This window comes from Heterocephalus glaber, unplaced genomic scaffold (genome assembly GCF_053883595.1).
Source record: "Heterocephalus glaber isolate CG9 unplaced genomic scaffold, H.glaber_assembly_v1.0 deba00000621, whole genome shotgun sequence".
Lineage (NCBI taxonomy): Eukaryota > Metazoa > Chordata > Mammalia > Rodentia > Bathyergidae > Heterocephalus > Heterocephalus glaber.
The window spans coordinates 34063227-34185122 of NW_028258153.1; the positions used below are offsets into that span (position 1 = coordinate 34063227).

The 121896-nt window shown below is 46.3% G+C and overlaps 1 protein-coding gene, 1 long non-coding RNA gene and 2 pseudogenes across 3 annotated transcripts; 2 read left to right on the plus strand and 2 right to left on the minus strand.

The window, feature by feature from the left end:
* Positions 1–3518: 3518 nt before the first annotated feature.
* Positions 3519–4001, plus strand: LOC101721718 (proteasome maturation protein pseudogene; annotated as a pseudogene).
* Positions 4002–50343: 46342 nt separating this feature from the next.
* Barx1 (BARX homeobox 1) lies at positions 50344–53917 on the minus strand. Of its 2 annotated transcripts, XM_004870060.3 has the most exons (4): positions 53698–53917; positions 51618–51909; positions 51442–51526; positions 50344–51036 (listed from the first exon to the last, which is right to left on the minus strand). In XM_004870060.3, the coding sequence occupies exons 1-4, from the start codon at positions 53915–53917 to the stop codon at positions 50872–50874; spliced, it is 762 nt and encodes a 253-aa protein (XP_004870117.1). In that variant the 3' UTR covers positions 50344–50871. The 2 variants fall into 2 exon arrangements, with proteins under 2 accessions (XP_004870117.1, XP_087062080.1); XM_087205954.1 differs by lacking the exon at positions 53698–53917 and having other exon boundaries at positions 50701–51036; positions 51618–52686.
* A 336-nt stretch (positions 53918–54253) lies between these two features.
* On the plus strand, positions 54254–106080 carry LOC147829432 (uncharacterized). The gene is made up of 3 exons (XR_015449129.1): positions 54254–54406; positions 97526–97612; positions 104194–106080. It is a non-coding gene; the product is annotated as an uncharacterized LOC147829432 (long non-coding RNA).
* LOC101698621 (protein BEX1-like) lies at positions 98600–98863 on the minus strand (annotated as a pseudogene).
* Positions 106081–121896: the final 15816 nt, after the last annotated feature.

Sequence of the window (121896 nt, forward strand, 5' to 3'; positions counted from 1 at the left end):
TAATTCTATATCTAGAAAAAAATGCCCTTCTAAAATAAGATAAAGATTAAAACATTCCCAGATAAGCAAAAGCTGAGAGAATGAATTATCTCTAGACCTGCAACTTCCCATCAAAAGGCAGAGATTGGCTAAATTGATTAAAACACACAAACAAAAAAATCTAACCATATACTATCTAAAAGACACTCTCTTTAAATCCAAAAATCACAAATAGATTAAAAGGGAAAAGACAGAAAAATATATTGCATGCAAATAGTAACCAAAGGAAAGTGGCAGTAACTACACTAATAGCAGTATACTAAGTATACTATACTGTATACTCAGTATAACAAAATAATAAGTATACTAATACTTAACATATATTTTAAGTAAAAAAATGTTAAGACAGGATAGTATATGTATTGATAAAGGAAGAAAATTATCAAGAAGATAAAACACATAGAAATGCAGGAAAAAACAACAGACCCCCTAAATAAGTGAAGAAAACATGGTCAGATTTGAAGGAAGAAATATTTCTACTTCAATAATTGAATTCTTAAACATTCCATGTTCAATAATGCATAAAACATATAGACAAGAGGTTGATAAGGAAATAGTAGATTTGAATGACATTCTAAGTTAAATAGTCCTAATAAATATGTATAAAACACTCTAACAACAGAATATATTCTTCTAACGTACACATGGAACATTCTCCAGGACAGACCATTTATATATATATATATATATATATATATATATATATATATATATATGTATATATATATATACAAAACAAGTCTCAGTAGATTTAGAAAGAGAAATATACAAAGAATCCTACGATCATTATTAAATGAAACTAAAAATCAGAAGGAAATCTGAAAAGTAGAGATTAAACAACACACTCTTAAATATTTAATATGTCAAGAAAAAATAAGAAGAAATTAGAAAACAGAGTCGAATGAAAAGGAAAACACAACACACCATAAGCACTGGCTTATAGAATGTAGTAAACTAAGAAGAAATTTATAGCTAAAAATGCTTATAGGTATTAAAAAAATATGAAAGATCTCAAATCTATAACCTAACTTTATACCATAAGGAACTTGGTAAAGAACATAATGAAATCCAAAGCCAGAAGAAAGGAGAAAATAATAGAATATTAAAAACAGGTAATGAAATAGAGAATTGTGAACCAAAGAGAAAAATCACTAAAACCAAAAGTTGGTTGCGATAGAATGAATTGTGTCCCTCAAAATTCGTATGTTGAAATTCTGATCACCAGTATGACTGTATTTGGAGATAAGGTCTTTTGGGATGTAATTAAGTTAAATGATGTGAGGAGGGTGGTGTCCTAGTCTAATAGAGCAGCTATCCTTACAAGAAGATTGCTATACCTCAGCACTCTAGTGCACAGGAAACAAACAGCAAGACGACAGCTGTCTACAAGCCAGAAATAGAGCCCCACCAGAAACTGAATTTGAAGGTACCTTATTCATGGACTTCTTGGTACCAGAACTGTGAGAAGACAGATGTTGTTTAAGCCACCCAGGTTATAGTATTCTGTTTTAACAGCTTGTGCAGACTAATATGTTGGTTCTTTTTTTTTTTTTTGATACCCGAGATCGAACTCAGGTCCTTGTGCTTGCGCAGCAGGCAGCGAAACCACTGAGCTAAATCCCCGGCCCTATGTTGGTTCTTTGGAAAGCTCAACAACATCAAAACCCTTTGCAGAGTGTTACCAAAAAAAGAAAGTCAATGTGTGTAACAAAGATAAAGAACAGAAATAAAAATATCATATGAAAATATTATGAACAATTTTTATCAAAAAATTAGATAACTTAGATGCAATGGACAAATTCCTAGAAGCACCCAAACTAGCAAAACTAATTCAAGAAGAAACAGAAAATCTGAACAGATCTTTAAATGTTAAGGAGATTGAAGCAGTAAGCAAAGACCTTCCAACAAAGAAAAGGTCAGAACCAAAGTACTTCACTAGTGAATTTTAACAAGCATTTAAAGATTTAACACTAATCCTTCTTAAAATCTTCCAGAGAGGAAGGAAGACTCCCAAACTCCATTAATAAGGAGCATTATCTTAACACCAATGCTAGCTAAATGCATCACAAGAAAGAAAATAAGACTTTATAAAAATTTTCAACAAAATGCTAGCAAACTAAATCCGATCACATATGTAAAAGATTATGCATCATGACCAAGTGGGATTTGTCCCAGGAATACAAGTGATCCAATATAAGAAAATCAATCAATTTAATACACTGCTTTCATAGAATAAAGTCTAGATAAAGAATAAATTCAAGAAATATATTTACAGAAAAATAACTAGAGTTAACACCAATGTATTGTACACTTGAAAATTGCTGAGTATAGATTTAAGTGTTTTCATCACAAAAATAGGTATGCAAGGTAATAAATATGTTAAACATCATCATTTAGCCATTCCACAATTTATAAACATATCAAAACATATTATATACCATAAATATAGACACTTTTTACTGAATATCAAGAATATCAAAGCATTATGTTGTTTACCATAATATGTATAATTTTTATTGTCAGTACAAAGAGATGAATAAATAAAATTAAAATAAACTAAAGAAAAAAATACACTTATCTCAGAAAAAGCATTTGACAAAATCCAACTTTTATGATTAAAAAAATCAAATAGGAAAGTAGAAATAGAAAGGAACTTCCTAAACCTGATGAAGGGCATTTATGAAAAAGCCCATGGATAATAAGATGACAAAAAAAATGAGTGTTTCCCTTAAAGCAAAAACAAAACAAGAATGCCGGCTTTTGCAAATTCTATTCAACACTGTGCTAGAAGTTTTAGCTAGAGAAGAAGAAAAATAAAGGAAGAAAAAAAGAAGAAGAAGAAACTGAAAAAAGATCTCTATTTTCAGATGTATGGTCCTAAATAGAGAGGATATTAAAGTCACCACAAGAAACCTACTAGAACTAACTTAAAATTCAGTAGTTTTAGGGCAAGGGATTTAGCTCAGTGGTGCTGCTGCCTGCCTCACAAGCACAAGGTCTTGAGTTTGATCCCCGGTACAAAAAAAAAAAAATTCAGTAGTTTTAAGATGCAAAAATCAACATACAGAAATAAATTTTTATACATTGGCATTGAACAATTCAAAAAGGAAAATAGGAAAGCAATTTAATTTATAAGCAGCTAATAGAGTAAAATGCCTAGGAGTAAATTTAATCAAGGAGGTTCTGAAAAACTTGAATATAGAAAACTACAAAACACTGCTGAAATAAATTGGAAATGTGCTTTTCGGTAGGGGGAGGGGTACCAGGGATTGAACTCGGGACCTTGCGCTTGCGAGGCAGGCAGTGGAACCACTGAGCTGAAAATCGGAACAAATGTAAAAATATGTCATACTCATGGATAGGAAGACATAATTTGTCAAGATGACAATACCATCTAAAGTGAGCTACAGACTCACCGCAAGCTCTGTTAAAATCCCAGCTGCCTTTTGTGCAAAAATGGAAAAGTTCGTCCTCGGTTGATGGTAGCCAAACTGAGAGGCTGTTCACAGAGTGGGCTGAAGATGAACACCAGAGGACTTGGATCTCAGCTAAAGGACAGTGTTCCAGTTACTGAACTTTCAGCAAGTGGGCCTTTTGAAAGTCATGATCTTCTGCGGAAAGGTTTTTCTTGTGTGAAAAATGAACTATTACCAAGTCATCCTCTTGAATTATCAGAAAAAAATTTCCAGCTCAACCAAGATAAAATGAATTTTTCCACACTAAGGAACATCCAGGGTCTCTTTGCTCCTCTAAATTTACAAATGGAATTCAAGGCAGTACAACAGGTTCAGCGTCTTCCCTTTCTTTCAAGCTCAAACCTTTCATTGGATATTTTGAGGTGTAATGATGAGACTATCGGATTTAAAGATATTCTCAATGATCCATCACAGAGTGAACTCGTGGGGGAACCACACTTGATGGTGGAATATAAACTTGGCTTACTGTGACACATGTGCTGTTCATGAACGAGAGGGGCTGCATCTTGTGATAGCTGTCTTTTGTTATAGTTTGATGTACACAACATTAAAAGTACTGACACAGGAGAATTTCTGCTTAATAATATTAGTGATGATTTGAAATTATTTGAGCCTTTGGATTGTGGCTCTGCAACAGTTGAAAGCACTAAAGGTAGATGATTTCGAAGCTCCTAATTTGTAGCAAAACAATAGCCTTCCCTATCTTTCAAAAACTGTTTCCAGTGAATATCAGAAAATTGTCCAGAGGTTCCAACTCACCTACTTTCTAGGTATTCTATCAATTGAATTTTAAATGACCATTATCAGTATTTGAGCCTACACACTTTGTGGTAGTATCAGAATAAACATATATACAGTAATACTTTGGTTCATGAATGCAAAAGTGTTTAGCAGAGTTTTACTTCTGTTCACAAACTCTGCATTCGATGACAGATACAACCATGGCCCTGCAGAAACACAAATGTAGCTCTCTTTTCCAAAATCGTAAAACAAATTAAGTGCATAAACCAAGGTACCACTGTAATTATTTCAGTGGCAGCACTTAAAATTGAGTATAGTAGATGTTTGTTATGTTTTTGTGCAGCTTATTAGAATAATGTTTGCTATATTGATTGTATTTACAATAATAGCTCTATTTTGATCCTGTCATGTTGAAAAGTTCAGAGGTTTCGATTTTGGTCTTGTCTTTAAAGTGAAAAAGCCACCAGCAGATGTAGACTTAACAGCTGTACTTCATAAACTTAATATGTACTTAATTTATTACCAGGCAACACTGTCAAAACTCACTTTTCCTTATTCTTAAAAAAAAAAAAATGGAAAAGTTCATCCTCTACTCTATGTGTTATTACAAGGGACCACAAAGAGGCAAAAACAAATCTTGAAAATAAAGGATATTTAGGATGAAACACACTTTCCCCCTTTAGGCTACTATAAATAAGATTTCAATGAACACTGACATGCAAGTATCTGAGTCTTCAATTCTTTGAATATACTTTTATAATTAGGAGTGAATTTCTGGGCCATATGGTTAATTCTGTGGTTCAGTTTTTTGAGATACTACCAGACTTCAGATCTGCCTGCACCTTGATCTTGGTTTTCCAGCCTCCAGAACATAGAGAAATAAATGTCTGTTGCTTAAGCCACCCAGTATGTGCCAGTTGTTATAGGAGCCCAAGTCAAAAAGAAGCTTCAAGAGTTGAGATTATTTTTAGTAGTCAATCTAGCACAGTGGTTGGCAGGTCTGGCCTGCCCCTGTGTTTGTAAATGCAGTTTTATTGTTTCTGCATCCATTACACATTTATAAAATGTGTATTTAATTTCACATTACAAGAGCGGAGTTAAGGGTTGGGGGCACAGCTCTGTGGTACAGCCCTTAGTGCCTAGCAGTGCAAATTTCGTCATAGTCACGAAGCCTGTGTGACCCTAAATATGTATTCTCCAATCCCTCACAGAAGCTATCGCCAACCTCCAACTAGCACGAGAGGATGGAAGGCATAGGGCTACTTTGGGAAAAGCTAGAGAAACCAAGGAGGCCATGACCCAGGTTCAGATCAGATCAGAGGACCTGGGACAGGCCCGGGCTTGAGCTAAGGGGCAGAGCCATTGCACACCCCATGCCCTCCTGGCCTGGCTGTGTGTGGTTCTGGGTGGGCCACCTCCTCATTGAGCCCTAGCACTGCTCACGTAAAATGGCCAGCACTGTGGCCCCATGGGGTCTCTCAAGGATTGAAGAGGATCTTGGTAGGGCACATTTCCTGGAGTCAGGCACAGGCAAGAGAGCTCAGCAAAAGGAGGAGTCCCATCAGAGGTCTGCAGAAGGGCCCTGGGCTGGCGGGTAGGGTCCCCTCCCACCTCCCTTCCTGCAGCCTCACATCTGCAGGCAGATCTGCTTCCCTATCTGTGTTCTGCTAATAAAGAGAAAACACACTCTTCGAGGTTAGACAAACAGCTGGGCAGTGATTGACACAGCCCAACCTGTGGCGCACACTCACTCCAGTGCACTGAGCTCCTGAGAAAATACTGCGCCTCTCTGCACTCTCCCCGGAGTGGAGGGCTGTTTGCTTTCCATTAGCCTCACGTTGGGCTCTTTAGTCACACCGTGGCCACATCCCTCAGAGCTGGGGGCTGCGGGAGAGGAGCTGCTCTCAGCTGTAGGCTGTTTCCCCAGTTGTTGCTGGGGGGCCTCCTCAGGTGATCTCAGAGTGGCTCCCAGTGTGCCAAGGCTCATGCCACCTGTCCTGTGCTGCCAAGGGTGATTCTCCCGGGGATCCCTCCTCTGAGGTTCTGAGCCTGGATGACACCTGTGACATTACCCTCCTACGGGGCGACCCTGACAGCAGAATTGAGTTGGGCTAGGCTAGGGCTGGAGCAGAGCAGAAGGCCGAGGGGAGGGTCAAGCCTGGCCTGGCACCAGGGATCCACCTGGGACCTGGGAGCTAATGAAACCACAGGGAACACATGTTTCTGGGCAGAGGATCCACAGCACTCAGTTTCTAAACTGGGTCTGCCCTGCAGCCGGGGGGCACCCAGGAGGAGATAGGTGGGCTGCATTCCCCCTTCCTCTGACCACAGGCACCCCTTTTCTGCCTGTCCTGTGAGATCTTCCTTGCTCCTTCCACCTGCTCCCACCTGAAGGGACTGTGGACCTTTCACATCACACTGGCATCCATGGGGCACTGTGATCGATCAGGGCTATGGATGCCCATTTCCTGGCCATTGCAGCAGTGCTAGTTTGCAAAGGGACAGCAGAAATCAAGGACAGTACAAGAATGGTAAGAGTGGGAAGATGTCCTAGGGCCTAAAATTCTGCCCCCTAGAGTGGGCAGCAGCCTGGGGTGGTCTGGTTCACCATTCGGGGTGCAGATGCCCTCTGTGAAACAGCCCTAAGTACAGATAGAGAAACTGAGGCCTGCACGGGGAAGGCAGCTTCCTTAAGCTCTTGAGATGGCCAGGATTCCCACCCAGGCCTGTTGGAGCCCAGCCTCTCCACTTCATCCCATTCTCTCCCCACGGTGACAATGATTTTCAGCACCACAACCTGTGATTTGGGAATCAGATCATTTTGTGCCTTTGCCGGCTCTGCCCTTCTCGGCACTGTGCTTGGACCATTTCTTGGCACTGATGGAGAGGAGAGAGCTCACCCGGCAAGTGTGCTTGGACAAGCCACAGTTCCCCTGGGCCTCAGTTTCCCTGCCTGTCCATGGGGATCCAAATGCCAGTCTGTGTCTACTGATGCGGCCGTGCCCAGACTGTGCCCATCTGACCCATGGCTCCAGGCCCGAGGGCCAAGTACTACCTTCCTCCCTGTCCCCCTGGGCTTCTCTTCCCTCCACGTGAGGGGAAATTACCCATTAATGAGAGAGAATTATGAACACAGTGTCTGGCCCTCCGCCCAAGGTCCTTGGGCAAATGGGGAGGGAGCCATCGAGCTGGACGAGAGAATTGGAAACAAATGCAGGAGGTGGGTTTTTTTGGTGGACCCACAGCCCTCCCCACTCATTCCCCACCACTGTCCCAGATTTGGACTTTCACGGAAACAGATTTCATGCCTGGGCTTCCCATGAACTCTCTTAATTCAATTGTGGGGCCATTATCGGCACCGGGTGTAATGGGCTGTTTCCGCAGCCTCGGGGAGGCCAAGGGGTGGATGCATCTCCCCTCTGCAGGTGGGGATCAGGCAGGAGTAGGGGACGGAGAGGGGACTGGCCTCACGGTCCCTGCCTTGGCCAGGTTAGAGTTGTGAGAACAAGGTGCCTAGAGGGGCTGGAGGGCAATGCTCAATGGCCCTTCTTGGGGTTAGGGGCACCAGGCCTACTGAGGCAGGAGGTGAGTAAGCTTGCTGGGGACCTGGCATGAGGCAATATCAGGGCCACAGTGCAGGGGAGCCACCTACCAAAAAGCCAGGAAACCCTCTTCTGGGAACCACCTTGCTCTGCTCTTTCCTCCCTTGGACTCTGCCCCAGCTCTTTGCAAGCCCTTCTGCTCACTCTGTGGTAGCTCCTCCATCACTTCCTTCAGGAAGCCTTCCTAGTGCCCACCCAGCAGCCCTCACTTCTGCCCTGGTGGCAACTGTGAACATGAGTCGGTCCCCCATGGTCTGGGGTTCAGGGAAAGGGGGCAGAACTAGCACAGGTCCTGGCACAAGACAGGATCCTGGAGATGGCTGGGCAGGAGGAAGTTGCTCAGTGGTGGGCTCAGGGCCCTCCCACCCTGCGGCTTCTCCTAGGAGCTACCAAGGCCTGTGAATCCCCCCCCTCTGCAGGTGGCTCACAGGGTGTTCATTGGACCCATCTTGGAGGCCAGCATTCTCTCAGTAAGAGCAGGTATGCATATTGTGGGCTAAGCAAGGAGGGGAAGCAAGGGCTGGGACCCTGCAGAGCCTCCTCTCCCAGAGCCATGGGCTTTGAGGCCACAGGCAGGAGCCTGGTGAATCCAGCAGCTGTGGACAACCATGTCCAGACTCCCCTGAGGGCCTCTGCTTTCCCTGTGTCTGAGCTGGTTCAGAGCTGATCCCTAGACAGTGGGTTTAATACCTGGCCCTGGGGGCAATTGTGCAGGGAGTAGGTGAAGAGTAGCCCTGCCCTAATACACATGGAGCAGGTGCAGACAGGGGCTAACGCTGTGCCTCCAGCCAGGTTTGGCAAACAGAAATTGGCTTGGACCTTTGGGCTATTCTTGCCCCTGTGCTAGTGCCCAAGAGTCACGTGGTAGGTACCACTTGAGGATGGAGCACTGCCATCAGCACAGGACCCCAAGAGAAACGTGAGCAGCAGTATCCCTGTGACCAGTGCATGAGAAACAGGCCTCCCTGATGTCAGCCTTGAAAGTCACATTGTTTGTTCTGATGGTAGAACCTTCCAGGGGCCAGCTTGGAACTAGAAACCAGAGTGGTGACCAAAACCAGCAAGAAGGCCCCATGGATGGCCTGGGAGCATGCAGTGGTGGTGAGGGGGATAAGAGCTCTTTGGAGGCCAGAAGGATGGAGACCCATCTGATTACAGTGGCAGCCAGAACTCACTTAGGGATTGTGTGACAAGGGGGACACTATCAGTAGTGTACAGAGTAGCCACAGGCTGCAACTGCAGGGCAGAAAGGAGCACAGGAACAAGCAGCTCAGACAGCGAGCAGAGTAGGGAAGGGTAAATGTCCAGAACTCCTGGCCTGGAGGAGTCAGAAGACCAAGGAGCTGCTTCCCAGCCCTCACATAGGTGAGCTAGGGAGACACAAATGCAAAATCTGAGGAGTCTTACATCAAATTGCCTAGGCAAGATGAGAATACAGGCAGATCTGATTCCAGGTAACAGTCCCATAGGAAGCTGACCATGTCAAGGCAACTCTAAATCAAGAGGAAGAGGACAGAGGCAGAGAGAGAGAGAGAGAGAGAGAGAGAGAGAGAGAGAGAGAGAGAGAGAGAGAGAGAAGATTTAGAGGGCTGCTATAACAAAGTACTACAGTTTGTGTCATATGGATCAGAACCCACCCCATTGAGCTCATTTAAACTCTACTATCTCTTTAAAGACCCTGTCCCAAATAAGACCACCTTCTGAGGCAATAGGGGCTTGGATTTCAACATAAGATTCCAGGGGGGCACACAGTAAGGGAGTAGGAGGGAGAAAAAGGTAGATACAAGTATGGGGAAGAAAGCAGAGAAGAAAAAAGCCAGAGAGCTGACAATTGTAGCTTAAAATGTGTGTGTGGCTGGGGCTGACACCCTGCAGAGTCAGGACCTAAGACAGTCTGCTGCTCTTGTCCTTCTGCAGGCTGGACATAGCTGCATGTGGCACCTGGAGAGAGCAGAGCCCCAGAAGCCCACTTAATAAAAACCCAGAGAGGCCAATGGGAGGGACTTCCCTAAAGGAGCCTTGCCCAGAAGATGGGGGCTTATCCCCACCAGGAGTGCCCCTCAAATCGTGGGACACACGAGGTGGCTGTCCTAGTGGGGAGAAACTGGGCTGCACCCCTGCCCTAGCACAGCATGCAGGGGCTCTTTGTCTTTCTCTGAGCTGACAGCCCCTCCCTGGCCACAGACCCTCCTTATATGGGAAAGAAAAGGTGGCCTCCCAAACTGAAATTGAACCCAGGCATTTTGTACTGAATCATATTCCTACCCCTTATTTTTAATTTTTGGGATAAGGTCCCATTATATTTCTAAATTGCTTGGGCTGGTCTCAAACTTGCAATCCTCTTGCCTCAGCCTCCCAGAGTGCTGGGATTACAGACATGTGCCACCACACCCAGCTCCAATCTGAAATTCTAAGGACTGCAAATTTCTCTGAGAATCCACAGCTCTGAGTTTCTATTGTTCTCATACCTGAAGAACGAAGCGTTGATGTTCTAGAACCTAGTTTTCTAGGATAGCTGTGTGTCTGTATTTGTCAATAGCCAGTACAGCAATGATGGGGCAAGGATGGGAGAGCGGCTGGTGGCTCAGGGCCAGCGCAGTCTCAGGTGTGCCCAGGGAATGAGCATCCCCAAGGCCAAGCTCCTTGAGGAAAAATCTGGGCCTGGTCCAACCCAGCTCTCGAGGGAAAGCAGCCAAGGCGGGCAAAACATCAAATGCTTTAGGGTTATTTTATTTTAACGTAAGTGGAGGCAAAAAATTGGTTTCTCGTGTGGTCTGATGCTTTCCAAGTGACAGCATTAGGCCCAGCTCCCTCCTCTTGAGGGGAGGACCTGGAGGGAGGGACGGGCAGCAGGGGACTCCAGCTTTCCCTCCTCACAGAAGCACTGACTGCGGTCTCCTCTCACCTGCAGGAACAGTCACCCACCGTGCAAAGCTCTCCTAGGCCACTACGTGGCTGTGCGGTGTGGGCAGCTTACCCAACCTCTCCCACTCTCATTCTCTGGCATATAAAATGGTCTAGTGGCTTCTTCACAGTGACTTCTATGCATGAACCTTGACCAAAATCCACTTTCACTTTATGAATTCTTTGGGCATCCACTAACTTTGTTGGACCCATTCTGTCATCTCTGCTGAGATAACCAAGTAGCCTGGAGCTGGATAGCTTAGGATGGCCTCTGGATTCATATTCTATTGCTGTATAATAACTGGCCACACATTGAGCAGCTTGAGCAACCCTGCTCAGAAACCCAGTGGACATGGCTGGACTCTGTGCTCAGGGTCTTGCAAAACTGAATTAAAGTGCAAGCCAGGTAGAGTCCGTATACAGGATCTCTGGGGAAAATCTTTTTCTAAGCTCCTTCTTGCTGTTGGCAGAATTGATATCCTGAAGCTATAGGGTTGAGGTCCTGCTTCTTCCAGGCTCATCCAACCCCATCCCTTATCAAGTGGCCTCCTTATCTTCAAAGTCAGCAGTTGAAGAATCTTCCTCACAATGAACATCTCTTCCCCTTCTAGTTCCTGACCTTCTTTGCCTCTGACATCAGACCTGGATTGAAGAGGCTCTCCTGATCAGTTCTGGTCCATCCAGTTCATCCTCCAGTTAATCAAATCACTTGACTGAGGACTCTATTAGTCAGCTTCCCCATTGCTGGGACACAATGCCAGATACCCACAACTTAAAGGAGGAGAGGTTTAATTTGGCTCACAGTTCAGGGGATTCAGTCTGTGGCTGACTGACTCCAAGGCAGAAACATCATGGGAGATGGGCACAGTGAAGCAAAATGTTTAGTTCATCGTGGCCAGGAAGCAGCCAAGAGTACAGGAAGGAAACAGAGAGGGAGATTGTTAGGGTTATATCTAGATATCTCCAAAAAGCTTTGTGTGCTTAAAGGTAGGGCTTTGGGGAGGTAACTGGATTATGAGGGCTTATTAGGTGACTTGCTGTTAGGAGGTAGGGTCTGGTTGGAAGAGACCAGTCACTGGGAGCATGGCCTGGAAGGGTTTAACTCTCTCTCAAGGTTGGCCCTTAACGCTCTCTGTTTCCCTGCCACCATGCAGTGAGATGCTCTCCTCATAATGCTGTGCTATCTTGGAGCCAGCAGACTAGGGACTAAACATCTCCTTCCTTTAAGTTGTGGGTGTCCTGCATTGTGCCTCAGTGATGTGGAAAGTGACTAAGAGAGAGATAAATCATCCAGAGACACATCCCAGGAACTGTAGCTATGTACCAGTACATGTAGCTATGAAGTCATCAATGGATCAGTCTACTAATGAGAACAGAGGCCCTTGATCTAATCACCTTTTAAAAGCTCCACTTCTAAATATGTGAGATGGGGGGGCATTTTAGATCTGAACAGGAACTTTACATCAGCAAAATCCCTTCACACTAGCAATTAGGTGAGAGTATGGACAACTAGGAGGTGTGTATCCACCAGGAGCTGGGAATCAGGAGATGGTAGAATCATGCCCACCATCTTTTTCCATGCTGGTGTCAGTAGGCTACCTACTGGGGCAAAGGTATCATCTTTCTTTACTTGTATACCACCCACAACTAAGGCAGTTTTAAGAGAAAAGCCAATTAGCAGCCAAACTCAGGGGCCAGGACCTATACTCCATCTGTGAGTGTGGAGGACTGCAGGGTCACCTAGTAAGGGGTGGAGAGGCCCCTGGCACATGAGGCCTGTGTCCATGGCTGTATCACCACCACTATCCCTCCAGCCTGCAATGGTCTGTCTGCATCCTTGGCTGGCCCAGAGGCTGCTAACCATGGGTTCTTCCCTCTTGGCAGTCAGGTCAGTGGATCCCTGTTACCCTGGAAGTCACTGCCCAGAACAGTCATCCCGACCTAGAGAGTGGCTCACCTTGCACAGAGTATAGGGTTCAATATCCTCTGCTAGGAGGCTGGTAGAAGACAGGCCAGTGGGGTGGCAGAAAGTGAGGACAGGACCTAAGCCTACCTCAGTGTCCTTCTGCCAGCTGAGTGATGGGGAGGGTAGAAGGGGTCAGGGAAAGAAAGGGGCTTGATGCAGATTGAGCCTTCTGGTTCCCAGAGAACACCCTATGTCCACTGTGTCTCTCTGAGCTCCAGTGGCTGGCTCCCTCATGGATCAGGGCAGGCTGGTCACAGGCTCCCTAGAGATCCAAGAGACTCTGAGACGAGGGTACTTAGCCCCCAAGTTTCAGGCAGCGAGTGGCTGTTCCTCAGCAGTGAGGGGTTCTGAGGCCAACAGAAGTCCTTTCAGGAGGAGGGGAGGAAGCAGGGAAGAGAAGGGAGCAGAGGAATGGAGGAGGTGAAGGGCTTCGGCACAGCAGCAGGGATCAGTGGGTCTGTTACCCCTCAAGAGCCCGTCAGCCTCAGGTACTTCATGGAACAACATTCTGCCACCCTGCTACAGTCCAGGGAAGTGGGAACCAGCATCCCCTAAGACAGAAAAGGACAGTGGGGCCATGGCAGGACCGGTAAAGGAGACTCCAGGCCGCACCCTGCAGTGGCTCATCTTGCACTTTCCTGCTCCAGTCCACTGAGTCTCAGGCCAGCAGAGTTTCTCTCCCCATCACAGGAGGAACCTCGGCTGCCATCTGGCTCCCCAGGCTCCATCCGATAGACAGACAACCAGGAGCCCTGGCCAATGGCGCCCCCCCCCCCGAAGACCCCTGAAGGACAATCCCGGTCCACTCACACATTTTGGGTGCTTCAAAACAGCCTTGTGAGTCCTGATAACCTTCATGTCCCCTCCCTTCCTGGAGCACTGTGATCCTAGCATATTGGCCCCAGGGGGCCTGTGGGTCTCCCGGTGTGTCCCAGGAAACCTAATAGGTCCTGGTGCCCCAGGTGGGAGAGTCCTGGTTTTTGTCTCCCACTGGGGAACCTTGGCCACTAGCCCCCATTCCACAGGCAGCCTCCATGTGCTCATCTACAACATGGAGAGTAGCACTGCCGTAGTGGAGGCATTCAGGAGACACAGGACAGCAAGGTAGTACAGGGAGACACTGGGCTTCTGGTGAAGGTCAGTCTCACAGTGCTCAGGGGCCAGGGGCCATCTAGGGGCAGAGCCAAATGGCTGGAACACCTTGCGCTGACAGACACTGGGCCCTTCCCACTCATGCTCAGGACAGCCCCAGCAAGGATGCATCCAAGGCACTGGCGGGCCTGTCACTCATGCCTAATCCCTGCCCATTGTCCGCCTGCCACTGGGGCTTTGGGCTGCCACCTGCCCCGTGCCAAGGAATTGTCAGGGAAAAAGAATGTGGTGGGTGGGGGCAGAGGGCTGTCCTGGACAGGGACCTGCCCACCAAGACAGGCAAGGGGCTGTGGGCAATCAGTAGGCAGCCACCACATGTTCCCCCTGGGCTGTGGTGATGACCCCGTCCACAGGTGACTGAGGTTCCTGAGGATTTGCAAGTCACAGACTTCAGGGTTTGGTTTAAGGAGCATGTGCTGCCTGGCTCATGGTGACAAACTTGGTAACATTCAGGTGCTTCAAGACAAAGAGCACTGCTCAGTGATCTCTAAGATCCCAAAATGTGCCATGGAACCTACAGGTCTGGGGAGCAGCCCCAGGTCTGTGGGCTTCCCAGGGCTCCACGGCTGAGGCTGCAACATGGGGCCCACTGTCCCAGAGCTCAGAGCAAGAGCCAATCCTCTTCCCAGGCTCCCCCAGCCTTCTCTGAGCCTCAGCTTCACCATCTCGGAAGTAACTTTGATTGTCCCCCACTGCCCCCCATCCTGCCCTTCTGCAGGAAGCCCCAGGTTGCCTCCTGAATCTCCTCCCACTAACCCCAGTGACTAAGGAAACTGTAGGCACGGGATCGTCTCATCTTTGTGATCCCACAGGCGCTCTGGCCAGTGTTCAGAAGGAAAAAGGGCCAGACTGTCCCTGCCCCTCACAGAGGCAAGCAGAGAGGTGGTGGCCAGCTCTGGGATGGCTGCATGCCCTGGGCTTGGTGGCACTGTCTCTTGGGATACACCTGTGCGTTCTCTGGGGATGTCTCTCCTACTGTTCCCTCACTCCCAAAAGCCTGGCCTCCTGGCCTTCTAGGGCACCCTGGAAGAGCATGTCTGGTCTACAAAGAGGTCCACAGGCCACAGGTATCCCCTGGACACCTGGAATATCCCTCACCAGTAAAGGGTGAACTAGCCTGTACACCCAGCCTCTCACCTGGGGGCCCCCGGGGTGACAGGCATCCTTCTGCAGAAGCACTGGTGCCCTTCCAGCCACCTTGATCTCTGGCCACCCCTTTGCCAATGACTCTCACCTGCAAAAGTGCTTAGCAGCTCCTGAGTCAGGACATTCTCTAGCCAGGAGTGTGTTTGGAGGACATGGTGGGGGAAGCAGCACTCAGAGCATTGCTGGCCTGGGAGATGCCCCCTGACAGGACCTCCAAGCCTCCCCAGTTTCTGCCATGGTGGGAGTTCTGTCACTTCCCACCTGCTTTGCTAGTGAAGTCCTCTTCCTCATTGCCCCCACTTGAGTCCTCCACGGGCTCTGTTCTCCCACGTGGAATGTGGGACATTTGGCTCCTCTTGTCCTGTCCCCTGGGCCCCAGGGGAAATTGATGAAAGGATCCATTTTGATGCTCCATGGTGCATGTACCATGCTGAGCCAAGGCCGGGAACAGAGCAAGTGCTGGGTGGTGGGAACAGCAGGAACGGCCCAGCTCGAGCCTCCCCTGGGCACTGGAGGTGAGAGTCTGCCAGTCCAGCCTGGACCACAGGTGAGGCTTCCTCATGCTCCCCAAGCTGGGAGCTGTTCGTAGGGGCCTCTGCTTGCCAGTGCTGGCCTCCTTCTCACTTCCTCATGGCTTACCTCCTAGGAAGCCTTGTAGGGAGTCCCCTCCAAAGACCCAGGTGACTGCAGCCTGTGTCCCCAGGCCTATCTCTGGCTTGGCCCTGGCCCTGCCCCAGCTAGCTCAAGCCCAGATGTGGGCCTTACCACTCACCTCACTCCTGCACCGAAGTGTTCTGATCTAAGATTATCAAAGACATACTCAGAAAGAGTGTGGAGAGTGGGAGCACCCAGTACACAGCAAGGTCTTGAGGTTGGAGGGTTGTCATCTGCCTTGGGAGGAGCCCCACTGTCCCTACCAGCCAGTGCTTGTGGCCACAAGTAGGAGTTTTTCCCTGATGGGGCTCTGGGGAGGCAGAGATTCAGAGTGAAGCAAAGTCACCCCTAGCATCCTGGGGTCACCCTAAAGAAATGCCCCCCTTCCTGCTGTGGGTCCAGCATATAGATGTGGGTCCATCTATGCAAGCTAGGCCACCAGCAGCAACTACACAAGCACTGAATTGCCAGTCTGGTTCCCAGTATGGGGCTAGGAAAAGGAGGCGACATTTACTGGACACCTGTGTACCAAATGCATGGGAATAATGTGTGTCCTTCCTGGGACTGACAAGCTCAGAAAGGGTGCGTTGTCCGTATTTCATTTCACAGACAAGGAAGCTGAGGCCAGAGAAGTGACTGCAGCGCTGGAGACCCCATGCCTGTCTCTGCCTGAATGGAGGAGGGAGAAGGATCCCTTTCCACATTGGCCACCCCCTCCCAACTTCATTGATCATTCCCAAAGCAGCTTTCACAGCTGCAGTTCCATCGTCCTCTCTCTGGGCAGTGTGGTGGGCAGATCCTCCTAGGTACCTGAGGTGCCCATTGCCAAGTGTGTTCCACTGAGTCTGAGCAAGACCAGTGACCATGATGGAACCTCTTTCCTGGAGCAAAGTACCATCTCCCACTCTGCTTAGGAAAATGCAGGCTCAGGTATGCAACCAGGACTTTGTTCTAGAATATCAGGTACTGACTGAATCCGGGCCTTTGCACCTCACCAAGGGAAAACTGGGGCTCAGAGAGGGGAAGTGGCTGCCACAATCAAACCATTGTCCCCAGGAAAACACATAGGAGGCTCAGAAGGAATGTTAATTGCAGTCTTGTTTTTGTAGCAAAGCTCTGGACCCATCTAAATGTGGCTCTGTCAATAGAGGGGTGACTGAATAGATGAGGGAGTGAGGAGGGGAGAAGTCCTGCACGTTTGGGCAGGTCAGGCCATGAGACACAGTGTGGGGAGACTGCCACCAGCTCTGTGAGGGCTTTGACAGCCCAGCAAATCCTGCATCAAACCAACAATGCTAAGAAGACACGTTTGAAACGATCAGGGAAATTGGATGCCAATCAAGCAGTAGATGATTTTAAAGAATGATTGCCAGTTTTGTTAAGCGTGCTAATGGAGTGGTGTTGTTAAAGGTGGATTCAGAGTGAGGCACTTGGAAAGAAGCTGTGACATCTGAGATTTGCTTTAAGCACTCTATGGGGGAGGGGCAGAGTGGCGGCACAAACACAGGAAGCTGAGCAACCAGTGTATGTCCCTGTCCACAGAATTAGAGCAGGATTCTGTTGCTGACCCTCAGGCACTTCTAGCCCTTGCAGTGGACACAGGGGATCTCAAGCTGGCCAGAATCCATAACACTGTTCTGGAATAGCACCCGAGTTTTCTTTCCAAAATTCTTGTTGCCTTAGAGACAATTTGGTGGTACTGCAGCCCAAGGCTCTGTCCTCACCTTGCAACAGACCACAGAGCAGGGATCCTACAGGCAGGAGCTGGCAGGGGACCATGGTCAGCTGTCCAAACCCCAGTTCCACCATCCACCAACTGTGCAGTCTCCAGACAGCTGGTCACCCTCTCTGCCTCAGTTTCCATGTCTGCGCAATGAGTTAATGCAGTTTGGTGAGACTGTATGCACATGGTGCTTGGCACGGTGCCCAGCACACAGTGAGCATGCAGGGAACCTTCCTTAATGTTTTATAGTTATTAACATCATCGCCATCCATCACTGTCTTTCAAACCCCAACACTCCACTGCCCTTTCCTCCAAGCTGGCTGTCACAGCCCATGGCATTTCGAGAGATGACCAGTAGGTCACAGCACGGGCTGCCCCAGGCAGGGTGCCAGAGCAGCCTGAGGGCTCAGTTGCAGCAGGTGGCAGCAGGGCCCCTGCAGTGTGCAGTGCCCAAACCACCCTTCCTCTGTAGAGGCCAAGGCCAAAGAAGTGAATGGTTCCAAGAAGTCTTGCCAAGGAAATGAGCCTGGGCAGAGGATGGGCAGGACCCTCACAGAGCACCTGCTGTGGGCCCACCCTTGGCTGGTGCCCACCCTGACCATCACTAAATGGCCCTGAAAATCAACAAAAATAACAACAGCAAACGTGACAGTCCGCATTGTGGGTGCACATGCTTGCCCTGTGAGCCAGGTATAGTAATTGGCTCAGTCTATGCCATGCAGCAGGGGCCTGTGGTGTCCCATCTCACGGGTGTGTAGTGGGGCACAGAGCTTCTGTCATGGGGCTGCACCAAGCAGGAGAGTCCGCTGGAGTCAGGCCCTCGATGGATCAGGTTGAACCTCACAGAAAGAGCTGCAAAGGGGAGAAGCGAGTGGGAGCTTGTTCTGCCCCCTGTCCGTTGGCCCCTCCCATCTCCGGTCACTCTGCAGGGACTGAGTAGCCAGTGTCCCCTGCTTTACTTGGAAGAGTCAAGAGAAGCTACAGTGAAGCCCAGAGCCATGGCTGCTGCCTGCCGGAGGCCCTCAGCAGCCACAGGATCTGCAGTCATGCAAATGATTAATGTCAGCTCGGCGGAGGGCTGGGGTCCACAGGAAATTGGAGTGGATGAATTTAAGAGAGAAACTCCTTGTTTAAACAGAACTACTTTAGAAAATAAATACTGCTGAGCTTGATGGTAAATACAGATATTTGTGCGGAATGGAGGTGGAAATATGAATTTAATAAAGCTGGCGGCACGTGGCCCTGTGCTGGGGCCTACAAGTGAGCATCCCAACAGCTCAGAGCAGGGCTGGGCAGCCTGGTGGCCAATACCAGCTCCACCACTTACTTGCTTTGTGACCTTAGCAGCTTGTCTCCTCCTGAGCCTCAAAGGAGTCAGCAAACTCTCATGCTAACAATCATGGCACTGGTGGCCCTCCCTTCCCTGTCCATAGACCCTGCCACCATGTGGTCTTCAAGCCCCCACCATGGCAAGATCATTCCAGGTCTGGGGTTTGGCTCGTGCTGCCCTCCTGCCGGGATGTAGTTTGCCCTATCTCCCCATCTAGTTATGTTCTCCATCCTCCTGCAACCAACTTGTCCCCCCCTCCAGGAAGCCCCCAACCAGGTGGCATCTCTGAGTGCCTGTGGCCACACCCCAGCTGTCTTCAGCTGCAGATTGTCTCTCAGAGCTGCCAAGCCATCACGGGACTCAGAGTTTGTCAAGGAGGTGAGATTGGCAGCCAGAAGCTAGAAGAAGCTTCTCAGGGTCATGGGGACAGGAAGCTGCAGAGAGGGAGCAGCCCAAGGCTTAGATCTGGGGTGACTGCTGTCCAGCTCTCCAGAGATAGCTGGAGAAGCCCCAGGGCAGAGGCTATACGGAGTGGCATGGTGACAGGGGACAACAAGCTCCATGAAGGTGGACAGATGAAAAAGAACAGATGAATGTGCCCCTGTGTACTTCTCACAGTGCTCACTGCTGTAGAGAACAACACAACACACGTGGTGATCCTCACACCCCAACCTACAAGGGCATGGGTGGGCTCAGACCAGCCAGCTGCATCCCCTGGTTTCAGAGTGAGGACCATCTGTACCTCCTCAGGATGCTCAGGATGGCAGACAGCCTCTCAAAGGCAGGGTCCCAGGGCACCCACCACACACACACACACACACACACACACACACACACACACGCACGCGCACCATCAGAAAAGCCCCAAAGAAGGGATCATACTGTAGGCCCTGGCCTTCCCCCTTGGAAAGTCCCTCACTCCCCAAAAAGTATCAGAAGGAAGCTGCTGCCAATGTTCCAGCAACTTGGGGAGAGGGCAGGGGAGCAGGAGCACCAGGCCTGAAGTGGACGCCACACAGGCTAATGAGAAGAATGGCCCAAACCCTTCCATCCCTGGAAACCATCTACTGTGGGGTGAAGTAAAACCCTGAGGCAGATGGGTGGTGGGCAGAATAGCCTGGGTCACCACTCCCTGTGTCCCCAAATGCCAGGCATGCTTGTTTCTCCTCACTGAGACCCTCGGTCAGGTGCTGATGACACCTCTGCTTTTGAGGTGGGGAAACTAAGGCACAGAGGGGAAGGAAGTGGCCCAAGGCCTCCCAGAAAAGTCAGGTGGCTGTAGCCCAAGGTGGCCAGGGTCTGTGGTGCAGAACTGCCTCCCCAGGGTGGGCACAGAGAGGGGTCTGCTCACTTCGGCCCAGGTGAGCTGGCGCTCAGCATCCTCTTCTCAGAGAGAAGTCAGAGGAAGCTGCAGGCCTGGACAGGCCTTGCCTGGTGGGTCTCCAGGGGAAAATGTTCCCCTACAGATAGGGCAGCCCCACACAGCTGGGGGGACCCACCGTCAGCACAGACAAAGACACCTGGTCCAGGGCAAGCACCCCACGCTGGGAGCCCTGCACCCCGAGCTGGGCCGCTGCCCAGTCAACACGTGCCAGGCAGCAGTGATTTACACATGCCTCCTGATCCCCCGCTGGGCACCCCGACTCACGTGGCCTGGAACCCCGGCCACCACAGGTGGATGAGCACTCACCGAGACGGTTGCACCCCTGTTATTTTTTCATAAGCCTCCCTTGAAATTTGTCAAACCACACATTGTTCCAGCACACGCCCGTCAGAAGAGCCTGCGCCAGATGGGCTGGCTCCCCCTGAAACTTGCTCCAGGCGGCAAAGTCATACACAGACTTCAGCTTTATGTCAAGCCTTTAAAAGAGGGAAATAAAAATTTTTTAAAAAGAAGACAGGGTAGAAATTTTTTAAAAGAAAAAAGTAATGAGTTGGAGTCTGAATAAGCAGGGCTCTGACGGCACACAAATCCCAGCCTGCCGGTGCCCAGGTTTCATAGGAAAACTTGGGCCGGTGGTAAATAAAACTTCCCTCCTGTCAAGCCATTCATTAGTGAGGTGCACATAATTTATGTACTTAAGAGCTCCCTCAGCCCAGCTATCACACAGCGGGCATGCTTCATAGGTGTGAGTGTTTATGCGGACAGTAAATAAATGTCAAACACCACCAAATCCACTCTCTGGCAGGCGCTGACGTGGCCCCATCCGTCATCCCAGCTGTAGGCCCAGGCCGGATTGCCAAGGCCCATGGGCTGCCTGGCCTGGCGGCTGGGCTGGTGGGGGTGGAAAAGGCTTCGTGCAAGAAGGGACAGGCCATGGGGGTTTCTCACCTGCCCGAAGGTAGGCAGGAACCCCGTGCCAGCATGGAGCTGTTCCATCAAGAAGACCTGACTGCTGCCCACCCCCAAATCGAGTCTGTCTGCTGAGCTCATTGAAGTGAGACCAGTCCACCAAGCTCCCAAGGCTCCCGTGGCCCAGGGGGTTGGAAGGATCTCGTGTGTCCCAGCCAAGTTTGCCAAGCCTGGAGCCACCTCAGAGGCCAGCATGGTCCGGGAGCTAATAATAGCAGTGCTGTGTGCTGGGTCCAGGCCCAGGCGGGTGTTTCCATCCATTAGCTCACTGGCTCCTCACCCAGCCTACGAGGTAGGTCCTGTTTTGTATGGTTTCAAGCTATTTTTAATAGAACTTTCAAAAACCGTTTTTGCAATTCTTTTATATACTTCAGGATTCAACGGGTGTAAGAAGCAGGGATTCAGGGACAGGTCTCATCCATCCCTGCCCTCATCCACCCTGTCCCATCTCAGAGATGGGTTTTCCAGGGTTTTTTTGGGGGGGGGGTGGTGGTGGGGTGGTCACTGTGGAAGAGGATATGCATAACAGCTTTCCCCCTGCTTCCTCACCCAGCCCCTCCTTGCCTGTCTTCCTGGGAGCCCACCTGGGCTCAACCCTCTGAAGACAGAGGAGCTTCCCTGGCTTCCTTGGAAGTCTCCTAGGTGTCCTACCAAATGGGTACCCTCACTTCTCTAGCAACCAGCCAGGGCTCTGATATATATGCTGTGCAGCTGTTATGGATTGAATTGTGTACCCCTTCCCCAATTCATATCTTAAAGTCATAACTCCTAAGACCTCAGGATGTGACCTTATTTGGAACTAGGGTGGCTGCAGAGGTAACAAGTTAAGATGATGACTGTGTCAGGATAAAACGGAGAAAGTTGAACACAGATACCCATGCATGCGGGCAGAGACAGGGCAGTGCCAAGAAGGGAACACCACCAATTGCTGCAAACCTGGGGGAGCTGGGAGGGGCCTGATCTGACACCTTGATCTTGGACTTACATCCTCTGGAACCAAAGAGGCATGAATGTCTATAGTCTCAGCTTCCCAGGCTGTGGCTTTTTAAAAATTGCAGCCCCAGGAAGGTAACAGGGATTTTCAGGGCTTGGAGCACCCCTACATCCACCACAAGACACAACCCAGGGAGGGGGCTCAGGGGAAAACTTTAGGGACTGGGTGGGCCTGGGCTTGAATGGGGGCCTCACCAAGTCGTGCTGCTGTCTGCTCTTCATCTGTTTATCCAGATAGTAGGGCAATAATAACCCTGCTACTGGACTACTTCAAATAGGATGGGTATCATCCACAGGAAGTGCTGCTTTCCTGGGCTGGGCACACAGGGAGCCCCAAGAGAAGTCAATAAATGCTCCTATTCAGAGTCTGATCATGAGTAGGGCCATAATGAAACCTAGTACTAGGGACCTCTCGCTGCACCATGAACCCACATTGGAAGTACCTGGCCAGGAAGAGACAGGTGAACCAGAAGCTGTTAGGGTGGATGCCAGCAGGTGACAGTGACCCAGGCATCATGCTCTGAGCCCAACCTTCTTGACCTGCAGGTAAGTAAGTCCATCCCAGAGAGGGTGAGAACTGACTCAAGCTAGTTGTGGTTGGGGCTTCTTAGAGCACTGAAAAGTACAATTGGTGAAGATGAGGTCCCCTGCAAAAACAACATCAAATACTTAAAATTCCAAGGTACACAGCCCCAGTCAAACTTAACGGAGGTGTCCACATGACTGGATTTGAAAAAAACTTGTCTAATTTTGGGAACATTTTTATTTTAAAAGGGACCTCCAAAGAAGAAACCAAAGATAAAGGAACTAGTGACATCTCAAGCCCTATAACAAGTGTGTGTGTGGGGGGGGCACCTTAAATCACTACAGATAAAAGTAGCTTTGGAGGACACATATATACATGAGCTTTGGCTGATATCAGGATTAGAGAAAGAACCACCTATGATCCCTCTACCCTGCCAACAACAATGGGGTTCACATTCATAGTGTACCAAGAGCTCCTGTGAAATATCTGAGGATCTTGTTTAGCTAAAGCGATACCTTCACAGCTAAACAGAAACAAATCTTGGGTGGCAAAAAGAAAACTAGGCCTGCCATAAGCTAAGGATGGTGTCACCTCCACCATCGAAACCAAAGAATCACTCTGCACCTGCATCAGAAGAAATGCTCTTCGCTTCTCCTTCTACATTTTATAAAGATAATTAACTTGTGTGGCACCCACCAAATTCAGTAACCACATGCCACTCTGCACAGAGGGAGAGGTTCAAAGATGAGACTAGAACTATGGGGGAAACAGATCATCCCAAGACTGGAGGGCAGAGCTGGGATTCCCACCTGCATTCAAGTTGCTCTGCAGCCGCTTCAACACAGAGGCTCCAAGGACAGGCCTATAGCCACTGTGCACCAGACACAGATTTGGGGCACTAGTGTTACAGAATGGGGGCCAAGGCTCAGAGGGTGTAGGGGTCACAGAACTGTGTACAGACTGAGCTCAGTGACAAGCAACAGAAATCAAGTGACAACGAAGAACAAAGAAAAGTGCATCTGGTGAATTAAGTGGAAAGCCAGTGAGGAACCTGGCAGCAGCAAGCCCTCCCCACAGCCTGGCCATGTGATGTGGGCCAGGGCAGAAGCCACCAGCTCCTGAGTCCACCGGCACCCTGTCCTGTTCCAGGGAAAGACTTGGAGAGGAGGCGCCCAGCCAGCTCTAGGGAGGCTGCAGCAGGGCCTACCGCTCCTGGATTGGTTCTGCCTCAGGTCCTAGCCCATGGATGATGTGGGAAGGAAGGGAGGGAGGGAGGGAGGGAGGGAGGGAGGCTCTCTGAAAGCAGGTGACAGGATACAGGACACAGCCCTGTGACTATGCATCAGCTTTTAAAAACCTTCACAGGGCCGGGGATTTAGCTCAGTGGTTTTGCCGCCTGCCTTGCAAGCGCAAGGACCCGAGTTCTATCCCCGGTACCAAAAAAACCCCCCCAAAAAACCCCTTCACACCAGGCTTCATCCACTGCAGGCCCCACCTACCACACTTAGCCCAAGCCACGCCCACCAGGCCACATCTGATCCCTGTCTCGCCCCAACACAGGCCATGCCCATATCTGGCTGCAAGACCCTTTCCACCTACCCAAGGCTGCTCTTTTTCCCACCAGACCTCTCCCAACCCCACTCTGGCATCTCACGCTGCCCAACTCCCCCCACCCCCACGCATGGCTCACTCTCTCTCTTCTGCTTTCCCCTCCTTGGTCTTCCACAATTGCCCTTGGGACCTCTCCACTCAAGAGTCCATCACAGATCCCCTTGGTCTGGGTCCCAGACCAGTGACCTTGGAGGGGGCCTCGATCGCTGTCTCTGGGGGACCCACTCAGGGATCGGCCAAAAGGTCTCCTCTACCTGCTACGAGGGTGACACCCTAAACCAGAGGGCAGGGTACACACCACACGGCCTGCTAGCATCACTCGTGGGAGACAGTGCTGTACAATTGGCAGGGGATCTTCTGCCCGCTGTTTCAGATGGCTTGGTGTCCACCTGCCAAGTTTTGGGTTTTTCTTTCTCGACTAATCTCCCCATACTTAGCTACACCTTTGGAGTTTTGTTTCGATTTGTTTTTGCAAAGCTAGGGATGGAACTCAGGGAGAGAAGAGCTACATTTCCAGCCCTTTTTATTTTGAGACAGGGTCTTGCTAAGTTATTCAGGCTGACCTTAAATTTGCATCCTCCTGACTCAGCCTCCTCAGGGGCTGGGATTACAGGCATGTACCACCAGATCTAGAACCTCTGGGTTTCTGAAACCAACAAGAAGGCAAGAACAATAAGTCCCAGAGACCCTGGGACCTCTACTGGAGCAAATATGAGCTGATGTTTAACTCTGGGCATATCACACCAAGAGTTCTCCTCCAACTCTGATGGCCGCTCAACACCAGAGCACTGAAGGACATGTGCTTGTGTGTGCATGTGAGTAAAGATGTGTGTGCACAAAGAGCATGTGTTTGTGAACTACGGTGTGTGCAGGTGAGCAAGTTCTTATGCATGTGTGTGTGGGTGTGAGTGTGTTGTGTGTGTGTGTGCTGTCATTTCCCTGAACGCCAGCATACAGAAGAAGCTCCCACAAAGCCAAGGGCAAAAGCAGAGTGTGTCCAGTATGGAGGTTGGCTTCTGGCTCCAGCACAGTCCCCATCTCTGAACTGCACCCCAAAGCTCCAACTGGGCCCCAGTGGGTGGGCAAGGCTGGCTGCCCAGCTGGGCAGAGAGGGCAGTGGAAGGCGGCATCGTACTCTGTTTCCCAGCCAACTGCCTCTGGCCTGCCAAAGGCACTGACAGCTCCACCTGACATGGCAATCATAGCTCAGGACAGGCGGGTTCCCGGGAACAGCCTTAAGCCTGCAGCTCCCAGAGGCCTGGTCACCCTTCCCTACGAGAGGCAGCACACAGGGCGTGGCACCATGTGCTTCGGGACCTGGCTTCCTGCCACCACATCCCTTCCCTGCCAGAAACCTCTGTGAGTTCCATCCTCCTCCACGCCTCCCCTACGCCAACCCCTCCCTCACTGAGATCACACCTCCTCTCCCCAAGGCCCCGCCACTGTCCAGGCCGACTCCAGATCAGATCTACAACTCTCATGGACACCCTCCCTTTTTCCTTTTGCAGAGGAGCCCCTGAAGAAAGGACTTTGGGAGCATCCCTCTTATTAGGTTTATATTTCAGGAGATGGTACCACCAGGCTCCTACCTGCCATGCCAGAAGATGAAACATGGGCTGTGCTGGTCTGCACTGGTGCAGCATGCTGACAAGGGGCAGCCGCCTCAGTTTTCTTGCCTGGAAGGAGAGACGCTACCAATTAAACCTGCTCTGAGGGTAGTAAGCAAACTGCATGGACGAGGTGCAGTGGGGCCACCCCAGGAGTGGAAGTATTTTGGGGGCTGTGGCAATGACAGGCACCCAGGTCTCGGAGGAGCCTGACTTTAAGCACCACCCTGCCCTGTAGTGCAATGATTCCGTTAAAACTGTTGTCACCCGCAAACTCCCTATGGTGCTCTTGGGACACCCCAGAATCAGCACATCTGTAGGCGAGACATTCTTCAGGATGTAGGACTCAGCCCACTACTGAAACCCTAGGGCCTGAGTGAAGGGACACAGAGAAGAGCTGCCCAGCCCTGGGAGTTAAACAGCAGCCGTGCTTAGCTTTGGTCTTCACATTTAAAGCGAGAGAGCAGCTGGGCGTGGTGGCGTACCCCGGCACTGTGGGAGGCTGAGGAGGGAAGATTCCAAGCTCACCTCTGCCCCGTGCCCTCCACCCTGTACCCCGCTGAAACCCCCTAGTTTGCTGCCTTTTATCTCCCAGGCCACCACGCCTGGATGTCCCCGCCCCTCACTGTCGCTTGGCCAGTTTCTACCCAGCTTTCAAATATGGCCTCTTCCGCCCGAGCGGGGTCATCCTTCCTGCTCTGGGATGCGTCTCTCCTTTGTCCCTTGCTCCCTCTCCTGGGTCTGTGCTGCATCTGCGTCCCACCAGCCTCCTCCCAGCGAAGCAGTCTTTCCTTCTGAGGCAGCAGTTCTAAAGCAGGGGCCTAGTTGAGTCGACACGAAAGCATCTGGAGTCCCTGGCGGTTGTCACGATTTGAGGGGTGCTGCCGGAACCTGGTAGGTGGAAGCCAAGAAGGCCGCTCGGCATCCCACAGTGTACAGAAAATGATCCCAACCTAGACATCAATAGCTCGAAGCTGAGACCTTCATCTGGCCCAGGCCTGGCACCCAGGGGTGCCGTGGGGCTGCTGCTGAAAGGAGCAGCATTCAGAGCCCCTCAGCGTCTGCAGCGGTCTCCCCACCCCTATTACTTTTCTCTTCCCCTAATCCTGTTGCCAAAAGACAGCCAGGGAAAACACACCCGAGTGCCCCTGACCGGAGCATGCAGCCTTGAAGAACTGGGTTTCACAGTAGTTAGGCCCATCCGGTGCCTGTGCCAGGATGCTGCCCTGGGCCTCCACAGGGACGGGTGGGCGGTGCTGGGGTAAAGGGAAGCAGGGTGGATGGGGTGGCAGGGTGGTAGGGGGTGGAGGGGGAAGAGGTGGGGTCCTTAGCTGGGGGGTCCGTGTGGATGCCAAGTGGCCTGGGCCCATCTGAGCCCCAGGTCCCAAGGAGGCCAGTTCGGGAGAGCTGGTGGCCCGGGGTCAGGTGCTCTCACCGCCCTTCCGCTCGCCAGTCATTCCGGGAGCTGCTTCTCTGTCTCTTCCTCTACCTCTTGCTCCCTGCTCCCTCACTCGGTCCCTCTGAGCCCCTTCTCCCTCTGCCTCTCTCCATCACTCTGTCTCTGTCTCTCTGGCTCTGCGTCTCCAGACCTCTCTGCCTCAGTCTCCCCATCCCCTCTTGATCTGCTTTGCTGGACCTTGCCCACCTCAGGAGCCTTCAGCTCCCTCTTCTCCCCAGCCTCTCCCTTCCCCCTGCCTGAAGGTCATGGCACCCCAGGATTCGGACCTGCGCCCCTCTGCACCTGGTTTCTTGTCCAGGACTGGGCCTCCATCCCCAGGTCCCTGCCACTCTGCCCCACCTGAGGCTGTGGCCCTCATGGCACTGCTGTCCAGAGTGGGTCTGTGGCCTGCGGATCTAGGTTCTAAACTGCATGAATGCCGACTGACTGCCAGCAGGAGGAGCTGGCCCTGGGAAAGACGCTAAGTGCTAAGGTCCAGCCTGGACAGTGACTGTGCCCTAAAGCGAGATTCTCCCACATAGCACCCAGCCCCCAGCCCCCAGCACCCGACCCCAGGCCAGGGGTGGAGCAGCCTGCACTGGCCTATTCCTGTCCACCCACACCCTGAGCTGGATGGGGCAACAAGGGTCCTCCTGCTTCTCCCCTGTAAGCCTCCCCTTCCCCACTATCCCACCCCCAGCCAAGTTTCTGCCCCAGACCCTGGACTGCAGCCCAACCTCTCCTGGCTGCCTCCTCCACCCTAACTCTCATCTTCCAGCCACTCTTCTTAGGGCCTTCGAGGCCCAGTGTCAACCTCACATGCCAAACTGCGACTGCTGTTACTGCTGTCTCAGAAATGCACCAAATAAAAATAAAGAGCCTGTGCCTGCTGCATGGCCTTGATCACCATGACTAAAAGCTGTGGTGGGCAGCAAGGGGCCCCTGGGCTTGGCACTTGCCCTCCACCTACACAACAACTTCTGTGCGACCGAGAGCAATCACAACTATGAACATTTTCTCCAAGCCGAGTTTATCCCTCTGCCAGCAAGAACAGTGAGAGCAGCTTCAGAAGGCCCTGCGTGGACCAGGTGACTGGTGGTGACAGCACAGTGATGGGGCACCCTTGTGCCTGAAACGAGAGCTTGTGTAGAATGACAAAAGTCTGTGGGAAGACTTCTTGTCTGGCTCGGCTATAACAAGCACAAGGCCCTAGGTTCGATCCCCAGCCCTGGAGAAAAAGAACACATCACTTTCTCATCCATAACAACCTGGAAGGCTTCTTTGCCAGATCAAATCCTGGAAAGATACTGCCCTGGTGTTTGTACAATCACCAGGTAACAGCTATGGATCCAGCATGATCTAACTTGAATCTTCATTATTAACACATCCCCCATCACATTTGTCAATTTAGACCAGGGCTCGGTGTACTAAGGGCCACAGAACAAACCCAGTCTATGGCCTGGTTTTACACAGCTTCTGAGCTGAGTGTGGCCGTAACATTGGTCAAGGACTATGAAAGAGAAGGAAGAGAGAGGGAGTGGAGAGGGAGAGGAGCAGGTCTAACAACCAGCACTTGTGGCCTGTAACCCTAGAATAAAACCTTAGGGAGAAGTTCACTGCGCCTTCATTTAGGCAATCTGCAAAACATGGAGCCTTCATCTGTGGTGTTCACAGCCTTCCATAGTGTGCATGGCTCACTGCAAAACACTACCTACTGCGCGGTCACCTGGCAGGATGCTGGGAAGGGATGGCAGGAGCAGCCTGGGACAACGCTCACCATGCAGACACCCTCACTGCTCAGCCTTGGGAGCTTGGAGAACAGCAACGACATTCCTATCTTTTTCTAATACTTCGTATACTGTTTTAATTGTACATTTATGTAATTTCCTTTCCATAATGAGTGTGTTAACACCTGTGCTCACATCCTTGCAGTCCAGCGGCTAGCTGGGAGCAAAGCCCCAGCTGGTACCTGGTGCATGAGCTCCAGAAGCACCAGGCCATGTCCGAGTCACAGGTATTGGGTCTGTAGCACCAGCCACGCTTCATCTTTGGAGGAACTTCTATCGGTGAGCAAGCCTGGTTTAAATGTCCATCCTTCTCTAGACGAAGCCACACAATGACAGGCACTCATCTGCCTACGTTTGGAACATAGATAAGGGATGATCCTGGAGCCGGGAGAATGAGCATAGGACTCCAGAATGGAAATGGGGCCTCAGCACAGAGCTAGGCTTGCAAACGCATGTGCTCCTACTTCTCGAGGATGTCCCCAGTGGCACACCCTGATACTTAGCACTTGTCACAGGGCTCAGGAAAGACATGCTGAATGAATTCATAATTTGTATGGACCTAGAATGTTCCACTTGGAGTGTGAGTTTGAATCCTGGCCCTCCACTGTGAGTACCTGTTTGTGGGTACCTGTTGGTGCCCCCTCCTGTGTACTTCTCTTTTGCAGTTGTGAAATTTCGTAGGGAGCCCTTCTCCATGGGTCTGTGTGATTGGTGAGGGGGTTTCTGAGGCCTGGGATGCCTGACCCTACCCATGTCCCTCTGGGACTGTAGCAGCAATGACCACAGACCTCAGACAGAATCTGTACCAAGCCTTTCTTGGGTTTTTAGAGCGAGTTCTTTTCTTTAAGGCAGGCGGCCAGGAGGGCGGTCTAAAGGGCCCTCACTAAGACTGGGGCCTCCATGGAAGGGCAGATGGCACCAGTCAGGGCACTTGTTCCCTTCCTTAGATCTCCCTGAGCCTCTGAGCTCTTCAGTCACAGGAGCCAAGGAGTTCTCATCTATGTTTAAACCAGCTCCAGGTGGTGTCCATCACTAGCAACTAACAGAGTCTGGCTACTGTGACAGGTCTCTTAACGTCCACCTTCCCCATCCCTCAAGTGGAGGTGATCCCGGCTTCCTCAAGGACAACACTGTCACATCCAAGCTCGTGGGCAGTCTGAGGTCAGAGGCATGGCTAGGGACCCAGGCAGCTCAGCAAACGCCTATGCAGACGCAGCAGGAAGGGCCAGATGAGACACGGTGGTCAAGAGACAAGGAGGGGAGGGAAAGAGGGAGGAGAGCACCATACCGCACTCTGTCACTGGCAGAGTCTGGCCAAGTACTTGGGGAAGCTAGGGAAGGAGCAGAGCATCCGGGATAGAGTGGGGCGGGCGGATTGCAGCCGAGGAGGCGGGTAGGCTCCATGGAGGGGAGACGCCCGAGCAGAGGTCCCATCCTGGCCGTCACCTACTCCTCTCACTCCCCAGGGAGGTCCATCCACGTGCCCTGGCCAGGACCTTGGAGCCTCCTGGGGCTCACAGTGACAGCCCAGCCACGGGTCCCCAAGCCCTTCCCTGTGGCCGCTGCCTGCCCCTCTTGCAAGCATGACTCTCCATACTTTCCCCCTGGATGGCCCAAGCCTCAGTGTCTTCTGCCGAGTAACCTCCTGCTTCATCCTCCAGGCCCAGATCCAGGGGCACCTCCTCCGGGAGCCCATCTTGACACCCACCCCTACTGAATGTGGGCTCCTCCCCCGACCACAGCACTGGTTGCAAAGGACAAATGTCCCAGAGGTGCTTCTCCCACGGTCTGCACCACTCAGTGGTTGGTCCCAGGACAGAGGGAGGAACGAACCCATCAGAAAGACAGGTTGTGTCCCATCTGACCAGTGCCTGAGAACCCAGCTGGCTCCGTGAGGAAGGCCAGCTCACAGAGGCTTTTCTTTCATTAAAAACGAACCAAAGAAACAATGAACAAACTCCAGAAAATTGGTGTTCTTGGAAGCAGCTTGTACAACAGCCCTGGGTGAGTGCACAGCTCTTCCCTCTTCTCTGATTTTCTCGTCCCGCTCCATCTTGGTCAGATATTCAATACTTCCTTTTGGAGAAAACATACATTTGTTTGACTTGCAATATTGAATTTGGAGGCTGTTCAGCAATTTCAAATTTCAGGAGTTGGGCAGTGGGGAGACATTGTAAATTAAAAAATTCTTTCCTCTTCGGTTTCTACCCAAGATTGTATATTTTTTGATGGCAAAATTAGGGATTAACTATAAACATCTGTTTGTTCGATACTGACGTGGTTGTGAGAACAATTACCAAAGCCATTGGCCAGGGGGGAGGGCTGGAGGCTGGAGTCCACAGTGGAGAGCTCCTGGGCTCCTACAGAGCTGAAAGGTCCTCCAGGGTCGGAGAGAGGAGCTGGGTGCAGAAGGCACAGGGAGAAGGACGGTGAGACCCAGGAGAAAGCAAGTGGGAGACCCCATGAGCACACGCACGGACCTGAGACCCAGCCCTTCCTCGCCCCTCCCGGCCCCAGCCACCCTCTCTCCCTCTGGTTCTGTTCTTTCCACTTGGTCCTCATTCTCTGCCCTCCATTCCCTCAACACCTCCTGTGGGACCTCCCTGAACACCTTCCATATGCAGGGCACAGAGTCCAGGTCACGACACCTCTGTGGACAGAATAGAAGGGTGGCTTTCCCATGGCTGCCATCCCCTGTGTGACAGAACAGCCACAGAGCTGCTCAGGTAACAACTGATGAGTTCACAACAGTGGTGACAGCCAAGCACTGCACCAGAGATGGACAGGGAGAGCAAGGCTGTGAATGCAGGAGCTGACAGGGGCCGGGCTCGGGGAGAGCTCCATCTTGCTGTAGAGCTTGAAGGATAAACAGAATTAAGCAAGGCACGTGGGGAGGTGGGGTGCCTTAGGATGGCAAGTTTGGTTTTGGCCATGGTGAGTTTGAGGGGCCAATGGACATCCGAGGGACATCAAGGAAGAAACCGGGTCTCCACGTCTGGAATCAGGGAGCAGCCTACCAGAAGCCCATTCTCGGGTGGTTTGTAGTAGGAGGATCAGGGACTAACGGGAGATCCCAAGGAGCCCCAGGGGGAAGAGTCAGTTAGCAGAAAAAGGGTCCTAAGAAAAATGGGGGGAATGGGCAAGTGGGGGTCACAGAGTGAGGTTGTATTTCAGGGGGAGGCGGCTGTTGCCGTCTGCGTGAGTGTGTTTCTCCACTTACTCTTCACAACAACTCTGAGAGTAGCTTTACTCTCAGCCTCCTCTTATAGGGAGGGAAACTGAGGCACCCAGAGGCGAAAGAACCCACTGAAGACGCTTGAGAAGTAGCAACAGGATGAGCAATGAGTGGCTCCTGAAGCATTAGAATCTGAAGCATGAGGGCCAGAGCCACAGCTGTGCTGACCACTGCCCCGTCCTGCCTCTTGGCATTGAGAAGAGAGCTCTGGATTTGCTGACGTGAGGCTCGGGGAGCAGCCGTCAGCACACTAGCTAGTGACTCTCCTCATCAGCGCTCTGCCGTGACAAAGTATAGGCATGCATTGTCTCCCAACCCAGAGGTTGGAAGTCAGAGCTCCAAGTGTCAGCAGGTTAGTTTCTTCTGAGGCCTCTCTCCTTGGCTTAGGGCTGGCCATTGTCTCCCTGTGTGCTCACGGTCATCCTTCTCTGTGTCCTGATCTCCTCTTCTTATGCAGACACCAGTAAGATTAGGTTAGGGTCCACCCCTCGGGCTCATTTTATTGTAACCACTGCTTGAAAGGACCTGTGTCCAGATAGAGTCATATTCTGAGGTCCTGGGAGGAGGGTTTCGACACAGGAATTTGGGGAAACACAGCTCAGCCCAGCATAGTGACATTACTGGAGCAGTATGAGTGGAGAATATCAGAAGCAAGACTTGGAGGCTCCAAGAGGAAGGGACCTAGAGATCTCCAGGGAGGAGAAGCAAGCTGGGAAGTGGGTGGCTGGGCCACAAATCAGTGCCAGGAATTAGTGGCATAAAATAAAAACTTGCCTTGGGCATGGCTGGGCTCCTGGGGTTGCTTAGAGGACCAAGATGGCCTCATCCCCATGGGCAGCAGCCTGTTGGAGCCATCAGCTGGGACCCCCACTCCACCCACTGTTCCCCCTACATGGCTGCTTGGGCTTCCTTATAGCATGGCCACTGGATGCTAAGACCCAGTACTATCAGGGATAAGGCCACCACATAAATGCTTACCAAGCCAATGTTTGTGTCAAGTTTGCTAATGTTCTGTGAGCCTTGGCTACTCACATGGCTAACTCTGGGGTCAGGCAGGGTGGAAGGCATGCCACATTGTGGGCCAGCAGGGTCAGCAGGCTAGAGGGTGAAGAACAGGACAGGTACCTGAGGGCCCTAAGGCTGCAGCAGGATGTGTAGCAACAGGGTGGTAGCGACTCATTCTTGTCTCGGAGCTGGGCAGAATGAGTCAGTAGAGAGGGGAGAGGAATGACTTAAAACACAGAGGGCATTACCAGGCACTTGCTGCATGCTATACTCCATCCTAAGAGCTTTGCATGCCCATTTTACAGAGGGGACTCAGTGCCCTGAGACAAAGGTCCCTGACCAAGAGGTCTCCTGACTAACCTTGAAGTCACCATTCTTAACCACTGCACTCTGCTGTCTCTCAGTGATGGGTATGGTGGGCTCATTTGTGCCTCCTATTCCCATGCTGAAGTCCTCACTTCCAGCACCTCCAAATGTGACCTTTTTTGGAAATAGGATTGTCGCACATGTAATTAGTTAACACGAAGCCATACCGATGTAGGCTGGGCCCTAATCCAATATAACAGATGTTTTTATAGAAAGAAAGATTTAGCCAGTTCTAGTGGCGCACATCTGTGTTTCCAGCACTGTGGGAGGATGAGGCCAGAGGATCACAAGTTCAAGCCCAGCCTGGACAATGTAGTGATTTAGCAAGATCCTGTCTCAAAATACAAACGTTTTTTAAAAAGGCTGGAGATGTAGCTCATTGTGTAGGCACCGGGTTCAAACCCCAGTACCACAAAAGAGAGAGAGAGAGAGAGCCAACTGAAGACCACTAAGGCTTGCCAAGAATGCTCCAGAAGGTGAGGAACAGCCTGGGACAGACCCTCCCTCAGCCTCAGAAGGAAGCAATTCTGCCCACACTTCGTACCTTGATCTTGGACTTCCAGCCTCAGAGTTGTGAGTCAGTAAGCATTACGGCAGCTCCAGGAAGCTCACAACCCATGGAGAGCTCAGGAAGGCTGACAAGCTGAGGACTGAGCTCAGGACAGTGATGGCTTCTACCAGGAAGAGGCTCCATCTTCCTCCTAAGAAGAACCAAGATGGGTTCCTTTTACACACCCAGAGTAGGAAAGTAAGCATGATTTTTCAATGAAGTAGGAAAACCAGGATTTCCCTGAGAGTGATGAGGAAAGGCAGGTGGGGGCCTAACTGGTAAGTCAGTTAGCCACTGCTGTGGGAGAAACTTCCCTGAACTCAGGGGCTTCAAATCACCACCATCTCCTGTCTCTCACATGCCTGTGGATGAGCACCCCTTACTGTGGCTGACTGGGGCTGGACCATGGGCTGCCAGACCCCTTGCACTCTGTGCCACACGACCTCTTGGCCTGCAGGAGATGAGCCTGGCCTTGTCCTCCCAGGCAGGGTCCAAGAGAGTTGTGATTAGGATTCCAGTCTGAGTGCAGATTCGGCCAACCTTAGTTGCAGCGCATTGTAGTAGCTAAGACTGACAGGGACACAGGGAAGGGTGCATGCAGGGGTGTTTTTAGCCAATCTGCTGCAAAAGCTGAAGTGACACCTTGAAAGCATCACTGAAGGCAACAGGAGAAAGGACAGGCACTGCCCCAGAAGAGTCTCCAAGGAGCGCCACCCTCTGCTAAAGCAGAAGACCTGTTTTTGTGCTGGAGTCAGCTTTGGGTCGGCTTTGAGTCTGGCTTCCAGGAGAGGTGGGTGCAGGATGTCCAGCCTGTGGGACAGGCCATAGATGGAAAGGCCACTGAAGCCCCTCAGCCTGCTTCAGGCCTGGCTTCACCACCCACATGCCAGGCAAAGTACTTCCCTTCACAGCATCTCATTTCCCCATCTGTGAACTGGAGAGTAGAAGGATGCAGTCAGTCCCTGGTTCTAAAATGGAAAAGACCCTGAGTATGATGCTGCTTTTGTAAATTGGTGGAAAAGCCACTTGGCAGCATCCCCTGACCTATTCACCCCCCAGGGAGCCTTCACCCCACTTTCCACCCAAGGCTACACGGTCAGGTGCCATGAGCCTAGCACACACACTGGACCCATGTCTCCCAACCTCTAAATGTCTCAAACCCCGAACCATCTGGTCCAAAGTTTGGTAGAAGGCATTGGGGACCCAAACTATCTTCTCGGGGATGTGGGTAAGCTGGTCCGTGGTGGAGCCTCCTACTATCACAGTGAAAGGGACCAGTGAGGTAAATAATCCAACTAGGCACCCCACAGCTTTCCGAGTTTCTCGGGTCCTCAGGAGGCACACTGCCTCAAGGGACCAGTGTTTGTCTAACAAATGAGTGCATGAGTGAAGGAGTCTTCGCTCCCAGTCCTCAAGGGCAGAGGCCGTGCAGGGTGATACCTACCGCAGGTGCTGGCACCAAGCAGGCACTAACGGATATGGGGTGGGCAAGGACCTCATCTTTGCCTTTCAACCCCAGCTCCTGGAGGCCAAGTCGAGTGTCAGGAATTCTGTAGCCCAAATGCCATGCTTCAGGATGCACGCTGTGTGCCTGTAGGCCGAATTAGCCAATGAGCGGTTGGAGCTGAGGCTTTCGGCTTGTTTTTGTTTGTTTCCAAAATCACTAAGAGGATTTTACAAGTTCTTAACCTTGACATTGTATAAATAGATTTTTACAAACCTGAGGTTGTATTAGTAGCTCAGGTCATCAGAACAAAATCCTATGGGCTGGGTGGCTTAAACATTCACTCCCTGAGCTCTGTGGGCTGGAAGCCCAAGGTCAAGGCATCAGCGGGGTTGGTTTCCCCTGAGGCCTCTCTTCCTGGCTTGTGAATAGCTCTCTTCTCCCTGTGTCCTCATGTGGCCATCCATGTGTGCCTGTCCATGCCCTAAACTCTTCTCATATGGACACCAGCCCTGTTGGATTAGGGTCCATCTATAGGACCTCATTTCACCCTAACGACCTCCATGCGACCTTGACTCCAAGAGATCTTACCCCATGTTCTGATGTTCTAGAGGAGTCTGGAGTGGGGGACGGAAGTCAACCCCCAACAAAGCTCCATTCCTTGGTTCTGACAACAGCAACCTCTACTGGATTACAACAGATAGGCTTTTGTTTGGGAGGGGGAGGTGCAGGGGAAGGAAAGGCTGTAGAGCTGAAGACACAGCCCAGGACTTGCTAGGCAAGCACTATACCTTCAGCCCCAAGAAGGCTTTTTCAAACTCTGATGATAGTTTGGTATAGTGGATCAAGAGCCAGATACTCAGCAGCCCCAGTTTGTCCCTTACTAACCTGGGCTCCAGTTCCCAACTATAAAGTGGGGGCCCAGAGACAACTGAAGCCTCTGCCCACTTACGGCTTGGTGGAGCAGGAAACAGACTTCCAGCTGCCTGAACCCTTCTTGGGGCCCTGCCCTACGACTGGGCTAAGTCTACTCCTCAGGTGCAGTGATTCTCTTCAGGGCTTGTCAGCATCTCAGAAGGGGGCATCCATCACCCCAAGTGGTGCCCAGAGGAAGCTTGGACCCAGTGGGAGCCTGGCCCTGTGTCCTGCAGAGCCACTGGGGGCTCTTGGGCAGTCCTGGTCTTGGCCCCAGATGGAGGGGCAGAGAGAGCAGGAGTGGTGGGGTAAGAGAGAAGGTGGAAGGAGGAGAAAGGAGGAACGAACCAGAATCTAGCAATCTGACCGCAAATGCTACTGGGCCAGGTCCCTCTTACTCTGATGTCTACTTGGCCACTGTGTTTCTGGGCCTCGGTGTCCTAGATGTGACCACTTCTCCCAGCTGCAGAGGGAGCCTCTCAACCAGGCCTGATGGGTGGACACCTGAGACTCTTCCAGAAGAGCCCCAGAAGGGTAGGGCCTGTGTCCACTCAGCTCTGCACCTCCTGTCTCCTATTGCCAAACCCCAACAGGAAGAGACATCCCTAAACTCCAGACCCCAAGCCCAACCTGGAGGTACTTCCTGCACATCTGCCAGCCAGAGAAGGGCAGCTGAGAGGAGCACAGAAGGTCTGAAGATCTGTGTTCCTGTAAATTCGCTCCAGCAATTCTGCCCCTGGCTCTGCCTGCCACGGGCATCCTGTGTTATGCAGAGGATGAAGGACAGGGTCAGGGCAATCTGGCACCCACCCAGGGGGCAGCAGATCTGGGACACTGGCAGCTGTCAGGAGGGCGTCCCGCAACACAGACTAGCCTTAAAAACTGCAGCAAGGAGTGGAAAAAGCGAGGCACAGAATGAGACACGGTAATAGCATGATTTCAATTATCTAAATAAAAAACTCATTTCGTTCGTTCATTTCATTAGACAAATATGGACGGAGGATCTCCATTTGCCAGGCACTGTCTGAGACTTCAAAACAACGCCACACATGTTTCCTAAGCATATGATAGCCAAACAGTTAAACACGTGGGAACAGCGGGGGGAGGGGGAGCAAAGAAGAGACACAGAGGCATGGCCAGCCCTCAGCTTCAGCTGATTGACACCACAGGCTTCCACAGCTTGAAGGCCAAATGATGCCCATCTGTGAGGACTTCAGCCTAGAGTCTATAGGGCAGCACGGGAGCAGGGATAAAAGATCCCCTTTGTGGGAGGAAACTACAGTCTGAGTTGTAGATTGCACCTCATAGAGTGAAATGCCAGATTTTAGCCTTACTCATACCTGGCAGTTTTGGGCAGTGCATAACATGCACAACTGTGCATGGCTGTCCTGTGTGCCAGGCAGTAGTCTTCACACCCAGTGTTAGGACACCAGGGTAGCTGCATAGGGGGATAAAGGGCAGTTGAGAGATGACAGGTTTTGAGAGGAAGGGAGGAAGGTGAAGGCCTCTCACCTTTAAGCCTCTCTGAAATACACGCACCCAAATGTAGTACTTGCAGGAGTGAAAGTGGAGGAGACACACAGAAAGGGTGGGATTTTGGGTGAATTTTACTTTTTATTGAATAAATAGATGCTTGGCTTCTTAAATTCAAAATAAAGCAAGGAACTCAGGCTTGGTGGATCATGCCTGTAATCCCAGCCGAAGGATCCTAAATTCAAAGGCAGCCTGGGACACAAACCCTGACTCAAAACAAAAAATAAAAAGTGGGCTGGGAATGTAGCTCAGTGCAAAGGCCCTAGGTTCAATCTTTAATACTGCTAAATAGATAAATAAATGAAGCAAAGGCTCTCTGCTGTTCTTCTGGCTGCAGGAGAAAGGAAGGGCTGAGGCTCTTGCAGCAGGGTGTGCAGAGGGCCCCTGGCCGGGGTACAGGGGGCCACAGGTGGACAGAGAAGAGGAAACACGAGAGGGCGTGAGTCAGGAGCTCCCTGCGTCTCCCACCACCCACACTCGGGCCTCCAGTGCCTGGCCTACCTCAAGCCCTCGGGGTGCAGCAGGCCCCTGTGGGTCTCAGGCAGTGTCCTGTGCTGCCTCGTGACACTTGCTGGTGCCCTTTTGTAGAGACAGAGCCATCTTTGGGCTCCCAGCCTGCCAGCTCTGCAAGCTTGTGGTTCAACCAAAAGTAGATGGCTTTTTCATTCATTGTATTTAATTTTTTAAATTTATCTTCCACTTATGGAAAAATGACAACTGGTTTTTCACTTATGGTAGTGACACAGCATTTTCTTTTCAAAAGTAAAGTTTATTTATATCTTTTGAAAGTGAATGGACTTAGCAAAACTCATCACCTTCTCCCCACACAGCCCAGCAACTGTGTGCCTTGGTATTTACCCAAACAAGCTAACAATTTAGGTCCCACAAAAATATCTGCACCAAATGTATATAGCAGCTGAGTTCATGACTGCCAAGACGTGGAAGCAATCGAGGTGCACTTAGGCGAATGGACGAATGCACTGTGTTCCATGCAGACATGAAAGAGAAATGAGCTACCAAGCCACCAGGATGCATGGGTGGAAGAGTGCAGGCATGTGACTCGGCCAAAGACGCCAGTCCCAAAGGCTCCAGGTCTGGGACTCTGGAACAGCAAAACTGTAGACACAATAAAAAGATCAGTGGTTTCCTGGGGGGAGAGAGGGGGAGAGATGAATGGGCGGATCACAGGGGACTTTTAGGGCAGTGAAATTACTCTGTATGATACTGTCATGGTAGGTACCAGAGTACACACCATCCGACTGAACCCTAATGCCATCTGCGGGCTGTGGGTAATAATGATATGTCCACATTCCTTCGTCACTTTTGACAAACAGTGTGGGGGCGTGGATTACAGAACAGGCTGTGCGTGTCAGGGAGCAGCAGCATATACATGGGATATCCCTGTACCTTCACTCAGTTTTTCTGTGGCCTGGCATGATGGTGCACACCTGTAATGCTAGCCCTCTGGGAGGTTGAGGCAGGAGGATCACAAGTTCGAGCCTAACTGGGCTCTTAGGAAGAACCAGTCTCACAACAAAAAAATTAAAAAACGGACCAAGGGTGTAGCTTTGTGCAAAGGCCATGCGTTCAATCCTCAGTATTGAAAAAAAACAGCTTTGCTGTGAACCTAAAACTGCTCTAAAAAGTGAAGTCAATTTTTTATAAAGATACTGGGAAATCCAGAGTCATGAAGAGAAGAAATTGAAATTATTATTCCTAAATAAATGAAAAGATCTTCCAGCCACAGCAACAGTGAAAAAGTGAAGTGGTTACAAGAGGCAATCGAGGCAACCCCCGGTCTGCAGGTGGGAAAGGCCCAAGGAGGACCGGGCAGCTGGAGCACCGGACATGGTGATGGGAAAGGCCTTTCTCTGGAGCACTTCCTGCCAGGAGCAGAGCACAGGCCCAAGACCCACACTCACAGGCTGCCTCCCAAACTCCAGGTCCATGCACTCCGTACTTGCTGTGTGCTGGGCTCCTGGCACAGGAGGCAGCTCTGGGTCCCCAGGGAGGCTGGCCCTGCCCTCCCAGGTCTCTCAGCTGGGGAAGTAGATGCCTGGACAGTGACTGATGTGGATCCAGAAGAGGCCTCACAGAGCATGGAGGGCTTCCTAGAGGAGGCCACTTCCAGCTGAATCTGGAAACAGAAGCAGGAGCCCAAGGTGTCGATGACGTGGCTGGCCAGAGGTAAGGAGTAGCTGAGCATGCTCCTTTAAGGCCAGGGTTTAGTCAGATCTTGCAAAGGGACTAAGATAGCCACCTACAGCCACAGTCAGGAAGGGCCATGCTCCGCGCTGCCAGCCCACCCACCCTGTTTCTCTTCCGGCTTGGAAAAGGACCCCATATGAATGGACTGGAATTGTGGCAGCTGCTCACAGGTGGAGTTTCAGGAACAAGGCTGCCCAAGGAGTTGAACTGCAAACCTACACTGGGCTCTGGCAGATAGGTAGGGTAGGAGTGTGGTGGGCACTGAGTCGCATGAGTAAGTTCTCAGCACCACCCTTGGTGGGACAGAGAATTTATGCGGAGCAAGTAATGACTTCTGCAATTTAGTAGGAAAAAAACGGTGTCTAATAGGAAAATGAACAAAAGTCTTGAGCCCTTTCACCAAGAGGGATACTCATATAGCAATAAATAATAAAAGGCATTGATGCAAATTAAAATCCCAGTGAGCTAGCACTGTACACCTACAGGAAGGTAAGACGAAAGAGCCCTACCAGGCCCCAGGTTAGGAAGGGCGAGAGCAGCTCAAATTCTTGCAGAGGGTGCTCAAATAGGTACAATGGCTTTGGAGAACCGTTTCCAAGTTTCCAGGAAAGCTGAACTGATGCATATTCTGTGACCCAGAAATTCCACGTGGTGCACACTGACATTTGTACAATAGATTCACCATGAAATGTGACTCCATCAATTGACACATCCATCTACTCACCCCACACATATTTACTGTACACCTCCCGTGCCAGGCACAGTCCAGGGAGCTGAGGCATAAAGGTAATGAAAGACACCATGGGGCTTGGAAATATCCTCACGGAGGGAGAGAGACAGAGACGAGATAAAATGAGGACTGCAGGTGGTGTGACAACAGGGAGGTACACTAAGGAGTGCACTGCTGGGGGCACTGGGCTGGGGGCTGTAATGTGAGCATCTGAGGAGGAGGCTCACTGAGGAGACAGTGTCTGAGTGTCTGACAGGCTGGAGGGAGCTGGCTAGAGCAGTCTGGAGGAGGAGAGTCTAGGCCAGTGGTGTCAAGCCTACGGCACACGTGCCACAGCAGACTGTTTGTATCACTGAAAGCCCTAGAAGGCTCACCATCAATGATCTAGGCAAAGGAAGAGTTCCTGCAAAGGCCCTGGGGCAGATACTGGAGGAGCAGCCAGTGGCCATCATCGCCAAGGGGTTAGGGCAGAAGGGAAAGTGTGGAAAACTGGAGAGGAGATAAAGGGCCCTAGGAGAACAGGAGAGAAGGTAGGGCCCACTCACATGCCCACCTCCCTGTAGTCAGGAGCCAGTGGGGCAGGGCTGGCTGTCACCCACTCTGCAGTGTGTGCCTAGCACACACCTGGTACTTTGCAGCTTTTCAAAAACATGGGACATGAAGTCAGCCCCACAATGCCAGGCCCAGATTCCTGGGCTCCCACTGTGTCCACCCAGTATCTAAGCCAGGACCTGACAATATTTCCTCTTGGAGGCCTCAGATGTGAGTGTCACCGAGGTACTGGGACCACTGTGCCAGGGCACTGTGGAACCTGATGGCCTGAGTTGCCCTCTATGCTGCCAACCTCTATCTGACCCCATCAGTACCCCTGGCCTTGGCAGAGACCCTCCAGGTCATATCACAAACAGCCTAAATAATACAGCTTTAGTGAAAAGAAACACAGCCCCATTTATACAGAGTGTAAAATAGATTGAAATAATTTTAAATGGGTGAGTCACTCACAGAGACTGTGTTCCTAAAAATCACAAATAGCACTTTGTGGTGAGGACAGCGTGGAACAGGGGCTTGAGACACGGGCCGGGGCTGGGCCATGTGCGGGACCCCTGCTGCAGCCCCTGTGGAGCCACCTTTCTTGCATCCAGACGTATGCCCAGGTGGCAGGTGGCAGAGCAGGTGCCAGCCCTCCGCCATTCTGCACTGTGCCTGCCAGCACCGACACCACAGGGAGAGGCAGCAGCACTCTGCTTTGGGTGTGCAGGGCAGGAGCGACACTTTCATATTTCCCTTGCCCATCGACTGGAAGGTCTGGAGGTGCCTACCTGGTGTGGCAATCATCTTGCAGTGCTTCCTACATTGTGCCTCTCCTGTGATAGGGAGCTCATGCCATGAAGGCCATCTGGGCAGCTGCCTTTGGGGGAAATCTCCTCTTGATTCAGGCCAGCTATCCCAGGAGAACAGCCCCAGGGACTGTTTCCCCGCAGGCCAGGCAGAATAGAGCACTCCGTGGGTCCCTGCTCTGCTGAGACCCAGGACACTGTCTCATGGAGCCGCCTGGGTCTCCTTGCTTTCTTTGGTGTGCTCCTTGCTCTGGGTAGAGTGATCTGTCCCCTTCTCTGGGTTCTCCTCCCCTGTTCCCCTCCCTTATCACAGACACTGACTCCCATTCCCAGCCACCCGCAGGGACGCTTGTGGGCTCCTTCCTATCTGGGGGTGGGGGCGCTGGGCCTTCTGTTCCTCTGTGGTCCTGCTGCACCCACTCAAGCTCGGCCCACCTAACACACTCGCCGCCCCTCAGAGCAGCAAACCCTGGCTCTCTTCCTGATGCAGCCTGAGTGTAGCCCTCAGCCCTCTGTATAGGCATGCACCACCACACCTGACTTCATTTTAACCATTTTTAAGTGGTTTAAAATATATTCACGTTGTTATACAACCGTCATCCCCAACTGCCCCCCAAGCTTGTCCTGATCAAAACCAAAACTCCAGCCCAGAAAACACTAACTTCCAGTCCCCTCCTCCAGCACCTGTGCTACGCAGACTGGCCACAAACTGGTCCAGCCAAGTCCAGCGAGAGAGACCACCATGCACACGAGTTCCTGGAAGCAGATACATTGGTTACCGAGTGGCAGTAAGGGACAAGAGAGGCCCAGGACTCATCAGAAGCCAGTTCCTCAGGGTGTGGGATGGATGAAGTCTTGTCTACAGGTACTCCACTCACACCACAGCTGAGGGACACTGGAAAGAGGTTGATACTCCAGGAAAGAGATCCTCCTGTCTCCTGTGTAGTTTTGCAGTCAGTCCTCTACCTATCTTGGACTACTATATTCCCAACACTGTCTCAACTTATTCTTGAGAACTACAAACAAGAAAAGAGGGGGAAAAAAAGAAAAGAGGGAGAACGAGAGGGTCCAAGTCTACCTGCACTCTGGCAACCACACTCTGCTTTCTGCCCCTTATTCTGACTACTCTATGTACCTCATAGGAACGGACTCTTAGTCCTTCTACGACCAGCTTGTTTTACTGAGCAGTGTCCTGAAAAGTCCGTCCTTGTTTTAGCATATGTCACAGTTTCCATCTCTTTGAGCCTGATTACTATTCTACTGTATGTATGTCCCCATATTATGTTTATCTATCTAACTGTCCTGAGTTCCTTCCACTTCCTAGCTATTTTGAATGCTGCTGCTATGAACATGGGTATATGAATAAGCCATGATTAAATTCTTCCTACAGGATCGAAGGAGGGCATGAATGCATGAAAAAATGAATAATGATGCATTCTAAAGAGCATGCAGCCCTTTGCTTTTCCTCACAGGCCCAATGCTGCTGGTTTCTGCCTCCTCCTCCTCCCTCTCCCCCGGGCTGGCACATCTGCCACCGCAGGAGCATGGCCAGCTTTGCACGGACTGGGCCTCCCACAATCCAAGGCTGCCAGCCAGAGCCCCACCACAAAGCAACACGCCATCCCTTGTCCTAAAGGGATCCTACTCACTTATTTTCACAGGACGTCTGCATCCTTGAGCAGGAAGTGTTAGCGGTTGTCCTGGCATCTGTGATCTTCAGGGAGCTCTCTAGCCTACTAGGGTTTTCTGTTTTTCTCCATCTTCTTCTCCCTTCCTCTTCCTTACCTCCCTTCCACCTGCAGGGTGTTTGCTGGAGGAGAACCACAACAGTGAAGGAATCCAGCAGCTCTGAGCTGGGCAGGTCTTCAGAAAGCTTGGACTCCCTGGATGCTCTTCAGCCTCCTAGGCAGTTACTCCAGTTATTCAGAAAGATCCCAGCCAGAGCTCCAACAATTTAGGAAGGTCTGAATCCAGGCCCGTGGCGGCCACCGAGTAAGCGCCTCATTGTGCAAAATGCCAGGCCTATAGCAGGGATTGAGAGGTGCAAAGGATGGACCCCAAGCAGCTGAGGGGAGTGAGTGCCAAGGAGCACCACAGGGGGGCCGGGGCCAGGGCTGGGGGAGGAGGAGGAACCAAAGGCCCTGGGGAAAGGAGAGTTCCGTGCGTGTGGACAGAGGGAGGAAGTTTCCATTGCTTTTCATTCCCGTCTACCAGGCAAGGGAAGGCACACTCACTGGAGCACACTCACACTCTGTGCTCAAGGTCGCACGCTGGTCTGGGTGACAGCTAGGCTTCTGTCTCCTGCACTTTGCCTTCTCTCTCTTTAACTCTCCATTTCTTTTGCCTTCCCTCTCCTCTGCTCTTTTCTCTCTGGGTTCCCCTGCTCCTTCTCAGTGTTTCCTTATCCCCACATCCCTTGCTAGGTCACACTCTCTCACTTCCCAGTCACACTTGTCTCAGTGTTTACCATCTTACTCTCTTCTCTCTCTCCCTCCCTCCCTCCCTCTCTGTTCCCTTCCCCCCTCTACCTTTCCTCCAGATTTTGGTCTCTCTGTCCCCCCTCCCTAGGGGCCAGTAGGGTACCCTAGTTGTACCTTTACGTGCCCCTCCCTTGGTGCAGCCAGCCTAGGCCTCGAGATCCCAGTTAATGTGTTTCGCATGGTGCGTCAGTCGAACGCCCTTCTAATGTCCTTAAAGCACGCAGAAAATTGCAACCTTATGAAAAAGTAAGAGGGGGGGATGTGGTAAATTGCCTGTCCAAGTCGAAGCTGCTGCAGGGCTGGGGCAGGAGCATGTGCCGCCTGTTGAACTCCTGAGGCAGAGCAAGCAGCAGGCATCTGCCTGGGACTCTCCCTCCCGAACTGTGAAGCAGCAGCCTGGACACTATCTCCTAGCTGCTGCCTTCCAAGGAGCTCCTGCATCCACCTCCCTGCCCTCCTTCACCTCTGCACACTTGTAGGTCAATATCCCAACTACCTCAGGACTTTAGCACCTGCTATGAAGACTACCCCATGCCGTTCAAGTTTCAAGGGAATGGCCCACTTCTGAGATGTTCTTCCTGGACCACCCTGACAAAAACCTCCAACCCACTCATTGCCTATCACCTGCTTCATTTTCCACTTGATATCTGTCACTTCGTGGAATCATCTTGTGGATTTCATTGTGGCTGCTTCACCACCTATCCACCCTGCCCCAGACCTCCAAGGGCCTGGCACACAACAGGCACTTAAACAACTGATAAGATTCATTACAGGTGGGCAGAGATTTGGGGGGCCTACAGCATCGGGGGTTCCCCAAACTGGACTTCGAGGATGTTGGCAGAGCAGAAGTAGTGACCCACTGAGCTGAAGTCAGACCCAAATTCTGCTACTGCTATCTGCGTGTATCTGGGCAACTTGGCTAACATCTCTGAGCTTTATCTGGATCTGCAAGATGGGAGTAGGAGCACCAGCTTTCTGGACCAAGGAGGCAGTTCAGACTAGTCAGGCTCTGTCCCCAGTATTGGGAACTGCCTACCACAATTCAGTAAACACTTGTTAATGAATGAAGAGCCACAACATAGATATTAGAGGGCTCATGGTGCCATAGAGGTCAGACACACAATTATTTCCTGAAATGCCAAGAAAAAAATCTTTCAATGCTGCCAATGAAGCCATGACTGCACACTCTTGTCCCAGATCCCATTACCTCCTTGCTATCACTAGGAATGTGTGTTTTGACCTTACCCAAGGACCTCTTTTGAGCTTATCAGGACATAGATTTTTATCATAGATCACTACTTTATATAAAATTGTTTTTAAAAGGGGCTGGCAGGGGTGTGAGTCAGTGATAAACAGCTTGCCAAGTATGTACAAAGCCCTGATTTCTATCTCTGGCACCATGAAAATTAGTTAACGAGTTAATTAATTTAAAATGGCTTGTCTTGCAAGTTTGAGGTCCTGGGTTCAATTCACGATATCATAAAAATAAATAAAATTAAAAAGAACTATCAGAGAAATCTGTTGATTGAGGTATTTCTAAACTTTCTTCCAGATCAGAATCACCTCTGAATTGACCGTGCTGGGACCCACACTCTTGCTCCCCACTACCCAGGCTTCTGTCTCACAGGTGAGCAGATCTTGTCCTCCTTGCTGAATTCTCATGCCCCCAGAAGGTGATTCTCCCCACCCCTCTCTTTTGACTTCCAGATTTTCCCCATGCCAGAGAGAGGCCGGGGCTACCATTGTCTCTTCCCACTTGCCAACACATGAGGAGTCATGTGGAGCAGGCACATGTGGGACCCCTCACCCCATCCCATCTGTTCTGGGAACCCAGATTTTAGAAATGGGCAGATGTTGTGTTAAAGTCAGTGCAATAGCAATAGCATGTGAGAACTAAGACAAACTGAACTTCTGAGTTTCTATAAGTAAGCCTCTCCAGAAGGTAAGGAAGAGCCCAGCGTCCATTCTACAGGGAATTGAACCCAGGGCTTGGCACTGAACTACAGCCTCAACCCTTTCTTTTATTTCTGAGACAGGATCTCCCCAAGTTGTTAAATTTTCTACACTGGGCTTGAACCTGGGATCCTTCTGCATCAGCTTCCCAGAGGGTTGTGTTTATAGTCATTGTGCTAACAACACTCAGCTTGGAAGACTTTGCTTCAGCCTTCCCCACCAGCCAGGCTGAGCTAGGTGTGAACAAAGGCGTTAGTTTCCCAGGGAACTTGGGGCCTGGACTGGACTTGGGGGCATAGGTTCCAGCAGGGGGTAACTCTTAATTCCCTGCTATGGTCCTGTTTATTCTGGGGTAGGGGCTCCCTGGCTTGTTCAGGTTAGACCACAGGGCAACGGCAAATGGAGGAAGCACCTGGTTTCTGCTGGGACCCTGGAGTTCTGAGGAGATGGCAGGCAATAGTGCCCGCTTCAAGTTGGGAGATCAGCATTTTGGCCGCTCCTAGTTGTCCTGCTCTGGGCCTCAGTTTCTCAGTAAGGACAGTAAGACAGTGCCCTCAGGCTCCAGGAGACTAGACACTCAGACTACCACAGTTAACAGAACCCTGAATCCTCCTCTCCTTTCTTCCACCTTACAAGTTCCCACCAATGACTCTCGGGAAATCTAGAGCAGGGAAAGGGAGCAAGCCAGAGGAAGTCTTATTTTTTAAAGTCTAAAAGCAGGGCCAGGGATTTAGCTCAGTGGTTCCGGTGCCTGCCTCAAAAGCACAAGGTCCTGAGTTCGATTCCCAGTACCAAAACAAAAAGTGTAATAAAAGTCTAAAAGTCGAGCATCGGGGTAGAGAGGTAGGATATCTTGCCTCTCTCTGCCTTTGCCTGTGATGGTTCTGGCAGAGGTGGTGGGGTCTGCCCAGGGTCCTGAGGACCCCAGATCTGCACATGACAGTGTGCCCTCACTGGGCCAAGCCCAGTGCCACCAAAGCTTAGCTCTCTCAACAATCCCAGGATTCTGGCTGCTCCTTCAACCAACCAGGAGAACAACTTGTTCAGGGCTGGGGGCCCAGAAGTTGGGGTTTGACTCCCTGCTCTTAATCTCAGGCTTGGCAGTGCTGCTGAGCACCGCCTCCAGCCCAATCCCTAGCCCTCCCACGGCCTTACCCTGTTCTTTTGGAGGGGTCCCTGGGGGTGCCACCTCACAGCCCCAGGACCTCAGCTTGCTGGAGACATCTCCTTCCTCAGCCACCAGCCCGCAGGCCTCAGGAAGAGAAGCAGCTGTGTGGACTGCCCGTGCAGTCTCTGCATTTGCTTCCCAAGACTTTGGTGTGGAGGAAAGACTTGTGTGGCAAGGGTCCAGGGGGAACAGAGCAAGGGGACCATCCCTTGCCCAAGCCTGGAATGAGGGATGGGGGTGTGGAGGGCAGGAGGGGGCCTCAGCGACAGTGGCTGGTGACCAGAGGAGCTGCAAAATGTGGGTAGGAGTCCCAGGCAGTGCCTGGGAGCCCTATGGATTGGATGGGGACCTTTTCCTAGAGTCTCTGCTTTCGTCTGCTCTGCATCTTTTCTCCTCGTGGGAACAGCCAGGAGCTTCTGTTGGGTTTCAGGGATTCTCCCCAGCAAGAAAAGCCCAGCAGCCCAGAATGGCAGGATCAGCTCGCTCGTCCCTCAGTCTGCAGCTGTGGTTGACCAGTCCTTGGTCTCACCAAAAAAGCTCAGCTGCTAAGCAGTGACAAAACTCCACCCTGCCCACCCAGTCCACCCTGGAAAACAGACTCCTTCTCTTTTGAGCCCATTTCCCAGTGACCCATGGGTGATCTGGGAACCAGAGTCCCTGAGAGAGGTTTCCCATCTGTGTCTAGAGGGTGCTGTACTTTCAGAAATTTGGGGGTCTTTGTAGTCAACGCTAGAGCCCCACTATCCCTCCCCCATCCCCGGTTCCAGGCTAGTGAGAAGATGCCCTGGGAAACCCCTTAGAGGTGCACAGCAACTAATTTGACAGAAGTTGGAATTCCTCACATGTGAAATACGAGCATTCTAAAGTGACTGTGGCTGGTGGGTCCAGGAGTCCCTCTGTGAAACTTCGGTCCTCTCTGTTTTCTACCCTCCTTTCACAATTCTCCAGATGACAAAGACAGGGCTGGAAGCCTCCTGGTAATACCAGGTGGCCTTTCACTTTGCTGTCCTTTGAACTGTGATGCATTAACTGCCCCACCCAAGCCAGCTGGCTGCTGGGGCCTGTAGAAGAAAGTCACCAGCATCACCAGGTTGAGCTGACCTGGGGTTAAAGCGAGGACTGGAAGGAATTGGAGGCACAGTGACAAACGGAAGATTCCTCCTCCCAGCAACCAGGGCAGCAATCTTCCACGGGCCCTTAGGGAGCCTGGGTGAGTAGTCTGGGAGTTGCTTGAAAGCCTGAATTAAGACCCCTGAGCCACCAGATGGTTTCCTGTAGACTTGGCGGGGGTGGGATGCAGAGAAGGCTAGCAGCCCTCAGGAAGTGTGGTCTCTTCATCTCTCCTTCCTCCAGGCCTTGAGGGTGGAGATGCTGGGGAGGGGAAGTCCAATCGCAGTTTCTAGAAAAGGACCCATCACCTACTCACAACTTTAAAAGGAAGCCCTCACCACCATAGGTGGGGGCCATAAAGATCACTGCTACTGAGTTACAGGAAGCCTTGGCCCAGTAAGTATGTGTGAGAAAGTAGGCATGTTCCAGGCTGTTCCTCATTTTGGGGACTAGAAGGACCCGGCTCTGAATCCTGGTCCTGCTTGGAACTTTGCATGACCTAGTTGTGTCCCCTTCCTGAGTTTTCGACAGTAAAGCAGCCATCTCTCCATTTCCGACCCTTGTCACACCATCCCCGCCCAGCCATGCACCGTAGGAAGTGCAAGGACAGAAGCCACCTGCATGCTCTGAGACATCCACATCCGAGAGAGAGGCAAGAAGACAATGCAGACCTCCCTGTCGAGGAGGTGTTCCCAAGTTGCACCTCTCAAAAGGACCGCCTCACCTGGTGGGCTCAGCACTTGACTGCCCTTTTTCTTCGAATATCAGAGTGGCCTCATTAGGAGCCAAGTCTCTGACCCCCGCAGGTGCTGCACCCCTGCATAGACCACAAATAATGTGCAAACTCTGGGGAACGACCTCAGCAAGCACGTGTGGGAAAGGTTTGCCTCACAGGCTTGCCTCTATGAATCTCACACCCTGTGCTTCCCATCTGTCTCCCAAAGGGCTGATCAGGACCATGCCGCGGACCACTCAGTGGATCTTCCCAGTCCCAGGAGACAGAGCCAACAACACAGGCGAGTCTGGGTCCTGGGCCCCTTCAACTGTTCTGGCCTGCAGAATCTAGTGCTGGGAAGGAAAGAAGTTGGAGTTCACAGGGATTCCTCACGCCCAGGGTGACAGCGATTCCTGCGCGTGGGCCTGTCCTCCACACTGCCAGAGGAAAGGCTGTTCTAGAAGCGACTGTCAGGACCCTTCTTACTTCCCCCCCGCGCCCCAACCCCCACCGCCGTGGACTCAAGCCGCAGCATCAAGCCCAACTGTGTCATAAAATATTTTATTGGAAAAAAGTCACCACCTTCGCAAGAAGGGGGTAGGAGCCCCAGAGACGTCGGGGACACAGCCTCGGGCCAAGCAGCCCGGTTATCCTGCTGGTGGCCTGCTCCCGGCTGCTGGGTCCCTGGCCTGCGCACTCGAGGAAGCGGATGTATGCCTGGCTGCGTCCACCCAACGGCGAGGGCGAGGGCAGCGGAGGCTGGGCAGGGTGTGGGCGAGGAGCTGGGCGTGAATGCACGTGGGGCGCCGGCGCCGCAGAGCTCAGGGAAAGACTGTGACTTCTGCCTTCTGCCGCGACTCTCCCAGGTTAGGACCAGGTGCGGGCTTGGGGCCTGGATTTGGCTTCTGGGTCTGTGTCCTTCCCTGTTGGGCCCCTAACTGTCCGCATTCAGAGTAATAATAAAATATTTGGAAGGCAAACGGCGTGGACACAGAAGGGCCGGCTCGTGGGGTCCCGCGGCGGGCTGAGGGGGCTGCGGTGCGGGGTCCCAGGCTTCCCACCCTCTGCCCAAGCTCAGTCCTCGTTGCTTGGGTCACTGGGCTCGCCCGGCACCTCCGCCAGCTTCTCTGCCTCCTTGGTGCGCTCCTGCTCGGTGAGTTGCTCGCTCGTGGGGATGGAGTTCTTCTTAGGCCGTCCCTTAGGCTTGGTAGGGGACTCCAGGCCGCCGCCCTGTAGCACCTGCATGGAGGGTAAGCAGTACTGCGGTGAGCCAGGAGGAGATCCCAGGGACGCCCGTGCCCAGAGCCTAAGCTGGACTGGGGGACCCAACCAGGTCCCCGGAAGCACCTCCCAGCCCTTGGGAAATGGCAGACGTTTGTCTGAGCGCTGCGGGACAGCGGAGGACCAGGTCCACGGAGTAGTTCAGGCTCCCCGAAACCGGAGAGTACAAGAAACAAACGCTGGCTCTGCTAGGGCACCCAAAGGGACAGAAAAAACCAAGAGGGGCCTCGTGAGCCCCAGGTGCCAAGGGAACAGCGAGGGGTGGGCTGGCATCTGCGGAGGAGGAGCGCGGAGCACTTCTTGGAGCCCTTGGGGAACGGCCTGGGAAACTTCGGGACGCTGGAAGCCACCAGGCTCACTCACTATTTTCTTCCACTTCATCCTCCGATTCTGATACCAAGTCTTCACCTGCAACTGGCTTAGGCCAAGGGACTCAGCGAGATCTATTCTGGAGAGAGCAGAACGCACCCTGAGAGGGCAATCGGCCACCGATCCGATCCCTCTTCCGCCGCCTCCCGGCCCAGCATAGCCCGTGCTACCTGTCCGGCGTGGAGAGATACTTCTGCTTCTCAAAGCGTTTCTCCAGGCCCATCAGCTGCAGCTCGGTGAACACAGTGCGGCTCCGGCGTCCCTTCTTGGCCTTTGTGCCTGGCTCCCCGGGGCCTGCGGCCTCCAACTTCCCGCGTAGCTGTAGCTCCAGAGGCAGGTGCGCGCCACCCGCGCCTCCAGGCAGCCCAGGCCCCGTGGCCAACAGCGCCGAGCCTAGCCCAGAACAGCCGAGTGGCGCCAGCGGGAACTTAAATACAGCTGCCTGCTCGGCCTTCAGCACCGCTGCGGAGAGAGAGGATAGGGAGGCGGGTGAGCTGGAGTCAGCGACCTTCAGCCTGGGGAGTTCACTGCACCACACGCCAGGGGGGAGCCTGAGCTCAGTCAGTGCCACCCAGCGGAAAAATCTCCGCTCCTGGTTGCGCGGCGTGAGGATTTGAGCCACGCGCCCAAGGCGACTCTCCTCTGTGCTGTTTCCCTGGGAGTCTGGAAGGGGGGATCTCCCCCACCCTGTGCTCTGCCCCTCTCTGGCCCGGCCTTCCCCAGGCCTGTCGCCTCTAAGATTTCGAGCTTCTGCAGGAACAAGTTCGAAGCTCCAAGAATCAGGCAGTGTATTTCTCGGGGGGAGTGGGGGAGGAAACCAAGAAAAAAGGCTGCGTGTTAGAAGGTGGGCAATTGTCCCAACCAAATCCTTGTTGCTGCGTTCAAAAAAGGGCAGGGGAGAGGGCGCACATTCTCTCTTCTGTATCGCACACAGCGTAAAAGCCACTGGTCGGGCTGTAGCCATGGTGTCACACAGGGTGAGGTCAGGGCTTTCTGGAAATTCCAAAGCACCCTGAGAACACGAAAATTGTTGCTTTTCTTTTCTCCGTTCAAGCTCCTTCAAGCTTTTCTTAATGAGGGGGCTTCCATGTTCTTTAGTACTAAAATGATCTTTTGCCCGCTTCAAACGAATTACTAACAACAGAGCGAATGTAAGTGAACAGAAGTCGTGAAGCTGTGTTCGAGAGGAACTCAGAGCAAACCGGCCCTGCCGCCACCGGCAGGCGAGCACAGCTCCAGGGGCTTTCAGGGAAGGTGGCTGGTGGGACTGGGATCGGCCAGCTCAGCCTCAGGAGGCCTCCATCCGTCTGGCTCCTCATTCTGGGGCCAGTCCTAGTCCCACCGTAGTCCCCGCGTGACTAACTAAGGTAAGGCACAGGTGAAGTGGGCAGCAGGAGGCACAAGGGCTCCTCTCAGGGGAAAGGGAGGAGAGGGGAGGCTGAGCCACCCAAGGGGACGAGCACAGCCCACCAGCGGCGGGGAGCAGACAGGGAGGCAAGAAGGGGATGGAGCATAGCAAAGAGGGCACCGCAGGACAGAGCAGATCCCTGCCACGGGAGAAAGACCGGGCCGGAGCCCAGGCAGAGCCCCACGGGTCTGAGCAACTGGTGCAAGCTCCCACTGCGGCCCGGCCCGGCCGACCTGGAAGTGGAAGGGCCAGCAGCAGCGCACGAGCCAGCCTGGTGCAGGCAGGTCTGCTCTGCGGCCCCGCGGAGGCCTCATTTGCTGTCCGCTGGAGCGCGCTAGGGTCTGGGACGCTCTGGGAAGCTCGTGCCAGGGCCAACACTCAGCGTTCAGAGACTTGGGCCTGTCCTCCAGAGGTCTCGGCTTCCTTCGCCTGGGTAATGAAGGCCACTCCTGGTCAGCCTCGTGGAGCAAGTTCAATTCCCCCGATCTGACGATCTGAAGTCGTTTAGATCCCTAGGGATAGGCCAACTGGTCTTGTGCCTGTGGTGGGGATGTAGACTCTGGTCCCAGGCTTGGTCCCCCCACCGGTGCTACAGGCCAAAGAGCAGCCACGAAGTACAGAGCAAACGCCCTTCCTGGCCTGGCCTGGCCTGCGGGCAAGGGGCCTGGTTTCTGGGCAGCCAATTGCCTGTGCCCTTCGCTTCCCGGCTGGAGCGCTCAGAGGTGCTTCAAGGCTCGGCTTGGGGTCCAGCGGAGAAAAAGGGTAGGCTCCCGGCGCCCCGGGGCGCAGCTTGCTCCCTCCCGCCCAGCTGGTCCCGAAGCCCCCCCGGCGGCCGCACGTACCCAGGTGGCTGTGGAAGGGCCGCGCCGCTAGCAGCGCCTGCACGCCGAACTTGAGCAATTCGCCCGCAGCGGCGGCGGCGGCAGGCGCGGCGCCCTTGGGCCCGGGCGGCTCCGTGAGGATCTCCTCGATCATGAAGCTGCGGTAGCGGTGCGGCCGGTGGTCGCCACAACCCTCAGGCGGGCCGAAGCGCACAGCGCTGGGCTCCCCGGGCCGCTGCATCGCGACGCCCGCGGAAGCGCCCGCGGCTCGGCAGCAGCGGCGGCTCGGCTTGGGCGCGGGGCCCGCGCGGGGCTCTAGGCCGGCCCGCAGCTCCCGGCGGCGCGTGGGCGCCTGCTCATGCCCCCTCCCCCGCCAGCCGGCCGGGCGGAGGCGCAGGGCGCGGGCGGGGCGCGCGGGGCTCGGCCAGTCGAACCCGGGACTGCGCCCCCGCCCCGGCCGCTGCGCCTCTAGCCTGGCCAGCCCCGCGTCACCGCCCCGCCCCGCCCCGCCCGCGCCGCCCCGCCCTCCACCACCGCCCCCAACTCCCGGGGCCAAGCCGGAGGGAGGCACCGAGGAGGGAGGGCGCAGGGAAGGAGGAGGAAAAGAGCAGCGTGAGTGGGGCCGCCGACCGAGACCCGGAGAGAACCCGTGGAGCGCAGGCCCCGGAAAGACAGCCCAGAGCTGAGACGGGGGAGCCCGGAGGTGCGGGGCGGAGTCATCAAGAGAGAGGTGAGCGAGGGTCCCCGGGGACGCGCGAGAGAAGAGTTTGCGACGTGACGTGAGAGTGCCCAGGATGCCGCCCAAGCGTGCGCAGAAAGACCAGGGTGGCGCGAGAGCCAGCTGGCCGTGACGTGCGGGAGGGCACAGAGGCAGCGGGCAGAGGAAGGGGCGGTGCCGAGAGTGGACAGCTGGAGAGGCAAGCGGCCTGGGCAGGCATCGGGGGGACAGGAGCGGTGGATGGGGGGCAAAGGGCATGCAGTTCAGCTGGTGGCCTGCGTGGTCTCTGGCCTGGCCGCTGGGCCGAACACTCGGCAGGGGTGCAACTCACAGAGACGGCTGCGACGGTGCATCACCATCTCTGTCCACCTCCGCCGCACTTTACCACACCTGGCGTCATTTCTCCCCGAGCCTCCTTGAGAGGACAAAGTTCTCTGGCTAGAATTTGCTTGTATCGCCAGTACTAGTGATAGGTGGACATTTTCTCCTTGGCAACCTCAGGACGCTGTGGGCTGGGCTATGTTCTTCTAGTTAGAGGAAGAGATGGAATGGAGGAGAAAGAAAAGATTCGGTTTCACCTTTCCCCAACTTCGGAGTGTGAGAGAAACCATTACCTGGTGGAGCTGGAGCTGGAGGCAGAGGACAAGGTGCTGGGGCGTGGCGCGGTGGGGGGGGTGGGGGTGGCGTTCTGGCTCCATCTGAGGCTTAACGTCTCCTACAGGATTGAGGAAATCTCCAGCCTCTTCTCTAGATCTTCCTCTTCATCATGAGGAGTGTACAATCCCAAGCAGTGGGTGAACAATCCCCAAACTCCCCACTAAGTTTCTCTCTCGGGCGCTGCCACTGCTGGGCAAGCCTGTGGCCCTTCCTGAGCCTCAGGCTCCTGACCTGGAGGAGATAGGACGCTTGGCTCCAGTGAGGTGGTGAGGACTGAGGAAGGAGTCCCGAACCCAGGGGCCCCATAGAATCTGTTTTGAGATCTCAGTTCAGGAGGACTTGGCAGGGAGAGTAGGGTGTCCCTAGGAGGCTCAGGGAGGAGCTGCCACCTTTCCTCTCCCTGCCCCCAGTCATTGGTCCTATTTCCAGTAACTGCCCCCCAGCTGGGGTCCTCAGCCACTCCTCTTTCCTTTGTGGTGAGCTGTGTGGGACCTCCGTCCCTACCTCTGGGAGATGGGGTTTGTCAAACCCTGCCGTGCCCCTGCCCTGAGTTGGTGCAGTTTCTCCAGTTCCAGATACTGGCAGGAAGCCCTTGAGGCTGCCCCTAGGTCACTGGCACCCAGCCCAGACTCTGCGGAGACCAGGAGATGGCCAAGACCCTTTGTTCCCAGGGGGAGGGCTAAGAACAAAGATACCTTACCAGAAGCTCTGGTGCCATTCAGCCCCTAAGAGCCCACTGCCAGTCTTTCCTAGTTGTGACTGGCTGTCTAAGTCTCCAGGTCATCACCAGGATGGGTGGAAGGTAGCCTCAGTTGCTTCACATTCCACAAGGTGGTTTGCTAAGGGTCTTTGGAAAGGGCAATGTGGGACTCACTAAAAGTGATGATGGCCAGCACTGCGGGCCTCTTAGAGATGGACAGACAGGGGGCCCTGCCCATGTCTTTTGACCTAGTAGTCACCCCATCTCCTGGCAGGCAAGCACAGGAAAGCTAGTGTCTTCTTTCCCCCAAACCCAGCCCCGACTGAGCCCTTCTCCACCCTGTGGGTAGGCTCAGCGCACTGCTGTGGAGATGGGGAGAGAGTCCAACTACTTCCAGCAGAGGCACACACTGACCCAGGCCCTCCAGTGAAGTAGGCCGGGGGCTCTGTGGTTCCCTGCCCAGATTAGTCTCAGACCTTTTCTCCTGGCTCCACCCTGCCCACCCCTGCAGGGCCCGCCTGCCTGCTGCCTCCTTTTCCTCTTCCAAGCTTCCCAGGACGAAGTTTGGGGGTGGCTTCTCAAGATGTTAGGTCCAGCCAACCCCTACCCCCACCCCCACCCCCCACCTTGTATTTGAACACTGAGGGAGAGACCACCAGGATAGGAACCATCTGTATCCCACCCACTTGCAGCCCTGAGGGTCTCCCATGCTAAAGATGAGTCCTGGGGTCCTATATTTGAGGACCCCAGGATCAGTCTAACTGTGGATCAGCTCTCACCAAACTGAATTCACTACCAGAGCCCCTCCTAGCATAGCTTCTTGGTCAGGTTGGGGAGAGGGATAATTTTTAAGTTGGAGGTTTCAGTTCTAGATTTGAGGGAATCAGAAAACTAGTGCAGCCCAGCCCCAGTCCATTCCCTAGGTGCGCCCCCCAAGCTCCTTGGACACTGGCCAGGGTTATTTCCTGAAGCCCAGGCTTAGGGCTGAAGCAGCTCTGAGTCTGAGAATGAGGCCACTGGGATTGGCCCCGGGGACACGGGAGAACCACTCCCTGGACCCCTCCAAAGACACCAATCCCTGCGGGCCAACCCCTAGTTCACCCAACTCAATACGATCTCCCCTCTGCCGGTCGGTCCTAAAGCAAATGCGCAGATAAACCCCGTTTAGGCGAAAACCAAACACGAACTTCGGTGAGGCCCCCTCTTCGCCAGAAGGGTTGCGGCATTGAAACATTGGCTGTAAAAGGAGTTCACAGAGAACGGGTTCCCTCTCCGGGTCCGCAACACCCAAAGAAGGAACACAGCCACAGAGCCCGGTGCCTGGGACCTCCGAGGCCTCCAGACTCCTCGAAAACCCCGGAAACCCTCCGCTCTAGGCACGCACAGTGGAAAAGGTGACCTCGGCGCCCCAGCCAGCCGCCCTCCCCGGCAGCCTAGCAGCTAGGGGGCTCTGGACCGCGGGGGGTCCTCGGCGCCTCCGGAACCTGTCTGGGGCCCTGAACCCTCTTCCTCTCCGTGCTCTGTCCCCGGCCCACCACAGTTTAGGTTGCGGGGAAAAGGGTCATTTCTCTTGCACAACCGAAGCTCCTTGGCACCAAAGTTTAGATTCCAGACCCTCCTCCCCTCCAGCTCCAAAATTCGTCCCAAACGCTACTCTGGAACCCTTGCGTTCGCGAAACGGTCCCCGAGCGATTGTACAGATGGGGAAGCCCAGTGCAGAAGCGGCAGCCCTGGGCCAGGTCAGCGTCCCTCGGAGAGGGCTTCTTGGAGAGAGGGCTTCCCTCCAGCCCTCTGGACGGCCGCTTCTTTATTTGCGTGTCTCGTCTTCCGCTTGGCGCGGGTTTGTATCCTACGCCACAAACGAAGTTGGGGCCAGGATGGAGAGGAGGTTTCTGTAAAGGGGTCACCACACCTCTGGGTACAATCTGCCAAACGACCACTAGTTGACTGGGCAGCCTGAGCGCCCCCGTTCGCCCAGCAGCCCCGCGCCCAGGGCATTTCTCTCCCCAGGGACGCGCTGGGAGCTCCTCAAAGGGGCTCGTTCCTTCTTCGTTTTCTTTACGCCTGCATTTCCAGCTGCCCCAGACCCAGGATGGGCCAGCGTGGTGGCAGTGACAGTGGTGTTGCGTTGGTAGCCAGGCCTCGTCTGAGTGAGCAGTTTGGGGCAAAGGTCGCCGGACCCGGGAACTCACAGTCTGCTCCCCGAGCCCTAGTGTAAATGCGGATGGGAGACATTTGCACCGCCTTCCGAACAAAGCAGGGGCTTATCAAATCACCCTGTCTCTAGCTCACTGGTCACTCTCTCCTGGGGACCGCCAAGTCGCTCTTGTTTTGTGGTCTCTGTGACCCTTTTATGAAAATTTGTACGTCAAGTATGGACTTTCGTTTTAAGTCATTTCAAACGCCTTCAAGCTCAGCATCAAATTGCATTTTGAGTGACAGAGCCTGTAGACATCTTTGCTTCCTCAAATTCCCTTCTTGGAGCTCTGTACCAATTCGAGCCTTTGGAATTTGTTACTTTATTTTTGTTTTGTAGGGGTTTTGTTTGGTTGGTTGGGTTTTAGTTTTGTTTTTTTTTTTGTACCGGGGATCAAACTCAGGACCTTGCACTTTGGAGGCAGGCAGCGGCACCACTGAGCTATAACTCCCCAGCCCTGGTTTTTGTTTTTTTAATGTGTAATTTCCCGTAGAAGCTTGAGTTTTAAAAGACGGATTTGTAGGTCGGTAGCTGTTTTCCCCAGACTATTGGAGGACCAGGTTCTACATGGGTAGGTCTGGTCCCCTGTTCACACTCACCCTTGGCCCTTCTGGGTGGCTCCCCAAGCGACTTTGAATCAGAGTGGGGTCCTGTGAGCCAGCGGTTCTCTGAAGGAACGGGAAGTGGTGGCCTCTGGGTGTCCGGGCCTGTGCAGACCCTCAGAGAAAGGGCTCTGTGCCCTAGGTGCGCTGTGTGCAGACAGGAGAGGTCTGGTCTCTGCCAGATGCCCGTTGGGAGCTGTGGAAGTGTCCCATAGCTCTGAGCTCAGGGAGGTAGGGTGAAGACCACATCTGACTGCCAGGGAGGAATGCTCCAGGCCAGTCCTCCTGCTGTCTGCTGCTCTGAGCTGACCACAGCTGAGCGAGAGAATGGGGAGTGGAGCTGACACCACCTCCACAGGCCCTTGGTTTCCTGCATCCCCATCTAGGTAGGTGCCACACCACCAGCTCGCCACCTGGTGCCTGCCCTGGAGGCTTCGGTCACCACAGTCACCAGGTTGTGGGGCCAGGGACTGGCCTCTGACCGAGCCTCCACCTGAGAGGGAGAGCCCCCCCCCGCCCCGCCCTTGGATAGGGCTAGGAGAGCAGCCCGTGCTTTCCCTTACTCTTTCTTCTTTTTCTTTCTTTGGTTTTCTTTCTCCCTCTACCCACCCCCCTCTTTATTCCAAGCCCCGCCCTACCTCTTGCTCTTGCTTTCCTTCCTTCCTTCCCATTTGCCCCTTCTTTTCCCTTTCTGTTTTTTTTCATCAGGACAGCCTGTTCTAGTAATGAGAGGTGCGGCTTCACCCTCACCCGGTACCCGCCAGGTGCAGACTCCCCGAGGATTTAACACTTCTGACACTGCCAGGCCCTCTGGGGTTCTACAGCCTGGGTGAGGGTCTGGGGAGCCAGTCCTGGGGTGGGAGCAGGCATGCAGGACCTGCCCTCTTAACTGGGTAGCTGGACCACAAGACCTCCTATAAGATGTCTTCAGCCGTCTTCCAGCAGTAACTCACACTTGAATCTGTCTTTCCTGACACAAGTCCTGTCTTGTCCCAAAGATGGGGGGGCGGTGGAGGTGGAGCCAGGCACTGGCCCTTCTGGCAGCACCTCCCACTGGACACCTGCAGGCTCTTGCCAGGGGTCAGAACAACAGGTACCAAGGCAAGGATTCTGGGGCCCATAGGGACACAGAGAGCTATGGCTCCCCATCCCTTAGATGCTAGACCAGCCTCATAGCGGGGCTCCAGGCCAGTCCTGCTGTCTGCTGCTCTGAGCTGACCACAGCTGAGCGAGAGAATGGGGAGTGGAGCTGACACCACCTCCACTGGCCCTTGGTTTCCTGCATCCCACCTGTATTTCCTACCCTGTTCCTGCCCCTCAGTGCCAGGAATGATTTCAGACACTGGCTCACAAAACGTCACACAGAGCCCACAGATGGCCTCACCACGAATCCAGTACTCCTGGACTCTCATTCTTTTCTTGCTACTGCCCTTAAACAAGCCCATTATTTGTCCAACCCTCAGTTTCCGCAAAAGAAAAAACAGGGGTTTTATACGGCAGCCTCCTGTTTGTCTGTTTTAACAGCCCCTATCATGAGTCAAAATCTTTTTCTGTAAAGAGCCAGATGAGTAAGTGTTTGAGACTTTGCAGCCCATGTGTCCTTTTTGCAGGGACTTGGCGCCCGCACTGTGGTATCAAAATAGTCATCAGGATGGCTTTGTTCCAATCAAACTTTAGGAACATTAAAATTTAAATTTGATAAAAATTTCTCATGTCATAAAATACTATTCTTAACTTGATTTCTTTCAGCACTTAAAATATAGAACCATTCTGGGTTTACTAGCCATACAAAACCAAGCAGTAAGCTATGATTTGCCAATTCCTGGTTTAGAATCAGTTTTTCTTATGGCACAAATATGTGCGTGTGCACATAAATATTGTCTTACCTTAATTTTTTTTCCAGAGAAGCACCCATTCATTTAATAGTACTCGGACCTTAGAAATACAGAATCAGCTGGTTCATTTCCCACTCCTCTCTCTGAATTCTCAGTAATCTAAAATTTCCGTCTACACCCAGACTCTGGGCTGAACAAGGCCTGTCATCTTCCTGAATTCTTACAGTCTCTGGTGGAGAAGCCATTTATCCTGCCGTCCAGATTCTTGCACTGTTGGGCCCCAAGGCTCACTCCCTTCATTGTCCACCCTAACGTACTGGTGAGAGTCCAGCGACCTGGACCAGCACCCCCAGGTGAGGACAAAGCCCACTACTGGTGAGAATGCGTCCTCCTGGCCACATCGTTTTGCCCCTCTCCCCTCAATTTCATTTAAATCCTCTCCAGCTGGTAAAATGTGGACGGACAGAGGGCTGTAGCCCTGACTTTCTGGGAGTTTCCCAAGCTCTGAGCCTTTGCAGCTGCGAAGTGACAAAGTTTTGCAAGGAATAGGCAAAGGGAAATAATATGACAGAGAAAAAGCTTTTATGAATGTATAGCTTGCTAAAAGTGTTTCCAGGAAATGATGTTCACAGAGGCCTCATGGCCCCGCCCTGCATCTTCCATGGTTCTTGCGCCCTCTGCTGGCCATATTTTGTCTTAACCAGGCTCACTAAGGGAGTCCTTCCTCACCAAAAAGAGGAGACTGCATGGCCTCAGTTACACGTGGATTCTCCTAGAAATGGAATGGGGTGGTAGCAGAGGCTGGGAGCGGGGGAAATGTCAAACAAAGGGTACACACCTTCAGTTATAAAATGAATAAGTTCGGGGGATCTATGTACAGCGTGCTGACTGTAGTTAATCGTGCATTGTGCATTTGAAATGAGCTAAGAGAGCAGGTCTAGAGTGTTCTCGCTGTGAAAAAATGGTAACCATGGCAGATGATGGATCCATCCATTAGTTTGATTGTGTGATCATTTCACAATATGTACGTATTCCAAAGCATCACATTACACCTTGAATGTATACAATTTTTACTTGTCAATTTATACATCAATAAAGCTGGAGGGAAATTTTTTTGAAAGGAAAAACAATCCAGCACTTTATTTCCTTCTCAATGGATGAGACACCTTACTGGATGCTGCAGATACAAATAAAACGGCATTTGATCTGCCCTCAGGGCATGCAGTTTAACCGTCTTGAGGCAGGTGGATGAACTTACAATCAATCAGGATCATAGTGGGCAGGCGGTTGGCTTCCCACAGCAGTGGGTATGCTATGGTCCCAAGCCCAAGGAGCCTTCAGAGCACTCAGGGTGAGCTCATGGCTTCCTCTGCAGAGTCGTCATGTTCCAACTGAGGCCCTGTTTGGCCCAGGGTAGTTCATAAATATCTCACACTTTAGGGCCAGCCCCATCTGGCCCTGAGGGGCTATAGAGACCCAAGCTCCATGCCCCAAGATTTCCCCTAAGGCCCATACAGGTGTTTCCTGGGCCTGCTCCTGACCAGGGGCCCCTCCCAGTACAACGATGGCCCCATTGTGGGCACTCAAGCCTGGAATGCCTCATTACTGTCCAAGCACCCATCCTCCATGTGAGACCCACACACACACATTATCTCATGTCTTCCTCTCTAGGAGGCTGGCATTTTTACCCTTAGTTTACAAGCAAGGAAACTGAGACACAGAGGGGTGACTTCCATTGGCCCAGGGCAGAGCTAGGACTTGAACCAGCACTTCCTCCATCACACCACACAGTCTTCATGTCCTCCATCTTAACCCTGTCTCCCTCCAGCCCTGATTGCTACTGAGGTTCAGACTCATAGCTCTAGCCACACAAAGGTCCCTCCCAGCTAGCTGTTCATAGGCACACCAAGCTTGGAGTCCCGCTCTGGACTCGACAATATCATCACTACGTGGAGAAGATAACTGGGCAGCCATCCCTACAGACACACCTTGGTGACCGCTGGCCTGGGAGGGCCCAGAGGGCAGGACGCACAGCAGGCAAGAGCATCACCACAGAGGGCAGGGGTCTGGGCTTGGAACACCCAGGGTACTGGACCTCCCTAATGGGCCAGTCCCTGTGCTACCCTACCCTGTCCCACTGCAACTCAGTCTAGGAAAGGGGACTGCCATGTACAGACCATAACGCCCGAGGGTGGTGAGAATGGCACTTTCTGATTGTGCATTGCACAACCTGTGCGTTTGTGCCCAGCAATCCTGCCAGTTATTTTCTTCTTTCTTCATAGAAACAAATGGGGTTGAAAAGACTTATTGTTGTTTTAAGCTCTATCAAGTTCTGTGTGGCCCTTTCCCACATAATAAGCAACAAATTGAAATAAGGGAAGGAAACATATCCTATCTACACACTTACTGTTAAAAATTCACTTTAGGGGCCAGGGATTTAGCTCAGTGGTGCCACCGCCTGCCTCGCAAGCACAAGGTCCCGAGTTTGATCCCCAGTACCAAAAATCAAAAATCAAAAAATAACCAAAAAAAAAAATTCACTTTAGACATTTATTGGTTTGTATGTTTCTATTACAGATCAAAGTAAAACTCCATCCTCAAAAGTTTTGAATGAGGCAAGTGTCGCAGGCTGAACTCTAAGATCGCCCCCTGGTGTCTATGCCCTGCAAGTCCATTCCTTTGAATGTTGGCAATCTAACCAGAGGGCTAGGAGAGCGCTGCTGGATTATGTCACTTTACATGGCATATGTAATCGAGGTACCTAACTGGCTGGCTTAGAATTAATCATAAGGGAGATTATCTTGGGCCTGACCCAATGGATGAGGCTTTAGAGGGACTGGGGTCCTCTCTGAGGTCTGAGCCATGCTGGGCTTCCAGAAGATGGCCTGTGGAGGGTCTGCGTGGCTAAGACCTGACAGTAAGGAGGCCCGAGTGAGCCTCAGGGAGCTTGGAAGTGGATTGCTCCTTGGCTGAGCTCCAGATGATCCGGCAGTCCCGCTAGCAGCTCAAATGCAGCCTTGTGAGATCCCAAGCAGAGAACCCAGTGGAGCCACAGCCAGATTCCTGACCCACAGAGGCTGTGAAGAATAAAGTTGTGTTGTTTTAAGCCAGTAGGTTTGCAGAGATCTGTTCTGCCACAATAGCAAACTGATTCAGTAAGGGAGTTACCTACCTGTGCAGAACCTGGCATCTGCCTCACAGGAGAGACCGTGAGAGGCCGGGACATGCTTGCATGGTCTCTACGCTTTACCATTACCCAGGCACAAAGCTCAGTGGAGTCACCCACATCAGTGAGCCTGCTTGCTGAGGGAACACAAGGTCCTTCTGTCTCTGAAATGTCATCTGATGCTGAGGAAGGGATGCATGGGGGTTAACCAGGGCCTGGCCAGTCCCCACGGGCCTTGACCCACATGACCAGACTCAGCTCCTGGGAACTCAGGGCTGGTTACCACTGGGGACTCTCAGTGGGAGAGTCACTTCCTGTTCCATTTTTTCTCCTCTTTCGGATCACAAATCCCAAGTCTCATTTGGCACCAGTGTGGCCTGGCTGTGGTCACAGTCCCGGCAGTCCCTCTCCTGGAATAGTCAGGACCTTGCCTTCTGTTGGAGCTGGGTGGGGCAGCTGGAGAGTAGGGGCATAGTGAGCTGGGCTGCAGAGTAGATTCAGCTGCATGGGGAGCTACATCCACTTTTGTTTTCATTAAGTTCATTGGTACATTTTCGGTATAACATACAGTTACATTCATCATTGGGATCTTGGACCTTTACACGAGTATCTTGGTTCTTATTTTTCCCCCTTCCCCTCCCCTCCCTTCACCCCCTCCACCCTTCCCTATTTGCAAAGACTTTGTTTCCATTTTTTTCCCTTTTCTCATATTTTTTCTTTTCCCTTCTTTCCTTTCCCCTACCCCTCCCACTTCCCCTACTCCTTTAGACCTCTTCTTCTTATTACACAATATCAATTATACATTGTTTTAATTACAATATCAAAATTTAGAGGACATTACTACAGATTTTTTAGAATTTAAAAGGATATAGAAAGCATATTACAAAAATCTTTTTTGAAATAAATTTGACAACTTCTAAGAAGTAACTTAGAAGACAAATTAATGAAACTAACTCTGGAGGAAATATAAAATTTGAATAGCACCTATTAAAGAAACTATATTCCTAGCTTGAAAACCTACCTATAGGACAACAGCAGGCTCATAAACATTTTAACTGATGAATCCTGACTGTTACGATGTGAGCAGCTTTCCTCCACTGCAGGCCCTTCCACCCTTGCTACTTCTGCCCCGAAGCCAGCCAACTTCGGATTTAAACTTCTAAAAACTGTGAGCCCAAATAAACTTCTTCTCCTTCAGTTTGTTGGCGTTGGATATTGTGTCTCAGCAATCAAAAAGTGACTATGATAGAAGACAAGTGAGTGGCAGGTCTCAGAGCTGTGGAGCCCAGCTTAGTGTTGGCCAGAGTCCCCTGAAGGGACAGCTGTCCGTGGAGTGCTGGCAGGGGGCAGGAGGGGTGGGCAGCAATGGAATGTATTTGCCAGCCTGGCCCCTGTGCTAATGCAAGGTTCCCGCACTGCATCATCCGGTTTTACCAAATAACTCACCAGCAGACAACAGCTCACTCTAGGAGATGGGGCAGGAATGTCTTAAAAAATGCCTTATTGGCCAGTGAAGACCCCCTGTCACATTGAGTGCTCAGCTCCACTGCTTTTATTTAGCCTGAGTGGCTTCTTTGCTCTGGGGCCTTAGTGTCCTAGAATGAAGGGGCCAAGAACCACATGCTGCCAGATAGCCAGCAGTTTTCACTAAGCATGCAAAGCAGATTTGGAGTCAGCTCGTGGTTGCTGTAGCCTCCCCTAAAGGGTTTCTGTAAAGTCCCCCTTTTCCAAAGCTCCTTCCATCGCTCATTCTCTCTCTACCCTGACCACCCAGGGTCTGCTGTGGCTTCCAGAGCTTTCTCTTCTCAGGTCATCCGAACACCCTTGTGCCTTCTCTCTGTCTAGATCCCACTCTAACCTCATTCCTGGGTAGGGAACTGCCCACAATTTCCTCACTTACTGATAGGAAAACTGAGGCCACTGAAGGGAGGTACTCACTCCTGCCACAGTTAGTGGGAGAACTGGGACAATGCATCTGTCAAGACAGGATGCACAGTGAAAACCTCCACCACCCCTGGCTGGCGGGGCTGAAGTTTGTTCTAACCCATCGTATGTCACAAACACGATGGCCCCTCACCCATCCTGTGTCACAGCATGTGGACACCCAGGGAGAGGCCATGTGGGCCAGAGATCAAGTGTGAAGAGTCAGTCAGCTGGTGGGAGCTTCAGAAGCACCTAGACATACAGCTGTGCCTGAGAGTGGGTGGTGGGTGCACCCTCTGTGGGCCCAGGCTCCCTGTGTGTGAAAGGCGACCAGGGACTCTTGTCCCCTGGGTCACCATGTTAAGCACCACACTGTGTCCCTGAGTTGTCATCCCCACTCTCTTTTGACACAGCAAAGTCAAGGCCACACAGGCTCTGAACCCCCAGATGACCCTTTGAGGATTTGTGGCCTTAGTAAACCCATTTCATGGCAGGGCTTCATTTGCCCCATCTGTGATGGAAGCAGGATTTTCTGTCTTCTGACCTTTCCCAGCTCTAACATTATTTTCAGTTCAGTTCTCTTGATGTAGCACCTATTTGTTTCTGTAGTTACTCTATGCATGAGCTCATTTATCTATCCCAGGACAATCCCAAGATGAGGGCATAAATTATCCTCTTTTCTTGCTGAGGGAACTGTGGCTCAGAGAAGCTAGGTAACTCAGAGCTGGGACCTGACCCCAAGCACACGCTCAGAGCTTCTAACCCTAGACTACTTAGCCTTCATTGAGACTTGTGCCCTGACACCATGTGGACCACAACAAACAAGAGTGCTGGAACAAAGGTGGAGTTCAGGGGCTGCAGAACCAGCCCTGGGAGGTCCTGGACTCGTGGCTCTGTGCTTCATCCCAGGCCTGAGGGCCAAGCAGAGCCCAGAAGAAGGCAGAAATGAGTCCCCAGAGCAGCAGGTATGGGAGGATGGAGGGGTGATCTGCTTCATGGAGAGTGCTATTGTTTGATCTGGGCTGGTCTTCAGTTTTATATTCTCGGGAGATGGTGGAAACTTTGAGGCAAGCCCTTGGGAGAGGTCCTCGGCTATTTGGGGCATAGCCTTGAGGGGGACTGTGGGGCACCCATCTTTCTCACTTCCCCCCATCACAAAGTGAGTACCTTTTTCCACCACAGGCTCCTACCATGCTCTGCTGCCCAAAAACAATGGGGCCAACCAACTATTGACTGAAGCCTCCAAAACTGTGAACCAAAATAACCTTTCCTTTCAAAAAAGTTCATTAGCTCATGTATTTTATTACAGTAACAGAAAGCTGACCAACACAGTGCTGTAAGGGAAAGAATCACATTGCCAAGCTGTAGGCTGGCTCTGCCAGCTGCCAGTGTGTGACCTTCAGGGGTTCCAGTCTCCTGTCTGTTGTAAGGATAGATTGAGAATGTGAGTGGAAAATTCTATATAAAATGAAGGAGCCTGTTATGGCTGTGTCTAGATGTCCCCCCAAAGCCTCATGCAGTCATAGATGGGGCTTTGTGGGAGGTGGCTGGATCTAGAATGTGTGATGTTGGGATTGATTCATGGTGCAATGTTAAGATCAAGGGCACCAGGATTAAGAGCGTGAGTGCTACTTGCCCTAAGTGGCCTGGATTAGATATAAGGGATAGAAAGAGCTATGGTCATCCATTACTTGTTTTGCTACCTTCTGCCTGCCATGAACTGTTCCTCCTCTGAGATGTCTGTCTGCCACACCACCCTGCTTTGGACCCAGCAAATTATAGACTAAAACCTCTTACAAACTGTGAGCTAAATAAACCTTTTCTCCTTAAACTTTGGGTGTCAGGTATTTTGTCTCAGCAATGAGAAAAATAACTAAGACAGAGTTTGGTACCAGAGAAGTGGAGTGCTGTGACTATACTTGACCATATTGTTCAGTAGTCTTTGGGAATGGCTTGTGGGAAGAGTTTGGAAAGGTTTGGAGATGCTGGCTGAAAAAGTAGAGCTGGAACACCTTAGATGGTACCTGATGGGAGATTCTGATCAGAGCTCAGAAGATCAGAAAGCTGATAGAAATCCTGCCAATAAAGACCAGGCTTGGGAGGTTTCTGCTGGGAAAAAGGATTGCCTTGGCTGTTGGTTTCCCAAGGATGTATGCCATACATTGGCAGAAAGTTGGTCTGCATTTTACTAGTGTCCAGAGACTTTGCCTGAGCCTGAGATTAAAGGTAGCAGTCTAATTAATCTGGTTGAAGATATTTCAAGGCAGTCTATGTTGAGAAAGTGGTATGGCTACTGTTGAAGGCTTTTAGCTACATTTATTTTGAGAATCAAGAGCAAAGGGACCAGAAATATGATTTAAAACATTTTGAGTTTGGCCAGAAAGGAAGCTCCAGTAAAGCTGTGGACTGCAAAGATAGAGCACAGGAGATCTTGACTGCTGAAAAGGAACAGGAGACTAGAAAAGATGGCCTGAGGGCATCACAAGAAATAGCAGGACTCCACCCTTCGCAGCCTCAAAATTGCAAAGGTGAAAGACTTTGCTTTGACAAAAGAGCCTCAGATCACCATGTTCCAGAATGGTGGCAGCCTAGGAAAGTTTTCCTCAGGATTTGGTTCATAGGCACTGGACCCCTACAGCCAAAAGAGAAGAAAGCCTGGCTACTGCTCCAGCTGGCAGCAGACCTTGGTGTCATCCACATGGTGCTGGTTTTAGGCACATGCAGAATGCAAGAGCTTTGGGGTCAGGAAGGTGTGGTGGATTAACTTGGACCACCCAGCTGAATCGAGTCAGTGTGGTTCTGGGTGTGGAAGACCCACCTGAGAATTGTTTCCATTGACATAAAAGGAGAACTGGAGGAGAAGATTGGATGCTGTTCATTTTCCTGGGGAAGCTTGCCACGGCTGGTTTTCCTGACACAAACTTGGCTGTTCTCATTGTCAGAGGAGCTTGGGTCCTCTGAGAATGGCTGCTGTTTTCTTCAGGAGAGCTCTGGTCTTCATTTTAACCATCTGCTTCCTGGCTCCACTGCAGATCCCTCAGCCTGGTGGCACAGACTCTTAACCCCACCAGTAAAGACTTTCTAGCTTCCAGCACTGGCCCTTAAGCCTTCCCAGTGCAGATCCTTGTTACAGACTTACATAAGACATTGCTGTGGGCTCTGGGCCTCTGGATGGACTGATGGAGAACAGTGCCATGGGCTTTAGGCCTTTGGCTGGACTTGACAGGGATCTTGCTGTGGGATCCAGGCCATCAGCTGGATTCTTTGAGTCTCGGATATGGACAGATCTCTTGTACTCCTCTGCATTTGACTTTTTGTGTGGATATTATAAAAAAATCCTATGAATTATGTGTCCTGTATTAAATCTTTTTCCTTTCAAACCCTAACTAAAACAGAAGGCTTCCACCTAGATTTCAGAAGAAGGCCTAGGAGGCCAGGCAGTGTGTCCCCAAGAGGGCAGTGTGTGAAGCTGTGATTGTGAAGCCAAAGGTATAGTGGAGACCCCAGAAGGTTGGAGAACCCGGGAACATAGATCATCTAAGGAAAGCTGTAAGAAGGGAACAAAGCCAGCCGAAGAAAGAAGCCATGGGAGCTGCATCCACTAGAAATGCCATAGGGGCAGAGCCACCCAAGCCCTGTGGAGTTCAAAACTTACCACAGGTTGCCGGGGGTGCTGGAAGTGAAACTGTGGAATTTATGGTTTGTGCTGCTGGATTTTGGACTTGCTTTGTTCCCATTCCTTGTTATCTCCCTGTTTGTAACTTTTGCAATGGAAATGTCCATCTCGTGCCATCGAATGTTGGAAGTGTTTTAACTTTATTTTCATTTGCTCAGGGGCCTGCAGCTAAGAGTTTGCCTTCAATCTCAGAGGAGACCTTGGACTTGGACTTTTCAGCAATGCTGAAGCTGTTAGGACTTTGACAACTCTTAGAGTTGGGTAAATGCCTTTTGGATAAAGGGATATGCGTGAGTCTTTAGGGGCAAGTGGTGGAATGTTATGGCTTGTGTCTAGATGTCCCCCCAAAGCCTCATAAGTGGGGCTTTTTCAGCGGTGGCTGGATTTAGAATGTATGATGTTGGGATTGATTCATGGCGCAATTCTAGGATTAAGGGCACTAGAATTAAGAGAGTGAGTGCCACCTGCCCTAAGAAGCCTGGCTAAGATATAAGGGATAGAAAGCACTATGGTCATCCCTTGCTTGTTTTGCTACCTTCTGTCTGCCATGAACTGTTTCTCCTCTGTGATGCCTGTCTGCCATGCCACCCTGCCTTGGACCCAGCCAATTATAGACTGAAACCTCTACAGACTGTGAGCTAAATAAAACTTTCCTCCTTTAACTTTGGGTGTCAGGTATTTTGTCTCAGGAATGAGAAAAGTAACTAAGACAGAGCTCATTGTGGATGTCTTTTGGGCAGAGCTCTGGTTGCTGTGTAGAGCAGTCTGCTCACACTCTCTGGGAGTTCAGAGTACAGTGTCTGTCACTGTCACAGAGTACAGTGACTCAGACCCACAGGAGGAAGCATCTCCTCACAGTCCTGCTCACTGGTGAAACCAAATTGCCTTGAGTGGTACTGAGTTCCCTGTCCCTGCAAGTATGAGTGTTGGGAATGTCGCAGATGCGGGATCAGCTGAAACCTGCACATTTCAGTGGCAGCTTCTCATTACTGTGTTGTTTCCAGTTTTTAGAAGTGTCTCAAATAATTATTCTTAATGATTTGTTTGTATAATCACATTTATAATTGATATATTTTATAGACATGAGTGAAACTTCAAGGTTGTATCTGTGACAATGCCATCCTCAACTCCTTGTCTCTTTTTCTTTCTTTCTTTCTTTCTTTCTTTCTTTCTTTCTTTCTTTCTTTCTTTCTTTCTTTCTGTCTTTCTTTCTTTCTTTCTCTAGTGTGCTTTCTGAATCAGGGAGAAGAAGGTGGAGTCACAGTCCTGGGATGTTCACAAGTGGGGGGTCACACTGTGGACCTCATCTGTGCCACACACTCCACAAAAGATGGCTCTGCAACAGAGGATGCAGAATTCTGTGATCCCACAGTGACCAGCCTGAGATGAGGAATCTCCATCTGCCCTAGCTGTGTGTCCTGTAAATTCCAGGCACTGGAACAGCCCTTGTAAAGGCCTCCATAGAGGTCCCCTTGGCCTCTTTTTTTGGGAGTGGTCTCATCCTCCTGAGATTAATGTCTTGCAAAAGTTGGACCCTAACCCCAGAATCACCCCTTCATTCCTCAGCTCATTCCCATATTTCCCAGGCAAAGTATTTCCTCTACCGTGTCTGGACTCATATTCCATGCTGAGTCCGCAGCTTTGAAAGGATGCTCTATTTATTTTTGTTGTTGTTGTTTTGGGTTTTTTAGCTTTTAGTTTTGTTTCTTTTTCTTTTTTTCCCCATTAACTTTATTGGTACATTTTAGGTATAAAATACAGTTACATTCATCATTGGGATCTTGTACCATTACATGAGTCTCTTGGTTCTTATTTTTTTCCCCTTTCCCTTGCCCTCCCTTCACCCGCTCCACCCTTCCCTATTTGCAAAGACCTTGTTTCCATTGTTTTTCCTCTTCTCATATTTTTTCCTTTCCCCTCTTTCCCTTCCCCTACCCCTCCCAATTCCCCTGCTCTTTTAGACCTTTTCTTCCTGTTACACAGTATCAGTTATACCTTTTTTAAATTACAATATTAAGATCTAGGAGACATTATCACAGATTTTACAGAATTTAAAAGGATATAGAAAGCATATTACAAAAATCTTTTTTGAAATAAATTTGACAACTTCTAAGAAGTACCTTGGAAGACAAATTAATGAAACTAACTCTGGAGGAAATATAAAATTGGAATAGCACCTATTAAAGAAAGTATATTCCTAGCTTGAAAACCTACCTATATGACAACAGCAGGCTCATATACATTTTAACTGATAAATTATATCAAACAATTAAAGCAGAAAAAAGAAGGAACACTTCTCCCCTCATTTTAGGAACTCAACATTGTGCTAATCTTAAAACTGGATAAAGATAATAGAAGAAAAAAGTATGCACATAGATAGAAATTTGTTTAACAAAACAAACTATTAGAAGTCAGATCTGGCAGGATATAAAAAGTGGTTTTGTTATAGGGATGGCGGTGTTGGTTCAGCATTGGAAGATACACCCCCAAAAGTCATAATTTAAACAGAGGAAAGGCAAAAGCCATATGATCCTGTCACTAGTTGGAGAAAAAGTATTGGACTAAATTCTACAGCTGTTCATGGTAAAAAGCTATCAGGAGACTAGAAGTAGAACAGAAACTTCTCAACAGATTAAAGACATGTACTCCATATTTCCAGCGAGAAAGCCTTATATAAATGGAGAAGATACAATGCTTTCTCCTTAAGGTGGGGAACAAGGGCAGATATGCTTACTCTTTATCTGTCCATTAAACTTTAAAACCTAGTCCCCACCAAAATAGTCTGGCAATAAAATAACACAACTAGGATAGGATTGGCACAGCAGAAGCAAAATCTTTCTATGTAGATGAAATGATCATCTACAGAGAAAATACTAAGAAATCTCTAGGAGCCCCTAGAACTTGTACTTGAATTTAGCAGGATTAGAAAATACAAAGTATATATAAAAATTCAGGTGTGCGTATACTTGCTATAAATGAAGAATTGGCTATTGAAATTTAAAAGTTATGTAGGAGTACAAAGGACCTAGAAAAGTTAAAAACAAAAACAAAAACAGTGTTGTAAGATATTTAGTACCTAATTTTAAGACTTCCTCTAAAGCTACAGTAATCAAGGCAGTGTTGGTGTAAGGAAAGACATATAGATCATTGGAATAAAACAGAGAATCTAGAAATAGAACCACACATATATGGTCCACTGAGTTTTGAAAGATTATTTAACATTAGCATTTTATAGAATATAAACTCAATTCAAGAGCTGAGGAAGAGACAGTGTTTTCAGCAAATGGCACTAGAACACCTGGTATCCGTATATAAAAAATTAACCTCAACCCTTTATTTCCATACATGAAAATAACTTGAAGGGATCTATGAACCCAAATAAGAAAGCATAAAAATATAAAACTTTAAGAAGAAATTATAAGGGGAAATATTTATGAATTCAGGGTAGGCAACAACTACCTAGGATACAAAAAACATGATGTATAAAAGAAAAAAATTGATAAATGAGATTCCATCAACATTTAGAACTTTAAATGACATCATTAAAATGAAAAGTAGTCCTTAAACAGACCATATTTACAATGCATATAACCTATGAGCAGAATATATAAAGAATTCTTAGAGCTCATTAATAGACAACCCAATTAAAATGTAGACATAAAAAGATGATAAATAGCCAGCATAGTACAAGAAATGGTATGCAACTCTAGAATCAGAAAAATACTAATCAGTACAATAATAAGATTGAATTATACACTCATTAGGGAGATGAAGTCAAAAGTTTTAAAAGGCTTGTCATGATTTTTTCTTTTTGTTGGATTCTCCCCCTTTGCATTTAATTTGTCACACCCAATGGATTCATTCTGCTGGATTTCCTGGGGTTGTGATCCTCATTGTCTCTTCCTAGGGTATTGTCTAAAAGTTTTTGGAGTGCCAGTTTGGAATTCATGAAGTTCCTGAGGTGCTCCTTATCATCAAAGTATCTTATCACTTTTGAAAGATAGTTTTGTAGAGTACATCAGTCTGGGTTGGAGGCTGTTTTCCTTTAGGGCTTGAAATACATCACTCCAAGCTCTTCTTGCCTTGAGGGTTTGCATTGAGAAGTCTGCTGTGATTCTGATGGGCTTTCCTTTGTATTTGATTTGTTTCTTTTCACTCACTGCTTGTAGAATTTTGTTCTTCTGTTGGATTTCTGGAATCCTAACTATTATATGCCTATGTGTAGATTTTTTTTAAAATAAGGTTAGCTGGAGTCCTATATGCCTCACTTATCTGTATGTCAAGTTCTTTTCCCCTGCTTGGGAAGTTTTCTGCCATCACTTCTGTGAAGAGTTTTTTTTATGTCATCTGCACTCTCTCCTCTTTCTTCATTGACTCCAGTCAGTCTTATGTTATTCTTCTTTGCATCGTCTGGCAGCTGCTGGATTGATTTCTCATGGTCCCTTACAATTTTAAAGCAATTTTTGTTTTCCTCCTCACTAATTGCAATCTTATTTTCTATATGTGAAATTCTATCCTCACATTGGTTCATTCGGCTGCACAGACTTTCAATGGAGTTCTTAATCTCTTGGAAATCTGTTTGCATCTGTTTTATGGATTCCATTTGTTTCCTATGTTGGGAATCCTTCATGTTCCTCAGATCCTCTATTTTTTTAATCTGTGTCCTCTCTAGATTTATTAATCATGTCTTGCACCATGAGCAAAATCTTTGCTGTTATCTGAGTAATTATTTCTGATTTCATTTTTCCCAGATCCTCTTTTGTTGCCTGTTCAGAGAGTCCAGGTGGTTGAGTATCAGATTGTTCCATCTCGTTTCCCTTTGGGGTTGCTGTAGGTGATCTGGAAGTCTGTTTTTGAGGCTTGTTTATGTGTCTTCGCATTTCCACGGGGGGGTGGGGGTGGGGGTGGTGCTTCTGGCACCCACGTGGCTCACCTTCTCTGCCCTAGGAGCTTGGGATGGCAGTGAGGGAGCTTCCTTCTGGGTGCTGGGACCAGCTCACCTCTGCCCTAGGTGCCTGGGATCTAGGTTTTTTTCTTAAATTCTTTTATTGGTACATTTTAGGTAAAGAATACATTTACATTTATCTTTGAGTGCTTGTACCTGTACATGATGTATCTTGATTCTTATTTTTTCCCCCATTACCTGTGCAACCGTCATGCCTTCCACCCTTCCCTATTTGCATAGACTTTGTTTCCATTTATTTTATTTTCTCATAGTTTTTCCTTTCCCTCCTTTCCTTTCCCCTTCCCCTCTCATCACCCCTACCCCTTTGGACCTTTCTTTCCTATTTCAAATTATCAATTATTCATTTTAATCATTTTAATTCTTATTTACACTTTCGGTTTCTCACGCTAGAGACACTATTTGGTATTTACACATGTGTGTCCAATTTATTTCACTTAAGAGGATGGCCTCAATATGTATCCATTCACCTATAAATGTCTCTAGTTTCTCATTTTTTATGGCTGAGTAGTACTCCATCTTATTAAAAAAATCACATCTTCTTTATGCAGTTCCAGTTGATGGGCACTTGGGCTGTTTTCAAGCTTTAGCTATTACAAACTGTGCTGCTATAAACATGGGTGTGCATACATTGCTGTGGTATGATATTTTTAATTCTTTTGGGAAGATACCCAGTAGGGGAATAGCTGGGTCAAATGGGACCTCTAGTCCTATTTCTTTGAGGTCTCTGCATACTGATTTCCACAGTGGTTGCACTAGTCTGCACTCCCACCAACAATGGAGAAGGGTTCCTTTCTCCCCACACCCCCACCAGCATTTGTTATTGGTTGATTTCTTGATAGCAGCCATTCTGGTGTGAGGTGGAAACTCAGTGTTGTTTTCATCTGCATCTCTCGAATGACCAGTGATGTTGAACATTTTTCATATATTTATTTGCTGCTTTTACTTCTTTGTCTGAAAAATGTCTGTTCATTTTAGATGCCCATTTTTGAATTGGATCTTTGAATTGGGGGGTTCTGATTTTTTTCAATTCTTTACATATTCTAGATAGTAGTCCTTTGTCTAAGGTACAGCTGCTAAAAAATTTTTCCCACATTGTAGGATGTCTCTTAGCTCTGTTGGTGGTTTCTCTTGCAGTGTAGAAGCTTTTTAATGAGATGAGATCCAAGTTGTTGATTCTTTCTGCTAGTTCCTGTGCTACTGAGGCTTTGTTCATAAAGTATTTTCCTATGTCAATGTCTTCAAGAGTTCTACCTAACTTATCTTCCAGCAAGTTTAGTGTTTCTGGCTTAATATTTAGATCTTTAATCCACTTTGATCATAGTTTAGTGCATGGTGATAGGTATGGGTCTAGTTTTAATCTTTGGCAGGTTGAAATCCAGTTTTTCCAACACCATTTATTAAATAGGCTATCTTTCCTCCAATAATGGTGGTTGGCTCCTTTGTCAAAGATGAGGTGGCTGAGTATGTCTGGAGTTGTTTCTGCATCTTCTAATCTATTCCACTGATCCTCAAGTCTGTTTCTTTGCCAGTATCATGCTGTTTTTATCACAGTAGCTTTGTAGTATAGTTTCAAGTTGGGGATTGTGATACCCCCAGCCATGTCTCTGTTGCCTAGAATTGCTTTTGCTATTCTAGTTCTCTTCCAGTTCCAAATAAATTTTTGGATTGTTTTCTCTAGTTCTGTGATGTATATGGTTGGAATTTTAATTGGCATTGCATTCAATCTATATAGAAGTTTTGGAAGTATGGCCATTTTCACTATATTTGTTCTTCCTACCCAGGAATAAGGAATATCATTCCATTTTCTTATATCCTCCTTAATCTCCTTTTTCAGAGTACTGTAGTTTTCAGTGGAGAGGTCTTTTGCTTTCTTTGTTAGATTGATTCCTAGGTATTTCATTTTTTTGGATGCTATTGTAAAAGGAATTGTTTCCCTAACTTCTCCCTCAGTGAGTCTCTTATTTATGTACAAGAAGGCTATTGTTTTTTGAGTGTTGACCTTGTATCCAGCTACTCTACTGAATCTGTCAATGAAGTCTAGAAGTCTTTTGACTGAGTTTTTTGGGCCTTCTATGTAAAGTGTCATAGTGTCAGCAAATAGTGACAGTTTAACTTCTTCCTTTCCTATCTTTATTCCTTTTATTTCTTTCTCTTTTCTAATTTCTGTGGCTAATGATTCCAGAACTATATTGAACAGGAGTGATGATAGTGGACATCCTTGTCTTGTTCCTGATTTTAGCATGGATGTTTTCAGTTTTTGCCCACTTAGTATGATGTTGGCTGTTGATTTTTCATAGATAGCTTTAATCAAGTTTAGATAAAGACCTTCTATTCCAATTTTCTGTAGGGTTTTTATCATGAATGGGTGTTGGATTTTGTCGAATGCCTTTTCTGCATCTATTGAGATGGTCATATGGTTTTTGTCCTTGACTCTGTTAATATAGTGTATTACATTTATTGATTTATGAATGTTGAACCATCCTTGCATCCCTGGGATAAATCCGGCTTGGTCAGGGTGTATGATCTTCTTGATGACACTCTGTATTCTGTTTGCCAGTATCTTGTTGAGGACTTTTGCATCTATGTTTATTAGGGAGATTGGCCTGTAGTTCTCTTTTTGGGTTGGGTCTCTCCCTGGGTTTGGAATCAAAGTCACACTTGCTTCCAGGAATAAGTTTGGAAGCCTTTTTTGCCTTTCAATTTCCTTGATGAGTTTAAAGAGTAATGACATTAGTTCTTCTTTTAAGTGTCTTGTAGCATTCAGCAGTGAAGCCATCAGGACATGGGATTTTCTTTGTTGGTAAATTTTTTATTACATTTTCAATTTCATTCATTGTAATTTGGGTGACTGGAATTTCTATATCTTCTTCATTTAACTTTGACAATTCATATGTATCTAGGAATCTGTCCATTTCTTCTGTGTTTTCCATTTTGTTAGAGTACAGGTTCTAAAAGTAGATATTGATGATCCTCTGGATTTCTGCTGCATCTGTTGTGACTTCCCCTTTTTCATTCTTAATTGCATGGATTTGAGCCTTTTCTTTCCTTTTTTTGATAAGGTTGGCTAAAGGTTTATTGATTTTATTTATTCTTTCAAAAACCCAATTCTTTGATTCATTAATTTTCTGTATCATTCTCTTAGTCTCCATTGCATTGATTTCTGCTGTGATCCTTATAATTTCCTCTTGTATGAGCTTTGGGTTTCTTGGGCTCTTCTTTTGGTAGGAGCTTGAGGTTCTGCATTAGGTTATTTATCTGAGTCCTGTCTGTTTTTCCAATATGGGCATTCAGTGCTATGAATTTCCCTTCTAAGATTGCTTTCATTGTGTCTCCTAGATTCCTGTATGTTGTGCTGGCATTATCATTTACGTGTAGAAACTGTCTAACTTCTTTAATTTCCTCTGTCACCCTTTGGTTGTTCAGGAGGGTGTTATTCAATTTCCATGTGTTTGTGGGAGTTTTGCGGTTTCTTATGTTATTGATGTCCAATATTATTGCACTATGGTCTGATAATATACAGGGGGTAACTTCAATTTTTTTACATTTACTTAGATGTGTCCTATGAGCTAGCACGTGGTCTATTTTGGAGAATGACCCATGTGCAGCCAAAAAGAATGTGTATTCTGATTTTGTGGGGTGGAACACTCTGTAAATATCTATTAAGTCCATTTGTTCAATAGTTTGGTTCAGTTCTAGAATTTCATTGTTAATTTTTTGTCTAGATGATCTGTCTATTTGTGATAGTGGGGTACTGAGGTCCCCCACTACAATTGTATTAGTGCTTATTTGGTTTTTCATGTCCATTAATATTTGTTTTGTATAGTTGGAGGCATTCGTATTTGGTGCATATATATTTAGAATTGTCATCTCTTCCTCTCGGACTGTTCCCTCCACAAGGATGTAGTGGCCATCTTTGTCTCTTTTAATTAGTTTTTGTTTGAAATCTACTTTGTCTGCAAATAAGATTGCTACCTCTGCTTTTTTCTAGGCTCCTGTGGTGTGGAGAACTGTTTCCCATTCTTTTACTTTCAGTCTATGAATTTCCTTTTGAATTAGGTGTGTTTCTTACATACAGCATATTGCTGGATTTTGCTTCTTAATCTCATCTGTCAGTCTATTTCTTTTGATTGGTGAATTGAGGCCATTAACATTGATAGTTATAATTGATAGATACTGATTCATCCTTGTCATGATGTTTTATTGTTGTTGGCTCTTTTATTTCTTATTTTTTCCCCCTTTCCCTTTAGTGTCTCACCTTTCCTGGTGGCTTCCCTCTGTTGGGCCTCCTGGAGTTGTGACCTTCATTGTCTTTTGCTATGATATTGTTTAGAATTGTTTGGAGTTCATGAAATTTCTCAGGTGTTCTTTGTCTTGGAAGCATCTAATTTCCACATCAATTCTGAAAGATAATTTTGCAGGATACAACAGTCTAGGTTGGAAGTTATTTTGTTTTGGGGCTTGAAATTCTTCACTCCAGGCTCTCCTTGATTTGAGGGTTTGTGTTGAGAAGTCTGCCATGATTCTGATGGGCTTTCCTTTGTAGGTGATTTGTTTCTCTTCTCTGCCTGTAGGATTTTGTTCTTCTGTTGTGTTTCTGGGATCTTGACTATTATATATCTAGGTGTAGATTTTTTTTGATCATGGCTAGTTGGAGTTCTATATGCCTCACTTATCTGTATGTCCAATTCTCCACCTCTGTCTAGGAAGTTTTCTACTATTACTTTTTTTTTTGCTGTTGTTGTTTTTTTGTTTTTTGTTTTGGTACTGGGAATCGAACTCGGGTCCTTGCACTTGTGTAGCAGGTGGCAAAACCACTGAGCTAAATCCTGGGCCCTCTACTATTACTTCTGTGAACAGTTTTTTTTTTTTTTTTTTTTTTTTTGGTACTGGGGATCAAACTTGGGTCCTTGCGCTTGCGCAGCAGGTGGCCAAACTGAACAGGTTTTTTTATGTCAATTGTATTTTCTCCTGCTTTTTCATGGACTCCTATCAGTCTTATGTTCTTCTTCTTTGCATCATCTAGCAGCAGCTGGATTGATTTCTCATGGTCCCTTACTATTTTTAAGAAATCTCTGTTTTCATGATCCTTAACCGCAAGCCTGTCTTCTATTATCTGATATTCTATCTTCAGATTCCCTTAATCTGCTCTGCATGCTTTCAATAGAGTTTTTAATCTCTAGAATATGTTTGAATCTGTTTCATGGATTCCATTTCTTTCTTATGTTGGGTGATCATGGTTTCCATTTCTTTCTTATGCTGGGCATTCATAGCTTCCAGCATATTTCTGAGCTCATCTATTTTTCTTAAATCTCTTTCTGTTCTAGAGCCTGTAATCATATCTTTCACTCTGCTCACCCTCTCTGTAGTTATCTGGGAGATTATTTCTGTTTTGAATTTTTCTAGAGCCTCATCCATGTGTTTTGTTACTTCCTGTTCTATCAGTTCAGGGTGTCCAGGTGGTTGATTATTGGACTTTTCTACCTTGTTTCCCCTAGAATTTGCCTTTTGTGGGGTGGAAGTCTGAGTTTGTGCCTTGCTTAAATGTCTTCTCATTTTTGTTTTTGGTACTGTCCTTGGTTTAGTTCCTGGGTTGATCCTTTGAAGTTGCTTATTGTAAGTATCTTTGTTGATGTATTTAGAACCCTTATGGAATGATTGCTTCTGAGAGGTATCTTCCAGATATAGCTGGTCTTTAGGTTTTGAGTCTCTAATGGCTCTGAGGCTATCTGATTTTCATTATACCTGGAGGGACAACTGATTAGATCAATCACAACACCTTAGCCCAAGTGATAAAATCAGCAACAGAATAGCATCAAGTACCTCTTAGAAAATGACAGTTTGTGGTTATTATTAATCTATCACCTTTAACTGTGTGAATTAAATCAAAATCAAGGACCAACCCAATATATGTTTATGGTGAATAAACTCTTCAATATAGCAACTTTACCCTTCAAGATGGGGAGTTAGAAGGAGCTGGGGAGGGAGGGATAGGTAAGTAGGATAGGGGAAGGTTAGCAGTGATGCCTGAGGACACAAGTGAGAGAAGGAAAGAGAAGAAAAATAAATAAATAAGAAATATGAATTAGGGCCAGAACAGGAATACAAAGGGAGATGAAGAACAATGTGGGACAGCAAGGGAACAAGGGAGAGAGAGAGAGTAAGAAAAGAGAAAGAAAGAAAAAAGCAAAAAGTAAAAATTTTGAAAGAATAGAAAAAGAAGAGAAAAAAATAGTGGCAATTTTGAAAATAAGAAATAAAAGATAAAAGTGAAGGGACTCCTTCAGGGTATGTCTCTGCTGTCAAAACAGACAATGTGGACAGCAGGGTGCAGTTATAAGTCAATGAGTCTCAGTAAGCCAATCACAGACTCGTGAGATTCTGGCAGATTTCTGGCTGCAAGTCCCAAGTTGATCTCCCTGTTCTCCTGCAGGGTTGAACTGCTCAGGGTTCTATTGCAGGTTCCAGCTGCCCTTCCCCTGAAGATAGTCCAGGTTCCAATGGGAGGTGATGATCCCTCCAACTTACCAAGCACGGTGGTCTGGTGTGCCTTTATTAACGAGATTCTCTTCACTTTTCCAGGGGGCTTCAGTGTTCATCAGGGAGCCTGAGAGCCTCTCTCTGTTGTTCACTTCTGGAGCTCAGGACAGTGGCCCTTATGTCCCTCTGTGCCTCTGTAGTGTGGAACCAGGTAGCTGCACAGCCAAGAGGCCAGAGGTGTGTGTGTGGGGGGCTCTGTTGTTGCAGGTGCCTCTGTGGTTCCTCGGGCAGCTAGTGGGCATGCCCAGGGAGGTCCTCACCAGCTCCTGGTCATAAGTGGGGATGGCCTGCCAGACAGAGCTGGGCTCAGTCAGCCCCCAGTACTCTGCATGGGCAGCTCAGCTTTTAGTTTTTATTAGTACATGTTTCCAGTTTACATTCCTAGAGTGGAGTTGGTCCATGTATATATCACATCTTAATCATTTTTTGAACCCCTTCACTTCCTCTCACTCCCCTTTCTTCTATCTCTTAATCATTTTCTCATTTGAGAAAGTCCTCTTTTCCTACTACCTTTTATTTTGCTCCTTATTTGTAATTTGAGTTTCTCATATAAAAGAAACCAAGCAGTATTTAAGCTTGAGTGTTTTATTTCTTTTCACTTAACATTATGATCTCAAGGTGCATCCATTTTCCTACAAATGATTCAAGTTTATCGTTCTTTATGGCAAAGTAGTACTCCATTATGTGTAAATACCACATTTTCTTTATCCATTCATCTGTTGATGGACATATAGCCATTCTTTCCAGAGTAAGATGAAATCTTGGTGTTGTTTTAATTTGCATTTCTATAATGGCCAGCAATGTTGAACATTTCTTTATATATTTATTGGTCATTTGTACTTCTTCTGTCTATTCATTTTACTTGTCATTTATTTTGATTGGGTCTTTTATATTGGGGGTGTCTAAAATTTTTGAGTTATTTATATATTCCAGATAACAGTCTGAGGAATAGCTGGCAAAATTTCTTTCCCCTTCTGTAGGTTGCCTCTTTGTTGGTTGTTACTTTTGCTGTGTACAACCTTTTAAATTTGATATGATCTCATTTATTGATTCTTTTTTTTGTATTAAATTCTTTTATTGGTACATTGTAGGTATACAACACAATTACATTTCTCATTGGGAATTCTACCTTTACATAATGCATCTTGGCTCTTATTTTTTCCCCATTCCTAGCCCTCCCTTCACGCCCTCCACCCTTCCCCATTTACAAAGATTTTATTTCCATTTTTTCCATTTCTCATCATTTTTTCCTTTCCCTTCTTTCCTTTCCCCTGCCCCTCCCACTACCCCTACCCCTTTGGACCTTTTCTTCCTATTTTGAATTACCGATTATTCATTCTAATCATTGGTACATTTTAGGTATACAATATAATGACATTCATCATTGGAAATTTGCACCTTTATGTAGTCTCTCTTGGTTCTTATTTTTCACCCTTGCCCAGCCCTCCCTTCAATCCCTCCAGTCCTCCCTATTTACAAAGATTTTGTTCCTATTTTTCCATTTTCTCCTATTAATCCCATTCCCTTCTATCCTTTCCCCTAGCCCTCCCACTTCCTTCCCCTTTGCCCCTTTTCTTCCTATTTCACATTGCCTATTATACATTTAGTCTTTATTTACACTTTCAGTTTCTCACACCAGAGAAACTATTCAGTATTTACACATGTGTGTCCTATTTATTTCACTTAAGAGTATCGCCTCAATGTGCATCCACTTAGCTATAAATGTCTCTAATTTCTCATTTTTTATGCCTGAGTAGTACTCCATTTTATTAAAAAACCACATTTTCTTTATCTAGTCCCCAGTTGATGGGCATTTGGGCTGTTTCCAAGTTTCAGCTATTACAAACTGTGCTGCTATGAACATGGGTGCACATATATTACTGTGGTATGATTCTTTTAATTCTTTGGGGAAGATCCCCAGCAGGGGAATAGCAGGGTCAAATGGGACTTCCAGTCCTAGTTCTTTGAGGTATCTCCACACTGATTTCCACAGTGCTTGCACCAGTCTACACTCCCACCAGCAGTGGAGCAGGGTTCCTCTTTCCTCACAGCCCTGCCAGCATTTGTTATTGGTTGATTTCATGATAGCAGCCATTCTTTCTGGAGTGAAGTAGAATCTCAGCATTGTTTTCATTTGCATCTCTCGAATGACCAGTGATGTTGAACATTTGTTCATGTATTTATTTGCTATTTCTACTTCTTTGTCTGAGAAATGTCTGTTCATTTCAGCTGCCCATTTTTCGATTGGGTCTTTAAATTTGGGAGGCCTGATCTTTTTAAGTTCTTTATAGATTCGAGATAGTAGACCTTTGTCTGAGGAAGAGCAGGTGAAGATTGTTTCCCACATTGTGGTTTGTCTCTTCACACTGCTGGTGGTTTCTCTTGCTGTGCAGAAGCCTTTTAATAAGAAGAGATCCCATTTGTTGATTGTTTGTGCTAGTTCACGGGAAACTGAGGTTTTGTTCATAAAATCTTTTCCTACACCAATGTCTTGAAGAGTTCTACCTAACCTCTGTTCCAACTGTTTCAGAGTTTCTATTTTAATATTTAGATCTTTAATCCATTTTGATTTTAGTTTAGTGCATGGTGAGAGATACAGGTCTAGTTTTAATCTTTGGCAAGTTGAAGGGCAATTTTTCCAGCACCATTTATTAAAGAGGCTATCTTTCCTCTAGTGAGGGTGTTTGGCTCCTTTGTCAAAGATGAGATGGCTGAGTGTGTCTGGCATTGCTTCTGCATCTTCTAATCTGTTCCACTGGTCCTCAAGTCTGTTTCTTTGCCAGTACCATGCTGTTTTTATCACAATAGCTTTGTAGTATAGTTGCAGGTTGGGGATTATGATACCCCCTGCCATGTGTCTGTTACCTAGAATTGCTTTTGCTATTCTGGGTCTCTTCTTGTTCCCAATGAATTTTTGGATTGTTTTGTCGAGGTCTGTGAAGTATGCTGCTGGGATCTCAGTTGGAATTGCATTAAATCTATATATCAGTTTTGGAAGTATAGCCATTTTCACTATATTAATCCTTCCTACCCAGGAGCAGGGGATGTCTGTCCATTTCCTGATATCATCTTCAATCTCTCTTTTCAGAGTGCCATGGTTTTCAGAGAAGAGGTCTTTGATTTCTTTCATTAGGATGATTCCTAGGTATTTCAGTTTTTTGGATGCTATTGTGAAAGGAATTATTTGTCCTATTTCTCTCTCAGTGAGTCTGTCATTGGTGTAGAGGAAAGCTATTGATTTTTGTGTGTTGACCTTGTAACCAGCTACTTGACTGAATTTGGTTATTAAGTCTAGAAGACTTTTGGTGGAGTTCTTGGGGTCTTCTATATAGAGTATCATGTCATCTGCAAATAATGACAATTTGACTTCTTCATTACCTATCTTTCTTCCTTTTATTTCTTTCTCCTGTCTAACTGCCATGGCTAATGTTTCCAGAACTATATTGAACAAGAGTGGTGATGGTGGACATCCTTGTCTTGTTCCTGATTTGAGTGTGAAGGATTTCAGTTTTTGACCATTTAGTATGATATTGGCTGTTGGTTTTTCATAGATGGCTTCTATCAGTTTGAGGTAGAGACCACCTATTCCAATTTTTTGTAGGGTTTTTATCAGAAATGCATGTTGGATTTTGTCAAATGCTTTTTCTGCATCTATGGAGATAATCATATGGTTTTTGTCCTTGGCTCTATTGATATAGTGTATTACATTGATTTATTTGCATATGTTGAACCATCCCTACATCTCTGGGATGAATCCCACTTGATCAGAGCATATGATCTTCTTGATGATCTTCTGCATTCTGTTTGCCAGTATCTTATTAAGGATTTTTGCATCTATGTTCATTGGTGAGATTGGCCTATAGTTCTCCTTTTCAGTTGGGTCTTTCTCTGCTTTGGGGATCAAGGAGATGCTTGCTTCCAGGAATGAATTTGGGAGTATTGCTTCCCTTTCAATTTCATTGAAGAGTTTAAACAGTAGTGGCAGCAGTTCCTCTCTAAATGTCTTGTAGAATTCAGCAGTGAAGCCATCAGGGCCCGGGCTTTTCTTAGTTGATAAGTTTTTAATTACATTTTCAATTTCATTGGTTGATATTGGGTTGTTCAGAATTTTTAGGTCTTCTTCGTTCAACTTTGGTAATTCATATCTATCTAGGAATCTGTCCATTTCTTCTGTGCTGTCCATCTTATTGGCGTGTAGGTTCTGGAAGTAGGTATTGATGATCCTCTGGATTTCTGAGTGGTCTGTTGTAGTTTCACCCTTTTCATTCCTAATTGCATGGATTTGGGCCTTTTCTTTCCTTTTTCTGACAAGGTTGGCTAAAGGTTTGTCAATTTTGTTGATTCTTTTGAAGAACCAACTCTTGGCTTTATTGATTTTTTGTATCATTCTCTTAGTCTCCATTGCATTGATTTCTCCTCTGATCTTTATAATTTCCTCCCTTGTATGAGCTTTGGGGTTGTCCTGCTCTTCTTTTTCTAGAAGCTTGAGGTTCAGCATCAGGTTGTTTAATTGGGCTCATTCTGTTTTCCTAATATGTGTTTTCACTGCTATGAATTTCCCTTGTAAGACTGCTTTCATTGTGTCTCATAGATTCTGATATGTTGCATTGTCATTGTCATTTAATTGAAGGAACTGTCTGATTTCTTCTTTAATTTCCTCTGTGACCCATTGGTTATTCAGAAGTGTGTTGTTCAATTTCCACATGTTTATTAAATTTTTTGAGTTTCTTTTGCTATAGATCTCCAATTTCAATGCACTATGATCTGATAATATACAGGGGATAACTTCAATTCCTTTGCACTTACTTAAACATGTTCTATGTGTGAGTATGTGGTCTATTTTTGAGAATGACCCATGTGCAGCTGAGAAGAATGTGTATTCTGATTTTGTGGGGTGGAACACTCTGTAAACATCTGTTAAGTTCATTTGTTCAAGAGTTCGATTGAGTTCTAGTAGTTCATTACTTAATTTTTGTCTAGTTGATCTATCTATTTGTGACAGTGGGGTGTTGAGGTCCCCCACTACAATTGTATTAGTGCATATATGACTTTTCATGTCCGTTAGTATTTGTTTTATATAGTTGGGTGCACTAGTGTTTGGTGCATAGATATTTATGATTGTCATCTCTTCTTCTTGGATTCTTCCCTCTACAAGGATGTAGTGTCCTTCTTTGTCTCTCTTAATCAGTGTTGGTTTGAAATCTACTTGATCTGCCAAGAGGATAGCTACTCCTGCTTTTTTTCGTGTTCCTGTCACATGGAGTATTCCTTTCAACCCTTTAACTTTCAGTCTATGAGTTTCCTTTTGAATTAAGTGTGTTTCCTGTATGCAGCATATTGTTGAATTTTGCTTCTTGACCCATTCTGCCAGTCTATGTCTTTTGATTGGTGAATTGAGACCATTAACGTTGATGGTTATAACTGAAATGTATTGACTTGTCATTGCCATGACTTTTTCTTTTTGTTGGATTCTCTCCCCTTACATTTAATTTCTTGTCATGCCAGATGGGTTCATTCTGCTTTGTTTCCTGGGATTGTGATCCTCCATGTCTGTTCCTAGGATATTGTGTAAAATTCTTTGGAGTGCTGGTTTGGTATTCACGAAGTTTCTAAGGTGCTCTTTGTCATGAAAGCATCTTATTTCTCCATCCATTTTGAAAGATAGTTTTGCAGGGTACATCAATCTGGGTTGGAGGCTGTTTTCCTTTAGGGCTTGGAATATGTCACTCCAAGCTCTTCTTGCCTTGATGGTTTGTGTTGAGAAGTCTGCTGTGATTCTGATGGGCTTTCCTTTGTATATGATTTGTTTCTTTTCTCTGACTGCTTGTAGAACTTTGTTCTTCTGTTGTGTTTCTGGAATCTTAACAATTATATGCCTATGTGTAGATTTTTTTTGATCATGGCTATTTGGAGTCCTATATGCCTCACTTATCTGTATGTCAAGCTCTTTTCCCCTGCTTGGGAAGTTTTCTGCCATTATTTCTGTGAAGAGATTTTTTATGTCATCTCCACTCTCTCCTGTTTCTTCATTGAGCCCAATCAGTCTTATGTTATTCTTCTTTGCATCACCTAGCAGCTGCTGTATTGATTTCTCATGTTCCCTTATAATTTTGAAGCAATTTTTCTTTTCCTGGTCACTAATTGCAATCTTATCCTCTATATCTGAAATTCTGTCCTCACACTGGCTTATTTTGCTGTGTAGACTTTCAATGGAGTTTTTCATGTCCTGGAAATCTATTTGCGTCTGTTTTATGGATTTCATTTGTTTCTTATGTTGGGATTCCATCATGTTCCTGAGCTCCTCTCTAGATTTATTAACCATGTCTTGCATTAGGGGCACAATTTCTCCTGTTATCTGAGAAATTATTTCTGGTTTCATTTTTTCCAGATCCCCTTTTGTTGCCAGTTCAGTGGGTCCAGGTGGTTGAGTATCAGAGTGTTCCATCTCCTTTCCCTTTGGGGTTGCTGTAGGTGATCTGGAAGTCTGGTTTTGAGACTTATTTATGTGTTTTCTCATTTTGACTGGGGCCGGGGGCTGTTAGCGCCTGCACGGATTACCTCCTCTGAGGTGGGTGAGGTGGGACAGGGGCCAGGAGCAGCGGTAGGGATGGTGACCCAAAAGCCCTTTCCTGTGGGCTGGGAGCAGTGGGAGGGATGGTGTCCGGGAAGCCCCTTCCTCTGGACTAGGAGCAGTGGGATGGTGGCTCAGAAGCCCCTCCCTCTGCGCCAGGAGCAGTGGGAGGGATGGTGGCCTGGAAGCCCCTTCCTCTGGGCCAGGAGCAGGGGGACAGAAGGTGGCCCAAAAACCCTTTCCTCTGGGTTGGGAGCAGCGGGAGGGATGGTGACCGGGAAGCCCCTTCCTTTTGACCAGGAGCAGTGGGATGGCGGCTCAGAAGCCCCTACCTCTGGGCCGGGAACAGTGGGACTCAGTACCTTGGTCTGGTGGTCTGGTGTCCTCGGCGTCTTTGTAGTGTGGAACCAGGTGGCTACCTGTCTGCAGCGGGATGATTCGGTGTCTTCCACATGACTCAGGACCTCGGTAGGGCATGCACAGACGTTCCTGTGTGCAGCGGACTGATTCGGTGTATTCCGCGCGACTGGGGACCTCGGTAGGGCGTGGGCAGACCTGCCTGTCTGCATCGGGCTGATTCGGCATGTTCTGTGCGACTCAGGACCTCGGTAGGGCATGGGCAGACCTGCCTGTCTGCAGCGGGCTGATCTCATTTATTGATTCTTGTTCCCATTTCTTGTGCAACTGATGTTTTGTTCACAAAGTCCTTGCCTACTCATATGACTTCAAGAGTTTTTACCTATCTTATCTTCCAGCAGATTAATTGTTTTAACTTTTAGATCTTTGATCTAGGTTTTAGTTTAGTACATGGTGATGAATATGGGTCCATAGTCAATCTTTTACGTGTGTATAGCCAGCTTTCCCAGCACCATTTGTTAATGAGGCTATCCTTCCTCCAGCACATGTTTTTGGCTCCTGTGTCAAAGATCAAATAGTAGGATGTGCTTGGGGTTGTTTCTGCATCCTCTATCCTGTTCCACTGATGTATATGTCTGGTTTTGTACCAGACATGCTATTTTTATCACTGTAGATTTGTAGTATAAATTTAAATCCAGGATTGTGATGCCTCCCACTTTATTTTTGTTACCCAGGATAGCTTTTGCTTTCTGGATCTCTTCTGGTTCCATGTGAATGTTAGGATTGATTTATCCAAGTTTTGTGATGACTGCTGTCATTATTTTAATTGGGATTGCATTAAATCTGTGGATCAATTGTGGAAGTATGGCCATTTGACTATACTGGTTCTGCCTATCCAGGAACAGGGGATATTGTTCTATTTTCTGATGTCCTTTTTGATCTCTTTCAGAGTTCTGCAGTTTCCTTTGTTAAGGTCTTTAACTTTTTAAATCATAAAAAATATCATATATCATGACCAACTATTTTTTATCCCAGGGATACAGCATACACAAATCAACAAATCTAATATATCACATAAACAGAAGCAAGGACAAAAAATCACATGATCATCTCAATAGATGCAGAAAAAGCCATTGACAAAAATTCAACATCCATTCATGATTTTAAAAAAAAACACTGAGGAAAATAGGTAGGGAAGGATCTTATCCTAATCTGATAAAAGTCATTTATGACAAATCTACTGCAAACATCATATTAAATGGAAGAATTGAAAGCTTTCTACAATTAGGAACAAGACAAGAATGAATACTATCACCACTCCTGTTTAACATAGTACGTGAAGCATTAGCAAGAGCAATTAGCCAAGAAAAAGAAATTTTTAAAAAGAGGTCAAATTTTCATTATCTGCAGATACATAGAAGGCCCAAAAAAATCCACTGAAAGACCCCTAATAACTGAATTCAGCAACGTAGCAGGATATAAAATCAACACAAAAATCAACAATAAATAATTCACTGAGAAGTTAGGGAAAAATTACTATCCACAATAGCACTAAGAAGAAAATAGGTACTTAGAAATTAATCTAACTAAAGATGCTCTATTTCTAATGGCTAGAGTAGTGCTAGTTGCTTTAATATGTATACCCCAAAACTCTGCAGATTGACACAATAGTAGTCTTTTTTGTTAACGTACTTGTCTGATGTGGCTACTGCTGGTCTGTGGAGGGTGTTTCACCACAAATGATGCAGGGATCCAGGATCCTGCGGTCTCAAAGCTCCTCCATCTTTTGGGGCCTCAGAGCCATCTGTGTCTAGACTGTAGGAGACTGGGATGGGCTGAGTGGCATTCCCTACATTCATGGTAAAGGCTCTACTCCCAGGACCTCAGGATGCCACTATATTTGGAGGTAGGGCTTTTAGAGAGGTAAGGTGAGGTCATTAGGATGATCCAACAAGACTGTGTCCTTATAAGAAGAGAAGGTTAAGACATAGACACTCACAGAGATATGGCCATGTGAGGACACAGGGATGTCCATCTACAAGCCAGGGAGAGAAGCTTCTGGAGAAACCAACCCTGCCCACACCTTATCTCAGACCTCCACACACTAATACGGTAAGAAAAATAATTCTGTTGTTTAAGATGCCCATGTTTGACCTTTTATCTTATGTGTGGCCCTTTGTTACAGACGGAAGAGAGAGAATTGAGAATTCACACACAGACACACACACACACACACACACACACACACATGAAGGGACACATACCCCTTCTGCCTATGTACCATTGTCCATATCTAGTCACATATGGCCACAGAGGAGCTCCCAGCAACTACTACACGCCATGGGATGAGAAGCCCAGTTTTGGGGAGCAGCTGGATCTCTCTGCACTACTCAGGCTCCAGCCTAAGGGTATCTCAGGTAGAATGCACATCAGGCAAGGCATAGGAGGGACAGAAGTTGAGAATGTTACTCTCAGTTCCGGTCTCCATTTTCACTGAGAGAAAATGCCCCTTCACATTCCTTTTAGAGAAGTATGGAACAATCAGACAAATCTAAAATGCATGACATTTTAGGAGGCTTTTGGCCCCTCTCTTCCTTAATGCAGAGGCATGAAAAAGAGTGCACTATTTTAGGACAAAAGACTTCAGAGAAATAACAACTAGGAAAAATGCATTGGCCCTGATGAGCTTGGCTTTTAAAATAGCTAAAAGAAGCCTTTTCTGTGCAGAGGGAATGAGGATTTGGAATACCGTGCTGGTTCTCCTGCTTGCCCTCAGCTTCTCCTCCCATCTGTCCTACTACTCTTTGCCCAGGGATTACTTTGAAGAAATACATCAGCAGGTTCCTTCACTGGGACAAACTGTATTTTACCAAGTATTATTTTCTCTTCTTCACAATTGACATTTACACTCCTACCTACTGCCATGCAGAAAGGTCATACTTGCCACCCCTTTGGCAGCTGGCTTGCTCATGACCTATGCCACTTCTCAGCAGAAACCTCAAAACCTCAGGGTGGAAGTTGGTGTGTCTCAGATAGGAGGCTGCCATAACCCATAGCCTCAGGGAACCAGAGGAAGAATAGGAAGATGCTACAGGAAGTCACTAGATACCGGATTGTTGGACACCACAGTTTACCCATGCTTTGCAGAAGGCTCTCATGGCCAGGTCTTCAGCAAATGTGTGCAGGAGAGGATGGAGGCAGATTCCCTTCACATTCACAGTTGCACAGGTAGGTTTTGTGACCCCACCAAAGGCCAGGAAGCCCAGGGTCCAGCCAGCTTTCTCTTGCCCTGACATGTCCAAGGCTGGAGTAGTCACTTCCTCAACTACTCATCCTTGTTCATTGTCCTTTATTCCTTTCCTGCTGCCACCTTCTTTTCACCAGAAAGACCCAAGTATGAGTGTTGTTTGGATTTACTTGTTAGGTTTTTACAGTGTGATCATGGGAGTATGTTTAAAGGTGAGACATTTCAGTGTCTTCAGTTTACTTTGTCAGGACACTAAAAGAGATAAGGAGACAAAGCAAACTGTTAATTGTTGAACCTAGGTTGGTGTGTGTTATGGCTTATATTTGGTTGTCCTCCCAATGTGTAATGCACTCATAGGTGGGGCTTTTGGCAGTGAATGGGTAATGGATGTGTGATTCTGAATCATGGGTGTGTGATACTGGATTAGTCCACTGACTGGTTTAGCATGGTTCTGGGTGTGGGTGAAGGATTTACTGAAGAGGGAAGACCCTGGGTGTGGGTGGGACTACCCAATAGGCTTGTATTTTGGATGGAATAAAAGGGAAAGCAGAAGGAAGGCTGCTGCCCCTGCCTGCCATATCATGAACTGTTTCTACTTCACCATATCGCTCTGCCATGCGTGCCCTGGAGCCAGCCAACTATGGACTGAAACCTCTACAAACTAAGCTAAAAGAAACCTTTAACTTGGATATCAGGTATTTTTGTCCTAGCAATGAGAAAATAACTAAGACAGTATCAATATTCATGGTACTATCCATTCACTTTTCTGTTTGAACTTTTTCATAATTAAAAGGAGAAAATGAGGGAGGGAGGGAAGAGAGGAGGGAGAGAAGGAGAGAGAGTGATAGGTAGATTTACCAGAGACTTAGCTATGGCTTCCTAAATTGGTCAGCTCCTTCCTGCCTCCACGGAACATTTGCCAAGACTCTTTCCTGGACCGGGGATGCCAATTCTGCACATCTTCTCTTGAAAAACTCTCCCCCATCCTTCCCAGATATGCCCATTTCAGCTGCTTCCATACCCCCTTACCCAATGTAATTTGGTACAGTAACCTGGATAGGCAAATCACACAACTGCCACCCAGATGACCCTTAGCCTTGGCCACAGTAAATGCACACAAGAAGAGCAGAAGGCTTCCTGTGAGCACCTTTAGGACACTGGCCAAACATTCTGGTGTATCTTTATCCACTTAATTCATGGATCTGGCATGTATGACTTCTGACTTCCTCCAAGTTAAAATGACAATGAAAGGTAAAAATTTTGAATCAATTCAGAACATCAAGGCAGGCATGACAGCAGAATTAAAGGTACTCATGAAAGAGAACTTCCAGAGCTGCTTTAGAAAGTAGCAAGAAAGATTGGGTAAATGTGTTTGAAGCAAAGGGGAGTATTTTGAAGGGGATTAATGGCAGTATATAATTTTTTAAAACCCCAAACATTCACCATATTTGTTGATCACACCTCATACACCTACAAGAAGAAAGAGAGAAAGAAAAGGAAGTTATAGCACAGAGAGTCACCCTTAGCCTCAAACTGTGCAGGCATCCTCCATGCATCCTGTCCTCAGTCCTCATAAAAACCTGGCCAGCGAGTACCATTCACAGCCATTCATAGAGATGAGAAGGCCAAAGTTTAGTGCTATGATTTGAATGAGACCCCCAGATTTCATGTGTTGGAAACTAAAGGTTTGATCCCCAACCCACGGTGCTATTGGATAGTTGTGAAAATGTTAAGAGGTGGGGCCTAGTGGGAGATCTTCCAGTCATTGAGAGCATGACCTCAAAGCGATTGCAAGATTTTGTCTCTTCCTCTACCTTTCATTCCCCACCCCATAAAGTGAAGGGACTTTTTTTTTTGAAAGGTCACTTTTTACTTTAATTAGTATGCTTTAATGATAAGTATATGTCATACTTTTTTTTCTCCATTAAGTTCATTGGTACATTTAAAGTATAAAATATAGTTACATTCATCATTGGGATCTTGTACCATTACATGAGTATCTTGATTCTTATTTTTTCCCCCTTCCCTTGCCCCCCCTTCACACCCTCCGCCCTTCCCTCTTTGCAAAGACTTTGTTTCCATTTTTTTCCTTTTCTCATATTTTTTCTTTTCCCTTCTTTCCTTTCCCCTACCCCTCCCACTTCTGCTGCTCCTTTAGACCTTTATTTCCTATTACACAATATCAATTATACTTTTTTTTTTTTTGGTGCTGGGGACCGAACTCAGATCCTTCCGCTTGCGCAGCAGGCGGTGAAACCACTGAGCCAAATCCCCGGCCCTCAATTATACATTTTTAAAATTACAATATCAAGATCTTGGAGACATTACCACAGATTTCACAGAATTTAAAAGGATATAGAAAGCATATTACAAAAATCTTTTTTGAAATAAATTTGACAACTTCTAAGAAGTACCTTGGAAGACAAATTAATGAAACTAACTCTGGAGGAAATATAAAATTTGAATAGCACCTATTAAAGAAAGTATATCTTTAGCTTGAAAACCTACCTATATGACAACAACAAGCTCATATACATTTTAACTGATTCTATATCAAACATTTAAAGCAGAAAAAAAGGAACACTTCTCCCCTCATTTTAGGAACTCAACATTGTGCTAATCCTAAAACTGGATAAAGATAATAGAAGAAAAAAGTATGAACATAGATAAAATTTGTTTAACAAAACAAGCTATTAGAAGTCAGATCTGGCAGCGTGTAGAAAGTGGTTTTATTATATAGATGGCAGTGTTGGTTCAGCATTGGAAGATCCACCCCCAAAAATCATCATTTTAACAGAGGAAAAGAAAAAGGCATATGATCCTGTCACTAGTTGGAGAGAATGTATTGGACTAAATTCCACAGCTGTTCATGGTAAAAGCTATCAGAAGACTAGAAATAGAACAGAACCTTCTCGACAGATTAAAGACATGTACTCCATACTTCCAGCAAGAATACCTTATATGAATGGAGAAGATACAATGCTTTCTCCTTAAGGTGGGGAACAAGGGCAGATATGCCTACTTTTCATCTGTCCATTAAACTTTGAAACATAGGCCAAAACCAAAATAGTCTGGCAATAAAATGACACAATTAGGATAGGATTGGCAAGGTAGAAGCAAAATCTTTGTATGTAGATGAAATGATCATCTACAGAGAAAATACTAAGAAATCTCTAGGAGCCCTTAGAACTTGCATTTGAATTTAGCAGGATTAGAAAACACAAGGTATATATAAAAATTCAGGTCTATGTATACTTTCTATAAATGAAGAATTTGATATTGAAATTTAAATGTTAGGTAGGAGTACAAAGGACCTAGAAAAGTAGAAAAAAGAAACAAAAAAAAGTGTTGGAAGACATTTAGTACCTAATTTTAAGACTTCCTCTAAAGCTAAAGTAATCAAGGCAGTGTTGGCATAAGGAAAGACATATAGATCATTGGAATAAAACAGTGAATCTAGAAATAGAACCACACATATATGGTCCACTGAGTTTTGAAAGATTATTTAACATTAGCATTTTATAGAATATATACTCAATTCAAGAGCCGAGGAAAAGATAGTGTTTTCAGCAAATGGCACTAGAACACCTGGTATCCATATATAAAAAATTAAATTCAACCCTGTATTTCCATACATAAAAATAATTTGAAAGGATCTGTGAACCTAAGTATGAAAGCCTGAAAGTATGAAACTTTAAGAAGAAATTATAAAGGAAAATGTTTATGCATTTAGGGTAGGCAAGAACTTCCTAGGATACAAAAAACATGATGTATAAAAGAAAAAAATTGATAAATGAGATTCCGTCAAAATTTAGAACTTTAAATGACATCGTGAAAATGAAAAGTAGTCCTCAAACAGACCATATTTACAATGCATATAACCTATGACCAGAATATATAAAGAACTCTTACAGCTTATTAATAGACAACCCAATTAAAAAGTAGACACAAGAAGATGATAAATAGACAGGACAGTACAAGGAAAGGTGTCCAACACTAGAATCAGAAAAATAATAATCAGTACAATAACAAGATTGAATTATACCCTCATTAGGGAGATGAAGTTCAAAGTTTTAAAAGCCTTGTCATGATTTTTTCTTTTTGTTGGATTCTCCCCCTTTGCATTTAATTTGTCACGCCCAATGGATTCATTCTGCTGGGTTTCCTGGGGTTGTGATCCTCATTGTCTATTCCTAGAATATAAAAATTTTTGGAGTGTTGGTTTGGTATTCCTGAAGTTCCTAAGGTTCTCTTTATTATGAAAGCATCTTATTTTTCCAACAATTTTGAAAGATAGTTTTGCAGGGTACATCAATCTGGGTTGGAGGCTGTTTTCCTTTAGGGCTTGAAATACGTCACTCCAAGCTCTTCTAGCCTTGAGGGTTTGTGTTGAGAAGTCTGCTGTGATTCTGATGGGCTTTCCTTTGTATGTGATTTGTTTCTTTTCTCTCACTGCTTGTAGAATTTTATTCTTCTGTTGGGTTTCTGGAATCCTAACTATTATATGCCTATGTGTATATTTTTTTTTTATCAAGGCTAGTTGGAGTCCTATATGCCTCACTTATCTGTATGTCAAGTTCTTTTCCCTACTTGAGAAGTTTTCTGCCATCACTTCTGTGAACAGTTTTTTTATGTCTTCTGCACTCTCTCCTGTTTCTTCATTGACTCCAATCCAGTTTTATGTTATTCTTCTTTGCATTGTCTAGCAGCTGCTGGATTGATTTCTCGTGGCCCCTTACAATTTTAAAGCAATTTTTTTCCTGGTCACTAATTGCAATCTTATCTTCTATATCTGAAATTCTGTTCTCACATTGGCTCATTCTGCTGTGTAGACTTTCAATGGAGTTTTTAATCTCTGGGAAATCTGTTTGGATCTGTTTTATGGATTCTATTTGCTTCCTGTGTTGGGATTCCATCATGTACCTCAGCTCCTCTATTTTTTTATCTGTGTCCTCTCTAAATTTTTTATTCATGTCTTGAACTATGGGCACAATCTCTGCTGTTATCTGAGAAATTATTTCTGATTTCATTTTTTCCAGATCCTCTTTTGTTGCCAGTTCAGGGAGTCCAGGTGGTTGAGTATCAGATTTTTCCATCTCGTTTCTCTTTGGGGTTGCTGTAGGTGATATGGAAGTCTGTTTTTGAGGCTTGTTTATGTGTCTTCTTATTTCCATGTTGGGGGGGGTGCTGGTGGCATCCACCCAGCTCACCTCCTCTGCCCTAGGAGCAGTGGAATGGTGGCTGCGAGCCTCCTCCTGGGTGCTGGGATTGGCTAACCTCCTCTGCCCTAGGAGCAGTGGAATGGCCTGGACTTTTTAATTTTTTTTTTCCAGTATCGGAGAGCGAACTCAGGGCCTTGCACTTCTGAGGGAGGTATGGTGCCACTGAACTAAATCCCTGGCCCTGAATGGACTTTTTAAAAACTTCCACCCTCATTGTGATGTTCTGCCTTGCCAAAGGTCCAAATGCAATGGGGCCAACCAAGCAGACTGGAATCCCCAAAACTGTGAGCCAAAACAAACCTTTCCTCTCTAAATTATTTCAGATATTTTGTTATAGTAACAGAAAGCTAATACTTAATCTCGAATTCATATGCTAATGGCATTTTGAGATGGAACTTTTGGGAGGTGATTGGGTCATGAGGGCCCTGCCCTTGTGAATGCATTAATTTATTTATGCAGTAATGGATTATCATGGGAGTGGCTTTGTTATATATACAAGCACACTCTCACTGACACATGCTTGCTTTTTCTTGCTATGTAACACCCTGTGTCATGTTATGTTGCTTGCACCATGGTAGCAACATGTTCATGAACTTCCCAGCCTCTAGGGCTCTGAGGCAAATAAACTGTTTTTTACAAATGACTGGGTCTTAGGTATTTTATTGCAGCAACAGTAAATGGATTAAGAGATTCAGTGGTGTTGAGAAACTAACACAGACATTGTAATTGATGGGGCCCTGGTTTTGGTCCACCTGCCTGGCTGAAGACTGCGGAGTGTATCCTGTGACAGGGTGATGAGAAGCCATTCCAGCTCAAGTGTATATATGTGTATGGTAGACACCTAAGAAAGGAATTTTAGAAATAGTAGAGCCATCCTGGGTGTGGGAGAAGCTGGGAGACCCTTGTGGGAAGCTGCAGACATTGTTCACATGAGGGCCTGTTGTCAACCAGATAGGGAGAAGTGGTCATCAGGCACCAAGGAGACCGCCGGGGGTCTCCCTTAAGGGTTATGAGAGGGAGCATGGGAGAGACAGTGGGCCTATTTTTGGTTTTATTTTTAGTGTGAAGGAATAAAAGGTAAAAATTTCCCTAATCTCTTTTTAATTCCAGTTAAACTCCCCAAATGCAACGCTACTCCTTCTCATTTCCTTTGTATCCTTTTAGAAATTTTCTTTGAAAAATAGGGAGTTGAGGTTGAGGGTAAGTTGAGCCTGAACCCATTGATTGAGGTGCCCTGAGATATTCAGAAGGCATAGATATGCCCACAGGTCAACTGGGAGAGGGCTCTAGTGTCTAGCAGAGTGATTTGGGGTGAAAACTCTCATGACACAGTCTCAAACAATCCAACTCTTGAGGTCTAGATATGGCAGTTGCTGCCACTACAATGATTTTTTCCTGGATATTAATATTCATCATTCCCACTTGCGTATAAGTGATCATGCCTTTTTTTTTTTTTTTTTTTTTTTTGGTACCAGGGATCAAACTTGGGTCCTTGCGCTTGTGCAGCAGGTGGGGGAAACTGCTGAGCTAAATTCCCAGCCACCGTGCCCTTTTTTGATAAGGTATGTATACATATTAGTGGTGGGAACTTTCTTTTGCCTTAAATCTTAGTTCATGGGTCTTGCTGCCTGTCTTACTGAATGATGTGTCTACTATAGTTATTTAAGGACGGATCTGTTTCTTGTTGAAAATCTTAATGCTCAAGGATTTGGAGTCATTATTGCCTATAAGGAGGTTTTTATTCCATAGATTTCATCACAGGGCGTAAGTTCTGCCCTCTTGGGCACAAAAATAGCACTAAAATGTAATCAAGGCAATAGTTTCATTTCCTGCAATGGTAGGTTACTTTGGTTTCAACTAATCCTCACTGAACCTAAGAATGCATAGAAGGTGTGGACAACATATAAATAAATACACTTTCAAATGCATTACAGAGACAAGAAGCCCACAAAGGAGAGCCTGGCTCTGTTCTATTTTCTAATCAAGTGTTTTCCAGTCACAGTTCTGCTGCCGAAGAAGCCAAGAGGCTGAGTAGGACTTCAGGTGGTTCCATGTGCCCGGGGGACAGGAATCATCAGGCAAAGTTGGCTAAGGAAGAAAGGCCCTGTCAGAATTCCCAGGCTGTCAGTTGAGCAAATGGGAAGGACAGCAGCTCTCCCAAGGATGAAGGCCAGCCCTAAATCAGCTCAGGTTTTGGTTTGATAAAAACTACCTGTGCCTTAGCAGCTGCCTGCCCAAAACAAAAGCAAATCCTCTCTAAGATAGAATCCAGTATCTCAAATTACCTCCATGATTTTTATTTATTTATTTATTTATTGCTTTTTAAAAAATTTGTTAACTTCACAATATATAGTGAGCATATTTCCATGCAATAGATAAATTCTGCAACAAAAATTGTACAGATTAGGTCAAAAATACAACATTCCATTAGAAGCTGGTAATAGGAGATACATGAGAACCAGTGACAGACATCAAAAGGTTTACAATAGTACGTCACAAACTTTTGAGTTCAGATAACAGGTGTCTCCCTATTAACTTCAGACAAACCATCAGGGCATAAGGCAAAACTTATTGTGATGGTCATGGGAGGGGCGGTCAGTGCTAACTGCCTGCAAAGCTATGACTCAGCTGCCTTTCCCTCAGCTTTTGTGTGACCTGTCTTACCTCACCAAACTTTCCCATATTCTCTTCTCTCATCCTGGCCTGTGGATCTCCAAGCCTATACATCTATATAGTGCAGAATGGGCTGCCTAATTAATAAAACACCTATGATTTCCTGTAGGCACACAGTATTCACCATCTTCCAGAAGCATGATCAAGGGCTCCTCTTTATTAGTATCTATCTCCTTCAGTCTTTTTCTGAGGGCCACAAGGAGCAGGTCCTGGCAGCCAGTAATAGCCTGGTCTCATTTCAATGATTTTTTAAACCACAAAGTCAGGCACTCAATCAAGATTAAGCAGGCAGACAAAAACTCAAGAATTGCTTTTTAAAAAGTAAGAAAAAAAATAAGACCAATTATAGACCCACAGAAAGCTCAGATTTTGGGATTATCAGACAGGGCCTTTAAAATAACTGTTTCATATTTCATATCTTCAATTCATCAAATGAAAAATGTTGACTCTTTTAAAGAACTGAAAAATATTAACATAATGACATGGAAGTTTTAGAATTGAAAAGTACAATAACTAAAATTCAGAGCTCAATGAATAAATGACTCCACTTCTGTTCATGAAGGAATAAATGCTATGGTAATTCCCCTCAAACTAGAAAAAGAAGAAAATTAGACAAAATATCTACAGCAAAAGTTTTCAGACATTAAAAAACAGCATAGTAATGAGAAGTTGAAGTGAAGGCAGCAAATACCTCGCCTGACTTTTTTGAGTCAATTTCTCAGGTACACTGGCAGGATATAACAAAGAAACCTGAAAGGGCCCGACTCACTACATTGAGGAGACAGAAATAGGGGACTACAGATATCAAGAAGGCCGGAAATTTTAACATAAAACATAGAACAAGATGGTGTTAAAGAGAAAAAATTCTAGAAAAATTACAAAGGGATCCTTGAATTATTATCAGAGTACACAGTTTATTTGGGAGGAAATACATACCATATTTGGGAGGAAATTCTCTAAGATCAGGAAATAAATCCTAGAAAATAGTAAACAGAGCAATTTAGGGAGCTGAGATACATTTGAGAAATTAGTTTCTGTTCTCCAAGTCCAAGTTTAAAGACTGGGAAATGCATATGAACTGGGTAGAATGTTCACAAAGGTCATGCTTAATAGTAGGGCTAAATTGTCCCCAGAATAAGAACTTTGGGATCACCTCAGTAAAATTAAAATTTTGACATTTAAAATCAAGTGCCAAAAGAATCAAACTGATCTGCAGGTAATCTCACTGCAACCATAGCACTATACTCATTAGAACAAAATGCCGATATCTAGAATTGAATATTGTGAAACTTAAATATCCAGCATTCATTTACAAATTAACAAACATGCAGTAGAAACATGAAAATATGGCCTGTAAATAGGCAAAAGAAAACTGGTAAAAAATGACAGAGATAATGAAACTAACAGTTAAGGATATTAAAATAAACATAAATATGGTAAGGGCTATAAATGAAAACATAAACATGAAGAGAGAAATTGAAGGTATGAAAGAATAAGTGGAACTTGCAGAGGTTAAAAATATGACAATGAAATGAAAAATACAGTAGATATGATTACAAGGAAATTAGACTTTACAGAAGAAAAGGCCAACCTATTTGTAGCCATTGCAATAGAAAGTAGCCACAATAAATTATTCAGAGGAGAAAGAACAGAACTTTAGTGAGCTGTGAGGCTTTATCAAGTGGCCTGACACATTTGTAGTTGAAAGTCCTGGAAGGAGAGGAAAGGATTAAATATATCTATGAAAATTATACCTGAAAATGTTACAGTTTGTAGAACATAGGAAACCCAAATATAAACAATGATCAGTAAACCAGAAGAAGAAAAAACGTATGGAAAACTCATACCAATGTCCAAAATAATCAAATTAATCAAATCAAAACCAATGAAAAAGAGAAAATATTGTAAAGTAGCTAGAGAAGATGAGGCATATTACAAGAACAAAAGTAAATAACAATGGACTTCAGAAATCATGCAGGCCAGAAGACAATAAAATAACATTTTTAAGTGCTGAAAAAGAAGACAGTTCAGAACTCTACATTCAGTAAAAATGTCTTCCAAAAATGCAGATGAAACAAAGCAGAGATAATTTATCACTAACAGATCTATATTACAAGAAATATTAAAGGAAAATCTCCAAAATGAAGGAAATTATGCCACATGGAATTGTATTTGTACATTTTAAAGAAATTAACACTACTAAAGATGGCAAGTTTTAATAAATTTAAATAAATTTTCTCATTTTTTAATTTTACACAAATAAAAAATGACAGTGTATCAGGGAGTTCAAAACATATGTAGGTTGAAAAGGTATGATGCCAATAGTACAAAGATTGGGGAATGAAAGTATGTTATAATAATATTCATATACCATATGTGGAATACTGTTTAAATATATTTTGATCAGAATAAACTGTGAAGCAACTAAAAAGAAAAAATGGGAGATTTAACTATAATCCAAGGATGAAGTGAAAATGAAGTAATAAAAAATACTCAGCTAGTATATGAAGAGAAAAGGCAGCATGAAAAGAAGAAAAAAGGAACAAAGAACATATTTTAGAAATCAATACAGTAAACTCAAATCCAATCACATGGACAACTATTTTAAATATAAATGGTTTAAATACTCATATTGAAAGACAGAAATAGATGGGTAAAAAAACAAGATCCAATTATGGCCTTTCTATAAGAAGCTTATTTAAATAAAAAAATATAGGTAGGCTAAAAGTTAAAAATGGGAAAAGATATGCTATGCAAGTGCTAATCAAAATAATCTAGAATGGCTATATTTATATTAGACAATGTAGACTTTAGAACAAGAAATATTAAAAGGCATAATGAAAGACAATATTTAATGATAAAGGGGTTGATTCTTCAAAAAGGTTTAATCTTAAATTGGCATATATCTAATAATAGGGCTTCAGAGTACAGGAAGCAAAACTGGTAGAACAAAGGCAAGAAATAGACAGGTCTTCACCTATATTTGAACATGTATACATCTGTTTTTCAGAGGAATTTATAGAACAAGTCAGACAAAAACATCAGTAAGAATATTGAATGCTTGCACACACTACCAACCAACTTGACTAAATTGATTTTATAGAACACTCACCCAACAATAGCATTATGTACCTTATGTTCCAAGTGCACACAGAACACTCTTCAAAGTAGACTAAATGCTGGGCAGAAAACCAAGTTTCAATAAACTTAAAATAGTTTAAGTTTCACAAGCCACGTTGTTTGACCACTATTAAATTGAACTACAAATCCACAAGAGAAAATATTTAGAAAATCCCATATACTGGGAATTAGCCAACACACTTATATGCAAGACATGAGTCACAGAACAAATCACAAAGGAAATTAGAAATACTCTGAACTGAAAAAATGAAAACAACACAATAAAGTTTGTGGAGTGCACCTAAAGCAGTGCTTAGAAAGGAACTTAATGCGTTGGATGTTTTCCTAAAAAAAATAAACAACTAAAGACTATGATCTAAGCCTTTACATGGAGAAAGAGCAAATTTAACCTAAAATAAGTAGAAGGAAGAAAATGATAAAGAACAGAGCAAAATATTAAAAAAAGAAGGAAAATTAGCAAGGCATGGTGGTGCACATCTGTAATCCCCACACCCTGAGGTCCTAAGGCAGGAGGATTGAAAGTTCAAGCCCAGCTTGGGCAACTTAGTGAGACCCTGTCTTTATATTTATCTATTTATTATTATTATTATTATTATTATTATTACTACTACTACTATTATTATTATTATTTTGCAGCACCAGGGATCAAACTCAGGACCTTGGATGAGGCAGGGGCGGTGCCACTGAGCTAAATCCCCAGCCCTAGACCCTGTCCTTAAAAAGGGTTAGTGATGTAGCACATTGTAAAGGCCCTGGGCTCAATCCTTGGTAAGGGCAGGGTGGGGGAAGATACTGATTGATCACCAGCAATTGAAAGAGGAGCTATTATTACAAGTCTCACGGATATTACGGGACTATATAAAGACATATGATGAAACTCTTTATGCCAGATAATTCTATAACTTTAATAAGATGAATGAATTCTTTGAAAGACACAAACTGCCAAAGCTCACTGAAGAGAAATCATATGCTTTGAGTAACCTTACAACTGTTACGTACATTTAATTTGAGTTAAAACCCTTCCAGTGAAGGAAACTCTCAGCTCAGATAATAAAAGTGGTAAATTCTATCCAATATTTAAGGATAAAATAAAAGAATTTCCACACAAACTATTTTAGGAAATAAAAATAGAAATACTTTCCCGATTTTTTATGAGGCTAGCATTACATTTGATACTAAAAATAAATAGGGGTATTATAAGAAAATTACAAATGCTTCTTAGATTCAAAAATCCCTGACAAAATTTTAGCAATTTGAATCCGGCATAGAAAAAAAATAAAAATATGACAATGCTGGGTTTATTCCATGAACACAAGATTGTTTTAATGTATGAAAATCAATGTAATTTACCACATTAGTAAGTAAAGGGGGGGAGAACAGATGATCATTTCAACACATAAAGAAGAAACATTTGACAGCATTCAACACCTACTCATAATTTTTTTAAAAAATTCCTGGAAATTCTTTAATCTAATTAAGAACATTCACCAAAAACTAAAGTTCATGTCTTATTTGTGATAGGTTGAACATTTTTCTGCTCACATCAGAGACAACACAGTATCTACTTTCAATGCTCATATTTGGCATTGGAAGTCCTAGGCAGTGCAAATTAAAAAAAAGAAAACAAAAAAGAGGCATCCAAATTGCAAAGAGGTAAAGGTCTTTATTCATAGATTAAAAAATCATTGATGTAAAAATTAGTAAGAAAATCTACAGAGAAGTTTCTAATTTGTAAGTGATATCAGCAACTAAGCTCAGAATGAAAGGTAAATACAAAAATTAATTGGCTTTATACACCAGCCACAAATAATTGAAAAATGAAGCTAATAAAAGAAGGTCATTTATAATAGCATTTTAAAATGCAATATTTTGGGGTAAATTTAATGAGATACATGCAGACCTATATATGGAACACTGTAAAACTTTGCTGAGAGAAATAGAAGAAAACCTAAATAAATAGAGAGACCCACTGGGGTCATGGATCAAAAGACTGCTAGGGACTGTATGTGTCCCCAAAGTTTGTGGGTCCGTACTTGCTCACCAAAGTGATTGTATTATGTGGTGGGACCAGTCGGAGGTGATTGAGTCTTGAAGGTAGAGCCCTCCGTGATGGGATTAGGATCTCATAAAAGGGCTTAACGAGTGTGATGAATTAGAAAGGAAATGAAATTTAACATCTTATTTAATTGTGATCAATTGAATATTTTCCTGCTAAGATCAGAAATAAGACAATATCTACAGCATTGTGTTGGAAGTCTTCTTCCGGTATGCAAAGACACAGCATTTGTCACATTTGTCACATTTTGCTTTTCTGTCCTTCTCCTTTCAGAGAACACAATCTTCAAGGCACCACCTTAGAAGCAAGAAGAGCATCCCAAACCAAACACCAGACCTGCCAGTGCCTTGATCTTGGACTTCTGGCCTCCAGAACCATGAGAAATCAATGTCTGTTCCTTATAAATAACCCAGTATTTTGTTATAGTTGCATTAACGAACTGAAAATCCATACTATCACATTGTCAATTTGCTCCAAATTGTTCTATAGAGTCAATAAAGTCCAATGTAAGCCTCAGCAGCTGATTCCAAAATTTAGAATGAGAGAAAAAGGACCTAAAATAACAACAATTTTGAAGAAATAAGTAGTGCAGGTAATGAGTCCCTGAGGGGATACAAATTAATTCCAAATCCATGTTTACGGAACAGCCTTACTTGATTTAAAGTGTTAGCCTAAATTTGTAACAAATAGGGACAGAGTGTTATTGGTATAGGGATGGACATATAAACCAATGGAACAGAGTGGAGCATATACGTACAAATGCTGTGTATGTGTTTGTGTATAGATATATACATATTTTATGAGGGAAAGAATGCTCTTTTCAATTAATCTTTTTTTTTTTTTTGATAGATGTCTTGCTATGTAGTCCAGGCTGGCCCCGAACTCACTACATAAGCCAGGCTGGCCTTGAACTTGCAACGACCATCTGGCTTTAGCCTCCTGGGTGCTGGGATTACAGGCATGTGTCACCATATCTGGCAACAATAAATCATTTTAGAGTAAATGGATATCCATGTAAGATAAAGGGAACCTTGAATTTTACTTCATATCATACAGAAAAATAACTCTACATGGATTGTAGTTCTACTTGTATGAGCTGAAATTATGAAACTACTATAACAAGTGTTATACATTTTTCTGTAAAGGAGCAGTGGATAATAAATATTTATGCTTTTCAGGCCAAAAGGGCTCTGCTGCAATTACTCAACTCTGGCACTGTTGCACTGAAGCAGCCATAAATAATAAACATAAATAAACAACTAAATGTAGTTCCCATAGAGCTTTGTTTACCAAACAGCTGTAGTTTGCAGCTCTTTATTATGGAAGAAAAGACAAATATTTTGGGGTTTGCATTAAGTACAACTTTTTAGATTTAACAGAAACTGTATAAATTTAAAAGAAAATACTGATAAATTAATCTTCATCAAAATAAAAACTTCTGCTGTTCAAAAGAGAAACTTATGGTGACATAAGCAGGGAAAATATTATTTGAAATATAGTAATTTTTAGGTATTTACAGGGCATCAGTTGAACACACCCTCCCCCATGGATACCATAATACATCGATGCCCAAGACTCATATAAAATGGCATAATATTTACATATAACCTACACATATACTGTATTACAGTAATACTTGCATACTCATGTTTGGCCTATATATCTATCAACAGATAAGTGGATACAGAAAATGTATTTTTATACTAACGGAGGACTACTCTGCCATAAAGAAAGATAAGTTTGAGTCATTTGTAGGAAAATGTATGTGCCTTGAGACCATAATGTTAAGTGAAATAAATTGGACACGCAAATTTAAATATCACATGTTTTCTCTTATATGAGAAAGTCAGGATATAAACAAAGAGGAAACTGAAAGAGAGATAATAGGAAGTAGGGAGGTTATTTTCAAAAGGGAAGGGGACCAAGAGATGGATGAAGGGAGAGGGAGTGAGTGGGAAGGGTTGATAAGAGTTAGGTGTGTTATGTTCATGTACCAACTCCCTATGCGGAAAGTAAACGTTATGTAATGCAAACATACACTAATAACAACAAAAATTGAAAAAACCTAAATCCATAGAGTTTAGGAAAGCCCGTACTCATACCTCAGCTGTTAATGTATATAAGATTATTACTACGGAGAAATTGTACAAATATGGAAAATGTGGAATAAAGTAATTTGCTTAAAATTTATTGGACATCACTAGTCGCTGGGACAGGCATAAACAAATCTTCATCAATATCAGAGAGTAGTGCAGATAATGACTCCCCGAGGGGATACAAATTCATTGCAAATCCACATTTACTGAAGAGTCTCACTTTTGAAAACTGGAAAAAGAACAACTCTTAAGTAGGTCAGAGTTAACAGCAGAGCAAGATTGCTTCAGACAGTTTTTGAACTGGTTTTTTCCTCCAGAGAACACACAGTGGATTTTGAAATATTTTTTGTGAGTATGAGCAAAATTTAATTTTTAGGTACATAGAGATGCCTCTTCACGTGTTTTGGAAAAGAGAACGACGCACCTCTGTACCAACATCTGCCCCTCCTGCCCCCAGGTGCTCCCCGTCCCTTCCTTCCATACCTGATGTCCCTAAGGAAAAGTAAGATGAGCCTCTGGGAGCCCAAGGCTCCCCTTCTCTCCTGGGGTACCCACCTTGCTGGCAGTGTGTTGTACAAGGCAGCTGGCTTTGTTTCTCCAGAGATCGCCCCTCCCCTAGCCTATTGGGTGCCTTGGGCTGCCCACTGGGGACCACCCGGCCCCAGCCCCATCAGAGATCGCCATGGTGCACACAGGGCAGCCTGGCAAAAGCCCATTCTCATTATCCACCCAAACAAAATGGGAGTGGGGCTGATCTGAGGATGGAGAGAAGAAGCCCTGTTCCTTCCCTCGGCTGCCCCCTCATACTCCCTGCTTGTCAATTCCCAGCATCTATCCCCTCCCATCACACTAAAAACTAGATGGAGAATGGGAGCTCAGTCTCAATGACTTGGAACGAGGCTGTGCAGGTCCCAGGGTGTGCTCCTGTGTGCAGAAGCTGCCCATTCACTAGGAGATGGACATGGAAAGTTAGCCTGGTTCTCTAGCAACTTGGCCACCCTGTTGTGTACTACACACACCCACACCCTTTTCCAATACCCATCGGTGCCAGGGAAATTCTTCAGGAAAGCATTTGCACTTTTCAGGATGTGGAAGAAGGTGGAGAGTGTGCTGCATGGAAAGTCCCAGGTGGCTGGGGCTGTAGGGGTAGCTGGTCCCTGTGTGTGCTCCCAGTTGCCTGGGATCTCGGGGGCAGATCAAGGGACTGGGGGCAGGCTGTGCGTGTTGCTTCTCAGCTCTGGCTCTGATCAATGAATGAACCTCCACACTCCCAGGGATTTGGAGGCACACACCACCTTCTCTCACATTCACATACCCAGGCACTCTGGGCGCTGAATACATTGGGGCATTAAGGGACCCTAGGATAAGGAGTCAGACCCAGTTCCTTACTGGGGAGCAGACCTGCAGGCCCTCAGTATAAGAGATGTAATCGAGAAAAACCCCAGCTGTGGATCTCTATCTCCTGTGAAGGAGCACTACGTCTATGAGATAAGAAAAAGGGAAATAAAGACATAGAGACAGAGTCTTGAGAGAAACTGAGTCTTGGGCTGATCTAAGCTGCTCTAAGCTGCTCTGGGCAGCAAAGACAAAAACACCAAGAACACCCAGTGTTTATTCATTCCAAGCATGGGAAGGAGGGAGCTGGGCAGGCCTTGGGACACCTGCTGATAACAAGTATCAAGCAGGCAGGACTGTAGAATGAGGACACTAGCATATCTTTGCTGAAGAGAACAAAGGGTTAATTCAGAGGGGAAGAATTTAGTTGGAGTCCATTGGCTTTGGCTGGAAATGAACTCAGTGGAGCTCTGCTACTTCCACAGTAACACATCCGAATTACGGAGGGGCAAGAAGCTTGTGCCACTGTGGCCTGCTAATACTGGGCAGAGGTGTCTGCTTCACCTCAGGAAAGGGTGGCAATGTCGTGAAGGCTCCAGAGGTAGTGGAAACTAGAGAGCTTTTGCTTTTATTTACATTTCTCCTCCTCACCCCCCAGAGGTCTCAGTGGATTCTTTGGTGCTCTTTGTTCTGTTGAAACTTAAGAAATCAAGAGTGAATAAGAAAATCTTTAAGCCTGATACTCAGAGCTGCTACTGACCCCCAAATCCTGGCTCTCTCAGAAAAATCTCCTCTTTTCAAGAAAGAGCTTACTTGCTGTTTCACTCTTGGAGTGTTTCTATGGGTCTCTGTCTATGACACTGAAATAACAAATGAATATGAATAAAACAGCTTTTAAAGGAAGTGGAGAGGGCCTAGTTTCCCAACCCACTTGAGAGTAAATTTGTCTATTGGAGTTTTATTGAAATCTATATTACAGATCTTTCTCTTCAAATCTTTTAAGTCATTAAGTACAGAAAGACAAATAGGGGAAATGGACAGAGAAGTAACATTCCTGAGAGCCTTCTAGGAGCCAGCTTATGGGACTAAATGCCTTTTCACAATCTTGTTTAATCCTTGATTAAGTCTGAAGATTATATCATCGCTGTACTATAAAAGGGGAAATGGAGGTTGTGTTTGTAGGCATTGACCTGTAAGTTGTATGAGCCATTGGCCATTGAGAGGTGGCAAAAGTGGGCCAACTCACAACCTAGGAACATGGTTAACAAGTCGAGGATAGCAGGTAGTCCTACCTCTGAAAGCAAAGCACAAGCAAACTCTGATCCTGGTTTAAGACATTCCTTTGTGGCTCCATTTCTGGGAAAATGGCTCCATTTGAGAGGAAAATGCCTCCTTTTTTAGGAGTACATATTGATCATTGACCCCTCAAAGAATCACCTTGGATTATAAATAGTCTAAAACAGGATGAGACCTAAAGTTCCATTCTTGATGGAACTTTTTCTTATACTTATATTTAACATTATTTTCCTTAGGGTAACATTAAATATCATGCATACTTAAATATATGCCTTTGTATTAAAAAATTTTTCATTAGCAACTCTTTAAAGAACTGGTTAATTGGATCACCTAGAGTTCTATGTTCATGACTATGTCTACAATTCATAGAATTAGACTTGTTTGTTTAGGAACCTCTATGTCTTTATCCATATTTAGTTATCACTTATATACCAGTGTTTATTATGTTAGACACTGTTCCTTTCATTAAATTATCTTTTCCTGCTGGATTTTAGACTTTATTTTATTTTTTTTCTTAAATTCTTTTATTGGTACATTTTAGGTATACAATACATTCACATTTATCATTGGGTGCTTGTACCTGTACATGATGTATCTTGGTTCTTATTTTTTCACCATTACCTGTGCACGCTTCACCCCTAAACCCTTCCCTATTTACATACTTTGTTTCCATTTTTTTTTCTCATAATTTTTCCTTTCCATTCTTTCTTTTCCCCTTCTCCTCCCACCACCCCTACCCCTTTGGACCTTTTCCAATTTCAAAGTATCATTTATTAGTTATTAATCCTTTTAGTCCTTATTTACACTCTCAGTTTCTCACACTAGAGAAACTGTTCGGTATTTACGCATGTGTGTCTTATTTATTTCACTTAAGAGGATGGCCTCAATATGCATCCATTTAGCTATAAATGACTCTAGTTTCTCATTCTTTATGGCTGAGTAGTACTCCACTTTATTAAAAAAAACCCCACATCTTCTTTGTACAGTTTCCAGTTGATGAGCACTTGGGCTGTTTCCAAGCTTTAGCTATTACAAATTGTGCCACAATAAACATGGGTACACATATATCGCTGTGGTATGTTTCTTTTAATTCTTTTGGGAAAATACCCAGTAGGGGAATAGCTGGGTCAAATGGGACCTCTAGCTCTAGTTCTCTGAGGTATGTCCACACTGATTTCCATAGTGGTTGCACCAGTCTGCACTCCCACCAGCAATGGAGAAGGCTTCCTTTCTCTCCACACCCCCACCAGCATTTGTTATTGGTTGATTTCTTGATAGCAGCCATTCTTTCTGGGGTGAGGTGGAATCTCAGTATTGTTTTCATCTGCATCTCTTGAATGACCAGTGATGTTGAACATTTTGTCATATGTTTATTTGCTGTTTTTATTTCTTTGTCTGAGAAATCTCTGTTCATTTCAGATGCCGGTTTTTGAATTGGGTCTTTGAATTTGGGGAGTCTGATTTTTTTCAGTTCTTTATATATTCTCGATAGTAGCCCTTTGTCTGAGTTACAGCTGCTAAAATTTTTTTCCCACATAATAGATTGTCTCTTAGCTCTGTTGGTGGTTTCTCTTGCAGTACAGAAGCTTTTCAATAAGATGAAATCCCAGCTGTTGATTCTTTCTGCTAGTTCCTGTGCTACTGAGGTTTTGTTCATAAAGTCTTTTCCTATGCCAATGTCTTCAAGAGTTCTACCTAACTTATCTTCCAGCAAGTTTAGTGTTTCTGGCTTAATATTTAGATCTTTAATCCACTTAGACCTCAGTTTAGTGCATGGTGATAGGTATGGGTCTAGTTTTAATCTCTGACAGGTTGAAATCCAGTTTTTCCAACACCATTTATTAAATAGGCTATCTTTCCTCCAATGAGGGTGGTTGGATCCTTTGTCAAGGATGAGGTGGCTGAGTATGTCTGAAGTTGTTTTTGCATCTTCTAATCTATTCTACTGATCCTCGGGTCTGTTTCTTTGCCAGTACCATGCTGTTTTTATCACAGTAGCTTTGTAGTATAGTTTCAAGTTGGGGATTGTAATACCCCTTGCTGTGTCTCTGTTGCCTAGAATTGCTTGTCTCTTCTGGTTTCAAGTGAATTTTTGGATTGTTTTCTCTTGTTCTGTGAAGTTTATTGTTGGAATTTCAATCGGTATTGCATTCAATCTATATAGTAGTTTTGGAACTATGGCCATTTTCACTATATTGGTTCTTCCTACCCAGGAACAAGGGACATCTTTTCATTTTATTATGTCCTCCTCGATCTCCTTTTTCAGAGAGCTGTAGTTTTCAGTGTAGAGGTCTTTTGCTTCCTTTGTTAGATTGATTCCTAGATATTTCATTTTTTGGATGCTATTGTAAAAGGAATTGTTTCCCTAATTTCTCTCTCAGTGAGTCTCTTATTTGTGTAAAAGAAGGCTGTTGCTTTTTGAGTGTTGACCTTATATCCAACTACACTACCGAATCTGTCAATGAAGTCTAGAAGTCTTTTGATCAAGTTTTTTGGATCTTCTATGTAAAGTATCATATCATGAGCAAATAATGACAGTTTAACTTCTTCCTTTCCTATCTTTATTCCTTTTATTTCTTTCTCTTTTCTAATTTCTGTGGCTAATGATTCCAGAACTATATTGAACAGGAGTGGTGATAGTGGGCATCCTTGTCTTGTTCCTGATTTTAGCATGAATGTTTTCAGTTTTTGCCCACTTAGTATGATGTTGGCTGTTGGTTTTTCATAGATAGCTTTAATCAAGTTGAGATAGAGACCTTCTATTCCAATTTTCTGTAGGGTTTTTATCATGAATGGGTGTTGGATTTTGTCGAATGCCTTTTCTGCATCTATTGAGATGATCATATGGTTTTTGTCCTTGACTCTGTTAATATAGTGTATTACATTTATTGCTTTATGGATGTTGAACCATCCTTGCATCCCTGAGATAAATCCGACTTGGTCAGGGTGTATGATCTTCTTGATGACCCTCTGTATTCTGTTTGCCAGTATCTTGTTGAGGACTTTTGCATCTGTGATCATTAGGGAGATTGGCCTGTAGTTCTCTTTTTGGGTTGGGTCTTTCCCTGGGTTTGGAATCAAAGTCACACTTGCTTCCAGGAATAAGTTTGGAAGCCTTGTTTGCCTTTCAATCTCCTTGATGAGTTTAAAGAGTAATGGAATTAGTTCTTCTTTAAGTGTCTTGTAGAATTCAGCAGTGAAGCCATCAGGACCTGGGCTTTTCTTTGTTGGTAAATTTTTTATTATATTTTCAATTTCACTGATTGTAATTGGGATGTTTAGAATTTCTATATCTTCTTCATTTAACATTGGCAATTCATATGTATCTAGGAATCTGTCCATTTCTTCTGTGTTTTCCATTTTGTTAGAGTACAAGTTCTCGAAGTAGGTTTTGATGATCCTCTGGATTTCTGCTGGTTCTGTTGTGACTTCCCCTTTTTCATTCTTAATTGCATGGATTTGAGTCTTTTCTTTCCTTTTTTTGATAAGGTTGGCTAAAGGTTTATTGATTTTATTTATTCTTTCAAAAAACCAACTCTTTGATTCATTAATTTTCTGTATCATTCTCTTAGTCTCCATTGCATTGATTTCTGCTCTGATCTTTATAATTTCCTCTCTTGTGTGGGCTTTGGGTTTGTTATTCTCTTCTTTTTCTAAGAATTTGAGGTTCTGCATTCGATTATTTATCTGAGTTCTCTCTGTTTTCCTAATATGGGCATTCACTGCTATGAATTTCCCACGTTGAACTGCTTTCATTGTGTCCCATAGATTCCTAAATGTTATATTGGCATCATCATTTACTTGTAGAAACTGTCTAATTTCTTCTTTAATTTCCTCTGTCACCCTTTGGTTGTTCAGGAGGGTGTTATTCAATTTCCAGGTGTTTGTGGGAATTTTGCAGTTTCTCATGTTATTGATCTCCAATTTTATTGCACTGTGGTCTGATAATATACAGAGGGTAATTTCAATTTTTTTACATTTACTTAGACATGTCCTATGAGCTAGCATGTGGTCTATTTTGGAGAATGACCAGTGTGCAGCTGAAAAGAATGTGTATTCTGATTTTGTGGGGTGGAACACTCTGTAAATATCTATTAAGTCCATTTGTTCAATAGCTTGGTTCAGTTCTAGAAATTCATTGTTAATTTTTTGTCTAGATGATCTGTCTATTTGTGATAGTGGGGTATGGAGGTCCCCCACTACAATTGCATTAGTGCTTATTTGGTTTTTCGTGTCTGTTAATATTTGTTTTGTATAGTTGGGGGCATTTGTATTTGGTGCACATATATTTAGGACTGTCATCTCTTCCTCTTGGATTGTTCCCTTCACAAGGATGTAATGACCATCTTTGTCTCTCTTAATTAGTTTTGGTTTGAAATCTACTTTGTCTGCAAATAAGATTGTTACCCCTGCTTTTTTCTGGGTTCCTGTGGCATGGAGAGCCATTTTCTATCCTTTTACTTTCAGTCTATGAATTTCTTTTTGAGTTAGGTGTGTTTCTTCTATACAGCATATTGCTGGGTTTTACTTCTTAATCCATTCTGTCAGTCTATTTCTTTTGATTGGTGAATTGAGGCCATTAACATATAATTGAGAGATATTGACTCATCCTTGTCATGATGTTTTACTGTTGTTGGTTCTTATTTCTTTTTGCCCCTTTCTCTTTAGTTTCTTACCTTGTCTGGTGGCTTCCCTCTGTTGAGCCTCATGCAGTTGTGACCTTCATTGCCTTTTTCTAGGATATTGCTTGGAATTGTTTGGAGTGCTGGTTCGGTGTTCATGTAATTTCTCAGGTGTTCTTTGTCATGGAAGTATCTAATTTCCCCATCACTTTTGAAAGATAATTTTGCAGGATACAACAGTCTAGGTTGGAAGTTATTTTCTTTTAGGGCTTGAAATACTTTACTCCAGGCTCTCCTTGATTTGAGGGTTTGTGTTGAGAAGTCTGCCCTGATTCTGATGGGCTTTCCTTTGTAGGTGATTTGTTTCTTTTCTCTAACTGCCTGTAGGATTTTGTTCTTCCATTAGGTTTCTGGGATCTTGCCTATTATACATCTAGATGTAGATTTTTTTTGATTGTGGCTAGGTGGAGTTCTATATGCCTCGCTTATCTGTATGTCAAATTCTCTACCTCTGTCTGGGAAATTTTCTACTATTACTTCTGTGAACAGTTTTTTTATGTCAATTGTGCTTTCTCCTGTTTTTTCATGGGCTCCCATCAGTTTTATGTTCTTCTTTGCATCATCTATCAGCTGTTGGATTGATTTTTCATGGTTCCTTACCATTTTTAAGAAATCTCTGTTTTCATGGTCCTTCACTGCAATCCTGTCTTCTATATCTGATACTCTATCTTCAGATTCCCTTAATCTGCTCTGCATGCTTTCAGTGGAGTTTTTAATCTCATGAATATCTGTTTGAATCTGTTTCATAGATTCCATTTCTTTCTTATGTTGGATGATCATGGTTTGCATTTCTTTCTTACGCTGGGCATTCATGGCTTCCAGCATGTTTCTGAGCTCATCTATTTTTTTTATTAGTTTCTGTTCTAGAGCCTCTAATCATGTCTTTCACTCTGCTCACCATCTCTGTAGTTATCTGGGAGATTATTTCTGCTTTGAATTTTTCTAGAGCCTCATCTGTTTTTGTTACTTCCCGTGCTATCAGTTCAGGGTGTCCAGGTGGTTGATTATTAGACTTTTGCACCTCATTTCCCCCAGAAATTGCCTTTTGTGGGGTGGAAGTCTGGGTTTGTGACTTGCTTAAATGCCTTCTCATTTTTGTTTTTGGTACTGTCCCTGGTTTAGTTCCTGAGTTGATATTATGAAGTTGTTTACTGTAAGTATCTTTGTTGATCTATTTAAAATCCTTATGGAATGATTGCTTCTCAGAGGTGTCTACCAGATATGGCTGGTCTTTAGGTTTTGAACCTCTAATGACTCTGAGCCTATCTCATTTTCATTATACTAGGAAGGAAAACTGTTTAGATCAATCATGACACCTTAGCCCAAATCATACAATCAGTGATACCATAGCATCAAATACCTCTTAAAGAATGAGAATTTGTGGTAGTTATTAATCTATCACCTTTAAAAAGTAAAGGGCCTCCTTCAAGGTGTGTCTCTGCTGTCACAATAGACAATGTGGACAGCAGTGTGCAGTTATAAGTCAATGAGTCTCAGTAAGCTAGTCCCAGACCCGTAAGATTCAGGCAGATTTCTGGTTGCAAGTCCCAGGTTGAGCTCCCTGTCCTCCTGCACGGTTGCACTCTGCAAATTTCTTCTGCAGGTTTCAGCTGCTTTTCCCCTGAAGAAAGTCCAGTTTCCAATGGGAGCTGTTAATCCCTCCAACTTACCAATCATGGTGGTCTGGTGTGCCTTTATTGCAGAGATTCCCTTCATTTTTCCAGTGGGCTTGTTTTCATCAGGGAGCCTGAAACAGGCACTCTCTCTGTTGTTCACTTCTAGAGCTCAAGACAATGGCTTTTGTCCCCCTGTGTCTCTGCAGTGTGTAACCAAGTAGCTGCACAGACCAAAGGCCAGAGGTCGGCGGGGGGGCATATTGTTGGAGGCGCCTGTGCAGCCAAGCCCTCAGCTGGTGGGCCTGCTTGGGGAGGGGGGGCGTCCTCCTCACCCTGTCCTGGTGGCTGGTGGAAAGCCTGTCCTGGTGGCTGTTGGAAGGCTGGTGGAGCCTGGATTTTAGACTTTATGTGGGCAAGAACTGTATTTTATTCAACCTTAAATCTCCAGTATCTAACAATGTGAAACTCTTAGTTGAGTAAGTAAATGAGGCTACAAAATGACCAAATATAATCCTGTCCACCTGAGGAGCTCACCATCCAGTAGCGGAGACAAAGAGTTAGAAATTAATTTGATGATTGCTATAATTAGGATGAACATATAATTTATTGGTCTCACTGAGATAAGTTTGATCATAAAAAGGGCACAATTAATAATTATTCTGGGATGACAGATGTGAACAGGGATCATCCCTGGCCAAGAAGGCTGAATAGTCACCCTAGGTGCATAAGGTGTTTCATTCATTCATTTAACAAGCATTTATTAAGCACACATATGTGATATGTTGAAAGAACTACAAGTCACTTGATTTCCCTATAAGTTGAAGTATGAGGCATTGAGCATCAGAGGTAGCAAAAGTGGGCCAACTCACAAACGAATTTGTATTCAAACCTAAAGAAGGTAGAATTTATCCTAGAGACAGTGAGAAACTGCTAGAGGGTTTTAAAGGGGTACAACATGTTAGGATTTCTGTTTTAAAGCAAGCTCTAGTTTCTGGGTAGGTAGGGTGGAGATGAGACCAGAGTCAGGGAAAAGTGTTACAGGTACCTAGGTCAAGAAATAATAGGCCTGAACCAGGGAACTGGGGCAATAGGAATGAAGAGAAGGGGGCACTTTAAAGGTAGAATCAACCAGATTTAGCCACTTTATATTGGTATATGAAGGCAAAAGAAAGAACCTGTATAAATCCTACATAGGATTTTATAATTTATACCACAAGATGTTATCTGTACTTTAATGTTCTCGCAGGTATATGATATAGAAAGAAACCCTATGTCAGTCATCATACCAGGCAGTGTTAACTTCTGCCATATGTTGTGGTCCTCAGGAAGACTCAAATATTTAGAAACTAGAAGAAATAATCATCATCTATAGACATAATCTAAATGAATTTATCTGTGGTACTGGGGATTGAATCCAGGGCCTTCTCACTGAGCATGGTGGTGACAGTGTTTTTGCTTTTTAGTTTGGGGAGGGATCAGGGTCGGGAAATCATGCACATCCCTGGTGGTAGCAGCCCTCCTCTTGCATAGCACAGAATGTCTAGTGGGTCTCGAACGCTTCCACACTCCTACTTCTTCTGCATGCACCAGTGCAGGCTGGGGCGGGGGGTGTGGAGGTGAGCCACTGGCTCAGGAAGAGAGCAGTTACTTTCCTTAGAGCTGTAAAGGAGGATTAGTAATTAGGAAGTCAGGGGAAAAAAAGAGGATTTGTCACAGGATAGAAAAGGAAGCCAGAGCTAAGGTTGTAATAAATTGATCCTTATGTTATGGGACTTTTCTGTCTCATTTCCCCCAGGATTTACCCTTGGTGGGGTGGAAGTCTGAGTTTGTGCCTTGCTTAAATGTCTTCTCATTTTTGTTTTTAGTACTGTCCTTCGTTTTAACTCCCGGGTTGATAGTTTGGAATTGCTTATTGTAGGTATCTTTGTTGCTTGTAATTAGAACCCTTATGGAATGATTGCTTCTCAGAGGTGTCTTCCAGATATAGCTGGTCTTTAAGTTTTGAGTCTCTAATGACTCTAAGGCTATCTCATTTTCCTTATACTAGGAAGGTTCATTGACTAGATCAATACCAACACCCTAGCCCAAGTGATACAATCAGCAACACCATTGCATCAAGTACATCTTCGAAAATGACATTTTGTGGTAGTTATTAATCTCTCACTTTTAGCTGTGTGAATTAAATCAAGATCAAGGACCAACCCAACATATAGTGAATAAACTCTTCAATATAACAACTTTAGCCTTTGGGATGGGGAGTTAGAAGTGGTTGGGGAGGGAGGGACAGATGGGAAGAAGGATAGGGGAAGGTTAGCAGTGTGGCCAGAGGACACAGGTGAGAAGGACAAAGAGAATAACAGGAAAATAAAGAAGAACTCCGAATGAGGACCAAAACAGGGACAAAAAGGGAGGATGAACAATGTAGGAGTGCAAGAGAGTGAGTGTAAGAGAGAGGGAAAGGAAAGAGAAAAGAAAGAAGAAAAGAAAAAAAAGGAGAGAAAAACAAATATTTGCAAAGAGTAGGGAAAAAAATTAAAGATAAGAGGAGCAAAAGAAAATAAAAGAGAAAAAACCCAAAATAATAAAACTAATTTTAGGAATAAAAAATAACCATGAAGATGAAGGGCCTCTTTCAGGGTATGTCTCTGCTGTCACAATAGACAACGTGGGTAGCAGTGTGCAGATGTAAGTCAATGAGTCTCAGCAAGCTAGTCGCAGACCCATGAGATTCAGGCAGATTTCTGGCTGCAAGCCCCAAGTTGAGCTCCCTGTCCTCCTGTAGGGTTGAACTCTACAGAGTTGTATTGCAGTTTCCAGCTGCCCTTCCCCTGAAGATAGTCCCGGTCCTGATGGGAGGTGAAGATGACTCCAACTTGCTCAGTACAGTGGTCTGGTGGTCCGGTGTCCTCTGCGTCTTTGTAGTGTGGGACCAGGAGGCTGTACAGAGGAGCGGGGGCAGGGCGGGGGGGTTGTCCAGTGGATTGCTGCCGGGGCATGGGCTGATTCGGCGTGTTCCGCGTGACTCGCGGCATTGCTACGGCCCAGGTGCATTTTTAATGTAATATGTTTTATAAATTAATATTACATAATGGCAACATGTATATTAAGATGCTCAGAAACATGGCTTAAGCTCATCTAGATTCCTAGCTACTTTTTTTCTAAACCTCAAAATAGCATAACATTCCTGAAATTATATCCCTATACTTGCACACATCTTTTGTTATTTTTAAACAAATAAAGAATTGAAATAATTCACTTCTTTAATTGTAGGAAAGCCATTTACCTTACATATCATATATACTTATACAGGGTGCGGAGCACAGCAGAAGGGTGAAGGGATCAGGCCACCTCCGTGACCCCCCACACTGCCCGAGAAGCTGGCCTGCCTGTCCTGAGGGCCCTCCACCTACACTTCTGGACTCCACCTGGCAGCTGTGCTGCTTGAACTGTGTCAGCTGAAAACCAGGAACCTGCTCTCAGAGCTGAAGCACCAGGAGCCGGCAGGTGACACCTTGCCGGGGAGTGGAGCAGAGTGCCCCATGCTAGGCCACCCTCCCGGGCTGTGCTGGCCTCAAATTCTTGGTGACAGCCCTAGAACCCCTGCTGCACCTCTCAGTGTTGGGGTTAAAGGCTTGGGCCACAATTTAGGCTTCAAACTGTTATTCTCTAATTGGCTAATGAACAGTAAAGATTATCCAAACAGAATTAGACTACCTCGTTCCACCTCATCCAATCAGAGCAAGTCTTTATGATGTCTCATTTGACTACAGAGGTTGTAAAGGTTCCGGTACCTTCCCCCTTCCCTCATTTTTCCTCTGTGGGCTGCTGTGACTAGTGTTGAGTGTCTGGCTCCTGTGTTTGGGTTTTGCTTTCTGCGGAGAACCAGTGCTGAATCCCAGGGAAAAAAAATAACTGAGGAGTACTGAGACACCAGGAAGGACTTCTCTGAAGGTATTTCCAAAACAAGTTCTCCTTGAAGGAGAGAAATTTCCTGGGTTTATGCATTTCGCTATCCACCCCAAACATCTCAGGCCTAGTGAGTTCTGTGCAGGGTTTAGACCTTGTCACCACCTGCCCTGGCAGCCTTCCCCTAAAGACTAGGATGCGGGAAAGGTGAGTTGTTACACATGTATACATATTCTGGAATGGGTCACGGGTTTGTTCCAGTTCCCTTCTTGTAGGATCTGCCTGGCTCCCTGGGCATCTTAAACCAGGGAGCAGCATCTTTAGGCAGCCTAGCAGGGAAGAGGTTGGTGCTAATTGTCCCCAGAGCTAGCTATAGCTCTAGCATGGTGCCCTGAGATCATCATGGGCATAGGGTTATATTCATGCTATCAGAAAGATCAAGATCCATTCTCGGAGGAATGCTCCAGCCTGACTGCTTAATGTTACCAGACAGAGGGACCCACCAGTTGTGTCGTGGTCTTCTGTTGAGTACGGGCTGGGACACCAAGCTACTGTGTTTATTCTTACTGCATTGCAGAGTTGTTCTTTGGGTGTTTCTTGTGTCATTTCAAGCATTTGTATTTGTATTTATACTCAGTGAAGAAGAGGTAAAAGTACATCTGTGCTCCCTACTCCAGACAGGAAGTTCACATTATCATCCTTCTGAAGTAATCACATCAGCAATAAAATTTAACAGTACCCCTAAAATGCACTGGGGAATTCATGACACCCTAACTGCAGTCTGCTGCTGCCTGACCTACAGACTGTGCTCTCATAACAGCATGAATGAAAATCACAGGAGCAGGTTTTGTTTTCTATTTTCTGTTATCTGTTTAGGTTACTGAGTGTACCTTGGATAGCAAGGGAACTCTCATTTGAAACCTGGCATTTGTTCATCTTTCCATTTTAATTGTGAAGACCAGTGCTGCAGTGTTTGCTATTGATAGTTGATAACCCAGGTTGGTCAGGTGGTGTGACATTTTCAAGCATTAATGATTTTATTTGCTGTGGATTTTGTGGCATGCTTTATAATACACAGGGTGATTGAAAAAAAGACAAATATGTAAATAAAATGTTTATTACAGTAAAACATTGCCATTAATAACCCTAAAAATACTTCCCCTTGCTTTGAACACAAGTGTCCAGTCATTCTTGGTGCTTTCAGAAGCTGTTCTGGAAGTCTCTTTTCATATATTTATGAGGTGTGATTTTAAAAATACAATAAATGGTACTGCTGAGTCCCATCCAATGGAAAAGCAGGCTCGTGAAAACATGATGTGTCCTGATTCACCTTATTCAATAATATGTGGCATCATCTCACTTTTGAATCCATTCAGGATATCCAGACAACCATGATAGTGAAACCAAATATAACCACAAAAGAGGACTTTCAGAACTGCTTTAGTAAGTAGCATGAAGATGGGATAAGTGGGATCAGGGTAAGGGGCAGTATTTGGAAGGGGATCAATGGCAGTGTGTCCTTTACTGTATGTTGCATTGGAGGTGCACACCTCTGCTCTTCTGGGATGAGAAGCTAACTGGGATCATAAACTCAGCATCAGTAATGAATTAATGGGATGGAGTTTCAAAAAGAAGATGCTTTATTTGTAAGGAGGAAAAAAGCAGAAGAAAGCAAGCTGCCCTATGTGAGGTGAGGGTAGGGGATCTTGATAGATATCTGCAGGCCTTTGCTCCCAGCTTCCTTTTATCAGGTGATGAGGACCTTCCCTTCCAGGTCAGTACTTGGATATTGTCACAACCTGATTGGCTCTCTGGACTGTCATAGATGGATCCCAGGCCACAGAACCCTAACCTGGTGCCACTGCCTATGTGGACATTCCCTTGGTAGTCTTTGTTTGACTTCCTTCTCCCCATTTATCTTTGTCAGGGCCTTATCTCTGAGATATTTTGGTTGGTTAGGAGAAGCCTTACAGACAGGTCACATGGAATTAGTGATTAAGTAAGGGGATGCATGAGTATCTAGTGCCATAATATAATGACCCCCTAGGATGGAAATATATATTTTCTATACTGAATAAGAGTTTTCTTTTAGGTCATGTAGTCTACTCCCCTTTTTGTTGCTTTTACATTTTACTGGGGATGGGGAGGGAAGCTGTCTTTAAAGTCTGTGCTGGAAGCTGAAGAGTCTGTGCTGGAAGCCAGGAGATGATGTCCAAGGTGAAAGCAAAGACTGGAGCTCCTCTGAAGAAGACAGAAACGAGCCCTCCTTCTTCATTTCCCTTTTATAGCATTCTGGTGATGCTCCTCCCTAGAGTGGGTCTTCCACACCCAGAACTATGCTGAGCCAATTTAGTTGGGCATGACTTACTCAAATTGTCACAGTCAATCAACTATTGCACCACTGATCTTTATCTGGCTGTGATAAGTGTTCTAATAAGCCCATGAAAGACATTCTTTTTTCTTCTGTTACTGTATTTATTGCTTGCATTTTACTTTCATTATGGTAAAATACATATAATGTGAAAGTTACTATTTCAACCATTTTAAAGTCTGTAGCTCAGTGACATTAAGTGTATTCACAGTATTGTGTAACCATCTCAGTTATCTGTCTTCAGAAATTTTTCATCATCCTAGACTAAAACTATGTCCATTAAACAATAACTAAATTTTTTCCAAATCCATTTTCCAGCCTTGGGTAACCACTGTTCAACTTTCTGTCTATCTGAATTTTCCTGTCCTGGGTCTCTCATGTAAGTGGAATCATTGAATATCTGTTTGTACTTCAAAGTCTGAGCTCCAAATAGTGATGCAAACAGCCTTATATAGAGGTCTTCAAGGTAGGGGGATGGACCCACCTATGGAGAGGGCATGCTTATTGAGGTGGATGGGCAGAGTTAACAGAACATTTTTGAAACTTTAGGTACAAAGATCCTGCAGCACAAACAGTTACATTATTTGAACAGAACATCCTATGGCAAAAATCTTGAGGGGGGCTTGTCAACAGACAAAGACCTGCCCTGTCATGCATTATTTTCTTATCATTTA

Coding starts and splice junctions, on each gene's coding strand:
- Barx1 (XM_087205954.1), bottom strand. CDS start 52,411: ATGGCTACAGCCCGACCAGTGGCTTTTACGCTGTGTGCGATACAGAAG. Junction 51,527..51,617: donor TATCTCTCCACGCCGGACAG/GTAGCACGGGCT, acceptor TGCTCTCTCCAG/AATAGATCTCGCTGAGTCCC. Junction 51,037..51,441: donor GGATGAAGTGGAAGAAAATA/GTGAGTGAGCCT, acceptor CCCTCCATGCAG/GTGCTACAGGGCGGCGGCCT.